Source organism: Cyprinus carpio, chromosome A18 (assembly GCF_018340385.1).
Source record: "Cyprinus carpio isolate SPL01 chromosome A18, ASM1834038v1, whole genome shotgun sequence".
Classification (NCBI taxonomy): domain Eukaryota; kingdom Metazoa; phylum Chordata; class Actinopteri; order Cypriniformes; family Cyprinidae; genus Cyprinus; species Cyprinus carpio.
Window position 1 is genome coordinate 16,239,826 of NC_056589.1, and position 144,179 is coordinate 16,384,004.

A 144,179-nucleotide genomic window follows, 5' to 3' on the forward strand; every position below is an offset into this window, starting at 1 on the left:
TTGTGTTATTAACATGATAAAAAACATTTCCCAAAGCTTAACATTAAAAACCCCAGCTACAATCCTGCCTGCAGCTACATTAAACACTCTATGAAAGGCAATATTTAAAATTTAAAAAAGTGTTCGCAAAGCTTACGATTAAATTCCATATTTGAAATCACCAATGAAATCTGACAACAACTATCTCATTAATTTTTTTTCTTTTGCTCAAATAGCAATTAAAAAAGCTTATTATTCAGGCTAGACCAGCCAGTGTGCATGCGCAGTCCTAAGTGTGTTTCTCAGAACGCTGACTGTTTCCAAAGACTATAGAATACCCAAGACATGTCACTTGTATCATTTTTAATGGGGAAAAATGCAACGCTCAGTATAGATGCTCTATCGAAGGAAGACCCACCTTCTGAATAAAAGAGCTAATCGATAATCTGTAAAGTCATCACTGCAGTTGCCGTTGGATGTCCTGGTTGTTATAGAAACAGTCAGAGTTCAGAGATGCATGTTTAGGACTGCGCATGTGCTCTGGATAGTCTAGCCTGAAAAACGATATTAATTATAAACGAAACGATTTTAACAATATTTGAGCAAAAGCTTGGCGAACATTTTTGGAGAACTTGGTGTTTCTCCATTCAAAGAGATAGGAGCTGCACTTGCTTGCTGGAGAGGTGTTTCAAAGATGTCCGCAGTGAAATGACTTGCCTTAAAGGGACTTTGCTGTTTCTATAGCAACTGGAACTTCTATTGGGCAGCTGCAGTGACACAATGACTTCACCGATTATCAATTGGCTTTTTTACTCAGAAGGCGGGGCTTCCTTCGATAGAGCGGCCATATTGAGCGTTGCATTTTTCCCAATTAAACACTATACAAGTGACACGTCTTGGGTATTCTAGTCTTTGTTCTAAACTGGGGCGGGGGGGGTCATGATATTCAAATGCCAATTGTTTTCAGCCATCACATTTATCAGCATGTGATAATTCATAAAATGGGATACAAATGTTTCATGAATCACACATGAACCCGGACGTAAGTTGATTGGTGAGCTTGGATCTGCTCTCGTTTCTATGTTATTTTGATAACTGAGGCCCTAACAAAACTTTTTTTTTTTAAATATACAAAATCACCCTAAAGAGTACTGGAATTAGCATTGTCAATCATTATCATTAGCCATCTGCTCTAATATATATCAGAATACAACAACAAAATAAGAGACATAGCATGAATTAAGAGATAATGAGATGTCTCCGGTGCAAAACAAAGCTCACTTGTGGCACTGGAATTGAACTGGAAGCTATTTTTTGTATCATTAGCATGTAATTGCTTTACATCTCCAAACAAAGCAAAGTGGTCTAAAGTTCCCCACTGACATTTTGCCATTGTTGGCCATTGCTCCAAAAATGATAAGCGAAAGGCCACAGTACCCACAGCCACCACTGTTCACGACAAAGCCAAAAATATGCAGAAAATGCTGTCTCGAGAAATAATGAGAAACGGACTGTGGAGTTCCGCAAAGAAGACTTTAGTCTAAAAGAGAGATAAGCTCTAAAACAACAGCAAAACTTTAATGTGGTTAAGAATGATGATGTTTTAGGCCGAGCAAGGTGTGATAAAACTTAACAGAATGTCATTTCATTATATAGCAAAAAGCCAAAAACAATCCTTATTTATGATTCATTAATGTTGGGCTCATCTCTTTATTCTTTTGTTCCATATCTTTCTTCTGTGTTTCTCTTCATGTCTCAGGCTAATGGGTAATTATATTATTCTAAAGACTTTGGATTTAAAAGTTGTTAGTGTGGGTAGTGTGTATTGTGAACTAATGATAGCAAAACTGCCAAGAGGGAGCATACAATATGCATACATCAGAGAGCAAATGAGTCTGCTGTGAATAAACAGAGAGAGATGACATCTGCTTAGCATAGGGAGAAAAATGGAATCCAATTGCTTTTAGCCAACGAACATATTTCATCACATCAAATCTTTACCAGCAAGGTTATGAATGACAGTTTTATCTGGATTAATTTGATAATTTGCAGCTGTGTGTGAATAAGACGTTTGTTTTGACAGAAAGAGAATGAAAGAATAAGGATCAGATAACTTGCATTATATCACACAAATTATATCATACACATTTTCTACAGAAAATATCATTGTAAAGAACAGTTCACCTCAAAATTAAAATTCTGTATCTATTTTAAATGAAAATTACATTTTCTGCCATTTTCATGCTGTTCCAAACATATATGACATTCATTCTTCTATAGAGCACAGAAGATATTCTGATGAAGGTTCAAACTGCTTTCTTCTATGCAGTGACAAGTTGATGATGACCAGGGGCTGTATGTATGTATGTATGTATATATATAGTATATATATATATATATATATATATATATATATATATATATATATACTGTAAAGGGGGGAGGGGGATCACAGGTTTTGATAGACACATGGTAGAGCAAATTATTTTTTATGTGAAGTATCCAATTTAATAAATAGATTGAGTGTTATTGAACACATTTCTCTGCATGTCCATGAACAAAATGAGTTCAGACAGGCAGAGCCCAGATGAGACTCAAAAAAAAAAAAAAAAATTTAGAGGATAAAAAGGAGTAACCATTAAATAAGCAAGTGAAATTACCACTGTCAGGATTTGCTATATGGTGCAACCCCGTGCACAGGACCGGATGTGCACAACACATTTGTCACAAGTGATAATGTGCAGGTATGCAAAAGTAATGCTAATCATGTTATCTGCTACACAGTGTAGAAAGTGCTGTGGCTGAACGGTGATAAAGTAGCAGCACAGACTCTGCATTTACATTCAAAGCGCTGAGGTACAAATGTGAGGAAAAACTCCTGATTCAACAAATTCTTTCACCTACTTCACAGAGGAAACATGGACATTCGTTTCAGAGTTATCAGCAGAGTCAGCTAATTTTATGCCTGACTCAAAAACTGTAGAGATACTGCAAAACCAGAGACCCTTAAGCCGGAAAATACACCCAGATGGCCTTGACCATCACTTAATATGGCCTATGATACACATGTGCCTTGTAAAGGGTCTTTGTATTTGTTTTAGTAAAGGAAATCTCTTGGTCTTTCCTGTGCTGTTCACTCAATGAAGCACACAGCAGTGTTCCCCTCTTGCTCTGTTTCCCCAGTGATGATTTGTGTTCTTTGGAATCAGTGTGCCATTCAGAATTAAAATGAGAATGTCTTTTAAATTCCAATTCAGTTTTTGAATTTGAATACTGTAGTAAACAGGATTAGTATATGTAATTAAAATTAAAATGTATAATAAAAATGTAATGAAAATGTCACCTAAAAAAAATGTATACTGAAAGTAAACACAGTGCTTGGCAAAAGTCTTAGGCCAATAGAATTAGAATTAGAAACATATTTTTTGCCATTAATTTTAATAATCCAGAGATATTTTTGTATGCACAAGGAGTCTGATAACTTCTAGTATGCTCCACACAGAGATCTTATTACAATTAATGGCAAAAGAAATGTTTGGAAATGTAAACTAGTATTTCCTACTGACACACTACTGGAAAAGATAGAAATAACTGGTTAAATACTTTTTTGTAGTTGGTGGAATTACTTATGGCCTAAGACTTTTGCACAGTACTGTACTTTATAATAAAACAACCGTTCAACTTCTAATATAAAACTTCTTTTTATATTAATCAAGGCTGCAATTATTTGATCAATATAACAGTAAAACAGTTATATTGTGAAATATTATTACAATTTAAGTTAAACTTTTTTAGTGATGTTACAGTGAAATTACACAAACAAATACAGAGAAACCCATCACTTCATCTATTTTCTCTGCTACTGCTCGTTCTTTATAGGGTTGCAGGGATTCTGGAGACAATCCTAGAGTTTTGGGCTGTAGACAGTTAAACACCCTTGACATAGAGCCAGTCCATAGCAGAATACATTACAGGTACAGAGAAGAGGTATATCAGTTCAGTGGCATGATTTTACTCACTCCCGCCAGCTTTGAGTTCAGTTTCTTTTCTCTCCCTCCTCTGCTTTAGACTGTTTCATAGGTTAAAAACAGCATTAATTACATAACATTCACAGGGGTGCATTTCTCAAAAACCAACTATGGTCACAAGTTCTGACATTACCAACATTACCAATGATTTGGAGTTTCCTAAATCCATAGTTCCAACAAACAGCATCACAAATTTCTGTTAGAAACATAGTTTCTTGTTAGTAAGATGTGGATTTAATAGATCATGCACTTGAGCGAAAGCAGCAAGCTAACATGAATTACAATTATCTTATTTCATTGCATACATATACAAATTTAATTTGACCTCTTTTGATAAGAGAATTAAAGCACCATTTTTGAAGAGTGTGCATGTGTTCTCGTACCATGGGGAACACCAGAGTGACAAAGAAACCCACAAATATTTGTGTCAATATTGTGAGATAAAATAGGTAAATGTTATGTAAAATGTTAGGTTTAAATTGTATTTCATGCGTGTATTTCAACTGTAGGGCTAATACAATACGTTCCCTATATGAATATTATATAGACGTACTGTTTAAGTCAAATTTATGCTTTAAAAGTAGGGTAATCATAGCAGGTTTCATCCATAGTCTGTCCAGTTATATGTCTACGTTTAGCTTCAAATGGCATCTTTGACGACAGTATTATGTAAAAATTATTTGCATTCCGATTCTGACATCCAAAGGCACAGCAATAAAAATTTTTCTCTTAATCCATGGATTTTACCCGTTTCCCTCCATTTGTTACCAGTGTTTTCCTGCCATCACTATACGCGCGCAGCTGTAAGTGACGTAACTGTGACGTCTACTTCAAATTGGTCTATTTGTCCTTTCACTCTGTTTCTTTTTTGAGCTGCTTTACAGCTGAATTGAATTCTGTTTGCATAATTGAAATATTATTTTAATTGATATGTTATTTATATATTACTGCAATATTTTAATTATCCAATATTTTTGAAATAATCTGTACTGTATAAAGCACAATAGAGATAAAGGTGATGTCATCTGACTTGATCGGAAACGTGCTCATAGTTTGTAGTTTACAGTAATGTATATGTGTATAAAAGTGTTACATTTATAAACTGTAATTCATCAACTGGCCACTAGAGGCTGGCTGCAAAAGGGAGTCAATCCCAAAGACCCCCAATGTTAAAATGCCCAACATTACAGCAGAAAAAAAACATGTTTAGAGCCTGGTTCAAAAAATGATTTTGGTCTATATAACTAATTTTGCCCTTCATGGCAACTGTGAGCGGGTGAATTTTGTATAATTCATCCGTTTAAATGATATTAAACCTTAAAGTTCTGCATAATTAGGGGCGTGGCCACTTGATTGACAGGTGGATTGCCGCTGCTGACACTGCCGTCGAGCTAGGTGGATGTGGCTTCAGCAACCAGCTCCCGCCTTTTTGCCCATTTTTGATTATCCGAGAGTGACGCGCTGCCAAGATGGCGATGGCCACCTCTGCCCACTTTGAGCTTCAAAATCGCTCTTAAGAAAACTACGGGTGACGTCACGGACACTACGGGGGCATTTAACAGAAAGTTTCTTATCTTAGGTCTTAACTTAAGATGTGATATGTTAAATTAGGATTTTTCAGAAATTCGTATTACAGAAGCAAATCTTAACTTGATTTGGGATTCTTATCTTACAAAATCGTATCTTATCTCTATCTTAAATTGCATTATCAAGCTCGACAATCCACTCTCAGGTCTGTTACCAAGCAACCAATACTGTGCGAGCTGCTGATGAGGTAAAAATACTAGAAGCTACTTCAGTTTGAAAATGGCCTTTTGCTAAAAACTGTAACACCGTGTCTACGCATCGTGTCGCACTGCGCCGCAACAGCTAAAGTCTCTACACCGGACGGGACAAAGCGATCACTGAAAATCATTTGAAATTTGTATCAGCACGCTATAAATAGAACGCGGCACCAGTTCACTGTTGGGGATTTGTCGTGTCGGCATCTTTCAGGACCTGAAGTGGGACAATCACATTGACTCCATTGTTAAAAAGGCCCAACAAAGGTTGTACTTCCTTCGCCAGCTGAGGAAGTTTAACCTGCCACAGGAGCTGCTGAAACAGTTCTACTCAGCCATCATTGCGTCTGTCCTGTGTACTTCAATAACTGTCTGGTTTGGTTCAGCTACAAAATCAGACATCAGAAGACTACAGAGAACGGTTCGGACTGCTGAAAGGATTATTGGTACTCCCCTGCCTACCCTTCAAGAACTGTATACATCCAGAGTGAGGAAAAGGGCTCAGAACATCACTCTGGATCACTCACAATCCCTCACATCCAAGTTACCCCCTTTTTAAACGTTTGCCATCTGGCCGGCGCTTCAGAGCCACAAATACCAGGACAGTCAGGCACAAGAACAGTTTCTTCCCCCAGGCAATCTACCTCATGAATAGTTAAATGTTCCCCACTTATGCAGTAAAAATGTGCAATAACCTTATATTTATTTGTTACCACCACCATCCTAGTACATCCCTGCATCTCACTCTATTCTATTCCATTATCATCTATACCACAACTGTTCATACAATTTATTTATTTTTCAATATTTGTCTATTTATATTTACATATTTGGAAGGTTTTTTTTTTTTTTTTTTTTTTTTTGTCTGTATGTTGTTGTTGTCTCTGTGTACTGGAAGCTTGTGTCACTAAAACAAATTCCTTGTATGCGCAATTTGAACACAGCAATGCAGTGGTCTGCAACATCCCTACAGCCTTGAGCTGGGACTGAAGATCAAGCAGCGCCTGTGTCATTGACTATTTATGCACTTTAACGAGTCAAGAACCTTATAAAACGGCTATTTACAATACCCTGACATGCCACAATAGAAGGGTGACCAGGTGACCCGGTTTTTGGTGTAATGTCCCCAGAAATGTCCCCGTTTTACAGCACGGTCAAAACGATTACTTTCACCAGCAGAGGGCGCTGTGAACTATACTGATGCGCACGACGCTACTTTAGGCATGAGGAACTTGGACGAGAGCAGAACAATACAAACAATTTTTTATTTCTTTACTGACTACATTTGCACGCGTTATAAAATCGGACACTAGCTGTGTGAAAGAGGATTTGGCAGTGTTTATGAAGTAACTAGCGCCAAGGACGCAAGCTGTCAATTTTTTTTTTTTTTTTTTTTTTTACTTACAGAACTTTGCATATCTGTTTAGGATTCATGGCTGGAATTATATGACCTCTGTGCATATGCAAATTGTTAGTTCTTTGTTTTGCTGATCAGGTGAAATTTACAGTGAAGATGCCAGGCATGCCATATATCAGAGTGGTGAGTATGCTGTGCTCTCTATGTAATATTATATTCACGTTAATCACAGACTACAAATGACATTTCAATTGGCTAACGGTTTTGACTTGTTTACTTAGTCCTTATTTGGGAAATCACCTCCATTGAAGAGTCATGTTTTCTTTCTTTTAGCCTGGTCATCTGGAACACCTCCCCATGGAGATCGGCCTGACACTCATGGCCAATTAGGTCCCCATTGTTCCTCAGATCATTAAACTGCTGGACTAGCAGGACAACACACACCACTGCATCATGGTCATGGCGCGGCCCTTGCCTTGCATGGATTTGTTTCGTTTCGAGGAGCTCTACGGTGGAACCCTTGAACAGGGGATGTCACAAAATGTAAGGTGGCAGGTCACTGATGCTGCTAACATTTGTGGGACATTAAATTGGAGAACCTGCTGGTGAACCAGGACACCATGGAGGTCAAATTGACTGACTTTGGGTGCAGCCTTTAAAGTTTTCCATGGTATGTGTTATGAAATGCTTTAATTATCTCACAGAAATGCAACCTATACATAGTCAACATGCAATAGCGATGTATTAAACATCAGACAATATCACTTTCCTGCAGGAACAAAAGTGTACAGTCCTTTAGAGTTCACCATGAAGGGCATGTACTATGCAAGGACGATGACAGTGTGGAGACTAGAGGAACATCCTACAGCCTACGACCGTGACGTGATCAATGTGAACCTCTAGACCAGACCTGGACTGTCACGAGGTGAGATCTCCATCAAAGAACAAAGGAGGACAATTTATAAATCATACAAATAAGATGTATATTAACAAAGATTTTTTTAGCTAAAAAATATATATAGATATTAACTAATTTTCAGACATCTCTCTAGTCTTTTTGTACAGAATGCTGGCAGATAATCTGTGTTTGTCTACGGCCTAAGCCACAGAAGAGACCAATGCAGGAATTGTAATACAGAAGCAAAATATAGGACATGCAACACAGAGGATGAGCTAATTGACTTAATACTGATATCAAGTGTTGTTTACATTTAAATGAGCCTCAACATTCTATGTCAGTACAGCAGCTCAAGTTTACATTTGAAATCAACACAGCTGTCCCTGAAGCCTGATCAAATGTGCAACAGGCTCTAGCAGGGCATCTACCGCTCTGTGGCACAGCCCATGAGGAAGACACGCAGTGGTCGGCAACATCCTTGCAGCCTTGAGCTGAGACTGAAGATCGAGCAGCGTCTGTGGCAGATGCTCAACTGCCCTTCACTGGTGGAGACAGAGCAGCCTGACGGACCCGTCCTGATCACTGAGAGCTTCTCCACAACCAGCAGAAGGTTCACTCCTCAAATACATGTGGACATCAGTGAAGAGCCCGCTCCTGAGAAACCCAGAAGAAAGAAGCCCAGACACTGAGTCACCACAGTGTCACATGGAGCATCCCACAGTGGGACCTACATATGAAAATACTGTATATATTGTACATAGAGTAAGTTTATATTTTGTAGAGAAATTTGTCTGATAGAGCGAGAAGGACACTTTAGACACCAGTAGACTGTCTCTCTCTCTCTCTCTCTGTGTGTGTGTGTGTGTGTGTGTAGACTGTCAAGGACAACTCACTGCGTGCATTCTTATTAGCACTAACTTTGTTCAAGTTCACATGTGTATTCTCTTCATTGTCTTCATTGCAGATGTAAGTTGTAATATTAAATGCATAGTTCACCCAAAAATGAAAATGTGCAGTTCATTTACTCACCCTCAAGCCGTACAAGATGTAATGTTAGGTGAATATTCTTCAGTAGAACAGTAAAGAAGAGTTTTAGCTGAAACCGTGGTCCTTGATGAATCGTAAAATACAAGTCGGCGGCTGCCTGTATGGAAGAATAGCATATCAGGGAACACAACATTAATACCCTGTGGCTCAGAAATATATATTGAGGTCTTATGAAGCTAAACAATCGGTCTGTGCATGAAACTGATTGTTATTTACAACATTATTACCTGTAAACAAGACAACGGTGAAATCCGATTCTTTTCCGTGAACTGGTTCTTTCGGACAGTTTGATTATTTTAGTTTAGATCATAAAGACAGTTTCACTCGTGTATGAAAGTCTAAATGAAATATAGGCTAGTCAATTCTTAAATTGTGAATTTTGCCCAAACATGTGCCAAATGTTTTTTATTAAACTGGGGGGTAAAAAAAAAAACTTGAGTTAGGCATTAAAGGATCCCAAGATGTCATTTTTTGCAAGTTCATTTACAGTCGAGGCTCAGCTTTGCCCTGATAAGCCATGAACCAACACTATTAGAGCTCTACATACGATCTGAGTCAGTAAGCCATGAACCAACAACCGAAAACAGGAAGTCCAGCAGGATGAGGAAGAGGCCCTCAGGTGTAGGGGACTTCTGTGCTGTGGATGAGTTAAACCATTTCCAGGAAAGCCTGTGACGGAGGAAAGAAGAGGATGCAACATACATTTAATGAGCCAACTTCTGCTGCTGATGATTGCTTTCCAACCTCTATTTATCACTCATATGGGGGGGGTTACATAACTAATATCTGAATACTACACCATTAGATTAAAATATATTCAGCATTTGCTCTAGAATGTAGGCCCTCTATATAACAACCTGTGAGTGTAAAAATCACACTCATTTGAAAAGCAGTGCAGATTTGCAAAATGTTAAGGGGGGAAAAGTAATAATTTATTGGATATGAATCTGAACAACTGAATTTGGGTCATGGATTTAGATCATATGCAAACGAAAACCACCAGCTTGCATTCAGATACTGTCAATGCAACTAGAGGCAGATTTCCTGGCAGCGGTTCTGAGGTCACTTGTTCTCGTGACAGAGAGCAAAGCGGTTTCTTCATTTATCTCTATGGGACCGCAGAGCTCCACACGAGGCAGAGAACATTTTCATCGTCGTTTTAAACCACATTTTTTTCCTGCTGTTAGAACAAACCACCAGACCTCAGTGAGAATAATGACTGCCCTCTTGTGGGAATCTGAGGATATATCATTAGCCACAAATAACATTCATAATGCATAACCTTTTAATTATAAATTCATCAGAGGAATTAAAGATTCTGTATATTGTCTGTAATTATTATTAATTATCTTATGAGAAAAAAGAAGAATGATGAAATATAAAACATCATGCTCTCCTTTTTGAAATGAAATAACATGAATTATTATATGATTCAAGTGTAATATTAACATGAACTGTCCCAGTACTACTTAAATGTTATCGTTCTGTAACTGGGGTTTCAGCAGTAAGGAACCTCACCGAACAAGATCTCATGTTAACCAATAGCGACCTCGTCTGGTTACAACTTCCAATGCAGCTCTCAACAGCTAGAATTAAGAAAGATCTTGTGTACATCTGAATATTGCATTTAAAAATTTGGAGTCAGTAAAACTTTAATACTTTAGGAAATTAGTACGTATTATTCAGCGTGGATGCACTAAATCGATCAAAAATGAATGTAAAGACATAAAATGACACCAAAAATCCTATTTTTAATAAATGCCTTTTTTTTTTTACTTTCTATTCTTCAAAGAATCCCTAAAAAAAAAAAATTGCAGTTTTCACAAAAACATTAACTAGTACAACTGTTTTACATATTAATAATAATATGAAATGTTTCTTGTGCACCAAATCAGCATATTAGAATGATTTCTGAAGGATCACGTGAAACTAGAGACTGTTGAAATACATTTTAAAAAACATATATAAAAAAAAGACTACATATGAAATGTATATTAAATATATAAAATCTGTTATTTTAATAATATTTCACTTTAATGTTTTTACTGTATTTCTAATCAAATAAATGCAGCAGTGGTTAAAGAGATTCCATTCACACACACTCACAAAATATGCAGACCATTACAATGCACTATTTAATGAAAGGAAGATAAGGTCTATGAGAAAGAAATGGAGTTTGGTCTCTCATGATGTTACATGAGACTGAAATGAACAAAGAATAAAAGAATAAACACACAGTAACAAATCACAATGGAAATCACACATATTGTGCCAAAGTTTTCTTTTAATCCAACTCATAACCATTGCATAGGCATTGTTTTGTACAACTCACTACATATACATGGCTTCCCAGTTAAACAGAAAATCTTGTATAAGAAATGTAGAAAAAAGCCCTTCATCTTCACTTTACCTCAGAAATACCGTTATCCAAATATATATATAAAAAATGCTTTTCAGTATCTAAACTAGAGTTCTAGGAGACAGCTTCTTGACAGAATACAAAAAAAGACACTTAAGAAAAATAATTAATAAATCTTGAAATATGAAAAATCATGAAGAGGAATGATTTATTTCTCTGTCACTTCTAGGTCTATCATATTACAATACAACTAGCAGTTTATTTTAAAGGACCAAGCTAGAAAGATTTCTTGTCTAAAAGCAAGAAAGTGTTTGGAAATGGCTTTACGGACAGCAACTGGGACATTCTTTCCCCTTATCTTCTCGGAAGCAGTGTTGATTACTTCTGTTCTGAACTAACACTTCGGACAGCAAAAAGACAGACAAAACAAAACTTCCAAAAAAAAGAAAAAATGCAAAGATATGAAAAACACCAGGCTTAATAAACACAAAAGGCTGACATTGTCTACATCAGCTTCAGTGCCAATAATAAACCCATAGACACAAAAATCTTAAAAAGAAGAAATGCAAAGATATGAAAAAGCCTTGCAGAACTTCATCACGCAGAGCTGTTCTGGTTCAGCTGAAATGGGTCAGTATCAGGAAGACTGCTGTGGTGCTGCAGGCTACAGCTGAAGCTAGTCAGCAGGATCTGTTATGGACATACTTGAACAGCTGTTTTTCCCACACCAGCACAGCAGAAGGATCTGTGGGATACGCACCAAACCTAAATCCACATACACACCCTGATCCACAGAGAGATGTAGGCCGACTCACATGTAAACCACAAGAAACGCTACACTACGCCATTCTAGCATTCAGACTTGTCATTTACCCTAACATTCCTTACCCACACCGCACCTGTCTCCGCCCGGAGTGACCCAGCCCCAGGTAATAACACTTCGCATACATCCAGAAAAGCCATCAAGTGCTGTCATAACTAGGACGTAGTTATTCAGTAAGAATAAACCTCACTGAAGTATTTATATACACATAACCAAACTGAAAAAACACAATTCTAAAACAAATAAAAATGATTAAAAAGTGTTGATTTTCCCCTCTTGTTTATAAAAATATTTTAAAATGAGCTAATAGCTCATTCCCATTTCAAACTCGCTATTCACTAAAGTGCTCTCAGATTCAACTAACAATGAAAACCATAAATGCAACAGTCAATGTACAGTATACATGTAGCTATACAAATATAAAGCTATTCAGACCCTGCAGAGCACTAACAAGAAAAGATCACTAGTTTCTTTAAAAGAAAAAGGTACCACAATCCTCATCGTAAAATGTTGATCCTAAACAGGATGGCGTTTCAATGTTTAAAGGAGATAATAGGGTGAAGAACGGATATGTGTATGTGGGTGAGTGGATGTGGTCTGGTCTGCTTTGTTCCAGTTGTTGCTGGTGTGGAGAGGCTGGTGTTTTCTGATGTGGGGTGAGTCTGAAGAGGGGTTTGCTCTCAGTATTTGGGGACTTTGGTGTAATCCTCCTGTTGGACACTCTTGCAGAGGCACATGGACAGGATCATCCCTAAAAGCTGAAGTAAGCAGAGCAGAGGGTGATCACGATCTGCACAAAACAAGCTACCAAGCTAAATCAGGGCAGACTCAGTATAGACTTTGATTGAATATAAATACCAAAGATTATGCCAAAATATTTGGTTTTTGGTCACTAATGCAAAAGTCATAGCACATACATCTAGAAACACACACACAAGTACACTACTCTTCAAAAGATTGGGGTCAGTAAAATTGTTTTTTTTTGTTCAGTAAGGACTGAATTAAAAGTGACTTAAGACATTTATAATGTTTAAAAAAAATTATATTTCAAATAAATGCTGCTCTTTTACAAACATTTTGTTTTTCAGGATTCTTTGATAAATAGAAAGTTTCTATTCATCAAAGAATCCTGAAAAAAAAAATGTATCATGGTTTCCACAAAAACATTTAAGAAGCATTACTTAAGCAGAAAAACAACAAATGTTTCTTGAACACTAAATCATCTTCTTAGAATCATATAATAATAACCAAATAACAACGAAAAACTGAATAATGAAGCAAAAAATCCAAAAATACAACCACACCAACAAAAAAAAAAAAAAAAAAAAAAATTAAAATATATATTCAAATAGGAAACAGTTATTCCATATTGTAATAATATTTCACAATATTACTGTGTTTATTGTATTTTTGATTAAATAAATGCAGCTTTGGTGAGCATAAGAGACTTTTTCGAAAACATAAATCTTAAAAAGCCCAAACTTTTGAATGGTAATGAATATTTTCAATAAAAATGTGAAAAATGTTTTTTTATTATTATTATTTAAATTAGCAAATTATTAAATAATAAAAATGCTTAATAAAAACACATAGTTGCTAATAAAAGGGTTTTTTTACTCAAAATGAATGTAACTGAATATAAATAGAATATGCAATCTGTGGTTTTTTGGTCATTAAAATTTAAAACAAAAAAACAGGTTGGGAACAAGTAAAACAAAAAAACAGGTTGGGAACAAGGCGGCGTTCCATGTTTGTAGAAAGTGCCAAAATAACAGAAATTAGAAAGGAATAACCTTGAATCTGGAATGTTTTTTACATGATAGGCTTTCTAGATTTACCTCAATCACTGCTATTCCAACACAGACTCCCAGAATAACTCCAGACTTCCTTAAGAGCCAGTCCTCCATACTAGACATACAACCCTGCACACAGGGAATGGAGACAAATGAAAAAAGAAAACCCACAACAAATAGAGGGACAAAAGTGAAAAAAGATACGCAGGGTTTCGAAATGATCCTGAACAGACAGAGCTGTCCAAAGATAACATCAGGAGACAAACAGAACATGCCAAACTCAACTGAGGGAAAGAAAGTGAAAGTCCAGAACAGTCTAGTTTAACAAGAAACATTTTGATTTACAGTAACTTATTTGAATAATAGGACTGGGTATATGCTACAAATATAATAGAGTTTCCAAATGAATTAAAATGATGGCATTATGAGAGACAATTCAGAATTGCCCTTTAAATGTAGGTGGCCTGGTCTATGGTCCAGTTTATGGGCAAATATGCAAATATAAAGGTATGAAAAATGGCACGCTTGAGTTTTGCCTGGCATTTGAGACCTAATGAGCAGAAGCACCACCTGTGCCTTACCCATGAACCAATTCATTATTAATGAAAGTGCCAACTGCTTGAATGGGGACTCAGAAATATTGGCATGGAGTGAATGGTTAGCCGGCTGAGAAAAGCTGATATCCAGTCCACAAAGGAAATCCATATGTTGTACTAAAAGCAAATGAAAGGAGGGAGAAAATGTGGCACAGATGGAGAAGAAAGTCTCCAGGTTAGAAAAGTAAGATTATACAAAGAAAAATACTACAATGAAAAGTAATAGCCACAATGGTCAAAGCCAAAGAGTTTAAACCAGAATAAATAAAAACATAATAAAGAAAAATTCACAAATTATTATTTCACCAAAAAAATAAGTTCTTTAATTATATGGAAAACAAAATAAATAATCATCAAAAATAATTTTTTTTTGGTCCATGGAATGGAAATCAATGGTCACCAAAATTATTTGTATAGCAAAATTCATACAGTTTCTGAATGACATGAGGGTAAATTAATAATGACAGAATTTTTTTTTTGGGGGGGGGGTGAGCTATCCGTTTATATAGGAATATGCAGCTGTATATGCAAGTTTGTGCAGTAAAGCTGTATGTGTGTACCGAAGTGAAGACAGGCCATTCAGAGGAAAAAGCTTTACAAAAGCCTGATTCTTTTATTTCTGTGCCATTGATGGATTCGTTTCTGCAGGAACATGGGTATAGATTCGCAGAATTGTTCTTTTGACTGTTTATCACCAAATTCTCCGTCCAGTTAGATGGTCCAGTCCAACCACAGCACTTCATCTGTGAGTAGAAAAAAAAGCAGGAAAGAATTTTATATTACAGTAGAAACAACAACAACAATATAAAAATCTAGGCACATTGGTGCAGAAACCCTAAAGGAAAATAACACGAACAAGCTGCTTGTTAAACAAGAGAGAAAAATCCATGAGAAAAGTCCTAGACACTTAATCTTCAATGTGTGCAACAGATATTACAGTAAGTCCACTGTAAGAGACTGAGGGAATGATGGAAAAAGTCAGTGAGGGAGGAAATGGCAGACAATAGCTGAAGGAAAAGCTCACCGTTCTCTGGACGTAGTCCCAGGCGTCCTCAGATGTCTTGTTATAACCAGTGTAGTTCACCAGAATTTTGTTCACAACAGTGGACATCTCAGATTTCAGCTAAAAATAAGCACATGGAGACATGTTAGGGCGTATCTTGCAAACTGAATAACACTCACTGTATAACACTAACTGTTAGTTCAACAAAAATCAACATTCTTTAATGACTGAAACCAAATAAATATTCATCAAAATATCCGTGCATATTTTCTTGCCTTTATATTACATTAATTGAAGCAAAACTAGTACATTATTAAAATCCAGAGTTGTATTTCTTAACATTAGTTAATGCACTATGAACAATGAATTTCTTTTTTACTAACGTTAACAAAAATTAACAAATGCTGTAACAATATATTTCTCATTGTTAGTTCATGTAGCTAATGTTAACATATGAAACCTTTTTGTATATTTTTATATTGATATTGATATTTTAACACGTAATTTATTGCTGTGGTGGAAAAGCTGAATTTTCAGCATCATTCCTCCAGTCTCCAGTGTTACACGATCCAACAGAAATTATTCTAATATACCGATTTGCTGCTCAAGAAACATTTCTTATTATTATCATCAATGTTGAAAACAGTTTTGCTTCTTAATAACAAACAAGGATATTTTTTCAAGATGTGTTGATGAAAAGAAAGTTGAGAAGGATAGCATTTATTATAAATGTTTTTACTGTCACTTTTGATCATTTTAATGCATCCTTGCTGAATAAAAGTATATATATATATAAAAAACTTGTAATTTCTGGACCTTCTGATTGTCATCTAACTGATAAAACCAGCACAAACAATTTAAAAACCATTCTTTACATTTCAAAAATGTATACATCTGTGCCAAAAACCTGTGATAGCAAATCACTGTTCAAGTGAACATTATCTTGTGAACATCTTATTTAAAGTTCATAGTGCGTGTAGGAGGTGTGGTGGAACAGACTTGCACTGAGGGGGCTACGGCAATGAAAAAACTAAAATGGCAAAGAACACTGCTTATGCACATAGGGTGTAAGAGACAGTTGTAAACCTCGCCCAGTTCTGGGAAATGCAGTCAGCATGCCCTGTGGTGAAGCTTACAGAGAAAACAGAGCATGCCCTAGCACAGACTCCAATTACCTGCTCTACAGGAAGGATAGACACGCTATACTAAGTATAAGTATATAACCAATAATGCAAACAGAGAAAGAGACAGCAACTTAAGTTGAGCATTAAGCATGTGCTTATAAGCTGTGGATAGGCCTGGCGCTACTTAACTAAAACAGATTCAAGCTAGGCTGACTAAGCACGAGTTAAACTCCTGCATTAGAGGATGTATGCATCTTTCCTAACACTACAGAAAGGCAGATGACATGAAGTGCAGAGCAAGAGGAGCACAATCAACCACATCAAAAACGACACCTGTTTTTGTTACTCATGGAAACATCTTGTCATACCACACTCACCCTCTTGTGCCGTAAGGTGAATGTTGTACACCGGAAAGTGAATGAGTTGCACTTCCCCCATTTTAATAAATTAGGAAGTGGAAAACTGCAGTGAATGCTCAAATATTCCTTCAGCTACTTAATTTAAAATACCAGTTTCTACACCGTCGCCACCTGTTAACTTGCTCTGACACATTTCCTGTTACTGCACAATGGTTTAAAACTAAAAGGTTAAGAGATTACAGAATAGTCACAACAGCTGACTAAAAAAAGTGTTGCAAGCTTGTAATGCCGTTGCGAGAAACATCCTTTTTAAACACAGCAGTGATATGCAAACACCAAGTTATCATAAAAACACATCTACATTTACCTGTACGCATTTACAGTAGCAGACGCTTTTATCCAAATCGACTTACAGTTCATACAGGCTAACATTTTTCACCATCTATTTATACTTCTGGGTCATTTAGGAGAAATGTACAAAATATTTACATATTAAAAGTGGTTCCAGATAAACTAAATCAGAAGTTTTCAGATCAGACTAGTGTTGGGGAAGCTACTTTTACACTGTTCTTACAAGCTAATCCTAATACTACAGAAAAGCTGCTTCTTCCTCTTTTGTTGTTTTTGTTTTTTAAGCTTTGCACACTACCAGCTAACAAACAGTAGCTAACTATACTGAAGCCATTTAAAGTAATAGTTCACCCCAAAAAATTACAATTGTCATCATTCACACCCTCGATTTGTTCTGAACCTATGTTCTTTCTTTAGTTGTTAGTCTCCATTGATTTGAAAAATACTATTACTAAAAGATACTATTTATACTTTTTTTTGGTTCAACAGAAGAAAGTAATTTATACAGGTTTGGAACAAGATGAGGACAAGTAAATGATGACAGCATTTTCATTCTGAGTGAACTATCCCTTTAAGTAGGGAATATAATTTTATTTAAATATATATTTATATACAAAATATATTTAAATATCACTATCAGATCTCGTTTAGGGTGATAGAATAGATTGGATATTTGTTTTCTACAGATAAATTTATGCTACAAAAAAAAACTAATTACAATGACAACTGCACATAAACTAATAAATTATAATGAAAAGTGAAAATACATGTAAAAAAAAATACATGTTAAAATTTTTAAATATTAATTAATACTATAATGGTATATAAATAGCACTAAAATAAGTCTAACACTTTCCGAGGTATGGTCACCTACCAGGTCTCGCTGGAAGTAGATAAGAACAGCGGCCGTCACCTGGGCGATGAGGATGAGGAGGAGACAAGTGAAGTACTGCAAACAGAAAAATCAGTTCACAATTACTGGACACTCAAACAAAAGCTAAAACCTCAAAACCTACTATGTCGTAAATTTGTTTTAAAGGGGGCATATGATGCGATTTCATGTTTTCCTTTGTCTTTGGAGAGTTAAAAGCTGTTTGTGCATACAGAAGATCCATAAAGTCATAAAGATTTAAGTCTCAAACCCAAAGATATATTCTTTATAAAAGGGACGTAACATTTCCTTCACACACTTGAACACCTCATTCAAAACACCTTCATTCACAACAACACCCCCCCAAATGTCTACCTCACTGTGCGGGAAGATTTGTATAAACCCCCCCCAAATGTATACTCAAAGAAAGACGACGTAACTTGTATTCTCGCTGTAGTATTGTTGCCTCCGCCGCCACGTCGTGGAGACTATGTGTGTATCGTTGCGAAAGCCAAACTACTTTGCTTAGCCTTCCAAAAGAGGACACGACTAGAAATCAGTGGTTAAGTTTTATTTACAACACCATTCCAGAACAGTTCAACCCAAATATTCGAGTGTGTGCAGCGCGTTTTACAGAGGAAACCTCCCTTAACATACAAAGGGACGTAACATTTCCTTCACACACTTGAGGAAATCAGCCAATCACAATGCACTGGATAGCTGGCCAATCAGAGCACACCGCGCTTTTCAGACCAATGAGCTTTGTAAAAATCAACGTGTTTCAGAAGGTGGGGCATAGAGGAGCAACAATAATGTATGGTACATGTTAAATAATGTGTTTTTTTTAACCTTAAACCATGTAAAGACATTGCATTACACCAAATACAAAAAATAATGTTCTTTTTTAGCAACATCATATGACACCTTTAAATATCCTTTAATTTATATCTTATTGTCATTAGAGATCAGACAAACATGTTCACTTGTTTACTGGACATTAACAAACTTACAACACTGCGTGATTACATAAAGCACATGAAAAGTGTGACAGCTAGTTAACTTTGTTTTCTAAATGGGTCAAACAGTTTAACAAAGACCCTTGCTGACCGTTAAGCTTATCCAGTGATCTAGCAGGTACTAATATGGCCCCCAGTTCTTGCACGGACATCCCCTAAATCTCACTGACTTATCCCTGCCCCTCCAGCTCAGTAAATCCAGCAGAATTAACCTCAGAGAGCCATTTCAAACTAACTCTTTATCATGCTAATGGAGAAGACTCCCTCAGCAGACGCTCTGGGCACGCATAATTCTGGGCTTGCTGTGACTGTGATTACCACAGCATAGCAGCACCTCTATACCTGACAGCTTCTGTCAATGGTCCAGTGCTCAGTGAAGTTTTTCTGAAAAAGTGTCAAACCTAAAGCTATTAACACTGTTATAGTATAAATACTGTATAAATACTGACCAAAAAGAATCTTAAAATAATTTGACCGAATATGGTTAGAAGCTAAATATCATGTTTATTAATAGCCCAGAGAACAGAATGAGCTGGCTCTGATGTAGTCAGCAGTTAATTATATATAAATAAATATGCAAAATAAAATAAAATAATAGCCCTGAGACCAAAACGAGCTGGATTTATTTGTAGTTAGCAGTAGTATTATATAAATAAAATACACTATATATATTTTTTTTTACATTAATTTAATTACATTTAAATAAAAAGACCAAAAAGAGCTGGCTTTGGTGTAGTCAGCAGTAATATTATATATAAATAAATATGCAAAATAAAATAAAATAAAATAATAGCCCAGAGACCAAAACAAGCTGGATTTGACATAGTTAACAGTAGTATTATATAAATAAAATACACTATAAAAACAATTACATTAAATTAAATTTAAATTAAATAAAAAGACCAAAAAGAGTTGGCTTTGGTGTAGTCAGCAGTAATATTATATCTAAATAAATATGCACTATTAAAAAAAAATACAAAAAATAAAATTATAATAGCCCAGAGACCAAAATGCATGGGCTTTGATGTAGTCAGAAGTAATATTATGTATATAAATAAATATGCACTATAAAAAATAAAGAATAATAAAATGAAATAATTTACATTACAAATTGTTTTTTTTATAAAATAGAATAATAAAATAAAAATTAAATTAAATTATTATATTAAAAAATTTAATTCTCCATAAATCACTTACCAGTCCAAGCAGGCAGCGGACCTCATAAATGGCACCGATGCAACCCAGGAAGCCCATAAGCATGGACAGAGATCCAATCCCAATTAAGATGTAGGCTCCAACTTTCAGCGATTTGGACTCATCTACATGGACGACAAAGACAGAAAACAACAGTCACACTCTCTGACAAGGCCAAATTAATAGAAAAGGTACAAAAAGAAAAAAAAAAAACCTTCAGATGTTTAGATGCGAAAATAAATCAAGATCATCATGAATCAAGATTATTATCTGATTTAACACCACAAACAACAATTAAAACCTCACTAGCAAAAACAGCCTTAACTTAAAGTTTAAGCTGTCATGCAGCAGAGGTGGGTGGTGCAACTCAGAACAGCAGGAGCAGAGGCTGAAAATGAGACTGAGGTTTAGAGGGTGGTTGTGAAGGAAGGGGAAGGGTACATGACAGATTTTCAGAGCTCATTTCTTTCTCTTCAGCAGCTACATAGCAGTATTGCACCAGGCTTTGCAGCTCAATTTCAGATGTATACAGAGGAAGACGTCACTTTGACATGAATATACAGTCTAAAAAAGGTGATGGTGCAGTAAGTGAAAATATTCACCATGTCATAACGCTTCTCTTACCAAAATACTTAATCAATATTTTTAAACAATGTGACCTAGAAGTATGCAGACTTTTTGATGCATCTAATAATGGTATTCACAAGGCTTTCAGACTGATCAAAACTCATTTCACTATTTAAGCAAAAGGAAGTAAAGGGCTGAACAAACTATCACTTATATCAGTATGGCTAACACCCACAAAACACAACAAACCATCTAGGCTTCTATAGCTGCTCACTATATAAATGTGGTTTTAAAATTAGTCGTGTGAATTTTTGTCATCATGAATTCTAATGTCTAAGTCTCTTATTAAAGTGGTACAGCGGTTGGTGCTGAGCTGTGCTTATGTGGGTAACACAAGTTGTTCATACCATTCTTACCTACATAAGAATCAGTAGCATGTGAATAATTAAAGACCTGAAACTAGCAGTCAAGAGAGTGAAAAGTATAATCTGCACAGCGCAGACAATCAGTTGGAGCTTCCTGCAATTCAAAACAGAAATGAGTTTGGCTGCTCATAATTGTTCGTGAAGATTCTTTAATAGATAAACAGTGCAAAAACAAGTGGCTTGTGGCTCTGAAGAACCATCAAGTCTTCTATAACCACGTGATCCTCAAACAAACATCACAATTTAACATACTCATTTAGTGCAATTTTATATATATATATATATATATATATATATATATATATATATATATATATATATATATATATATATATATATATATATATATATTTTTTTTTTTTTTTTAATTGTGTTTTATGACAGACAGATAGACAGACAGACAGAGACTATCGTTCAAAAGTAAGATCAGTAAAAAAAAATCTGAAGTTTTTAAAGTCTCTTATGCTAATCAAGGCCGCATTTAATCAAAAACACAGTAAAAAACAGTAATATTGTGCAATATTATTAAAATAATGGTTTTGTATTTTATTCTAATTTATTCATGTGATGGCAAAGCTGAATTTTCATCAGCCATTACTACAGCCTTCAGTGTCACATGATTCTTCAGAAATCATTCTAACATGCTGATTTATTACAGTTGTGCTACTTAATTTGTATTATTTATTATTATTTTATTTTTTTAAACCTGTGATACTTTCTTGATTCTTTGATGAATAAAAAGTCAAAAAGAACAGCATTTATTCAAAATATAAATCTTTTATAACAATACAAGTGTTTAATATCACTTTTTATCAATTTAAAGGGGTCATATGATGCGATTTCAAGTTTTCCTTTCTCTTTGAAGTGTTACAAGCTTCTCGCTGTTGCTGCCAGCGCCATGTTTTGGAGACGCGGTTTCGTTGTGAAAGCGAAAATACTTTGTTTGGCCTTCCAAAAGAGGACATGACTAGAAACCAGTGGTTAAGTTGTATTTACAACACTCGCTACAGAACTCAGTGGTTAAGTTGTATTTACAACACTGTTCCAGAACATGGGCAGTGTTCGACGTGAAATGATTTTAATGACCATCACATTAAACTGAGAAATAATACCACAACCCCAGATATAATAACACAAAGCCTGCGAGTACGTTTACATATGTAAAGGATTTGCCACTGAAATGATTTGTTGCCTTTTGCCGCACTGAAATGATTCAAATGTGAGTTTTGAGCAGTGTAGAGTTAGCGGTTCTCAATGTCCAGTCCTCGCGACCCCCTTAGATTCTCTCTGCACACAACACGAGACCGTTTGTATGCTTCTCCTTATCGGCAACTCTCAATATGGCGCAGCAGAACAGTTCTCCATTTGTTCTATTAGAATGTAAGTGCCCTGCGAAGTGGACATCACAGGGCTATATTCGGCCATGATTCCAGTCACGAAGAAAACTTTTACAAACAACAAGCTCCAACATTTTGAAGGAGAACGTATATGTTCGCATCCAAAGTGCATTGAAGTGAGCGAGACGTGCCGAAAGGTATAAGATTTCACACATTTACATATGTAAAAAATTTCACAATTGCAAATCCGTGAAGAATTAATGAATTTCCCGAAGGTTCAATGTGCGAATGAAATGTTCCCGAAGTCAAGTAAAACCTTCAACAGATTTCCCCTGCTCAGGGAGTAGGGAGCAATAAACACTGTGTAGGGACCATGTCAATGGGAACACAGTTCATGCACGGAGCTCACTTATAACGAGCTAAATATCTGAATCAGGTGTGTTAATAAAGAGAGCAGGGCTCTAGAGTGCGACCAATTTGGTTGCACATGTGACCTAATTTCTCAATGGTACAGCTAAAAAAAAAACAGAGGTCGCACGCGCAGGTGCAAATAGTTTGTCAGCCGTTTAACAACACCAAAGCACTCCGCGACTCTGAAAGTCTCCCTGTGGTTTAACAACACTAAAGCCCTTCATTTCAGCCCGATCCCGACGGACCCTGACTTTTTTAAGGCCCTCGAGCCGGGCTTTGGGATAATTTTCACGTCATAGATCAGACTCTAAAATAGCAACAAGTTAGTCTAGAGCCCTGGAGAGACACGCAAAATATGCAGAGCTGGGAGGTGCGAGGACTGGAAATGAGAACCGCTGGTTCTAGTCTACAGTACAGCTTGTTGATTGTTAATTTTTATTAAAAATCCTGGAAAAAAGAAAATGCTAGATGTCATTTTTATATAGTCTTTTATTTAATTTTTTTTATTAATCAGCATATCATGTTTCTTATTGATTGATAGCCCTAACAGTAAAATATTCACAGTTTTTCTTACAATACCCAGTCTGTCAGTACATACGTTCATCTAAAACATGAGGTTATTTTGATCTGGTACGACCTTAATAGCAAAACTGTGACATCACGGTTGTGACAGATATTTTGTTTTATAAACTGAGAATAATAAATGGTCAGTAGATTAGCTATCAACTCAAGCAAGAATTCTGCGTCACATTTCTAAACATATGTTTCCTGCCTAAAGCATAGCATCCGTCTGAGGGTACATTCAGAATTTCCACAACCTCACTGTGTGTTTGCTCATAGTTGCTACGATGTTCTCAAGGTACAAACACTCATCTACATCTGCAAAAATTCAGTCCCAACAGCCCTGGCAGCAGTTTCTACTGGAAAAAATTATCTTGGAAGGGATACAATTTAATACCACCAGCCAAAACCATTTGCTTGCGAACATTTGATGATATGAAATGCTATGAAAGGTAAATACAACAAAGAATTAGATATTTTATTTGTCATTAATAGTGAAGAGCAAGTATTTATTTCTTAAATTAAACGTACAACTTTAGGACCCTGCACATAGTTGAACAAACTTGCCTCTGAGGCTCCAAACAACCAAACATGCTGTAACATGTTCTGGGTGTTCAGCTGTATAACTCTATTTCACAAATGAATGTGCTATTTGAAACCTTTATGTAAAGAATAGCGGTGAGATCACAACAATCTGGATAATGAGAAAATTCCTAAGACTCCCTTTTATAGCCATGCAGTTGTGTGGAAGTCTATAAAAAAAACAACATGGGAGGAAGGGAAGAAAATACACCCGTTATTTTCATGCTCAACAGGGCCCTAACCTACTGACTAACAAAGTCTACAAACAAAGTCCTTCTGCAGCACAGCGTGGGAGCGACCATGACAGGACCCTCAGAGTAAAGCGCAGGACTACTGGACCTTGTGTTAGCAAAAAGCCAAAGGCAAAGTTGAGGGTCTCAAAGTATGAGGATATCCTAAGACATTCTCTGCTATCTCCAGAGGAACAGCTGAATCTGAAAAAAACAATGCTTCTAAAATGGTCATGATAACAGAGGGCTGCGCCAGGCACGACGCAAGTGTTTTTTGCTAGTTTCACCCCGATGCAATTATCATTTTCTTGTCCTGCACCACGCTGTTTAAATAGCAAATGCATTTGTGCCCATTTGTGCACCCATGGGCATGCTGGTCTGAAAACAATGTGTGTTCAGGCGCATTGTTGGCGCTTTGCTATTTTGAGGCAAATGAAATAAGACCATGCCTTTGACCAACAGCAACCTGGTCTAAAGTCAATGGCGCAATATTTATTTATTTTTTATTTTTTGTTAATTATACAGCACATTGTTAATATAATTATTACACACACTGGGACGCGCAGCAGCACACAAACATGGCAAATATTAAAAATGAAAGGAATACAATTTAAAAGATTATTATTGTGTCCTGTTGATGGTCTCCTCGCGCGCTTTAACCTCACGAACGAGCAGATCCTTTCCTCTCTGGAGAAGCATTCAGTCTTTCCTCTTGCAAATTCTGCCATGTAAATAGCGAATCGGCCATGGCGCGAGCACAACTGTACTTTAAACCAATGGGAGATGAGACTCTGATTGGTTTATTGCACGTTACTCCCAAAACACACCCATGACTCATTAAGAGAACAGCTACAACCCTTTTGGACCATGCGCCCGGCATGCCGACCATTTTTCCCATTGTTAAACTATCAAAAGTGGATTCGGACACACCCTAAGTGCACTTGCACCAGTGATATCTGGAGACGCTGGAATATATAAACAAAGAACAGATGTAAAATATGAGGGGAGATGAGAAAGGAAAGAATGGCAGTGTGACTAGCTTGGCAAACAATTTTAAAACTGGTCAACTTCACAGAAATATTGCCCTGCAGTCACTTAACAAAGCATGTGTTATACATAGACTTCTGTAAACCTCCATCTTGACTGAGGGAATTGGTTTGGTGGCTTGGTCTTATGAAAATATTTAAGTTTTTAGTCTATTTTCAAATACTGGGCTTCAATTCTGAAAATAGTCAGCAATGGTGTGAAAGAGACTTTAGCTTAAAGTAATAGCTTTCCAATCGTCATTTCATAAAATAAAATAATAATTTACTCACCCTCATGTTATTCCAAATCTATATGACCTTCTTTCTTATGTGGAACAAAAAAAAATGTATTTTGAAGAATATTAGTAACCAAACAGTTTTAGTGCTGACTGACGAAAAAAAAAAAAAAAACATATACACTTAAACAAATATCTATTAATAATAATAATAATAATATTATGTGGCTCTCTGAAATGCTTGATTCTGATTGGTCAGTTGTGAATATTTCAGTATTAATAGCAGGCCTACGGTAATATTGTTGAAGTGTTTGTCTTGTTGCCAAGGATTGTTTTGTAAACTGTACTAAACAGGTACGATTTTAAAACAGTTTCTTTTCAAATTAATCCGTCATGCCTCTATCATTATTTATGTGGTGAAAAGCTGTAAAATAAGTGATTTGACTGTACATTATCACTTAAATGTTCACTTCAATTCAAGTTTGTTTTTTCAAGAACTGAATTGAATTTAACTTAAATGTCCATCTTTTTTAACTTGTTTGGGGAAGATTTGCGTTTTGAGCTAATATTTCAACTAAAATCAATATTTTGCGCCTAATTATTTACTTATGTCACAAGTAGCTGTGTAATAATCTTGAAAATGTACATCTAATTGGTTTTTATCGCAAAATAAAGCTTGAGAAGGGTGATCAGGTCCCCAACACGAATGTACTGTACATTATCCCATTAATTACACAGCTCTTTCCCATATAAGTAAATGATTATCCCTTACTTATGTTCCACAGATTAAAATCACACAGGGAACAGGATGAGAGTGAGTAAATTATGAGAATTTTCATTTGTGGGTCAGCTATCCCTTGAACAATTTGGAAGCATTAAATAATAAATCAAGAGGATTTACGCTAGCTTTCCACCCTCGTTTTCCTGCTCCACTCTTTTTCAGCACAAGAGTCTCGTGGCTTTAACTGTCCAAACAGAGGCAGTATGGGTACGAGTATGATTCTCCACAAATCATGTACAGTTAATCTCTGTTTGGATTTTGTATCTCCTTCATTTAACATTTCTCTCTTCCCTTATTTTGCTTTCGCTCTCGGTTTAAGTCCTCTTCAATGAGTGTTAGATGGTTTACTTAACATCTGTGTGAGTGCATGTGTGCATATATAAACACAGAGAGTGCAGCATAGGAGGGGGGTTTGTGGAAAACTAGGTTAAAGGGATACCACACCCCAAAATGAAAAGCTTCATTCATCTTTGGAACACAATTTAAGATATTTTGGATGAAAACCGGGAGGCCTGTGACTGTCGCATAGACTGCCAAGTAAGTAACACTGTCAAGGTCCAGAAACATATGAAAGACATTGTCAGAATAGTCCATCTGCCATCAGCGATTCAACCGTAACGTTCCTTATCACCATATAACCGTATCACTGTATGCTCTTCTGTATCAGCCGTGCCAAAAGGGTGCGCTGTTTCTATGTGTATTTAGCTTTGATTTGAAAGAAAACAGCGCATCCTTGTGGCGCGGATGATACAGAAGAACATACACAGCATAAGGTGATATGGAGAGACACAGAGGAGACCACTGACAAAGGAATTGTTGAATAAAGTTGTTATTTTTGTTTTCTTTGCTTACAAAAAGTATTCTCATCCCTTTATAACGTTACGGTTGAACTACTGAGGGCAGATCGACTATTCTGATGATGTCTTTCATACTTTTCTGAGCCTTGACAGTGCAATTTATTTGGCAGTCAATGGGACAGTCACAGGCCTCCGGGTTTTCATCCAAAATATCTTTAATTGTGTTCCGAAGACAAACAAAGCTTTTACAGGTTTGGAACGACATGGGGGTAAGTGATTAATGACAAAATTTTCATTTTGGGGTGGAGTATCCTTTTAATGGCAAAAAAAGAGAAAACTCCCTACACCAAGCGCACCAATGGCAGCTGCTTTCACTGTGCATTCCCACCAGTATGAACTCAAGAGTGTAGACAGAAAAATGTATAACCAGCAAGATATTGCCTGACTCAATGATAACGGTTAACTTATTCTGGATATCTGTAATATCTTTACATACATGTGTGTATGTAATATCTTTACATACAAGTGAACACCTTCAATTCTAAAAGCCAAGCTAGCTCATACTCACCGATTAAGCCACTTGTTACTTTTGCATAAATACAGTTATTTTATTACAAACACTTCTAAATAAATAATTGTAAATAAAAAAAACAAAACATTTTACAGGTTTCTTTAAAGACTGTCCTTTTAGTTCCAATAATGTAGTTTTGCTAATAACTGCATGACAACATCACACTATAAAATAATTTAATTAAAAATTTTTTTTCAAAGATTTATGATGGCAGCACAAATGTTTTCACGCTGATACATCACAATTAGTTTTCTCATAGTTTTGCATTAGTACTTCAGGTTGGTTTCATTTCTGTTCAAAAAGAGAACTAAATTTGTTCTCAAAAATGGGTTTAAAAAATAAATATAAATATAGAAATTCAATTAATTTTTTCAAACCCATTTTTAAGACCTAAAGTTCTGATGCAAACTATGAGAAAAATAACTGATATGTATCAATTTATGATTGTCCAGCATGAACGCATTTGTGCTGCCATCATAGAGCTTTCAATTTCTGATCATTGGCAGCCTGGAGATGTAACAAGTTTTAATAAGACATACTCTTATTACATACATCAGAACAGGAAATTATGTTGGTGCTTTTGTACTTACGCAAAACTGTGACGAAATCCTGGTTATCCAGGATGACCCACAGTCCAAAGCCCAAGAGTGCAACTCCAAAAATCTACAGGACAAAAGAAACCAGCATAAACAAACAAAGGACATGTTGCATGTATGTCTGTCACCTTCTTGACCCGTTTGGTTCCTCAGAACTGATCTTAGTTTAAACTGTGACTAGACCGTGGATGAGAGAATTGTGCCTCCATTAACGTACTCTAGATAATTGCTAAAGAGAGACAGGAACTCTCCACCGAACTGCACTCCAGCCCCAAAGTTCAAAACGAATGGGTCCAAGGTGTCCTCTAAATGAACTTAATCAGAGAAGTTTAATTTCCTCTTGTCAGGGGGCAGTTCCCCTGTATCAGTCTGGCATCTGTGGCTTGTCCTCTATTTAACTGTGGAGAGGGAAGCAGTAAAACACCAGGCTACTGTACAATTAAAGGGTCTTCAGAAGGAAAAATCAGAGAGAGGCACACACATGCTTTTCATTAGCCTTTGACCCATTATATCAAAGACAGGTCAAACTGAAGGTTTCCAAAAAAATGCCCAAATTGAAAATGTGGTAAACTGGAAAATTACATACTGTATATGAATAAATTAATGAACTTTAAAAAATATGTATATGGAGTTTCAACTCATATTATTAAGTGAATATTTAACCTTTGGTTTCTAAAAGCTTCGCTAGCTCATACTCACTGTTGAGCCACTTGTTACATATGCATAAATAGTTATATTATTACAAACACACACACACAAAAACATTTTACCCCAAAAACAGCATTTTACTGGTTTGTCTTTAGTTCTAATAACGTGGTTTGATAATAATGCCAAATGCATTACCACATTATACCATAGTATTTTTTGAGCAGTCAGTTTTCTTTATTTTTTTTACATACATTTTGTGTTAAACTGAAGTTGAAACAGCAGCATTTTTTACAAGACCAGGGCTAATGGCATGGAGCCACATGGCTAATGCGCTGAGCTCAAGGTCAGTGTTCCTGCTGAGACTCAGATTAAAGGTGTAGGAGTGTGTGCACTTACAAAGAAGAGGAAGTTAAACATGAACAGGAAGTACTTGGTGGCGATAATACATCCTTTCCCCATGACTGCTGCTCTGTAAAAGAGAGGAAATCTCATCAAAACTCTAAGAGACATGAAGAAGAAAACCAATGGAGACACCTTCTAACTGACACTGAGCAGGTCTGAGACATGACAATAATAAAGAGTTTCTCTCAGCACATTGTTAAAAACAGTCTGCAAGTGATAATGTGTAAGCTCTCACTGGAAAAAAAAACCTGTTCTTTAAATCACAACTGTGATTTAGTTTTCACTCTAGGCATTCTGGCTGGTTGATTAGTTTCAGTTTAATTAACGAATGATATTTATAACACTGTAAAGAATCTTTCAATTCTTTTTAGGTTTTCCAGTAAATATCCAGTGATCCTTTTTTCATGATTTTTTGATGACTAGGAAGTTTAAATATAAAAGTCTTTACTATCACTTTTGATCAAATTAAAGCATCCTTCCTGAATAAATATATTTAACAAAAAAAAAGCAAACCTCACTAACAAATATATTAAAAGAAAAAAAAAAAATTTCAACTCCAACTTACAAAAAAATACTGCATTTTGAACAGTTATGTAAAAAGGAAGACAAGTGTCAGAAAATCATGTAATGCAAACTGCTGCAGAATCTGCACAAATAAAAGTCTTTGCACACTGTGATTTTCATCGGATTTTATGTAATAACAAAATACAAAAAATGTAATAAAGCGATAAAAATGTTAACAAAACGCTTATGTTTGACAGGAATTGGGTGGGCAAATATGTTCGACATTACTCATGACTTATTTGAGGGAGTCATTAAAAAGGCAGTTGGTCATAATTATTACTGGTGTGCCAGCTCAAGGCAAATATGTTCGACATTACTCATGACTTATTTGAGAGAGTCATTAAATTGGCAGTTGGTCTCTGCTCATTATGCATTACAGTAAGTAACACATTACTGTCAACATTATCTACGTATTCTATTCATTTTATTCATGTGAAGCTCATTACACAAGGACATTTTTAACTGAGATTTTGTGAAATACTTTATTGATGTCAGAGATTTAAAATGTCTTTCTGGTCAGATTATTCCCTGAAGATATTGTTCATAAATATCTTCTCTGCCAAGCATCTTACAATCCCTGAGGATAGTTTTAAAATCATCAGAAGACTTCTTTTTGGAGAAACAGATCTCATGAGTAGGCTATAACGTATACCAGCAGTTAAAAAACAAAAACAAAAAACAGAGGAGGCTGGTGGTGGGGGCGGGGGTGGTAAAAGGCTTAGTTATAAATAGGGTTATCAACTTTGAAATGGGGAGGAGAAAAAAAAATGTACAATGATAAAATGTGTCTTTTTATTTGTGATTCATCATAATATTAATACATTTCAATGTTTGATTCTAAAGACATTTTTGCTTACAATAAATAATTCTGGTACTGCGATGGGCTGCCACTTAATGTCCAATCATGCAAAAATCAAGATCAAGAAGTCAACCTAGTTGAGAACCACTGACTTACACCAATCCATCTAATTAATCTTAGATGAAATTGCTCTTAAAATATTGGAACTCTCTTTAAAAGCCTCTATGACATCTAATGAAGACAGTCAAGACACATAGGAATAAAGTGTAAGATTTCTGTGAGAGGGACATGACACTTCCATTTCTCATTTAGACTGTTTCTGCTTCTCATACACACACACACACACACACACACACACACCAGTCTGGAGTAATAAGCAATATATCAGGACATGAAGCCAGAGAATCACAGAGCCAAGCTTACTTGGCGTCATCTCTTTAAAGTACTCCAGGGAGCTATAAACCAGACTCTTGACTTTTCTGTGCTGAATGCAGTCTTTTTCTGTATTTTAATTCATTTACAAAGGGGAATTCAGAAAGAAAAAAAAAAAACACACAGCCAATGTATTTCCCCTCTTTCCACTGGTAAGCAAGTTCACAGTCGTGATAAAAATAGTGTACTGCATATGATTGGACTTTTTTGCTCTTATTCTTCAACATTCAGCAGTTTAGCCTGAGAAAACAATCATAAATTGAATCAGGTGTTAAAGAGGATTTGGCTTTCTATTCAGCAGATTCGCATCCACAAAACATACTGCACCATTTAAGCAGCCAAAATACACGAAGAAACACACACTTGACTTTAGCTTGTGTGTGTGAATGTGTTTATGGTGTGGTTTGGGATGCAAGGCACCCCATCATCTCTTTTCTTTACTAGTCTCTACAGTCACTGTCAGCTGTACTGTAACTCAACTGTGCAGATGTCACCCATTCTCTGGTCAATCAACATCCCCTCTATAATGGTGGCATACAACAGACAAAAGCTGTCCTATCCTAGGCTTTTTAGCACAACACAAAGGGGCATCTGAACACACCCGAGCAAGCTTTACACTGCTGATGTTAGATACTTACTATAGATCACATGGCCAGAAATTTAATCCAGCATAATCACTATAGACAAATAACTTCCCCCAGCAAGAGCTCTTTGACTATTATTTATTTGACAAAGAACTTTACAGAGCTTCAGTTCAGGCATGCTTTTTACACATGTATGGGGTGTTAAATGTACATAAAAAGAAGTAAACTGTCTTACATTATGTTGTCAATCAATGCATCAGTATAGTACTATTGAATTTTGAACAGTGCTGAAATATCTATACAAAAATTTTAACTGAATTTCCTTATTTGATTTTTCTATTTACTTGAATAAAAAGATGAAAAATAAACATAATACTTCAAAACCGTTAAATGAAATCTTACAGATCCCAAAATTTTGAACGATTCACCTATTTTAGCAGTAGATCTCATTATACACTTGATTTAGATTGATTTTAAGAAATGAGTAGCATACATGGCATAGTGTTATACATTGAATTTTGAATAAATTGCACTTAAGTTGAGTGATTTAAAGGCCACAAGTGAACAGGGATTTTCGAGAAACGCCTACATCACACTGCTGGGTATTTACAGATATGTAAACTATAGGAAACTATAATTGTTATAGGGACCTATATTTGTTTATTCAATTATGATGTGTGAATACTGCTATTGGAATCTTTTTTTTTTTTATGTACTTACTCAAGTATGCAATATCTCTAAGCAATTGTTATTTAGATTTTTTTTTTTTTTTTTTTTAATAGAGACAATATAGCAGACAGGAAATTACAGGGAGGGTGGGTACACAACAAGTTTGTCTTTAGTGTGGGAGCCACCGATTTACATCGTCTAGAACACATGCTCAAAAGAAAAGAGATTAAAAGGAGGTGCAGCAAAATTATTAATGCTGTCTTCAGGGAAAGGAGGCGGCAGAACCTTTAATTAACCATCATTTCAAATCTCATTCTTGTGTTGATCAAATGTCAACCATAAAAAAACAGTTCAAACATTACCAAGTAAGGCTTTTTGAGTTTGTTAGTAATTTAGGCTGAAGCAAATAACCGAAATTATGGGCCAAGTAATAATTCACCCCTCACTGGGACAATATTTTTGCTTAACCCTATGATTTACCCCCAGTCAACATCTTTCATACTCTTAGGGCATTTCTATGGCAACCATAATTAAGGCAGAGTGAATGCTATACTTAAGAGGGGAAACAGTCTCACGCCCCAGTTACCCATGAGCCTCCCACTCTCACCCCTCCACCACGAAAAAGGTCAAGCCACAGCTAAATGAGAGCCGGGTCTTCAACGGTCACATCACTAGCATTACAATCATAGGGGGAAACAATTTTCTACTATACCATCAACTAAATTTTCTGTACTGCATTTGTCAACACATTTCTTAGCCTCCATCATTCTCTACAAAAATAAAACATAAAATAACAGCCTCTCACTATTTCAGGGGTTTGGACTGTCTGTTGAAAGCTTCTGCCCTATATGGTACTTTGTAGTGTAACAGATGATCTCATTTCCACTTACCTGTAGCAGAAACTGACTCCCAAATTGTTTCAAAAATTTGCATTACATTCATTACAAATAGATGCATTTGTCGTTCTGCATTGGTGCTTTGGAAACAAATTCAAGTTTTCACAATTCACAAAAAGTACAAAAGTGAGGTGAGAAAGCAGCAGTATTCATCGATTTCGCTGTCTTCTCCTAGTTGTCACCTATCAATACGGGTAAACAGCTGCACTCTGATGACACAAACGTACTGTGTACTCTCAGAAATAAAGGTACGAAAGCTGTCACTGGGGCAGTACCAGGACCTGAATTTTATTTTGGAAAATGGAGGGGAATTCCCCTTTCAGGTGACTTTTATTAGGGGGGAATTTTTTAATTTGAGGGAGGAGTTGGGGTATTTTTTTTACACATATATTTAAAACTACAATCATATAACCTAAACGTTTCGTCACTCAGTGTATTTGTGTTTTAGAATTTATAATTATGTGTTGATTCATATTTATATTGTTTGGAAGACACTTAAAAAGAAACACAAATACAAACACATAAATAAATAACATACAAAAAAAAAAAAAAGACAAGTAAACAATAAAGTCAGTAATAAAATATATATATACAGTACAGACCAAACGTTTGGAAACATTACTATTTTTAATGTTTTTGAAAGAAGTTTCTTCTGCTCATCAAGCCTGCATTTATTTGATCAAAAATACAGAAAAAAAAAATTATATTGTGATATATTATTACAATTTAAAATAATTGTTTTTAAATTTATTATACTTTAAATTATCATTTATTTCTGTGATGCAAAGCTGAATTTTTAAGATCATTATCACATGATCCTTTAGAAATCATTTTAATATGATGATTCATTATCAAAGTTGGAAACAGTTCTGCTGCTAAATTTTTTTATCAGAACATGTGATACTTTTTTAGGATACTTTGATGAATAAAAAGTAAAAAAAATAAATAAAAAAATAAAAAAGAAGCTATGTTTTTAAAATATTAATATTTTGTAATAATATACACTACTGGTCAGTAATTTGGGGTCAGTATTTTTTTTTTCTTTCTTTTTTTAAAAATAAAATCAATACTTTTATTCAGCAAGGATGTGTTAAATTGATAAAAAGTGATAGTAAAGAAAATATATTATTAGAATATATATTATTAGAATTTTTTTTTTACATTTTGAATAAATGCAGTTCTTTTTAAACCTTTTATTCATCAAATATATTAGACAGCAGAACTGTTTCCAACACTCATAATAAATCAGAATATTAGAATGATTTCTAAATGATCATGTGATAGACTGGATGTTACATGTGACACTGAAGGCTGGAGTAATGATGCTGAAAATTCAGCTTTGCATCACAGGAATAAATTATTTTTTTAAAGTATATTCAAATAGAAAACCTATTATTTTAAGTTGTAATAATATTTCACAATATCACTGTTTTTTCTGTATTTTTGATCAAATAAATGCAGGCTTGATGAGCAGAAGTGACTTCTTTCAAAAACATTAAAAATAGTAATGTTTCCAAACTTTTGGTCTGTACTGTATATAAAAAGACAAGCAATGGCACAAACAAACACAATAACAAGATACAAATTAAATTAACAGTGCTTTAAGTTTTTTAGGGAGGTCTAACAGTAATATTCAGGTACAGAAATACTACAGAAATTGAATAATCTATTCAACTGTAAAATAATAGGTTAGTCTTCACTGTTAATAAACGAACGTTAATGACAGACAGCAGCAGGTTTATTTAGGTTGCTGTCACTTTAAGGCCTCATGCACGGATCTTATAAACTGTTACACAAGTTTTGTTTCTCAAGTGTTTACATTCATTTAATAACCTATATACCTACTATGTTTAATATAAATTGATTGAGTTTATGTGAATAGTCGTCAAGATGGGCAATTTGACAATTTTGTATGTATTTGGCCATTTACGCATAATGAGTCTATGAGGGGCCGCACAAGCCATAATTCATTCTGGCACTCTCACACACTTACATTCTCCTTACACATACATACATTCTGCCTTCACACACTTACATTTCTACTTTCTCTCACACACTTACATTCTCCTTTCACAAACATACATTTCTACTTTCTCTCACACACTTACATTCTCCTTTCACATACCACTCTCATACACATACATTCTCCTTTCACATACATATATTTCAACCTTTTTTTTGGTATTCATTAAATCCACTCTAAGAACAAAAAAAACATCAGAAAAACAAACACACAATCAAAAAATCATCACAATCAAACAAACACTCTATTCAAATCAACCACATATTCTCTCTTATATACATATTTTACGTTTTTAACTTTAACATTTCATTATGTAACCTACGTGTTCTACAGATCTGTGTACAAGGGTTAAGACACTGATTTTGATCATATTGACAGGGCTCAATACTAAGGAAATTTTGTATTGGTCTGGTTTGGCCAGTGGTTTAAATTTTTTACTTGCCCTGGAAAAATTTTCACAGGCCTTGCCACAATCAATCAATCAATAAATCAATAAATAAGACTTACTGTTTTCATTATTGACCGTAACATTGTGTTGTAATAAAGGATAACCATTTTGCACAAATAGGTACAATACTTCAAAGATAAAACTGAAATGAACCATGCTTTTTCAGGTCTTTCAGCTAGGTCTAACTCTATTCCAGTTAAGGATGCACTGATCAGGATTTTTCGATACCGATTCCAATTTCCGATTTTATTTATTTATTTTACAATCAAATGAGCCGATTCCCATAATTGTTGCCAATTTATTTAGTTTTTTTAATTATTATTTTTTTTTTTACATTTATTAAATGTTTTTTGTTTTGCTCTGTTACTGGCCAAACTAACCTTGAACAAACAAACAAACAAAAATATATGTAACATGAAGCAACTGCACAAAACAAAAACATAAGACGAGCTGAATGAATATTTTAATATTACTCTTTATTATTATTAGTTTTTTATTACCTTAATTATATGTATGTCTGCACTATGTTTGTACTTTCTGTACTGGAAGCTCCTGACACCAAGAAGAATTCCTTGTGTGTGTAAACACATTTGGCAATAAAGCTCTTTCTGATTCTGATGAAAATGCTAATTCAATCTCTGACAGCAGGTGGCGCTTATAGAACTCTAGCATTTCCTGGTTTATTTTTGCTGCACTAAATAACACTCCTTTAAAGGGGTCATATGATGCGATTTAAATTTTTTCCTTTCTCATTGGAGTGTTACAAGCTCTTGGTGTATAAAGAAGATCTGTAAAGTTGCAAAGACTAAAGTCTCATTTTCTTTATAAAAGCCCTCCTAAAACGGCTCATTCAAACACGCCCCCAGATCTCTTTGTCACTATGTGGAAATATTTGCATAATGCTGCCAAAATGTTCACGCAAAGAAAGAAGGCGTGGTTTCAGTAACCGCAGTTAGTGTTGAAGCAGCCATGTCAGGGAGATGCTGTGTGTATCTAGGTGAAAGCAAAAGCAATTTATTTGGCCTTCCGAAAGTAGATGCATTTAGGAATCTTTAAGATTACGTACAACAGAACAGCAATGCATTTTATGGACGACTGTCTGTTTCACTCAAGCTACTCAGTTCCCCAGACTTTGCTACGACAATCTGGCGCTTCTGAATCAGCTACTGGAAGTATGTTTTGTTATTAGTTTAAGTATTTGCTATTGACTGTTCAAATGCGTTTTGCGCGTTGTTAATAAAAAAAAAAAAGAAGGTGACACAGTGGAGTCAGCTGTCTTAACCGTCCGTGGCTTGTGTACTGCAAACACATAGGAGCTTCATCACCGTATCTGTCATGCGACTCTGTTCGCCTTTCGGGCTTGAACTGATGGTAAAACTAAGGATATTATTAACTGTCTTTATATTTATTTTTAAAGATAAAGCTCACAATTATGGAAAGGGGCGTTACATTTTCGACTAGTGCTTGCGGTATTCGGCCAATCACAATGCACTGGGTCAGTTGGCCAATCAGAGCAGACTGCGCTTGTCAGAATGACGCGTTAGAGAGAGGCGGGGCATAGAGGACAATAATGTACAGTATTTGAAAAATAATGTGTTTTTTTTTGAACATTAAAGCATGTCAACATATTCTGTTACACCAAATACACAAAATAATGTTCTTTAAAAAAGCATCATATGATCCCTTTAATATGTATTTAATGATGGTAAGAGGAAAAAGAAAATGCCATCGAAACTTTTCTGAAGACAGTCAGTTCTCTTCAGAAATACATCCATATTCACCCCAAATTCCATAATTATGGTTTTCTTTCAGTATTTCAATGAATTTGTTCTGTCTGTTACAGTATTTTCTCTGCTTGTGCGACTATTCTTTCCTCTTTGTGTCCGTCTTGAGTGCATCTGTTTTAAAGATAATATATCATGATGATCACTATGTTTGTGTTACCAAAATGCATCCTGTCAGGAATAACCTGCCCGCACTGTTTTTAACCTGCCCGTTTTTGATTACTGTCAGTTTAAATGTCGGCGTTGCCAGATAATGAAAATCAAACAAAACAATCTAAAAATATATCAACCGCAATGGTTCCAAATCTTGAGTTATGGAAATAATATAAAGATATCGCTGTCCCTAACCTCCCACTTTATTTACTTCCTAAATCAAGTAAAAAAAAAAAATCCATAGACGCTTATAATACGTGTATCTGGCAACACGACTGAGGCTGAACCCGCGTCCTCAATCACAACTCGCTCAAGTAGAGTGCCATATATGTATATATGTATGTGAAAGGAGAATGTATGTATGTGTGAGAGTAGAAATGTATATGTGAATGGAGAATGTATGTGTGTGAAAGCAAGAATATATGTAGGTGAAAGGAGAATGTAAGTGTGTAAGAGTGCCAGAATGAATTATGGCTTGTACGCCCCCTCATACAAGTCAACTCTGTAGTCACACTGTTTCAGAAGCAGCTTTATGTGCACACGCTTTGGGTGCAAACTCACAGAAAAGAGTGCAGTGTGCAAGTACTGAATTGAGTTCACTTTTGGGCATTCACACAACTTACTTTAAAAAATAGAAATACAAAAAAATACCGAACTTAAATTCATGCAACGAGTGAACTTCCAAGAGCAAGTCTTATACTAAAGGCCAATTTATACTTCTGCGTCGAGTGTACGCCGTAGTGTACGTCGTAGGCTACGCACGTAGGCGACGCCGTCGTGAGCATTTATACTTCTGCGTATGTCTGTTTTGCTCTGCAGTTACACCGCCAAAACGCTAGTTGACACGAGCGGGTTCCACTGTGTTTACATTCCTCTATCCTCACGAATTCGCTGCCATCTGGCAGTCTTTGTAATCTCCCGAAGAGGACTCATACAGATGGCTGTATTTCCTCACTTCTTCAATTAATCGCTCGGTCACTTGGTCCATTTCCATGTTGGCTCTTCACTGAATTTCGGAATTTAAAAAATGGCGGGCGGTCCAGAGTGCAGAAGGTCATTCCGGAAATGCGTAGGAGGAAACGTGATACTACCAAGCCGACCAATCACAGATCTTGCAGTCCGCGTCGTCGCGACGCGTAGTTACATTTTTGAGGAGGTGCGCGTCAGGGTACGGCGAAGGGTACACGCCCTGTGTACCTTTTCAAAAGGCGTACCTACTACGAGCACCCGACGCAGAAGTATAAATTGGCCTTAAGCAATACCGTGCTGAAATTCAAGCCCTGTGTACCTTTTCAAAAGGTACACTTTTAGGCTCTAATATGTACCTTACAGGGAAAGTCCACCTAAAAATGAAAATTACCCCATGATTTAATCACCCTTTAAGCATCCTAATATACTTTCTTCTTTCAGACAAATCCAATCAGAATTATATAAAACAATGTCCTGCCTCTTTCAATTTTTTTCTAATGGCAGTGAATGGGTGTTATTTTTCAACAGTCAAAAATAAGTCCAATAAAGCACATCCATCCATCATAAAAAGTGTCCCACGATGTAAGTGTCACTGCATTTTAATGTTTTTGTTAGCCTATCCACTAGATCTGGCGCTGTTGCATTGTTAATTAAAAATATTGCGGGAAAAGAGAATATCAGAGCAGAGAAGATCTCGTTTACATCAAAACTGAAACCAAGCCATTCACACAGAACGCATATTTCGCACATTTTCTAGAGGGAAATCTATCACCACTGCACTCGCGTCTCGCACAAAAGAGCCGTATGTTTAAAAAGCGATGTAAAATGAATGCAAGTTCAACTTTGAAAAAACATCTTGAGACTTTATGGCGTTTTCCTTGCCCATTCCATTGCAACTCGTGTTTTTAAAGGAAAAATGTACTCTATGTGATTGACTTTCCACCCTTTGTATTAAACTATGCATACATACATGATGCCATTTGCACCGATGCATTTTGGTGCAGGGATGCACCGAAATGAAAATTTCAAAGCCGAAATGAAAGCACAACTCAAGAAATGAGAGCATCAGAGGAGCGCATGAATGTAGTAATTACACTTCCTCTGACGGTAGCAGGTAGATACCGTTAGCTAGATAAGCTAAACATTCTTAAATTAAAATGGAATACTGGTGCCCCCTTGGTGTCCAGTATGAATGAAACAGACATTGTGTTTATAGCGCTCAATAATGGCCAATCCATCCATTTTGGGTCATTTTTTTAAAGTATCGGTTCAGGCACGTTTAGACACCGGTACAGTTTTAAAAGTATAAATTTTGCACTGGTATCGGAAAAAAAAAACGATACCCAACCCTAGTGCAGGAGGAGGGGGGATCAATCGAACTCAGGACCAGGCAATCAAATCAAGTGTGAAAGCACCCTAAAATGAACTGCTCTGTTAGTGCAGTTTAATTAAATAAGTGTGAACACTTCTGTCTGAACCTTGGTGCACATCAAACAAGTGAACAGATCTCAGTGTGAATTCCTGGCACTGTTTTGAATCCTTATGCATTTTATAAGCTTTTTGCAAATTACAAGCTAGTAAAAATATCACCTTATGTACACATATACCATGAGCTGATTTAGCCAAGCACACAGCAGGTTTTGGATGTTTGGTAAGTTCGCAATAAAAGTTTGTCATTAAAGAGGTCCAATCATGGGCCAGAACTTGTCTGACCAACTCGCAGTTAGCCAAAGGGGTAATGAGTCTCATTTTTCAGACCAGTCTACATTTTTATGTAACTGACTTATAAAAGTTTTGACCAGTATTAAAGAAAAAAACGCAACCAGCCACAGGTTGTGACCATATGTATCCTTGAGCCTTTTGCTTTGTGTCTTTAGGTTAGGTGTTAAAAATGACAGTGTGAACGCTAATTGAACCAGAACTCATTCTATCATTTTCTATTTTGGTCTGGACCAAAAGAACGAAGAACCAAACTACAAGTTTAAACAAACCCTAAATGATTGGAGAAGTCCTGAATACATCGTCAGAGAGAAAATACTATATTAGAAAAAAAATTAAATAAAAAAAAAGATATATCAAATTAAAAATAAAGATTAATAATAATAATAAAACTTAGAAAAGAAACATTTGTACAGATTTTTCACAATAACTATAACATGGATTTAGAGAATAGATATGGTGAATTTTCATTTTATTCCAGGCTTTAAACACCTTATATAATCCCAAAGAAACTGAAAAATTAGTTTACTGAATACGTTTAAATGCATTGTGTACTAATATATGCAAGCTGAGTTTACAGGTTTGCAACAAGGAATGTTGTTGCACAATAAATCTTTTTTAAAAAGCCCTCAAACCTAAATTTCCCTTATTAAAAAAAAGAGCTACCTATTCAGTTTCTGCTGTGAGCATGTCTTGACAAGGCAGCTCTCAATCTCACAGTGGCTTCCCATTTTTAGCTGGCTCCTAGAGCAGGAGTTTTCCAGCTAGCAGTATGCTGGACCTCTCTCTCTCTGTGGGCTCATTCCAGTCAGAGACACGTCCTGGGAGGTCTGCCAGCCCTTAACCTTTTATGGACCTGAAGGAGCATCGTCCACTGATTAGCCCAAACTCAGTTCTGATACATTTCCACATCTGTGCTTTCATTACAGACAGATGTCACAGTCCTGACAGCAGACCAGTGACCCTAATATCCCAGAATATCTTTACTAAACGTTGTTAATGTTTTTCTGTTCGTTTTTTTTATTTGTGTTGTTGTTTTTGTTCAGGAGCAACAGTTTGAAGAGAATCTTGCTGAACAGGTAACTCAATCCAATACTTAAATATTGAAACTTACCACAACAATTACTACTCATGTATAATGGAACAAACACTGTAATTACTTATGTAAGATGCATTCAAGTCATTTAGGAGCAAGATGGCGATGTACCTTTTCTACAAAAAAAATTCAGCTTATTTTGAAAACTCTACTTTTACAAAAATGATAAACAAAAGATCTGTGCATCTGTGTGTTTTTGCTTGTTATATTTTTGTACAATTTATGAATGTGTTGAATCAATATATATTAAACTGTAATTGTACACTATTGTATTTTGCAGATGCAACTTAGTTTTCTTGTAAATGGGGGGGAAAGTATTTAACTTTAACAAATTTAGCATCAATACAGATGCATTCAACTTGTTTTCTCACTGACACACCTCTAACTCAGAAACTCTGGGTTTAAATAAAGTTCTGAGTTTCCCACTCAAAATTAAGATTAAGTTGCGGTGGTGTTCGTGTGCATTCAACTGCACACTGTGTGTGTGTGTGTGTGTATGTATGTAAATGTACTCTTTTTTTTTTTTTTTTTTTTAATTGCCAGACAATGTTTTAAGGCCTGAAATATACTCTATGCAAGTACTTGATGTACGAAATACATCTGCATTTCTGCAGTGACCAAAAGTTTTGGCAGCGACATAAATTTTGTGTTTTGCAAAGTTTGCTGCTTAAGCTGTTGAGGTGTTTATTCACATTGTTTCTAGATTATTGTGTAGAGTGATCAGATGCATTTTATGATTTTAAATAATTGCTAAAAGCTTAATTGGCCAAAAAATGAACTTTTCACAAAAAGACATTTCACATTTTTTTTGATCCTGACACAAAATTACCAGCTTACATTAATTGACTTATCATAGCAGCAGCATGTGAAAGTGTGAATGAGTACTAGTCAGGTGAAATCACTATCATACTAAATAGACTGTAAGAGCAGACTGATTGCTATAAAATGGAGGAAAGAAGCGCTTCCAATAATTGTGTTCTTGTTAGCAATAGTTACTTCCAAAGAAACGTGCAACCATCATCGCTTTGCATCAAAATGGCCTCACATGCAAGGAAATTGCTAGAATATATTATACCGGATCATCAAGAACGTCAAGGAGAGCGCTTCGACTGCAGTGAAGAAGTCTTCGGGACGTCCCAGAGTGTCCAGCAAGTGTCAGGACCATCTCCTCCTGAGGAGTCAGCTGAAATCATGTCTCCAGCAGTGCAGAGCTTGCTCAGGAATAACAACAGGTTGGTGTGAGAGCATCTGCACACACAGTGAGGCCAAGACTTTTAGACAACGGCCTGGTGTCAAGAAGAGCAGCAAAGAAGCCACGTCAAGAAGAATGTCAAGGACAGACTGAAATTCTGCAGGAAGTACAAGGATTGGACAGCAGAAGACTGGTGCAAAGTTATCTTCACTGATGAAGCTCCCTTCTGACTGTTTGGGACATCAGGAAAATCGATTGTTCGAAGAAAAGGTGAACGCTACCATGAGCCCTGTGATCTGCCAACAGTGAAGCATCCTGAGACCATCCATGTGTGGAGTTGCTTTTCAACCAAGGGAGTGGGCTCTCTCATAATTCTGCCCAAAAACACTGCCATGAATAAAGAATGGTATCAAAATGTCCTGCAAGAGCAACGACTTCTTTCAACGATCCATGAGCAGTTTGGTGATCCGTGCATTTTCCAGCATGATGGAGTACAATGTCACAAAGCAAGAGTGATAAAGAAGTGGCTTGAATATCATTTCATTAACACTTTGGATCCATAGCCAGGCAGCTCCCCAGACCTCAATCCCATAGAGAACCTGTGATCAGTACTCAAAAGGCGAGTGGACAAGCTGAAGCCACAAATTGTAAACATCTCCGAGAAGTAATAAGGGAAGAATGGATCGCCATCAGTCAGGATTTGGCCCAAAAGCTAATATTCAGCATGCCAGAGTGAATTGCAGAGGTTAAGAACAAGGGTCAACACTGCAATATATATAATTATTATTTTTATTAATATTTTTTCCAATAAAAGCCTTTAAAACTTATATGATTATCAATGTTTTTCAGTATATCACAGAAACGTGGAAGGAAAAATAATCTACAAACTGAAGCTGCAAAATGTACGTTATGTCACCGCAAAACTTTTGCCCATGACTGTGTACACACTCTCTCTACAAACTTCATCATTTTATGATTTCCATAAGATTTTATATTGTATTATTAAATCCTATGACATGTCCTCAAAATGACAATTTTACAGTTCGCTGATATTTACAGGTGTTCCAGGACCTTGAGAACAATACCAAGCTTATATAATAGAAAGAGCTGTGCCTACACTCCACGCGACTAACGTTACTGGAATGAAGCTTTTTAAACCTAGGCAGGCTGTCTGGCTGCTCACTGTTTTAGTATAGACCACTTGTTGATTACCGCGGGCTTCCGAGTTTCTAAACAAGCCTAATCATCAATAAAACTAGCGAAACCGCCTTGCGTGTCAAGTCGTGTCAGATTCAGATTGTTCACTGGAGCTCCGTGAAAACGGCGCGAGCTGCCAGCGCCACATCAGCGACAATTAAAGCTATATACAAAGAACAAGAACACACTCCAAAATATCACAGAACTAGTTTACTGCGGTAGAAAACGCGAATAAGGTACAAAGCTCCTCTGGACCTCATTTACTGATAAATTTAGATTAACCTATTGTCACTACTTCAGGCCAGCAGCCAGTTAAATCACTTTTATTACTTCCTATACTGACATTTTAGATACAAGTGAAAATAATTTACCTCTTTTGTGTCAAATCGCAAGGAAGATCCGTGGAGCAGCTGTCAGTAAGTTCGTTGACGTGTTACTAGAGACTGAACAAAACGACTAGAGGCAGCAGCAGCAGCATGAGAAACCCCAAAACCTTTAACCCTTCACCGCCCTGCTTGGCTTAACACTGGTTACCATGGTGACCACAGTTTCCGCCACAGAGCTCTGCCATACACTGAAAGATATACTTCAAATGTTGTTTTCCTGATGGTTATCATTAAATTTATTACATATTTAATGACAGAGGTGGAAAATACCATGCTTAGTGTAAGGTTAAAGCCTTTTTTTATGCAAACGCATTTTCATTAAAAGAGTCAAAAAATGTTATTTCACATACAACTTTAATGTCATTTTCTATGAAAAGAGCTGGAACTGCTGAAGTCTGCTCCCACTGTTACAGTGCAAATAATAATAATCAGACAAGGAGTCGTGTATTGTTTTGACAACACTGCCATCCACTGGTCAAAAGCAGAAAATAAAACATTTATGTTGATATGTGAGATTAATCTACTTGAGCTAAATTATTAATTCAAAAAGAGCCAAAATTAGACTAAAGGCATGATGATTACACATAAACTCAGTGGTAATAGATTACAACAGTTATAACATAAAATAATCTGGAGGTGCATTTTCTGACTATTTGGCACTTAATAAATATAAATGTATATTTAGTATAGTCATGAAGTTACAGTTATGAAGAATAGCTATGAAGAGGATACTAATACTAATACAAAGTATTAATACACATGCTCAAGGGGGTTAAAAATTATAGGAAAAACTACAAAAAAAAAAACAGTTTCTAGAATACCTTAAATGTGTTATAATGTTATTACAAATAACCTTTTTAATTCAACAAGGACCTGTCTGAGACCATACAGGTCTCTTTTCCTCTTTTAATAGTTCCAGGCAAGTTCTGTTTTAAACGAGCTGTTGTATGTGTCAACAAAATTTAAAATTTAAAGCACATTATTCAAGAATGCATTATCTGGCCACAAGAAAGACCTTGAATGACAGTTGCAATAAATGTATATTTTCTTTATTCCAAAAAGATAACGATGCAGGTCCATAACAATAATATCTTTCAATAAAATATTTACACACACATTTAAAAAGTACATGAACATCCTTTCAGAGGCATTATGTTTACCATCGGCAGACATCTCAAGCCACTAGCAGCTAACTGGATTTTATTTCTAATTGCATGGCAACACAATCCTCATCAGGAGACGTGAATAACAAATGATTCATGTTTGGCATTTGCCATCATCATATTTAGCTGGGCGAGTGTTAAGAGGGACGAGAGCTTGCTTTTTAATGAGGAACAGAACATCCAGTAACAGCCATGGCTATTCTGAATGACTAGTTAGGACTGATTTGATTTGTACTGAGATCTGAACTATGAACGCTGTTCCCAAGTAAAGACAAGAAAGAGTCTAAATCAAACTGGCTTGTGAAAGAAAAATCAGCCTCTAAAATGCTCCTTTGAACTTCTTTATTACCTATTTTGAGCCACGTGTAAGCAGAGGTTTGGAGTTGGGCCAGGTTAAATGCGAAACCTAATTAAAGCCTGCCAAGAGGAACTGCTACTTTTGTCCACACACTGTACATAAACACACTTTGTTTCTCCACTGAAGCTCTATCATATTTGAAAACAACCAACAGCACGGTATCCTCATACGCAACATTTAACTACAGATATTTACCTTATAGCTTCTTGTGAAATCATTCATTTAGCCAATCAACATTTTTTTAATATCCAAGTTATGCTATTAAAGTTGCTTCCAATTCTACTATGCTTTTAATGGGAGTTGTCACTGTCGTACTAATGGACACTTTGGAAAATAATAGCAAATACACAGAAGGCAGCAAACGTGCAACTACATACACACAACTCATTATGATTTTGCAGTTTGTCTCAGAACTTGCACAAGAAAACTTGTTATCAAGGGCATACAAGATGATTTCTGGACTGAACAACATGCAAGTTATACCACAAACCTTTAAAAAAAAAAAAAAATCTAAATTAACTTTGGGGCAGGCCAATAAATAAGCAACTTCAAATCAACAAAAATATATATACAGATCAGTTGCAGAATACAAACACCTGGCAGTGTGCTGACATGTGGAACGCTTGTGCAGTTTAGCATATTAAGGCAACATTAGGGAAAAAAGTGAAGGAAAATACTGCTACATTGCTTTTTAAACTGAAAGAAACATGTCATTGTGCTACACAACCATGTTCTGTGGCATTACTAAACGAAAAAGCTTTCTTGTTCATACACACTGACATCTTGATGAAAACGAACTTGACACTAAGAAAATAAAAGTTGATAAAGTTGTTATCTGAAATAGGAATAATTAGTTCAAACCCAGTAACTGTTTAAAACAATGAAGTTCCTGAAACAGTCCATGCACCAACTAGGCGACTAAGCAAACAAATGAACCTGTTGCGTCTGTCATCCATAAAATATAACTATGCTTTTCATAACCATTCCCATATAAGAACTCATTCGATGATGAGCAGGTTGTTCCTAGCTCAGTGATACAGCACTGATAGAAAATACACTAACCAGGAACAATGTATTTACTTCTTAAACACTGAATGACCTGCACGTAAAACACACACATTCTAGTTGCCACCCTCACACACGTCACATGACTAGGAGCTCAAAGTCATTGGCATTATTACATGAAATGATTTACAGTTTTGTTGATACCATAGCTACAGACAATTACGGCAGCAGTCTAAGCTCGGCTACGGTGTGCGATACTTTACACGATAAAAGGTGAATGAGGAGGGCTACACTGTGACTGCACTGCATCTGAAAGAAAAATTTAATTCATTTGACCATATTGTGAGTGTTTCCCATTAAAAAAAAAAGAAAAGAAATCAAAAAGAGATGGAGTTGCTCAGTAAAGGCAAACTCCTGTGTGTAAGCTGAAATCAAAATAAAGGCCTTGGGGTTGGCGTTGTCCTTGTGGTAGGGCTCAACGCCAGGTGAACAGGTTGATGTTGTTGGTCGTGTCACTGTTCAAAGCTTCTGATGGAAACTCCAGCCCAGTGGCCCGTCACTCAACTCCCCAAGCACCAGGTGTGTCGTAACCAGGTGCTTGGGGGGCTCTCAGATCTTCTTGGGCCGGCGTCCAAGATGGTAATAGTAGGACAGCGTGACAGTGAGGAAGAATACGCGACTGAGGAGGAGGAGGATGGCAGGATTTGGTAAGGAACCCAGCTCCACCAGAGTGACGGAGGTCACTGTAACAAAGTGAAGCGAAGATATACATGATCCAAATATCAAGAGAGTTTGAGAAAACACATGAATATCACAGTGACTAATTAGACTTACAGTTCTGTTCAAAAGTTTGGGTTTGTAATGTTTTGAGCATTATATCTGTATAAAGACCCCTTAACCTGTTTCATTGCAACATACCAGTGTTTTCGGCATTTTATATTACTCTATGCTCTCTTTTTTTCTATACAAGCTTAATAATTTAATTATAAATAAATATTACTTCTTCCAATTGTTTTAACCAAATACATTTTTGCAATAAGCCATAGACAATGTATGTTACAATGTGCTTGTATGTACTTGAATGAGAAAGCCCAACCACTAGAGGGCAGTGACATCATGATAGTACAGGGCTCATCTAGAGCTGACAAGACACAGCATGCTTTAGACATGTTCTTACTGATACAAACCTAAAAACTGGATGGCAAAGTAGCAGGCCTCGCTAAGTAACGTCCACTGGATGATAGCCTTCTCCACAGTGTACAAGCCATTCCACAAGATCAGAGACAGACCTGCCAAAAAGAAGGCAAATAAATGAGAAAGTGTTATATATTATTAAAAAGCTTGGGGTCAGAAGGATCTTGTTAACTTTTATCAGTAAGGGTGTATTAACTTGATCAAAAGTAACAGTAAAGACATTTATAATGATGTAAAATATTTCAAATAAATGCTATTCATTTGAACTTTCTATTCATCTAAGAATCCTGAAAAAAAAATGGAATTTGATTTCAACAAATATTAAGCAGCATGACTGTTTTCAACAATCAGCAATCAGAATATTAGAATGATTTCTGAAGGATCATGAGACACTAAAGACTGGAGTAATGACTGCTAAAAATTCAGCTTTGCCATCATGAATAAATTACATTTTAAAATATATAAATATAAAACTTTCTGATCAAATAAATTCAGCCTTGGTAAGAATAACAGACTTATTAAAAAATCCTACTGACCCCAAACTTATGAACGGTAGTGCAAGTAAACAAGAGCAACCTGTAACAGCGGAACATTAAAACAAATCTCAAAAGTCACAACATTTATTGATATGCTTCAGTACACAAACTACCAGGATTATAGTTTGTATATACTGAAGACAAATTACCCTTTAGAAGGTATGAAATACTTACGAGGTGAGCTGAGATGATAGTTTAGTTTAGTATAGTTTAGTTAGTTAAACCAATGAATAAATGTAGTGAATTTAAGAAATGGCAGGTAAAGAGTGAAAATGTTGAGTTCCAGTGAACTAAACTTAATTAAAGGTAACTTATCAATGGGGGGCTGAGACATAAAATATTCACCCGGAGACACCAGAGAACAGCGGCTGACACATACTAACAGACTTAATTACCTGGAGAATTAAATGAGTATTATTAAAAATACGTCTCATCTATTTAATTTTTGAGGACAAGATTTGAAAAGGGAGCAGGTAGAGAAGGGAATAACTGCACTACTAATTTGAGCAAATTCCTTGTCTGGAGTTGACTGCAGTGGACCAGAAAGAGTCCGATTTAATGTGCAATTAAATGAATGAGCAGCGGAGAGCGTGCCGCCCCGCAGGGAATATTTCCTCCTCGCTTCTCTTCACAATCCACTGGCTGACTGGCCATTTACTTGCATAACAAATACAAAAACACACATTCTAAGAGTGCCTCGAGTTGAAGGGTAAAAAAAAAGACTCAGAGGAGTCTTTTTATGGCCCATCAATAGATGTGCTGACTACATGACAACATCTAATTAATAGTGTGAGAGATCATTAGGTTTTTAAAAATACAGAATGAAATCAATATGACTTACTGAGAATGGCCCCTCCATAGAGACGTATAGAGACACTGGTGGCTGTTTGTTCTTGATCAAATACAACTTCATACAGCTGGTTAGGGAAGGCTAGGGCCTATAAATCACACATTTAAAATAAATTATTGATGTATAGACTCTTTAGGATACTAAAGATAGTAAGAAAGCACCGATCCTGAGAACATATGGAGCTAAATGTATTGAACCTTACCATAAGGGCCATGACTGTGAAAACCACAGCGGAGAAGAGGATCCATAACTTGAGAAAGGAAAACATCAGCGTCAGCAGAGAAAGTAGAAGTATTTTCTATTCTAAAATGCCAAGGGAAGTTTAACAACGATGTATAGTACAGAAGGGTTCAAAAGCCTGAGATTAAACATCGGGGATACATCTGGATCTGGGATTGCATTTAAACCTGGAAATAAATTTAAAGCAGCGTTTTAATGTAAAATGAATAAGAAAAATGTTAGATTCTGGCCTATTTTAGATCACTAATCAAATAAGTAAATTTGCTACATTTATTTGACTCTTTACAGATGGTCAGATGTTGTTCTTACACTGAAGCTCAAGATGCTCTTTGGATCATCTCAAGTCATGCTGGAGAATATGATCATCAGGTTATACAAAGTGCTGCTCTCGTTACAGCAAAACAATTTTTTTTATTATTCAGCAAGGATCCATTAAACTGATCAAAAGTTAGAGGCATTTAACCTTTACAAAAAAATACATTTCAAATAAATATTATTCTTTTGAACTTTCTATTCATCAAAGAATCTTTTAAAAAAAAAGAAAAGTTTTTAAAGTCATGTCAGCAACTGAGGCTATTTTTTATGCCAAGAACTGAACAGTAAAGTAAAAACTAAACAAAAAGAAAAACACTGCAGTTACAATTATATCGTTTACATACATGACCAAAAAAAAATGATAAATAAATACACTAAAAAAAAGACACACCAAAAAAAAATATCTATCAAATATGTTTCACAAAAATATAAAAATATAATTAGAAATATTTCTTGAGCACCAAATCATTTTATTAAAATGATTTCTGAAGGATCATGTAGACTTAAGTAATGGATGCTGAAAACATATTTATTTAAATTATATTCAAATATATAACAGTGATTTTAATTTGTAAATATATTTCACAGTATTTCTGTTTTACTGAATTTTTGATCAGCAGTCTAGGTGAGCATAAGAGACTTCTTTCAAAATCTCAAAAATATGATTTAAAAAATGTATTTAACAAGAAAAATGCTTCAACACTTTTGGAGCCCACTGCATATATGCTAGAAATGTGTTGCAAAATTCAAACTGAGATTTGGAGACTTCACGAGTGACTCAGCTAATGCACATACATTAGAAGCTAATAATATTGCAGGGGATTCTTCTTACATAAATCATTTCCTTCAGTGTCCAGAGACAGACAAAATAATACACGTTACTTAAACAGAGGCTGAATTTGTATGATTCTCGAGCTCAGCGTTCAGCTGGTTCATCTGTGGCCTGTCAAAAATGACTGTGTTTTAATTAAAGGCCTGCTATTTTCTGCATTGGTGACCAAAGGCAGAACATAATAAATGAGGTATATAAGAGCAAACTCCTCTAAGCACTGCAGTGTAGAGCGCGGCAGAACAGCACAGGGATGTGGTCTTACCTCAGTCCCACAGGCTCTCGAACTGCAAACTTGATCTCATTCCCCAGCATCTGACTGATCTGAGAGAAAAGAGGAGGAGGTGAGGAAGAAAGAAAGATGGGAAGAAAGAGAGTAAGACACAAGAGAGACAAACACTACACTCAGAATAATAAAAAATGGTCATATCCTGCAAGAAGTGACAATTCCAACAGAAAACTTCATTCTGAATTCACTTCGGAGGAACAAAAACAACTGTATCATTCTGAAGTATGATGAATTGATAGTGCATGGTGAGTCGTCCACAGTTGTGTGGTGCGAATCATGAAGACATCTTTAATTTAAGTGAAGAAACCTGTTGTGTACACTGACGTCTGGAGGCCACCGGTGGATAGGTGGATTAATAACACACTATATTCAGCATGAAATCCAATTTGATAGCAAATTAGCAAATGCAGCCACCCACATTGTCTCTCTGATGAGTTTTGTTTAAAGTACACTATTGTTTAAAAGTTTGGAGTCTGCGAGGTTTATTAATGTTTTTGACAGAAATCTTTTATTCTCATCAAGGCTAAATTTATTTGATCAAAAATACAATAAAACTAGCAATATTGTGAAATAGTATTACTTATAATTTATCATTTAAAATAACTGTTTTCTACTGTAGTATTTAAAAAAATTTGATTTATTCCTGTGATGGCAAAGCAGAATTTCAGCATCATTACTCCAGACTTTAATGTCACATGATCCTTCAGAAATCATTCTAATATACTGATTCAGTGCACAATAAATATTATTATTATTATCAATTTTGAAAACAGTTGTTCAGCTTAATATTTTTCAGAATTCGTTGATTAACAGAAAGTTTGAAATATTTTTTAATAGTACAAACAAATTATCAATGACTTTACTGTCACTTTTGATCAATTGTGCCCTTACTGATTACAAGTATTGATTTCTTAACAACTATCTATCTATCTATCTATCTATCTATCTATCCTACTGACCACAAACTTTTGAATGATAGTGTAGATTATCAGCAAAACAGTCTGAGTATAAGTAGACATGAATGTCAGAATGTCTTTTGTCTTTGGGCTGAATGTTAAGATAGAGGTTAGTAGACCAACACCTCAGAATCACATGATTGATTGCTCTTCTATAAATCTGTGCAAGGAAGAAGTATTTTAATTTGAGCCACATCTCCAGGTTTGCTGACTGATGACATTATAAATGCTGTGACTGATATGAGCGGGAAATGATGTTTCATTTATTCTCAGTGGGTGCTCAGTGAATGCAGATACGTATAACGCCACACCTCCAGAATCCCACTTACTGTGGCAGACTACCACAGCGTCAGTGCATCTGCATGGGTTTCCTTAAAAAGACTGTGAAATGAGACAGAATGGGAGCCCAAAGGGGAAATAAGAAAGAGAAAACCAGTGTAAGAGACAGAATGGAGGCAGAGAGGTGGGAAAACAAGCATGAAGAGATAAAGAGAGCACGCACACTATGAGGGCTGCGAGTGTGCAGGTCCCTGTAGACCCTGTCACAGTGATACAGCAGATGCTGCTGCTGGGCTTCATATTAGGATGTGCTAATGTGCTAATGACTCGAAAATAAATTAGATTTAGTGACTGCCAGAATGCAGATACCCAGAATTGCCCAGACAATCACCACAACTTCCAATAGCACGAAAGTAAACAAGAGACATAATAGGGATTTTTTTCATCACATCCAATACTGCTGCCTCGTGCTGCCACACAGCATGTATTTCAACTCATCCTCTGCTGAGGGACTGTTCAAGTTAATGAAAAACACAATCCCACAACATCTTTCAAAGAGCAGACAGACAGGCTCATTTTACGGTTGAGAGTGTGAAGAGTGCTGAGAGAGCAGAGAGTAAAATCTGATTTCTGCATGACAAGACAAGAAATGTCAAAAATAGGCAGGCAGCTATAAAACCCAATGAATAAATCTAACATAATACACAGAGTGGGGTGCAAGTGTCATTTTTTTTAAAGAGTTTAAAAATTCTGAAACATTTAAAAGCAAATGAAAGTTAAATGAATTTGAAATATTTCACATTCTGAAATGTTTTTGTGACATTGAGTCAAAAAAAAAAAAAACAGATTAGATTATGATTAGATCATCACTTTGGTTTGGATCTAGATCAGAGCTAATGTGCATGCTGTTCAAAATCTTTTAGTAGGATTGGCATAGAAGGAAAGATCCTGATCCCAACAGAAAGGGAGGATTCAGGGTGGATTTTAGGAACAAAAGGTAACGAAACTTAAAAATAGGTCAAATTTGCATCGTTTATATTTTGCATTTGATTTGCTACAGTGATAATGTACATTAAGTACATACACTTCAAGCTACCTTTCAGCACAGTAAAAAAATAAAAGTCACTGTCCCAGTAAAAAAAATATATATTTTCTAAAAACTGCATCTGTTGTTAAATGTGTATTTATTTTTATTTAATTGTTGTGAATCAGATGAGGGATCTGGCCCTTTAAAAGTAAATGGAAGGGGATGTTTGTCTATTCCAGTTGGTCTTGACATAGCTAGCAGCTATACATGAAATCCAATTCCGAACAAAGGTAATCCAGATTTTGTAATCTGCAAAAGTGTATACCTGGATCAGGGTGATCCAATCCAATGTTGCTTTGGGGAAAAAACAGCATAAAATCCTGGATGACAAAATAAGGGATTTACAAATCCAGATCACTGCGATCCACATTAAACTTGTTGAATCAGCTGGGCCCAGGTTTGGCACAAGTTGGAGTTCATGCTACTCAGCTGCTTACTTCAAAAAAACAAAACCAAAAACTAAAAAACCAAAAAATAATTACAAACTCAAATTCTCACTAAAACAACTATGCACACAAATATAAATTATAATAATATATTTTATAATGAAAAAGAATGAAATATACAAGGATTTTCATGAGTCGCCACATACTTTGGACACCACTGTAAATTGAGCTTGACCTCAAAATCAAGAACTCTATAAATAAAAAATTAGGTATTTCAGACAAATATACCAATGAGAAACCAGTGAAAGTGGAAGGGGAATAACCCAAACCTGGGAAGGAAAGAAATTCCTTGCATTAACAACTAGGGCTGTGACAGTGAGGAAATTTTCCCATCGTTAATCGACGTGTGACAACACCGGTAATACTGGTATCACCGTGGGGGCGGGGGGCGTTCACTCTTTTTCTCACTTTCCTTTGCCTTTAAATAGCTTGTAAAAGCGGCGTGTGCATTTTAAATTCACTTTCAAATAGCGGCAATTTATAAAGAAAATGTTAGTTTTTAGTTGGTTTGAATTTTCCCTCTTTTCCTGCGTTCCTCGCTTTTAACCTGTTAACCTGCACCCCGACGCTGGCATCCTGAACTCCCCTTGTTTGCACATGTCAATATTCACGAATAGATTAAATGATTTAATGACAGATCGCTGTTTTTCAATGGAAAGCTTATAAAGAATGTATTTGCTAAATTTGTGTAAGCAGTACACATCAAAACATGAAGAATAAAAACGCAGTACATACCAGATTCATCATAATAACGAGTCATAAACACATCCACAGCTGTAAATCCCGGTTTAGTTAGAAAGGTAAGGGTCCACTGAACGAAATCTCATGGAGCACGTTTAGACCAACGAAGCAATGACGTTGTAATATGGATAATAATTCCTTTGTTTACGTTTCAGTTCTTCAGGGACAGAATTGTTTGTGTCTGACCGTTATGGAATAACTCATGCTCAGAAACTGCGTCTTGGTAGTAAAAAAAAAAAAAAAAAAAAAAAACGGCATGTGGTTTTGAGCGTACAGTGAAAACAGAATGAGATGATCCACCAAAAAAAAAAGTGAACGATAGGCAGAAGATTGTTTATTTGAATTCTGGCGCTCTCTCGTGACGCACGCTCTGACGCTCTGAACTTAGCGATCGCCTTTTTCTTTATTTTTTTTATTTTTCAACATTTTTTATATATGTGTGAGTCTGTTTTATGTTGAATGTGCCTGTATCTGCATGATTACCATCTGTTTGAGTACAAATCAGCTCGCTTTTACTGTGTAATCATGGCTATCAATGTGAACGGCATCTATATGAATAGAGTGTGATTTATTGACTTTATGGCACATTTATATGATTACCATATCTGTAACTGGCCATCAGCACATCAGCACGTATTTTCATTGTAATTTTTTTGTAAATGCTGCATTTCTAGCAATCTCAGGATGTTCTTTAATTGGCATACAAAGTTAAATCTTTTTTATTTTTCTTACTCAAATTATTCTTATTGTATCTTTCTAATGCTCAAATAAATCCCTTATATGATGTCTGAGTTTCTATCTATTGTTTTATCATTTAAAAAACTATGCAGTGGTATGTTTAATGACTAAAATAGTTTGTAGAACTCTTCAATACAGTTGGTAAATATTTGTTATATTTTGGGGGGGGGGCTAGACAGTCTCAGAAAAATGGTTGCAGAAATCTCATTTTTCATGGTATCTTCTTCAGATTTGAAATAGAAATTTATTAGACATTTGACTTTCAACCCATTACTTTTCTAGATTGCTCCAGGACTGATTTCATGTATTTTTATATCAAATACAGAAAAAATTAAAATTCAGTGTGGTAAAAAAATTTAAAGGCACTTCAGTGTCTATAACTTTTAATATTTTTGAGCATTATCAACTCTGGTTGAACAAAAGTACAGCCCAAAGGGTCTTCCAAAGACACCAAAATTATGTGTGTAACACACTGAAGTAAGGAACTGTTACAATTTTAAGTTTTCAGCTGTGAGTTCCATAATGGGGGGTGCTGGCTAACAGGTTAAATAGCTTAAAAGCGCAGTGCACATTTTATTTTCAATTTCGAATTAGCGGCAGTTCGGCTTCAATTGCTTGAATGCAACAACAAAATACAACATCAAAACTCATTTTTGGCCTATATATATAAAACAGAACTTTTATTAACAAAACAAATAAAAATACACCACGCTATAGGACAGGTTATGCCTAATATTAAATAACAAATAACTTACATAAAGTTTAAATAGGTATACAAAACTGGAAATAGACTAAGTAAACATGTATAATATAACCAAATAAATAAGAAACATAGAAAGTTTATTAGCAAAACAAGTAAGAAAGCTTGGAGAAATGGCATACACCTTGATGTCAAATAAAATAAATAATGGACACAAAGTAAAAATCAGCAAACAAATGTGGAACCAATTAAATAAGAAATTTATGTTTTAAAATTTTTTCCAAAATCACCTTAGATAAACAGCAAAAGTCTTAGATAAATAGGCTTTTCAAAATCCAAAATATTGCCAAACAGGTACTTTTGCATTTCGTTTCAAAACTAAATCATCCGCCATCGTCTTGTCTGTCTCACCCATACAGTCTATGGTCTCACCTCACTCTTCTTGACAGTCAGCTCGACTCACTCTCCTCACTGGATAAATGAAATCTGATCTGTGATGCGTCTGTGTTCGGCACGCTGCATTGAGCAGCCGCGTTCAGTTTTTAATAGTAGTGTCTGTTTTTTTACTGAACTAAATTATTATTACTACAAAAAAAAACAAAAAGACGGTGGGGATCGGTCCTTCTTATTAAATTATTTTCAATCATTTTTACTAATATTAGTTACCCTAGTATTCTGCTGTGGTTTCGAGAAATGTGAATTTTCACTGGTCTCTAAAATGTAGATATCATAGCAATCTTATTTACAGAAAATATATATTTGATATATATTGCTATCTTTATATAAATCACTCATATAAAGTTTTGGTCACATGGCCCACTCATAATCGCGTTAAATAATCGTATTTAACGCGACAATCGAGCAGCCCTAGATCAAACTAAATTAAATCCAATCCACTTTTCATTTTAGAGCTGTCCTTTTTCATTAGGATTCACAGCAGCAAAGATTTCAGGCTTGAAAGCATACTTTACCAACTGGCTAACTGCAAATTGCATTTTATCTGGTGGTTGGTTCTGTGACGGCCATCTTATTTGAACAGTGTAAGCAGCCGAGAACTTTCTGGGCTATAAAAGAGCGCAAATATTTCCATTTGCTGGCTATTTTGGCCTCAGCGAGTACCGACATCCTGATTAGAGGCTACTGCAGGTCAAGATAAAATCCAGGCATAGCAATGAGAGTGATCTCACGGGAGTTATTACAAAGCCCAGGTCGACTTATGTGGAAGATATGTAAACAAAAATTGCACTTTTGAGGATATCAAAACATTGCAAACGGACATAGAGAGGTCAGTGCGTTTATTACCACATATTTACACTGGCTCTGGCTCTTTCTACCACAATCAAAACAAATGCTGATGCAAATGCAACTTCCATTCAAATGCTTTGTGGGTCATTTGCACCAAAGGCTATGCACACATAAAAACAGCACTTCACTAGCTGTGTTTCATGTTATTGTGCATGTGTTCTGACATGTGCATCTGTTTGAATGTGAGTTTGGCCTCTGGCTGCTGTGTCATTACTGAATCACGCAACTGTACAGTCATTCTAGCACGTGTGGTTTTCACAGGAACAGACCCTTCTCCAGGAAGCAGACCTAAATCATGAGCGTGAGACGCATTTAGCAAGAATAATAATGCAGAACAGTATGGTACAGGCCAGTGAACAGAGCAGAGAGAAGGCAGGAAGAGGAAGAAATAAACAATGCTGTTTTGGAGAGAATAATCCGGCCTGTGTGACTGCCTGCTCCTTTATCAATCACCGTCACATGCGTGAAGGAAAACATTTGCAATACAGGGAAATGAAAGCAACAGAAATCCTACTGTATATCTGTCATTGGAGGGATGTGACTCCATGATAGGGTGCTCAGTCTTAACTACTAATCTAATTTTCAACAAAAAGCAGTATAAATGCACCTTAACAAAAGAGACGGATGAGATGATAATCAAAAACGCTCTGTTTAAGGACTAGTACAGTCACAAATTAAAATTTTGTTATCATTTATTCACCATCATGTCATTCCAGACCAGCAAGACTTTCTTCTTCTGTGAGCCATAAAAGAAAATGTGTGTAAAATGTTTTTTTTTTGTTGTTTTTTTGTTTTTTATGCTCTATACAAAAGCCAGTGGCATACAGTGTTGCTCTGGACACCATTAAAAACATTCTTCAGAATATCTTTTGTCATGACATGAGTGTCACTAAATTATGACAATTTTCATTTTTAGGTTATAATATCCCTTATTTCGATCACAAAATAATTCAAAATTTTGCTTTGGGATATTTATTTTGCAATATTATACAATCTTTAAAGTGTTTTTTTTTTTTTTTTTGGAATATTTTTATATATTTTACAAAATTATACTTTATTCAGCAAGGACTCACAAAATGTACCAAAGTGACAAAGACATTTATAAAGTTACAAAAGATTTCAATTTCATATAAATGCTGTTCTTACATGTACAAACACACACACGCTTTCAAAAACATAAAAAAGACAACCCTAAACCTTTGAACTATAGTGCAGCATTAAAGATTCTGATTCATTTTAATGAACTGCTTCATTTGCAATGACTCATATAAGTGATTCATATAAATGAACAGAATGCACAAATAAATTTTTACAGAAATTTAATTTTATAAAAATGCTGGTCATCCTGATTTTTAAGTTAATCCACAAATGACTTAAGCTGTTAACTTTTTTAATGTGGCTGACACTCCCTCTGAGTCAAAATAAACCAATATCCCGGAGTAATTCATTTACTCAAACAGTACACTGACTGAACTGCTGTGAAGAGAGAACTGAAGATGAACACCGAGCCGAGCCAGATAACGAACGAAACATTGACTCGTTCTCGAGTCAAGAACCGGTTGCATCGGTTTTCGGATCACCGGTACACTGAACCGAGAACCGTTTCTATCGGACACGTCCGATTCGAGAACCGAGGAGCTGATGATACTGCGCATGCGTGATTCAGTGTGAAGCAGACTGACACACAGCGCGCGTCTGAACCGAGCTGGTTCTTTTGATGATTGATTCTGAAACTGATTCTGTGCTAATGTTATGAGCGCGGGTAAACCGAAGGCTTGAATCAAGGGCAATCATCGCCAATGACGTCATTACGTCGAGCTCAAAAGAACTGGTGGACCGTTTTCTTCAACCGGTTTATTGAATCAAACTGTCCGAAAGAACCGGTTTGCGGAAAAGAACCACACTTCCCATCACTACCGGTGATCCGAAAAACGATGCAACCGGTTCTTGACTCGAGAACGAGTCAATGCTTCGTTCGTTATCTGGCTCGGCTCGGTGTTCATCTTCAGTTCTCTCTTCACAGCAGTTCAGTCAGTGTACTGTTTGAGTAAATGAATTACTCCGGGATATTGGTTTATTTTGACTCAGAGGGAGTGTCAGCCACATTAAAAAAAGTTAACAGCTTAAGTCATTTGTGGATTAATGCTTATTGGAGACATGAACCATTTCAAACGATTCAGTTCGATTTGGTGAACTGGTTCAAGAAGATCCGGTTACATCGAGTGATTCGTTCGCGAACCGGATATCACTGAACTGCAGTGTTGTGAACGCGTTCATAACAGACCCGGGAGAGAAGACAATGCTGAATAAAGTCGTAGTTTTTGCTATTTTTTGACCAAAATGTATTTTCGATGCTTCAAAAAATTCTAACTCTGATGTCACATGGACTACTTTGAAGATGTTTTTATTACCTTTCTGGATGTGGACAGTATACCGTACATACATTCTCAATGGAGGGACAGAAAGCTCTCGGACTAAATCTAAAATATCTTAAACTGTGTTCCGAAGATGAACGGAGGTCTCACGGGTTTGGAACGACATGAGGGTGAGTCATTAATGACATAATTTTCATTTTTGGGTGAACTAACCCTTTATTTTAATTATAACGCCAATCTGCTATATTCAAAAATACAATGAAGCTTCAATTTAGTTTTCTACATTGTTCAAAAGATTAGCTTGACTGGAGTTTAATTTAAGCAAAAAAGTCCCATCCTCAACACTGAACCCATCTAAAACTGTGCAAATCAGAAGATCTTTCATTGCAATCTCTGCAAATGGGAGCTTGCTAGATGCCTAAATCATACAATTTCTTTTCCAATTATACTGAATAGCCACAGTGTGTTTACCGAAAATACAGCTAAAAGGCCTTGTTACATTCTACAAAAGCCCCTATATCAGTGAAATAACCACAGAGCTGAATCAGACGTGCTGAAAGGGGAAGCGCAGGACACGGCCCTTACCACAGCTCTGAGTAACCCTAACGTCTCCACACTGCATCAAGACCCTTGACCCGATATACAGGAAACTCAGCCCTCCTGCTCATGGAGAAAACAACAGCCGTTTCAACATGTCATGCTCGCTTTCCTGTGGGTGTGCAGCTTGAAAACAACTAAAAAAGTAAAATGGAGTGCTTCCTTCGTTTATTTTTAGTTGTGAACTCTATAGCTCTCCCTCGCAAAACATATCAACAATTTTTTTAGCTCACCAACAAGGACAATCAGCCTCAGATATGGGTACATGCATCATAGAGTGCATTTCTGTAGTGCAGCTCTTTGTGTAAAAGTACAAAGCAAAACAAGAACAAATGAAATCAGAACACAAGTTATACTTGCTTTATAGTAATGGCAGTAATCAGATAATAAAAGACACGATACATATGACATTTTGTGAGTTGCATTTTTATATTAAAATGTTTCTTGAGATGCACTTACAATGTTAATAGTATTTTTTACATCCAAAACTCCAATAATTTAGAAACAAAAGACATTTTGTACCCTGATTTTAGTTTTCTAATTTAAACACTGTTTAAATTGCTGCGTAGTTTTTTAAGACTTCAATGTAAATGCTCACTGCAGTGATTGGGTAACATCTCTGAGCACTGTAGCCGATCACAGTATCATGTGTGTTGCAATAATCATGCCATTGCAACACTAATGATTTCATCATAAACAGTGCAGACACAATGTACTATATCTCATTAAGCAGTGTAGACAGCATCATTAAATTTAACAGGAGTTTTGGCGTGCAGAACTCAAGTCAATCATGCTGAATTTTAAGTGATTGACAGCTCCAGTGATTAAAAAGGGACCTTTATTTGATCACTTTCTGTATATTATTGTATATATAGTTTGAAGTTGACTGTTCAGTGACTGGCTTGATTTACTGACATAAATAGCAATAAAAAAAAATTGTGACAAGAAAGTCTGATTGTATGAGTCATTGCATACCAAAAACTATTACAGATTACAGAATAGGAATTAAAATGAACATGCTTACATATTCTATAATAATAGCAACACCTACAATACAACTCATTATGTACTACATATAACAATTAAAAGAGACAGACATGTAGATGTTTGTGAAAGATGTCTTCTCTAGATCTTATTTATTGCATCACTGACAACTCTCTCTAAAGTTTACATGTCACCATTTATCCACTAGCCTCAAGCCCCGTTCACACTGCCAGCGACTTTATCTCTGTGTTTCGCTAGACTCTGTACTGTGAAGACGTGAAGGTGTTCCTGTTGCTCTAATGTTATTGGTAGACTGCACGTCTCGACATATCTTTAGAAAACACAATCACAAAATATATATATTGCCAGTAAAACTAATATAATCATTCTAATTTGACCAGGAATTAGACTTAATAGAAATAGAAGTAGCTTTCTTCCGGTGAGTGTTGTTATTTAAACTACAGTGCTCAGTGCATTAAATCATTAACCAGTGCTAAACACGAACCATCAATGTGTGAATCAAACTCACTAAACAGTTTCTTTTCCATGCATCATTTTTAATATCCATGTATGTAGTTACGGTCAAATCATGTCAACTCTGTCCTGTTTTGTCTGCACTTGAGACCTATTGGTTGTCGCTTGTGAAATTCGCTGTCCATTTGCATACAGTTAAACTATTCTTAAGCTTTTGACTCCCGTCGCTCGCCACGCCCACATTCTGTCGGCAATAGTCACTTTCGCTTGTGTTGCCAGAAGTCGCCAGCTCTCCACTAAAAATTAATGGGATCATGTCGCTTTGTCGTTGCTTGTCGCTGGCGGTGTGAACGGGCTTCAGCGCAGCGCGAGAGCTGTGAGATCCAGTGTGAAGTGCTTGAATTTAGCGAACAACACAAATGACTCGGTGATTTAAACGAGTTTAAAGCCGGATGAAACCGCGCTGACAAACAGAAGAAACATTGTGCAATGATACAGTCAAAGGCTTTTTAATCTACAAATCACCATCATTTACCTTGAATTTTCTAATTGCACCATGGTATTGTGGCAGAAATGTGGGATATTCATATGGGATGTTAATATATTTTATTAATTTAGACATGTATTAAATGAGTAATGGAACGTAATTGCAGTATTTTTTTGTGATTAAGCTATAGTGTTTGCACATTTATACTAAATGTATAAGAATACTGTTTCTCATACAAATACCTATAAACCCTACAGTTACATTTTAATCATGATATGCTGCAAACTGCAAGCTGTGCTGAAGATACTCCTCAAAGTCATGCACCACAAATCTCTCACTCATTAGAACATGCAAAAACTAAGATAATTCATTTTCTATTAAGATTTTTTTTTTTTAAGGAAAAAATGACCGGAAAAGTGTAAGTGTACAACTTTCACTTAAAAGCAAAAATCTGCCTTTAAACTTAAAAGAAATAAAGATTTTAAATGTATCCTCATAATTATTGATATTGACTGTTATGAAAAGTTTTTATCATAATTTATTTGGCCATATCACCCAGCCCTATATAGATGTACAGTATATGTATAAGTGTGTATGTATGTATATATGTGTGTGTGTGTGTGTGTGTGTGTCTCAGACCAGATTTGGCACCCTGTGACTTCTGGCTTTTCCCAAAACTAAAATCACCACTGAAGGGGACTGAGGCATCATTGTTCCTAAATACAATGTTTCTTGTATCTTCTTCGATAAATGTCTCTATTTTTCATATTACATAGCTGGATAATTTCCGGACACCCCTTATGTGTGTGTGTGTGTGTGTGTGTGTGTGTGTGTGTGTGTGTGTGTGTGTGTGTGTGTGTGTGTGTGTATACATATATGTGTGTGTAAAATTAGATAAAAAACATTAATTTTACAATTGAAAATAAAAATCCCTGGTGATAAGTAATTTTTCTCTTGGCAAATGGATTATTTATTATTGGAAAGACTATTTATAAGTCATGACAGATGTTTTCTTTAGTTGACAGTTCGTCTTGCTGGCTGCTTTAAATGTTGCATGTCACTAACACTAGCAACAGTCAGGTTGTTCTTACAATCTGACACAGCCATGTATTTTACTCAGTTATACCCTAATTATAATCTTACCCTCTACTGGTGAGTAATATGTTATTTATTCAACAAGGCAAATATTTACTCACATTTGGCAAGTGATTATTTTGGACAGGAATTTTGTAAAATTCAACTAATGACAACATACTACTCAAAGTAACAGGTAAAATGAACCCAAAATAAAATCAGGCCACATATAAAAAGAATATTATCATATTAAAAAGCCTAAATGTCTAAATGAGCCTGCATAAAAGTGCAGCAGCCAAGGAAGCGCATCAGGTGAGCAAAAGATTGCATTGTGTGTTTTTCTAAAGCTCATATCACACACTGTCAATATATACATCCATTTCCCTGCAAGAACTGAATGCAAAACATTAACATGAAAAACTTACCATTCAACTAACAACTAACTTGGGAGAGGAAATGAATAAGGACACAATTATGCACAATTACTTTATAAGATATAAAGACTGACCTTTGACCTATGCACTTCTCCGTCATCATCCTCTCCACCGACGCCCAGGATCTTGCGTGTCTTGAGTCGACTCACCAGATCGGTCTGACTGTGTTTCTTCATCAGAGGTGGATGAGGTTTAGCAGCCATTCCAAAAGTCTACAGGAGAGAAGAGGAGTTGTGGAAGCAAGATCAGATCTAATTTGTCACTACATGTTCACACACGTACGGTTTGTGTGTCCACACACACTCCTGTGCATTGGGAATGGAGTTCTCCTTCTTCTACTTATACTAATGAGACCAGATCTTTACTTTGCACAATTCTCAAGGGCCCCAGGCTGTCCAGTGAACCCCCAATGAGGCAGCGGATTACTCAAGGGAACCATTTCTATTTTGTTCTCAAAAAGGCAGGAAAAAGCATCACATGAGACAAATCAGTCTTGACAAGCTCCTAAGTTGCACATTTCCAGTCAAACCGGGACATGCTTCTATGAAAGAACTTGGATCTGAACACCCTGACATGTGGACACAAGCCACTGCGACTTTATATCTAGCAACTGTGGCGTTCTTTCTTTTATCTGCAATGTAATTTTACTGTTATTTGGACATTACCTTTCAGAATTGTGACATGTGAGGCCTTCAAATAGGCTGGTTCCTCAGACACAAGTGTAGTCTTATTGGAAAAAGGATATTTGAATGTCAGAAGTAGACAGCGCTATAGCGTTTACTGCATGTCCTCAGGAATATGATCTTTCAGGTAAACAAAAAAGGACAAGGACACTTGTGAGTATAAAAGGACTGTCTTTCAGTGTATGTGCTGAAGTCACCTGCTTTGGTGTACTGGACTGCAGAAGTACAGACGGTAGGTGCTCCCTCAGCAGAGAGAGAGAAGTTCTGAGTCACAATCGATGAGGAAGAGGATGAAATACGTCTGAGGCTCCTGCACTACTGAGCCGGGAGAAGTTCAGAAAGCTGCAAGAACAAAAAGAAGGGCAGGCTTTAAAAGGACAGCATCATCAATGAGCTCTTCAAACGGCAAGATGTAGTGGTCTACAAAAAAGTGAAGTAGTATTAATTTCAGTATTAATAACGATGAAATTAAACAAGCAGATTTTTAACATTTTGAATTAAATTATACATGATGCATGAATTAATGAACAACAGATATTTTAAATTGTAATAATATTTCACAATATTACTGTTTTACTGAGTTTTTGATTGCAGCCTTGCATTTATATAAATATTTTATGAACAAAATTATATTTATCATGCATTTTTTTCCTCTGCCAACAAAAATAGTTCCAAAATGAGTCAGAGCATCAATCTTTGTGTTATTATCAAGCAATAAATTATCATTATTGATATCAGGCTTTAAAAAACCCATATCAGTTGATCATGATACACAGGAAAACTGGACAGAAAAAAAAAAAAAAAAATTAAATGAGGAGATGAATAGTTAGGTGCTAATAATAATAATCTGCTAGGCCTGTAAATCTAAATTAAATTAATGAGCACAGATTCTCTTTTATAAGTGTGCTCTGCTGCCGTCAGCAGCAACTCTAGTGAGCAGTTCACAGTCTGATCATGTCCTACTGATTACTAATGAATGATCACACAGCAAGACACCGCACTGCTTCTAAATGCTGCGCTGCTCATAACTGATAGCGTTACATACTACAGGCAAAGGGCAGCAGAATCGTGAAACATGCTCATCTATCACAACAATAGTCACACTAATGCTGCCAACTGTGCTGAACTGGTGATGCCTGTGAATCATTACTTCCTTTACTGAGCGATTCAGCCTGTGTGTGACTGTACCATCCCAGATAAGAGGCAGGCAATGGGGCATTCTTCAATCAATGTGCTGCAAATCACATACATGAGGCAGGCGAAGCCATGCAAAAGCATGGTTCCAATGCGTTTCTTGACAAGGCTGCTGTAGTGATGCTGATGCAGTTGCCTAGCAACCCCACAGATTGCGCATTTGGCACCCTCCCTCATTATTGAAAGTATATATTCTGTGATGAGGCTCTGTTCATCTTGACGTCTCACCCCATCGTTACCCTTCTGGCGGTCAAATCACGCTGTTAATACAATTTAAAGATCTCGCGGCCATGTGTGAGTTTCATCACCCGGTTTTGTCGGGCTGAAGGCTCCACGTGATTACATTTTAAAATGCGGCTACTGTATATAGAATTCTGAAGCTAATGACATATGGAAGGAAGAAGCAAAGGCTTCATTGTTCATTACAAAAATCCCAAGCCTGTTTCCACAAAGGCATCCAGACACTTCAAGAAGACTTCAGCCTTAGGTTGGGAGTTTATAAGGGGGAATAAAATATTAATAGATTTTTTTTAAACAGCAACACATTGCGACTGTGGGAAAAACAGACAAGTGTGAGCTTGTGTGAGTGAACGAAAGAAATTCAGCTGAAGGACAAAAACATTTCTCCTTAGCATCTTGTGTGTTGGGGATATTAAATATGTATACAACCCCTAGTCTGGATATGTCAATGAAAATAATTGTGGTAGCACATGATCTGAGAAGAATTTTATAACTGTACTCACGCCATAGACAGCGTCATCAATAATCTTGGAGAACTCGTTATAAATAAATTACAAATATTAGAACTGCCAGTCAAGCTGAATGAATGAAAGTAGTACGCAATCATAATTAGCATAAGTTATCCCTGTGGTGTTACATATAATTGCTTGTGTAATTCTGAGTCAAATAATCTTCCACAGCCCTTGCATCTTATAAATGTCTAATACAATAAAACAAGTGTCATTTCCTGCACAGTCATAAAAGTAAATGAATGCAATTAAATTAGTTTTCTCTCGCACTCTCTCTCCATGTCATGTCACTTATTCACACACACACAGTTCTTCCTTTAAGGTATTGGAAACAAATATTGTGCATGATGACAAAAACACATATCTTAAATATGAAATTTTACAAATGATGAAAGCAATTTAGAACAGCCAAGAAAAAAGAGAAATTGCAGCCAAAACGGATTAAAATAAATCAATTAAATCATAAAATCAAAATGAAATAACGCATTTGACCTTAATGAAATTACATAAAAGGAACTTCTAAAGTCATGAAACTGGTGCTTCAGATCATCATGTTTCTTAGTATCAACACTGAAGAGCTCCTTGTATGGTTACTGCTACACGGCATGAATTTCTCTCAGTAAAGCAAGAGATTTCATCGCTGGACTTCTGTTAAAGATGGACTGCTGGATGAAAATGTAAATAAACATTTTGGTTAAAAATATAAAAGTGGATTAATATAAATAATGATGTGCTCAGTTTACAGTTCTGTCCAAAAGTTACAGTCGTGGTCATTTATCAACTAATGGTATGAGATATATATTTCAATTTGACAAACAAAAAGCTTATTTTACTCTGTATTTACACTGCAAATGTCTCAGCTTGCCATGCCACTCTCTTGGACTGAATAAACTTGCACAGCTAGTGCAGCTGCTGAAAAGACCTACTTAAACTCCACACCTGTTTAATCTCTCAACTCCATCTCTCTCTATGCAGCCATCCATTGTACGTACAAGTACATCAGTCACTTATGGTTTTGTTTGTTATAGTTAACTTGACTAAATATTTACATGCATATGGATTCTTTATATATTATGATTATGCCAATAACTGATTTAGCTGTGATGTCTACTTTCTCAGGATTATATCTGCCTCCATTTTCAATGCATTCTGTGAAATTTTGCTTTCAATATAACTACATGGACTAGACCTGTAGAATCAAATATCTTTGCACTCATTTTTAAAGGTTAATCTTAGAGGCAACTCTTAACCACAACTTAAATGTTAATGTTAAGAAATACGCATTTTGTATACACACTCATAAGTAAGGCACAAAGCTGTCACTGGGGAGTTACCCTAAGGTACAAAAGCTAAAAAGTAGATATTTGTACCATATTTACCCCTAAATGCCACAAAGTTGCACAAAGTTACCCTATATAAAGCTACAGTCTCTTTATTACTATGACGCAACTTCCAATTCCAGCAATCAGAGCTTTGCTAATGAAGAAAGCATGAATTTTATAAATTATGTAATCCTAACTTGCACTGATTTCACAATCATATAGTGCAGCGGCCATGAAAAAGTCTACAGCATTAATGAACTAAAGGGTGTTTCCTTCTACTTGGACCTGCATTTCCCACAGTTGCTGTGTCAGGACAGTCATTATGGGTTCTGAAGCTTTGTGCTTGAGGATCTCTCCTGCACTTGTCAATTTACACCATTTCATGGTCTGTCACAAGAGCTTACTGTGAGTGACAGGCCAAAAAATTGGAACGCTCTTGTTGATGCACCCAGCTGAGCTCAGCAGCAAACACAACCTATATTTACACAGAAATACAACTAAGAGAGACTAAGTGGCACTATGTTGTGTTGGTACACCTGCACAACAAAATATTTTATAGGCAGAAAGGGGAAAAAAAAAAACAATAAATGAATAATTAAAATTACACTCCAAAACCAGCTGGATAATGCAACTGTTTCAATTTCTTATTTAGCTCAAAATTATATGTCCAGCTTCTGGCTGTTCTCTACACTGAAACTCGCTCTGTTTTCTAAGATGCTGGATGGGTTTCATACTCATTGGCCTTGTTTACATTCACTTTGGGTAATTAGATCACAAGTGGTCAGTCCAGAGCAACTGACATTTACAGTGGATACTGGCGTGCATCTCAAATACATCTCTTGTGATTTCACTGGGGAAGATCTCTGATTGTGATAACTTCACTTAATACATCGGCAGATAAAAAGTACAAGAAAAATTTTAAATAAATGAAAAAGCAAACAAACAAACAAAAGTAGGTGGGTAGTTTGATAAATTAAATGTGAAGATTAATATTACATTCTCCAATAAATGAACTATTAAACACTAATAAAAAAAAAAAATCTGTAATTTTTTAAAATATTAAATGTACAGCAGATTAAGGTTTTTGAAAACCATTTTAAAAGGCATTAAAAAATTAAAAGGTTACTCCACCCAAAAATGAAAATTTTGTCATTAATCTCTTACCCCATGTCGATCCAAACCCGTAAAAGCATAATTCATCTTCATAACTCAGGCTTGTGACTGTCCCATTGACTGCCAAGTAAATTACACTGTCAAGGTCCAGAAAAGTATGAAAGACATCATCAGAATAGTCCATCTGCCATCAGTGGTCCAACCATAATGTGATGAAGCGTTACACTCTTCTGTGTCAGCCGCGACACAAGGATACGTTTTCTACGTGTATTTACGCTTTGATTTGAATGAAAACAGTGCATCTGTGCAGCGCGGCTGACACAGAAGAGCATATGCAGTTTTTGTTCAGCTCATATTCTCCAAAATGGCACTACGGTGATGTGGAGAGACACAGTGGAGACAAATTGTTGAATGAAGTCATTTTTGTTTTCTTCGCGTACAAAAAGTATTCTCGTTGCTTCATAAAATTCAGATTGAACCACAAATGGCAGATGGACTATTCTGGCGATGTCTTTCATACTTTTCTGGACCTTGACAGTGCAATTTACTTGGCAGTCAATGGGACAATCACAATCTTCCCGGTTTTCATCCAAAACAAAAAAAACTTAAATCTTAATACGAATAAAAATTAATACTGGAATTGCTTAAGGTTTGGAATGACCTGGGAGTAAGTGATTAATGACAAAATTTTCATTTTGGGGTGGAGTATCCCTTTAAACAGAGTATGAAAAAAGGATAATAATTCTGAGATTAGCTAAAGATTACTTTTGGTTAACTTTAAAGATGAACTTTTAGACCAATTCAATAGAAGAGTGACCCAAAAAGAGTCATTCTTTTGAGAATGAGTATTTTAGTGTCCCATTCACCTTCCATGACCCGCTAACAGAACTGAACGTCATGAAAACCCTTTCTTTTCAGTTGTTGTTGTTTTTTCAGCCAGTGATGTTAAATGAACATGCATCTACTTCAAGAAAGGAATGTAGGAAATTGCAACTTATTGTGAATTATTTGTTATGTAAATGTAGTAGCTGATTATCTCAGCACCATCTGTGTTACATTTAGCACATGGCCTCAGCTATCAGTTGTGCACTGATTCATTTCTCACTCCCAGAAGAACGCATTGTACCTCAGCTGCCTGCATGGAGCTATCTTTGTACATTGACAAAAACAAAATCAATTCAGATCATATGCAAAGTCGATCCACATCACACTGAGCCAAACGCACAGGAGGTGGACGTGCTAACAAATCCAGCAGAGTCTCTTGCAGTCAGTCAATAGGTCTTGTATAAGATCATCCACTGACATTAGATGTCTCCCCTTTGGCTGATAAATAATACAGAAGCTGCAGTTTGGTTTAATCAACAGACCAGCAGTACGTCCCTAGAGACATGATGACATTAAACCTCATGTTACCAGAAAGTAATACATCCATCCACAATTTTAGAAAATGACAAGCTGTCATCAGCACTGTGAAAAAAATGCTCTAGTATGAAAGAAAAAAAAAAAAAGACTTAGCAAATCTCTGCCAAAAATGACATCAGACAGGACACTGCCACAAAATACCTCTGTGACATTTGAAATATTATCTGATAACTAGTAGATTTCAGTCTGACCAAACAATACATGCAATTTCAAGACCTAAACAAGCACATAACACCACAGAAAAAAAAGGAGGCAAGCATACACAAGCCATATTGAACACTTAAATATTCATACAAATAAACACGCTGCCCTCTTAATTGGATTTTTATATAATAAACATAGACACTGCTGTAATTCATACCACTGCAGGCAGGAAACAACCCTCCAGCATTACTCAAGAGAGTCATCGAGATGTCTTTCTTACTTTGATTAACAGACTTTATATGATGGGCCACAGTTTGACGTCAATTTGTAGACTAACCCAGGAGTCTAATACAGTATGGGCTCCCTTGGGAATTTAATGGAGGTTTTTTGGTTTGTGAGTAAAATTAGGTCTGTGGTTCGCTTGAGTCAGTTATGTACAGTTTTACCTCACATGTGAATTCTGAAACGGCTGAATGCCTTAAATTAAAGGGATTGTTCATTCATAAATGAAACTTCTGTCATAGTTTACATTTAAATGAAACTTTCTTTAAAAAAAAAAAAAAAAAAAAAGACTTATTTTGCTCCACAGAAGAGAGAAAATCACACAGATTTGAAGTGACATGAGGGAAAGTAAATGACAATTTATTTGGTGGGGGGGGGGGGGGGTTCTATGACTTGAAGTCGCTAACTGGCAGGCTCATTCTAAATTATTTGGAAAACTTAAATATGCATTTTGATATTTGTTGTGGGACTTCAAATTAATTCAAGAAAAACACTGTAAAGGGATCATAATAAAGAAAAAAGAATTATACTTGCAAGTTACTATGTTTAAAAGAGTGAATGTGTGCATTCCTGTTGAACATTCTACCTCTGACCTGTTACCACACAATATGTAAAGTAGTAATTTTAAACTGTAAATATATATATATATCTATCTATCTATATATATATATATATATATATATATAGAGAGAGAGAGAGAGAGAGAGAGAGAGAGAGAGAGAGAGAGAGAGAACATACTTTAAAGGCCCATTTAGTAGTTGTTTAGTTAGCATTAACATCAGTTCTTTGTGCAATTGATGTACTGACACCACAATGCTGTTAGCACTATACTGCCAACTACTCACATGGCTCAGTACAATCTTCTCAGATTTTTATGTAAATTACACAGAGTATGTTTAAGAAAGTGGTCTACACCAGTGGTTCTCAAATCCGGTCCCGAGGACCCACTGCTCTGCACATTTTGTATGTCTCTCTTCTGACACACTGGAGGACTGGACTGGAGTTGAGAACCACTGGTCCACACAATAATTAATTCCCTTATCGGACCAACAAAAAAAGAATTTGGGCAACACTACTTTCCATGTCACAATACCTTTCCACCTTGTATACCACACACATATTCACACTAAAATTTTTTTTCTTCTTCTTCCTTCTCTCTCTACACCCCCTTTTATATCTACAAAAACACATATTCCCCCTTTGTGTCTGCTGGTAAAGCACCATAAAAACTCAACAAAAAAACTCATCAATGTCCATCCACTTTTTCAGCGGCCTTTGCTCTGAAATCATTTAACTTTATCATTTAGAGTGCCCCTATTATGCCATTTTTAAGGTTCCTAATATTGTTTTGAGAATCTCCTACAATAGGTTTACATGTATGCAAGGTCAAAAAACAATTTAGTTTTCTCAAAACATGCATTTCATATCACCTCATTTTCCAACAGTTCTCAAATGATTTGTTCAAAGCAGTTCTAAGATTCAGTCTCTCTAAACCCCTCCTTTCCGTGAGCCTACTCTGCTCTGACTGATCAGATGGCCCAGTCTGTTGATATACATCTACAATCTAAAACGATACTCCCATAAACAAAATTCCAATTACCCTAATTCCAAATATAAAAAAAAACAACAAAAAATATAAACACACATAAATTACAGAGCTGGGTAGTTGTAATTCAGTGGAGCCAGCTATAGTCCAAATAAACTGGGTGGGTACTAAGCCATCTTTCAAGAGCAAGCATTTTGTCAATCCTGCGTTAAACTCCCCGAGATTAGAGTAGTAGTCGTCAGTAAAATGATGGGAATACAAAAAAGACTGGGGTTGTACTGATGTGGTACAGTGGAAAAATACATTTTAACCACTAATTCTTTTTGGCCTCATCTTTTGGAAATGAAAATAAAACATACTTTCACAGTGTAGGACACAGTGACTTATCGACATGAAGTTAACCACATGAACTACAGTGTTTGAGGGCGGGTCAAGTTGTTCGGCGGCTTGCCAACATACAACATAGGTGGAACATAGGTGAGCATTACGAACATGTAGCCATCACAGAAGTGGGATTCGAATTACTGACGACTCATTTGGAAAAATGTTAAAATAGAAAAATATAAAACTACTGATTTAAAGAAGTCGACTGTATATATAAAAACAGCATATTATATGTACATACAAACATGTAAGTAGTTTGAGAGCATAGGGTGACTTACGATACGCAAAAAAAAATACACATACATTTAACAATTGTGTTAAAAAGTATCACATTGTTTCTTCAATAAACAAATAAGGCAAACATTTGATTTAAATCTGCCTTAAATAAAAAAAAATGTAATGCACCTTGTCTAACAGGCAAAAAGGTTCATTTCAGGCTCTGCACCTGAAATCTTCATTGACGTTGTGGAATTAATTTCAATAATAACAAGTTTTCTTGAAGTAATATTATCCACAGACCTTATTTTACTCATAAATCGAAAACCACTATTCTAGAAACTCCTAAGGGAACCCAAGGCTCAAAAATACTCTTAAAGGTTTTAGGTTTTAGGCATTGAGAGATTAAAGGATCATGCTTATTAATATTACATATATATAAGACCAGTCTGCTCACTCTGAGTGGGTGAGTGCGAAGAACCGCCAGCGGAGCCCGTGTAATTTGCGCTCCAAGCACGCAGAAACAGATGGCCTTGAAATCAAAACATTTGCAGAGGAGATGATTCAGTTTTGTTTGCAATGGGTAGAGTGCCATAATAATAATATTCTGTCTTAAGCCATTTCACCCTTTGCCAAGCGGAGGATGGCAGGATGAGCGCACACACAGAAACCTTCCTCCCGAGACGTTCAGAAGAGGTTGGCCCCCTGAGTGGCAGCAGCTTGCTGACAGCTCATTAAGCCTCTGTTCATGCTAATGTGATGTAAGTGTGAAGAAAAAGCCACTCAAACATCTTGCCCATCCCAGCATATGGCTGATCTTTCGACCAACAAAATTCAGATGTTCAAGTAAACAACAAATGACACCGGACCGCCTCAAAGCACAGAAACAAACATGAAGACCATTGGCTGCACATCCTGATATCGCCAACATGGCCCTCGAGCCATAAAAAAAAACTTCATAAAACTCTAACTTATTTTCCTTGTCATCAAGCAAATCACACATTCATCTGGAGTGACTCCCAGTGCACCAACCACAGGAGCAACTGTGGGTCAAGTGACTTTCTCAAATGCACAACAATGATAGAGCAGGAACTCTACCTTCTAGTTCTTACCAACTCCTTGTTGCCTGTCCATTGGCACAACTCACTGTGACTGTATTTTGGCTGAGCGGCAGGCTTGAAAAAGGGGGCCTTGGGACTGAATGTGGAGCAATATGTGAGATTATAAAAAACTTGCTGAACTTTAAGCAAATGATTTCAAACAAATATATCCGTTACATAAAACTACAATATCAAAAGTTGTTTGCCTCATTACGAGGTTAAGTCTTATTATAGTCTAAAATTAGCATTCATATATGATCTCTTTCATGTCAGGCTTTCTCTTAAAACCCATTACTAAGTATCAGGTAAGGGATAATAGGTGCCAATCAAGGGCACTTTCTAACACTTGTGTGAACAATACAGTAAAATGAACCTGGGCATTCACAATTTCCCTGCGGGAGAGAGGAAAGCACATGCACACCTCATGTGTCACACCCTAATGTCTTTAACAGCTTGTGAAATTAAAGCAAGACAGCCCAAAACAGCAGTAGACTAAGAAAGTACAGCTGTTAAGTTTCTGAAACCTTTGGTTTCTCTATTGAGCCTGTCATTCAGGCTGCACATGCGTACTTCGAACTTCTAACAAAATTCATAAAATGGTGTGCAAATCTTGCAAGAAAAGCATGACAAATACAATATTCCTCTTGAGGCAGGTTTTCATGGTCCTTACCTCAACCATTAATAATTGTGTTATTTCAATAGGCAGGAGTCTCCACCAATGACATCTGGTCTCCTGTAGCAGCTGTGAACAGTTTCAGGCTACCTGGACTGAGGTTCTAAGCCTGGCATTTTGACAGAGCTGTAAAATCATAGGGTCACTCACTCGGACACACAGACACACACACACACACACCCTATTATATGCATTTAGCCCCCACAGAGTGGCATACATACATTCCCAGCAGGGATGGAAATTAACTTTTTTCTCCACCGGCCACTGTGGCTGGTGGATTTCAAAATCTACCAGCCACTCAATGTTTTTACCAGCCACTTTCTTGTTTTTAACCGACAATTTGTAACTGCATGTGAAAATTAATACTACAAGATCTACAATACTTAAGCAGTTTATTTAATCCCAAGTCTCAATGAAATACTGACATTTTCTCTTTCAGTGATGCTCAAAAATGCTGCCTATCTAGGCAGCTTACTAGGTTTTGAAACAGCCCACTCTTGCTGAAGTAGCTCATTCTCTCAACTCCGTAGCCCAACCGGATGATACACTGCACTCAACTTTTTTAATGCACAGAAACATTTTTGCGATGTTCTAAACCGTTTTCGTATGCATTAATAATGTTGTATTTAATTCCAAAGGAAAGGATTCACCAGTATAAGTGTGTTTTTGTTTGTTTGTTTGTTTTTTTGTGGTTAAGGGAACACGTGGTGAAAAGTCCCCTGTTCAACACTGTATCAATGAAAGAAATCTCGGCTCGCAAACTATCAGGTAAGGGATAATAGGTGCCAATCAAGCGCAAACTTTTACGCTGTCGACAAATGAACGCACAGCGTTTTTAATACATAGTTTTTACGCGTCTCATCATGCCAGAGCTGTCAAACATGTGTAGCGATACAATGTTGTTTCTACAAACAAAAATGAACAGCGTAACAACTTACTAGCCACAGAGCTAACTTCTGAAAAAGTACTTGAAGACTGGAAATAAAATGCATCCCCCGGACATCAGTTATTAGACACTGATAATACTGTTTGTTAGTTTGCTTATTATGCCGTTAAAAACAATAAGATAAACACAAACTGTCCATATAATCTAAAATGTTGCAGAATGCTGGGGGAGAATGAACTTAGCAGGGTTTGACAGAGACGTGACCGTATGCGGAAATTTGTGCGCGATAACAAATTCAAGTCTTCACACGATCTTGTATATCATGAGCGCGTGCTATAAAACGTACTGTAAATAACCAACAAATATATCACTCCGCCAGCAGCACTAACTTCAGCTGCAAAAACTGTACTGGAAACAACGCCGCTGTTTCGAGCCCGGTTTACACCACCTTTCTCCACAGAGCTGCTTCGGATCATATTATACTTTATTGCGTATTGTACACACACCAGGGATGGAAATTCTCTTTTTTGTCCACTGGCCGGGTGAAACAGTATGCTATTTTTATTTACCCGCCACGGTGGCCGGTAGGTGAAGCGAGTTTACCCACCACAACACAAAATTCACCCGCATTTGGCTGGTGGCGGGTGCTAATTTCCATCCCTGATTCCCAGTGTTTATTTGTAGGTATTTCATTGCCTTGGCTGTTTCATAAACACTTCCATTCACAGTGATGTCATATGAACCTCTGGGTAAACAATTCTTCAAAGAACTTTTTGTGACTTGTGCTGGCAAAATGAGTCAGAATGAGCACAAGCTCATTATGATCTACAGGCAAAAAAAAATGTGAAAAATGTCCATTTAGATCGAATTTGAGGTTTTCACAAAAATGAGTTTATTAAGCGATCCAGAAATCTGAATGCTCCAAATAGGCATTAAACATCCAATATTATCTTTATTTGTATGTTTTCTGAGAGCTGTACCATTTTCCTCAGATTGCTTCTTGATGACTGGTGCTTCCCCAATGCACAAGTTTGGTATAGTTGTAAAGTGCAGCATTAAAGATTTGTGAATATTACCAGGAAATTATCAAAGGCATGAGTCTGAAACAGTGAAATGTGATGTTCAAACCCATGCTGATGTAAACAAAACGATTGCGTTGACTGACACATCCAAATAGTTTGCATAAAGACACGTCTCTCAGACAGCACTTGATCCCGATATACACAAATACACAGAATTACAGTTCTTCAAAATATCTGTCTTGGCGAGTATTTACGCAAACAATCTGTTATGTCTTAAGTGAACATTTGGTTAACATTTGGGGAAAAACATCTGATGTGTAACATTATATTAGATCCGTTCATTACAGTAGGTCTTAATATATAGCCCGTCTGTCTCATTAATGCTAATCTAACAATAAAAAAAGAGTGAATCACTCACTGCTTTTGATTGAACTGCTTTTGTAGTTTTAAAGGGGTCATCGGATGCCCATTTTCCACAAGTTGATATGATTCTTTAGGGGTCTTAATAAAAAGTCTGTAACATAGTTTGGTTAAAATTTCTCAATGGTATTTTACCCTGTCAATTTTTTTTTAAAAGTTATGCTTTATGCCTTTGTTTTTTTTTTTGTTTTTTGTTTTTTTACAAGGTTTAGCTCTTTTCATTTCACATAACACTGCATTGTATTCACAGCAAAAAAGCCTGAATTTCCAGTTTCCCATGTAGCAGGGGCTTAACCGTTGCAATCAAATTGCCACACTGGGAAGCATTCTTGACATATGACATTTCATTATATCCAAGCACAGAAAAGTGCTGACTGTAGGCATATCATCAAGAGACATCTTTATATATTTTGATCTGTCCACACTGGTAAATCTCCAGGATTTTTTTTTTTTTTTTTTTAGATCTGAAGCAACTTTTTAGCAGTGATATCATGCCCCTACAGCTTTATGAGTCATGTTCTTGAATTGGTGTGGTGGGTGGAGCTGGACAGAGAAGTTCAGAGATGCTTGAAGACAAGCAAGTGATCAAAAGCCCCCTCACAATTCTACCAGCATCGTCTGCTGCCACCAATAGTTTGCAGAGCCAGTCTAGTAAGATTCGTATCTGAGGTTTAGGTTAGAGATGAGTATGTAAACCTTCAAACAAATCTGTACAGCTAACACAAAAACCCAAACGGACACAATTTACATCCTTAAAAGGACTGTCTACTCAAAAATTCAACTTCCGTCATCATTTACTCACTCTCATGTCTTTCTAAACCCGTATGCATTTCTTTCTTCTGTAGAACACAAAAGATATTTTGAAGAACATTTTCGGTTCCCATTGATTTCCATTGTATTTTTTGTCCATACATTGGAATTAAATTGGAAGCGAAAGTTTAGTTACCAACATTCTTTCAAATATCTTCTTTCCACAGATGACAGACAGTTATACAGGTTCAAAACAACATGTGGGTGAGTATATGATGACAGAAATGAAAATTTGATGTTTATCTGCTTACCCCCAGGGCATCCAAGATGTAGGTGACTTTGTTTCTTCAGTAGAACCCAAATTATGATTTTTAACTCTAGCCGTTGCTGTCTCTCAGCCGTATATTGCATGGCATTGTTAACAAAATCTATGAGAGTAAAAAAAACATGCACAGACAAATCCAAATTAAATCCTGTGGCTCGTGACGATTCATTGATGTGTAAAGACACTAAACGATCGGTCTCTTTTGAACGCGCATTCACAGCAGCAGGCACCTGAGGCAACTTCTTCTTTTTATGGCAGATCGTAGACTCATAAGTGCATTTGAGAGATAAGTGGCGGTAATGCACTTATAAGTCTGTGATTTGCCATAAAGCAAGAAGAAGATGATGATCCCTCAGGCACCTGCTGCTGTGAATGCGCATTTACAACATCTCCTGGTTCCTGATCTGTAAATGATTTATGGATGGACATAGTAAACCAATAGGCAAAACGTTATTAAAGGGGAGGTCTAATGCCATTTCATGCATGTTGAGTTATTTACACTGTTAAAGAGTTGGATTCTCATGCTAAACATGGCCAAAGTTTCAAAAAACTAAATTAATGTAGAATCACGTATTTCTGTGTCAAATATACTCCTTCCGGTTTTGTACAAGTTTCAGAGAGTTTTTTTAGCTTGGCTAAATATATATTGTATACTCCTTTACTAATAGCATACAGTAAAAGAGCACAACAGATTCAATGATTCAAATGGCAATGTGTATCACTGTCATCTCAACTTGCCACATCCATGCATTTTTTAAAAGCCAAAATAAAACAGAATTCAAAAGGAGATAAATGCATTGATTTCCATCTAATTTAGCACAAGCATACTGTGATACTATGCAAATTTTAAAAATGCATTACATTCACTAAAAATAAAATTCCACTACAGAATTTTTATGACATTTTCTCCCGCTTCAGACTCACATTTATGGTCATTTTTCTAGAACTGTAAAGGTAAAAGAGAAGTAATTCTGTTGTGCAAGGGTTTGGCAAGAAAAAAGGGGGGGGGGGGGGGTACATGGAGGTACTTTGCAAATTAGTATACCATAGCTACCTCTGGAATACTAATTTCAATGATTCTTGTACATACATAATTCTAATACATACATAGTATGTGAATTGGTACATAGTGTCTGTGACTCAATACATTGAACGTATTCTAAAGTTTGAAAACAATATTTCCCTTGACGATGCTATCATTTCAGCCTTGTCCTAAGCACTACACCTATTGTTCTTTTGTTGTTCAATATAAACAACCAAAGAATAACACTTCAGTCTCTTATTCCCTTTCTTCCTCACTCACACTTTATCTCCCTCACACACACACACACAAAATGTCACTCGGCAAGAAGGTGAAAACAAGTGTTTTCACAGTTGTCTGAAGAATCACCACCAAGGATTTACCTAGTAGGCCTATATAATAGAAAATACCAAATAAAATATGGAAAAACTAAAAAATATGTATTGAAAACCATTAAAATGACAATTAGTCCAGAGGTTTAGGCACATCTGGTGGTGTAAATCCTCTCTAAATTAAAGCAGCCGTGACTCGGCGTCATGTCGATTTTTTTTAAACATAGTCCATTTTCCTCATAATATTGTTATTTCCCTCACCCGAAATGACCTGAACTCAATTAAGTGTGTGTGTGTGTGTGTGTGTGTGTGTGTGTGTGTGTATAAATGCACCAACGCAAGTTCATTTCAGTGTAGGTAAGCCTAAAGGCTTATTACTTCTAGTTTTCAGGTAGCCATTAAAAACAGTAAAACAACATTTCAAACATAAGAGCATTTAATCTCTGGTGCTTCATAATGGTTAACATCTTCCAATTAATAACACCTAAATAGCGTTGTGTTTTCAGGGCAAAATGTGAACAAAAACACAGTGCAAAATGTCTTCAGTACATTTCATTATAATCTAATTTGGGAGCTTTTCCAGTTGGCGATTATGTTAATCAGTCAATAAGCGTTCTTCCTCCCATGCTGTTCTGATTGTGGAATTTCTGTTTGTACCTTTCTATATTTTTAGAAAAAGCAATAAACAGCACATTAAGAGGAATGGCTTCAATTGAATCTGGATCTATGAATGGAAATATCTACCAGGACAGATTAAATCACTGCCTCCTGGCCCAAATATGCTCTGTTCATTTGAAATTACAGTGAACTTTGCTGAAGGCTATGATGGTGCAGCAATTTGTTTAATAGAAAAATCATAAGAAGCTGTTTTCTCGAGGGGACGCTGAACGTCAGCAGCACACAATCTGATGCTTGAGTGCTTTCCAATGCCCATTCATCCTCAACAACATGAGTTTTCGGTTACAGCAGCTAATAGAAGATACAGTAAAGGGTTAACCAGGAAAGCATTATATGTGAGACTCGGCTGTCTTCTGAAACAGCTTTTTGAAGATATTGGAAATGTGATTTCAATGACAGCTCCTATCAGCACATCACCGTTGTCTCCCATGTTCCTTCTCAGTCAACTTTCTCACTCTCTATGCCTGTCAGTCTCGTTTCATCTCAACAGAGCCCATCTTCACCATAATAAAGGTCTAGTTTGAACAGTTATTCAGCAGGAATTAAACCTGCATTATGTAACTGGATCATGGATTTCAATCATTCAGTCAGCAGGTGGCCAGGTTGTTGGCATAAATTTGCATCCATTTACATATATTTGGCTTCATTTCTCTAAACATTATTTGGATATGTTTCACTGATAGGAACAAGGTACTAAATGGGACAAGGATTAATAAAATTGTCTAAAAGGTCAATTGAGCATCAAGTCATGCAATATTGCATCTGCCCCCATGAAAATTCGATAGCATTTAAGGGCTTGTAGTTATTTGTAGCAATTACCATTTAAGAGCTTATGAAAGAGAACATTCTGGACTTGCAATCGCATAGCATGAGGGACAATTTCGTTTTCACAGACATTCCGAAACAAACTCCAGATGACTCCGAAAAATCAGTGAAGGACTTTGATAAAACAACTCAAATTACCCGTCGAAACTCTACAGAATATCACTGTATGCACTGAATCAGATCCCAAAATAACAACAATTGCCCACATCCAATCATTGCCAAATTCGAAAATTATAAACAAAAAGAAATGGTTCAGAGGCAACTTAAGCAGACAACTTAAAGGTACAAATGATGGACTCAATGAACAATGCCCGAAATTACATTCTTGAGCGTTGAAAACAGCTTTTCCCAAACCGAAAACAAATGATAAATGAAGGAAAAAAGGCAACCATCATCACTGTGGACAAACTATACATAAATGGAGAGTTATATTGTGATTAGGACATTACCCCCCTGACTTTTCTGAACTCTTCACCCCCATTTTGGAGTCAATAACTGTTATGTTCATAAACTTATAAACAGACCACCACCTCACCCCCCATTTCCTCTCTCTCTCTCACGCTCTCTCTCTCCCTCAGACTCTCTCTTTCCCATATTTCAATTTATGAAAAAATATGTAGAACCTATGTAGCTCTTATGTAGAACTTAGGTCAAGGTTTCGGTATGGTTTGGTATGTGCTATGTTTATGGAAAAACTATACTTTAAAATAAAAATAAAGAAAAAAAGAATATTCTAACTACATGCTATCTAACTACAAGCAACAGCACAAATAAATACAAAAGAGTAAAGATACAAATAAAGGCAGGTCTGGCATTAGTTTTTAGGTACAGAAAATGAATAAAGTAATCAAATGTTATACAGCATTGCATATTTGACTGTATAAATTAAAGATTAATCTTTATTAAAGAAACAAATGCTATTCAATCAAGAGCAGTGAGTGATTTATTTGTTGTTGCTGTTTGATTAATATTAATAAGACTGTCACTTTAAGAGAATGCACTGATCCAGTGCACTGATACAATACGTTCAGCCGGCTATGTCTGCTATAGGATACTTACAAAGATGCGCATTTTGACATAAATTTTGTGTGAATTTGTCCATTCAAACACAATACTCCAGAGAGAGCTTTATATTTGCGTGTGTTCTGAGATGCGGGTTTGCGCGCTTCAGATGAGCATGCACAAATCTTCTCACTGCACGCGCGATCTTGCGTCCTCTGGCTCTTAAATGTTTAAACTGGCAAAGCCAAACCCTGTTTTTCTTTTACGTGTTATTTATAAGAAACCATAGCATATTACAGATGCGTTGTCAGATTTAAGTTGAACCGCAGTCCTAGCGCGTGCCGAACCATGTGTGGAGAACCGAACGGTTCGATTTTTTTCACGAACCGTCCCACCCCTAATAAATACACTCACGCCCTTACACAGCATTCATACACTGACACTGTAATATACATTTCTCTTCCATAACATGTTGTCTATCAATTTTCTAACCCTGGAACATTAATGGAATTGGTTCCCAGGCAAAGAAGCTCAAATTATTAAATCATTCAAATAAACTACAAGCTGATATATGACTTTTGCAAGAAACGCATCTATCAGACTCGGATCAAAATAAAATTAAATCATCGAAGTACAATCATTTATTCTCAGCTCAATACAATATGCAAAACAAAGAGTAGTAGTATGCATTTTAATAAGTAAAAAACATTAATTTGTTCATAATACCACCATTTTATTATTATAAACCTTTCAATTTATAATAGCCCAGTTACAATTGGTAATCTATATGGCCCAAACACAGATGAAAAATATTCCCACCATTTCAAATCTTTCTAACTGTCCAGTCATTATAGCAGGCAATTTCAACACAGTTCTCTACCCAGCAATAGATAGATCTAGTAGTTCAAGTAATAAACGCATCTGGCAATCTGCAGAAACCATAAAACAGTTCATGAGTGATTTGGGTCATGGCGATAGTTGCTGATTACAGCACTCAAATGCTAAAGAACAATAATTTTTCTCACCAGTCCATCACTCATGTTACCAAAATTTCATATAGTTTATAACACACGAAGAGAGTGTTTTTTTCTCCAAAAATCAGCATGATTTCAAATATAATATGGATTTTATACAACAGTTCAATAAACAACTTACATTTTAGACACCATATTGCCTGTTTTTGCTCTATTTCGCCTACAAAAATAATTCCAAACAGAACCACAGCACTGTTTTGGATCTCTAAACAACATTAAATCAACAATTCAAAAAATAATCAACAACCTAAATTACTCAGTTCAATCGCAATGACTCACCTAGTGACTTGCTGCCACACTAGTGGTTTTAATTTCACATTTTCACAAATTTTTTACAAAGAAACAAGGAAAAATCAATAATTTCAGTTATTATGGACTCAGCAGGGAAATCCACCAACTCACCTCAGGAAATTAACCAAATCTTTCAAAATTTCTACAGCAAATCACACTCATCAGAAAAAGACCCAAAAACATCAACACTACATGAACGTCTTACAGCCCAACAACTCATGCCGAACAATAAAGCACCAGGACCTGATGGATTCCCTGCTGAGTTCTACCGGTTTTGGTCCACTTTATCACCACTCTTCATCAGAATGATAAGTGAATTGCAACAAAAATTAAAACTCCCAGCTAACGAGAATTCAGCCACAATTTCACTTCTTCTCAAACCCAATAAAGATCCATCATTACCATCAAGCTATCATCCCATTTCTCTGATTAATACTGACATTAAAATCATCACCAAAGCACTAGCCCACAGAATGGAATAGATATATATATATCTCAAATTAATGTAGGCTTGATGAGCATAAGACTTCTTTCAAAAACATTAAAAATAATAATGTGTCTAAACTTTTGACCAGCACAGTATGTACATATTAATCAAACTTTATATAAGATAATCTTTTTTTTGTTTGTTGAGGATGTTATTTTAGCTGTGATATTATTAGTATTATTATTTTTCAGTAATTTATTCACAGTTCCTGAATACCACTTCCCTGAATGAACACTTTTATCATCTTTTTCCTAGCTGGGTATGGGCAAGATTTCCCCTCCCATCTAATCAATATTGACTACAGACATTGTCATATTATTAATATTGATAATATGATATTATGTATTGCATTGTTACCTTAAATACGCACTATATACACAAATCAAGTGGAAGTGAAAGAGATGATCACTACAGAGCAGAAAATACGTTAATTTCTAGTTAGTGGAAACAGAAATGAAATGTTATGTATGTTAGAGCAGTAATGTAATCATCAGTAGAATTTAGAAGATACACACTTCTGAGGTCCTTTTTTAAAAAACATTTAAAAAATCTATTGTGTTTGCTTTTTGACTTTGAATACAAACTTCTTTGCTTTTACTTTTGTAGCTATTTTGCTAATCAGCTCTCGATGAGCTGTCATTCATTGTATGCACAAATTCAAAGCCTTGTATCTGGGCTCATCAACAGTGCTCACACTTCTTTAAATTGGTAATAAACCAGTGAATGATCTGTCCAGAAACGATGACGATCAAACAGGGAATGACATGAGAGTGAGTAAACGATGACAGAAATTTTATCTTAGGGCTAACTATACCTTTAGACATGCACTGCACAGAGGCATATCAGAACTGGAGAGGTCTGTCTGCTTTGTCATTATATTTTTGTTACATTTTGTTACGTTCAACTGAGATAACCAAATTAGTCTGAGTAAGCACATTATGTTTGGCCTTGAAATAAAATAAAATAAAATAAAATAACAAAAAACAAAACAACAGACAGGAAACTCTCTCCACCCATCCCAGCAAACTCAAAATAACAGGCTGTAAACAAAGTGAATTAAGGCCACTGTATTGCGTCATGTAGAGCACAAACAGGCAGTATGTCTAATGTGTGCTGGAGCAGGAAGCTGGCTGCATAGCCTACATTCCTCACTGCATAGGGGGGATGAAACAGGAAACAGTGACACACTGAACATACCCTCTGACAAATCCCTGCAGGTACACCACTGATCAAAAGTCTTGGCCAGTAAGTAGAGTAAAACAGTAATTTTGTGAAATATTATTACTCTTTAAAACATCTGTTGTCTATTTAATATATTTTAAAATGTAATTTATTCCTGTGATGGCAAAGCTGGATTTTCAGCAGCTCTATTTATTCTTCATTGTCTTCAGAAATGCAACAAGAAATCTATTCGTTTGATTTAAAAAATTAAAGGCCCTGTCTAAAAAAATGAAAGGTCCGATCGCAGGCCTTCCGCTCCTTGAGTTCTCTCCAGTGCTGGAAAGCTGATCCGATATTTACACGGGTCCTACATCTTGCCTTAAGCCTTCTTTTGTTACGCAGACATTTTTCTCTTTTGTTTTTTATCAGCCATCTCTATCTTTCCGTTTGACTCAGCTAATGTCTGTCCTGTGCACTAAACACTTTCTCCTCCACATCATGAGTAGACACGCCCCCTACTGCTGATTGGCTACAAGTTTGTTTTGCTACTCAGCCCGAATCAGTTTTCTAAAGTGTTTTTGAAAAAGTGCATACCCCACCTTTAATACTGCTGATTGAATTTAAGCAATATATTGAAAAAAGTGCCATGTAAAAATAAATGTGATGTGACTTCACGTTAGTGCTAATTTGCAGAGCTCGTGCAAATATACCAATGTTGCTATGATCAGATTAAAAAGATTTTCATCGTGTTTTTTTTTTGTTAAGAATCAAAAGGAACTTAGTTTTGAGTATATTGGGGCCTTTAAGGTGTACTCAGTACTCTTTTGCTGACTCTTCTTCATTCCAGTAGTTTTGGAGAATGTCCTGGCACCTACTGGTGTGGATGTATGAAGTTTGTTTACTAACTGCTGCCACTTTACACCTCGTTTTGTTACTTTTCATCTAATTCGCATACTGATCCATATCATCTCTCTGGACTACAGTTGTGTGTATACTTTTTAAAGCACTCCGAGTCATTTCTGAAAGTATTATTATTATTATTATTAGATTTTTATTAGTAGTAGTAGTAGTAGTATTAGTAGTAGTAGTAGTAGTAGTAGTAGGGTTGCAAAGGGGTGGAAAATTTCCGTTAAATTTCTGGAAAGTTTCCAAAAATCCCTTGAAGATTCCAGAAAATCCTGGAAAGTTTCCAAAATTTCTGTAATGTTCATGAAATTTACTGAAAATATTCCACCTTTTTGCAACCCTAAGTAGTAGTAATAGTAACTAATATAACATAGCAAGAATAAAACATTTTCTTAATCTCGTGCATACATAATTTCTGTATTGTTCATTTGTAAAACTGAACTTTCAAAATGAAAATGGAAAGTCAGTGTGAGATGTCTATGCAGTAAGCTACACTGCTCATTAACAGGTGTGCTAAAATCCCATTTGCTATATGCATCTTCAAGCCCAATTATCCAGAGGCTCCAAAATAGAGGGATAAATAGAGCGAGAGCACTGGAGTGAAAAGATGCAAAAGATAAAACATGGACTAGTTGACTGGCTAATTCGGGAGTTTTACTGTACTTTTCTCTGTCTCTGCAAATTCAGTGATGAATTAAACCACAGTCCACCACTGAAACAAACGTGAAAGAGATTTGTGTTCAAGCTGCCAATAACACAGAAACACATACAACACAGTGTTCTACTATATGAACGTACATTCATTGCTGCTACCAAGCCTTAGTTGCGTCAAAACAGTACTTCTCTTTGAAACAATGTCAGTTTTGCCTAAGGCCTGAAAGCCACCATTAATGCTTCTTTTATAGGGGTCTGACTGTAAACGGCACCATTCATGAGTAGGACATATACCGAACCCTTATATCACCAAGTTATGATGAATTTAGCGGAATATTCTGCAGCCATGCTCAAAAGATCAGATAAGCTTCCCACCTCAGCCCCTGCTGCTCACTTTAATGCAAAATTGATGGCTGATTAGTTTCTTGTATGAAATCTGCACTCACAGATATTCTCAGAAAGCTTTGAAGATTTCCTCAGAACCTAAATGCCCATGATTTATAGTATTCACATCCCCCAACCATATTGTAACTGCATTTTGCAGAAGCTTTCTTTAACGTATTTTTACAATATTTAAATGTATTCCATATAATCTGGAAGCAATCTTCCCTCATTATCAGCACATATTCTGTGTGGGCTCCTGACTGGCTCTCCTCAAAGTCAATCCAATCCAATATCAATCGTGAATCGTGAAAACTGGCCATTATATACTAAAATTGTGCCAGACTGACTGCAAATTTGCTAAAACAACTATTGGTTAACATTATATAATAGGAATGTTAATTTTGGATTAACATTCACCAATGGATCACGCACAATATAACCAGGAGTAATATAATCATTCAAAAGTTGGGTTCAGAGTTTGAAAGATATCTCTTAAGCTCACAAAGGCTGCATTTATTTGATCAAAAATACAGTAAAATCAGTAAAATTGTGAAAAATGTTTTAAGATTTAAAATTTTCTACTTAAAAAAACTTTAAATTCAATTTATTCACCATCACAGGAGGGGAAAATTTATTTTTATTTCGCCATTACTCCAGTCCAAAAAAAAAAAAAATATCCAAAAAACAATTATAATATACTTTGGTGCTCTAGAAACATTTATTATTATTGTTGCTATTGTTATTATTATTATTATTTTTATCATCATCATCAATGTTGAAAACATTTGTGAGGCCTAATATAAAAAATATAGAAAGTTCAGAAGAGCACTTTTAAATCAATTTAATGCACCACTGATGAATAAAGTACCTCAAATATTTGAACAGGCCATTGTAGGGTCAATATCAATATATGGTTTTGCTTTTTTGTTTTCTTTAAGATTAAAATTAAAGGAAAATCTTTAAACTAATTATCATATAATTATCGACAGACATTTAAAACTGGCATATGTAAAATAGTAACATTATCCAAGACCAATAAAAATAAAAAGAGCCAAAGCACTGTGATCTGAAACACAGTACATCTTGAATTTAGAGCACACAGACGCAGTAGTGAACTAGGCTCAATCCAGAAGAACACAGAGGTAGAAATATATTTTATCAAGCAGTGAAATGTTACTGTTTGACTGCTGCTTTGTCTACTAATCTTAAAGAGTCAAATAACTATGTTTCCACTCCAAGCATGGATTAAAGTGCTGTAGCTATTTCAATCTAAGTGGAATTACAAGTGCATTCCACTGAGAAAGGAACAGAAAACACTTTGAAAGTACCTCTGAATCTCAAGAGCACAAGAATGTACTTCAACATTTTAAGAGACAAAAAAGGCTTAATCAATCTGCCTAGTCTGCATCACCATAATGAGAACAACATCAGATAACACAACATGACCATCTCTAACAGTGTAGAAGAGCAAACTTTCTGATTTAAGACAGTCATGTGCTGCAATGTGTTGCATAAACACATTCGGTAACTTTATCTGCTTCAATTTAGTATAGTCTGCAAAACAGAATAATAGAGCCAGTCAAAGAGCACTGAAAGTGCACATAACTTAACTTAAAAATCAAACAGTGTGTTACTTTAACAGCGCGAGACACGTAAGGTTAAACACACTTAAAAATTAAATCAATCAAAATAACAATTTATAAAAAAAAAACTACTAACTAATTATTGATAAAAAATCAATGTTTCCTTACATTAAAGGGTTACTCAAGCGGATGTTCTCCAAAATGGCGCTACAGTGAAACACAGAGGAGACAAATTGTTGAATAAAGTCATTATTTTTGTTTTCTTTGCATACATAAATGTTACAATAATGTTGTCAAAAATCATAATGTTACAATTGAACCACTGATGGCAGATAGACTACTCTGACGATGTCTTTCATTCTTTTCTGGACCTTGACAGTTTAAGTTACTTGGCAGTGAATGGGACAGTCACAAGCCTCCTGGTTTTTATTCAAAATATCTTAAATTGTGTTCCGAAGACAAACAAAGCTTTTACGGGTTTGGAACGACATGGGGTTAAGAGATTAATGACAAAATTTTCATTTTGGGGTGGAGTATCCATTTAAGGTAATTTAAGACTTTACCTCATGTACACACACCAAATTTTTTTTCATTTTTTTTTTTATATAATTAAATAAAGTTAAAATGAAAGATGAATAAAATGAAAATCAATCATTTTAAATGACTTACTGAATTTACGCATCACAACATTATGCACAGTACGAAATATGTACATTTAAATGTTATTCAATTCTGTATTATAAAATATTTATTTATTTATATTTTATATTTATTATATTTATATTTTTAAAGATTAAAAGTGAGTGTTGGATGACAGCAAAAACGTAAACTTTACAGAAGACAGTCAGCTCCCCTCAAAAACACATTCATATAAACTCCCAAATCAGTATTGGGGATTTTCTTCCAATAGTTTGTGCATCATGAACAGTGAGTGATCTGCCTGCTACAGTATTTTTCTCTGTGTGTCCGTCTTCAGCGTCTCTGGCCTGTGTTAACGGACATTAACAGTCTTCATATTTTCACATAAATGACAGTTTAGAAAATGACTGCAATGCAACACAGTTAATTCAAGAACAGAAAATAGAAATGAAACAAAAAAAAAAACGTCTCCTATCCCGAAAACGTAAAGGCCAAAGTAAACTTCGGCCGTCCGCGCACCGTCAGTATTACGTTATTTCCGTCAAGAGGGCTCGTGGACAGCCGTGCACCCCGTTGTACTGCACATGTGTCAAGCTCATCCGTCCGCTCTCATCTCCGGTTAAGTATATTTTTGAAAGCTGTGCAGACGCAGCTGTACACGAGACGGAAAGGAACGCTGAATGTGAAGTGTACCCGGGTCATCCTACACACACGTGACTGACCGCTCGCTCGCACCAACAGGAGGAGGAGGGGTCAGTGTTACTCTCTACACTGCACTCAGCCTGAGGGATTCCTACTCTTTCAGTCTTTGAGGAGACATGGAAAACAGTGCATACCTTAGGAACGGTATAATGGAAAATATTAGTGTTTTTGAAACCATGACATTTTCAAATCGCAGTATACCTCGAAACTGGTAATTGGCCCATGCCTAGCATGCACCATTGAATATACAAACATATTCTAAACATATATAAGCTTTTTTTGTTTTTCTTGTGTGTGTGTGTGTGTGTGTGTGTGTGTGTGCATATAGATATATGTGTGTAGATAGATAGACAGACAGACAGACAATCTTCCACTTAAAATTAATTCTTGCTAAGCTTTAACTTTGCCATGCTGATTATTAGAATATTTATTTTCAAAGAGTTGAAATCATTTTCAGCAGTTATTGACAGCACAGATGCAGAGCTTAAGTAGTTTTAAACTCTAATATACACAGATGTCAGCGTCTGTGTCTTGCCAAACAAAAGCAGGTTGTGTAGACAGAGTACAAATCAAACCACACAACGAATTCAATCCCAAACGGCACCCTCTTGTAACCTGATAAGGCCAAGCATGAGCTTTAGGGGCTTAGATGCTTTCGGCACATAGCCTACTTATTCACCTATTTAGAATTATTTAGCTCCAAAATGTATAACACATTGTTTTCTTTTTGCTTTAACCATATTGGAACCCCTTTGGAAAATCAAAGGGATTGTTTTCAGTCTTGCAACAATGCAGTCTCTAAAGAGCCTGTGCTGCCTAGGCGTAGTAATCCAATCTGTGAGAAATCCAGGGGAGGACATCTGTTCATTTTGTGGCACAGTGGTGCCCTGCTGACATAACAGTATTGGAGGAAATTAAACTAGAAGCTAAACTAGACTAACACTCAGAGTCCAAACAGTAAGAACACAGTATCCTTTTCTCAAAACAATCCACTTGTGTGACAGATACTTGATATAAAAATAAACACCTATATATTTTTATATAACAGTATAAATGTACCCCATTTTTAATGTGTCAGCATTCAATACTCTTTTCTGAAAGTGATTTCAGAAAAACAACAGTTTAAACAAGTCACAAGCTTTCAAAGGGGACATTGGATGCCCATTTTTCACAAGTTGGTATGATACTTTAGGATCTTCATAAACTGTCTGCAACATACTTGGTAAAAATTAAAATTAAGTCTCTTTAAAGGCACAATATGTAATTTTTCACCGCTAGAGGGTGTGTATTCATAACAAACAAAGAAAGTAGTCCTTAGTCAAGCATAGGGATATGCCGGTATCAAATTTTCATGTTGCGATTAATTGCTAATGCTTTTATCATGGTACGCGGTATTATCACGATGTTGAAATTTAGTTTAAAAAAGAGGTCATAATACAGTATAACAGATTACTTTTTTCTTATAACAAAAAAAAATTAAAGTGCAAAAGACCTTAGTTAATGCATTAACATTCACAATGAGCAATAGCTACATATGCTACAGACGTTATTAATCTTTGTTAAAAAAAAATACAAGTCTTAGTTCATGTTAGCTCATTAAATAACAGTTGCAACGTTCGATTTTAACAACGTGTTATTATATATTGGAGTACCTAAGATGAATGAGTGTTCAGAAGAATTTTTCACGGAAATCGAGGGGTTATGACGTCATTGGCAGGCGACACAATGATACTATGGGCACGGTCAGTGTCACTAGTTAAAACTGCTGGATTTCTCTGGATTTAAACATTCTTCGAAACATTTGGGATAATACACAAGTCAGCAAAATACATAACACTGTTCTAATGGTTTTTGGATATTTTAATTAAAAAAAAAACTTACATATTGTGCCTTTTAATATTAATGAGTTCTGCTCACCACTCTTCCATGGAAGAGGAAAGGCAATTTGCAAATAATCATAAAAAATATAAAGTGTGGGATTTACTTCTTCAGGAGGTGCAGTTGGATCACAAACAGTGGGTAGTGATCCATCCTAGAGTTTTAAATTTTTAGCAAAAACTGCCTTAAATTGTTCCTCGTTCAAAAAGCAGTCTGGAATAAAATGATTCATGCAGACATAAACGCATTTAGGTAGATCAGGGGGTGCATTCCCTTTGAAAACAAAAGTAATCCACTGCATCTTCAGCGGCTCAGATGTCGGGAGAGTAAAACACGACTGCCGTGTTCATTCTTACATCCAACCACAAAACACCTCAATCGCTTAGGAAACATTCTTGTCTACACCTGCTGGTGGTGTCGAAACAATGGCAGACTGTTAATAGCTCACTCAGGGCAGGTCTATGCTAAAACGGCAATGTCTGTCAACAGTCATGGGAGGGGCCTGTGCAAAGTGACATCACATTGCCCAGATTCTGTGAACGGCTTGCTCTATGATTTGTGGAAAAAAGTACTAAAAAAGCACTGGGTGGATTTTAATCATTATAGGGTGGTTGCCTACACACTAGGGGTGGGAGAAAAATCTTTCTCTCTCTTCAACGATTCTGAATCGTTTCTGAAAATTTCAGAATCAATTCTGGGCTTGTTTATTTTTCCCGCATATGGCACGTGTGCGCACTAGAGACGCGGCCGGCTTCATTGTACAGAATTTGCGCTGTGAGACACGTGCACATTGCTTGACAGTCTGTGCTTCCACCCACCATGTTTTACTTTATATATGCTTTCATTTATGCCATTTGGAATGCAGTACGTATTAGATGCACGAAACTCGTGCACTGACAGACTTTCACGTGCACTTTGTGTTTGTTGTCCTGAAGCTCAGTTGCGGCTGCGATTAAATGCACTTGCATTTTCAAATACTTCATATAGTCAGTTATGTTTTCAGAGCAGGACAAAACATCTGATATCGAAATAGTTCTGTGCATTAGTGTGAATGCAGCCTGTTAAAGCTGCCACTGTCTATGATCTCATCAGTAATAATCAAACGGCAATAACGGTGAGGACAAAAGAAAAATCCTCAACTACTGTCTGTAAACTTTAAACTGTCTGTAAAGTTAATTTTGCACACACAAAGAATTTGATATAAAATTTATATGAAAATGTAGTCATGTGCAGTAATACTGAAAACTGAGAATGTGACGCATCATGATAGTGAGTTGATAATGATAATCGTAACTGAATTTAATTGAAACCAGTAAAGATTCACAAGTGCCCGACTTGATGAGTATTCATGTAAACAGTCGATTTATACTAAACATTGTCGGTATACAGGCTATTAAGTTAATGTTAACAATTGAGAAACAAAACTTATGTGTAACAGTTTGATCCATGCATGAGGTCTTTAAGAGACAGCAACCTAAATAAACCTGCTGCTGTCATTAATGTTTATTTATACATTGAAGAATATCTTGTTATTGTATTTGTTTGTGCCATTGCTTGTCATTTATATATTCCTATTTTATTACTGGCTGTTTTCTTGTCTTTTTTTAGTTCAAATAAATTCAATTCAGAGTTTGAAAGTTTTTTTTTTTAAGTATCTTCCTCACAATAAAAATATGAATCAACAACATTATAAACTGTAAAATACAAATACACTTGGTGACGAAACATTAAGGTTGGATGACTGTAGTTTAAAAATGTCTAAAAAAACCTTAACTTCCCCCTCAAATTAAAAAAATCCCCCGTAAGAGGGGTAATTCCCCCCCATTTTCCAAAACAAAATTCAGGTCCTGATATATGCACAATCTATGACTGAATGGAGCATACATTATTTGAGAATAATCAACTCAAGAGTCCATCCCAATCAGACATTTAACTCAAGTGTTTGTTCTCTGCAGCCCTGAGATAACAGATAAATACATACGGAAACATAAATATAGAAATAGTACAAAAAAAATATAAAACCAAAAAAGCTACAATACTTTTTTTAACATCAAATCTTCTTTTTCCACTGCAGCCTCTTCTACCAAACTGTCTATCATCATGGAATCACGAAATACAGCAACTGAAGATTCTTTGGTCTGAGTATCTGAAAATACGGTGCCGTCACAGTTTCACACAACAGTGCTTGATAAATCAACCCAGTGATAGAATAAGACAGGACAGAAAGCAGGTCACCATCTGCTTGTCTAGCCCAGAGTGCTGCACTCTTGAGCGGTTTTCCTCTTTGCAGTGATGTTAAATAATCATCATCACCACACCACTATTGATATGATTAAAAAAAACAAAATGATCATACTGTGCAGAACCTCCCAGCAACGAATGAAAGTATAAAAGCTGCAAGTAATCTAATGGATAACAAGCAACGACAATCTTTTTTATAGGTCACTTCACAGCATTGCCACTATTGCCACCCAGAAATGTCATCTATTACAGAGATATTTCATGCAACTCATTGTAATAAATCTTAGACTAAGCTTTGAACATAAGAAGAGAGGGTGTTTTCTTCCATATTTCCTCCCCACAGACATGCATAATTACACATTCTGTTCTCATGAGACATCTGAAATGGACAGAAGGCAGTTCTGGTCCTGTGTATGATCTGGATTTCGATTTCGATTACCATGCCCTTTCAAGCCCCCTATTTCAAAGAAAGCAAGTGGTCATTATCTGCATTTTATTTAAAATGCATAGCCCCTGCTTCCTTGTGTTACCATGGTAACAGAATCAGGAAGAACAGGACGAGGTTTCCTCCTCCTTTGAGTAATAAATTCCCACACATTCACCGCCCACACCTGTCTCCAGAACAAAGATCAGGAAAACACATGCCACTATAACCGCTGCTTTATGATTTGATCATCAAAAACAACTCAGAAACTGCTATGGACTTTGGATCACTGCAGCATGGGGTTTTCTCATTAAACCGGTGAGACGGGCCTGAGGATCACCATTCACAAAAGCTGCGTGAGGAATCACCTCAGGATGGGAGACCACGATGGATATTTGAGTTGAGCTGTTACGTGACAAACCACACAGAAACAAATGGTGAAAAAGGACTGTGGGCACTGTTTCGAAGGTGTGAACATGACAGGAAACAGCCAGACATTACCAAAACATTTCCTTGCACCAGTCCTTGTCTGTGCGTTTCACTACAGCTGTACACAACAATTACTCTCTGACCTTAAGCAGAGCAAGTAACACATCAGACAGGGAGCGGAGATTTCCAAGAATTCCTTTATAATGCCAAGAATATGATTACTGAGAGTAAATACTTGAAACTACAACAAAGCTCAACTGCTGGTAGCTTGAGAGGAGGAAAAGGTTTATTGTTGTCACAAGTATGTGGGTCTTTTCCAAAAGCTTCTTGCATTGAAATAAGTATGCAAAGGCTTTTTTTATATTATTATAATTAAAAATTCAGCCCATGCTTCGCTTGAAATCTCTGTCTGTACAAAGACAGTGGTTTTCAGAGAGTAAACATTGCAGTGCAGCAGATTTCCTAACGCCATACTGATTTAACATTTAAAAACATATCTAGACTGTTAACATGATATTATTAAGCACTGTACTACCAGTGATCATCAACAGATTAAAGTCCAAGAATTACAGTATACACATCCTGTTAAAAAAAAACATTTACTGTACTTCAATAACAGCCTCATTACACAAAAATGGTGCCTTTCTCGATCATATCTGTGTTGTTATAGCCATTTTTCTTTACATGTCAACAACAATCAAGTAACTTTTGCCTATGAGCTATTCCTTTTTTATGTCTATTTGTTTTTGGTAATATTATTATTATTATTTATATAAGCAATGCATATTTTAATCTGGGGGGGGGGGGGGGGGGGGGGGGGGGTCTATTTGTTTTTGGTAATATTATTATTATTATTTATATTAGACTATATCATTATATATAATGCTATTTATTTGAAACACTAATAAAAAAAAGTCCCTTATTAAATGAAACTTTATAAATAACAAACTTAGGCTATCAAATTAAAGTATTTTACCTTGAATTGTCAACCCTGCTATCATGAGTGTTATTTAAAACAGAAAAAAATATATTATTTGGAGAAAGGCTTTTCTAGTCTACACTATATTCGGCAGATATTTCCTAAAATCTTTCAAATCTTTAAATGCACTTTAAAAACACCTTCTCAGCATGAAAAAGAAACATATTTGAAGTCCCTAAAAGCAAATAATAACACATAACGTTAGTCAAAACAGTGCGCACTTACAAACTGTAATGTGAGGGAATCTGTCTCACCGACCGCACGCGCAGCGCGAAGCGCACCGGCGACTATTGTTAACGTTACAAATGTGATTCAAGCCACTCAGCAAGTGGGATATTGCATAAAACAAGTCTTTCCGATCCAATCTTCCGTTTTAAAGGAGGTGCTTCTTAAACAAACGTTCATAACTGTCAAACCAGCGTCCGTTCAGTGGAACAGTAAGTTGTCGCGCTGTTTGTTTGTTTGTTTGTGTGCTGCACTTAAGTTACTTTCTAAAGCACATGTTGAGCGGCATCAAGCGTGGTCTGTTCAAGAGTGAATTAAAATAAACTTCCTAAAGTACAAAAGCGCGCTCTTACCTGCGACACCGACTACTAGGTTTGTTCTGTTATGAGTCAAATGAGAGTAGCCAGGACTCCTGTGTATAACTATGCGAGATGGATAGGTATAGCGACCGCGCAAAGATATTTGATCTGTAATAAAGAATCCAAAAATTCATATCTTTCTCACCAGTGTAGCTGAAAGAAGATTCTGAGGTTTTCTGCTGCGCTATTTTCGGTATGCCGTCCGATTATTCTTTTGATAAATTTACATTGCAGTGCTCTTTGGGTTTGCAAACAACCAAGACTCCGACGGATCTATAAATTTACCGTAATGTCGCGCGTACACAATAGCAGCGCAGCTCTGTCTTACCGTAAATACGCAGAGCGCTCGTGTACACGTGACAGGCAGGTCGCTCAAGAAATACAGAGAGAATGGATCCTCTGCCTGCTATAAGACTGCGGCTGAACAGAATAGCATTCGCTTAATATTTCTGAAATATCTCTGTATCTTTAAAGTCTGAGAAGTGGTTTTGTAAAGTTTTCCATACCTGAAAGAGGATTGTAAAATAGTGTTGACTTTCAAACACAAGGATGATTGAAGGGAAACACATATTTAATGATTAAATCGTATAAAAACACATCGGTCAACCAGCAATCACAGTATTTAATTGGAAAAGTATCCCTTTCGATGTCTATAGTTGTTGTGGCATTGCTTCCAAATACATTTCAGACACCTTTTTAAATATGAGTGTTGATAAGATTTTATGGTGCAGAAGTGTATACGTTGAGACAACAAATTGCTTATAGGCCTACTGCTATTTGAAAGGCGACCATGCAATCAAATTGTTTCTTCAAAGATGGCAAAGAGCTGAATGTTGTTATTGATCTGAAGGGACCTGATGGTTTCAAGTGGTGAGGAGTAGGTGCCATAAATGTTCTGTTCATCCGAATAACCTTGTGTCTAAAATACCTCAGTCTGATAGCTTACGTGCTATTTGCGATTAAACAAATATACACGTGAGAATTGCTTCAGCTGTTGATTCTAGTAAGAAAATCTTCCACAGGAGAGTAAATGCATGCATTTGCTGTATAGTTTGGACATGAAAGCAGCCCACATAGAATTCTGAAGTAATCTCTCATGAGACACCAACCCACACACTCTTTAAACAGAAATGTCTTGCCAACATAATGTTCAAAATTTAAACAACAGTATACGCTAGCAAAAGGGACCAAAAAAAAAACACTCCAGGTTCAATGTCCTCGTTCTCCAATATAATAAAAAAATTTAATAATATTATATAAGCATGTCATATCATTGTGAGTTATGATAACCGTTTGTGAGTGAAATTTGACATAGTTTATGTTGGGAAAAGAATATGATATGAAAACTGATGTAGTTTATTATTGTTGAATATGATAAAATTTTACTCAAAACATTGCCTCCAAACATTCCTGTGTTGACCCTCGTATTTTAACTTCTGAATCTATTTAAAAACAAGAGTCCCGTAAATTGTTTGAAAAAAATGGTCGGCTGTGTCTGTAGTATCCTAAGACTTTAATGAAAACACCAGCTTCCACATACAATATCTTGCTGTCATACTAGGGTTTTTCATTACTCAGGGCAATTAAAATGATTATAAGTATCCTAAGACTTTAATGAGAACAGCAGTTTGCACATTCAGTGTCGTGCTTCTTCCTACTAGAGCTGGATTACTGAATCTAGTGTTGAGGGCCATATAAGGGAGTACTCACACTAGGCACGTTTGCCTTGAACCAAGCCCGGGATCAGACATAAGAGCAAATTAAATATAACAAGCAATAAACATGACGAGCACAATAAATATAACAAGGCAGAAGTGTTAAATGAGGTAGAAATGTGAAATTTTAGGAATGTAAGAAATGTTAGAGTTTAAGAATAAAGTGCTTGTGCACAATTGAGGTGGCTCAGAGCAGGTATTATGTTAGAATATGTGCATTTGCACAGAGTGTCTTTAGTGCACATCGGTTGAGTTGAGTGCGGATGAATGTAAACTGACCATTGTGCAGTTGTGCAAGAGTGTCTGTAGTGCACAGCTAAGTGAAAGTGCAGATGTATGCGTATGTCCATTGGGGTTTTTTTTTTTTTTTTTTGTAGACATGAGGTAGGAAGGTAGTTTATGATGGGAATAGGATGCTGTGTGGTATCAGCTTATTCTGACAGCCTGGGGGAAAAAGCTGTTGCAGAACCTTGCTGTGCAGGCCCTGATGCTGCGTAGTCTTCTGCCTGATGGCAGAGGGTCAAACAGATGGTGGGAGGGGTGAGATGAATATTTCACAATGGCAGTGGCTCTGCACACACAGCGTGCCTGATAGATGTCCTCGATCGAGGGGAGGGAGACCCCTATGATCCTCTCAGCTGTCCTCACTATGCGCTGGAGGGTCTTGCATTCTGCTGTTTTGCAGTTTCCGAACCACACAGTGATGCAGCTGGCCAGGACGCGCTCCACAGTTCCTCTGTAGAAGATGGTGAGGATGGGTGGTGGGAGGCTGGCTCTCTTCAGCTTCTGCAGGAAGTGAAGACGTTGTTGAGCCTTCCTCACAGTGGATTTGGTGTTGATGGACCAGGTGAGGTCGTCAGAAATGTGCACACAAAGAAACTTGGTGCTCCTGACTCTCTCTACAGCCACTGATGCCACTGATGATGATCAGTTCGTCTTGTCCTGAAAGCCACTATGAGACTTTCGTCTTGTCCACATTGAGAGACAGATTGTTGCTTTAGCACCAGCTCACCAGTTGTTCCTCCTCCTCTCTGTATGGCGTTTCATTGTCATTGCTGATGAGGCCCACTACTGTCGTGTCATCAGCAAACCTGACAATAAGATTGGATTCTGACTTGGCTGTGTAGTCGTGTGTGAGCAGCGTGAACAACAGTGGACTGAGAACACAGCCTTGAGGGTTACCTGTGCTTAATGTGATGGTGCCTGATGTTCTGGCACCCATGCGCACTGACTGTGGTCTCTCTGTCAGGAAGTCTAGAATTCAGTTGCAGAATGGCGTGTTGAGACCCAGCAAAGAGAGTTCTATCATTGAGACATGTCACCGTTGACTTCTTAGACACAGGGATGATGGTGGTCTTTTTGAAACACGCAGAAAACAATTTGCAGCTTTACCCGCAACCTACATTTCCTGTTCATCAATAAGGCAAGAACCAGCGCAATTATAAACCTAAATATACTTGATCAAATTAAATTAATTGAAAAGTGTAGAGTAGTAGTAGTAGTAATAGAATATGTTTGAGGTCGTAATGATGACAGTAGTGCACACAAAACAGTATCTGTTCAGTGCTCCGGCGCGGTTAGTGCTCACGTGTACCACGCCCGAGCCCAACCAAACCGTGCCCTATTGCCTATTGTTTTGTATTTTGAAAAAATTTGCATGCAGAGACAATTATGAAATAATTTATTAGACACCTAAAGGAAGAACATATTTGATCAATCTGAACTGAGCATTTCATCTCTGAATAATTTGTTGCTGCATCAAGTTTGATCAAGGTATATTCAGTTAGTCTGTTATTTGTTTAATTCATCTTGGATTTTGATTGACACATTGGATTTTGCATCAAGATTAATCAAGACATTCAGTTTCTAGTCTGCTATTGGAAATTGTTGCTTATTTTTATGAGGTACAGTTCAGTTTCCTTGACTGTCCTTAAAATAGGCCTGTAAAAGCTATGCAAGTAGATGCAGCATTCATATACTAATGATATATGATTCATCAGCGCTCTAAAGCAATTTCAAGGCTTTTCACTTCATGTAATTCAAATCTGGGTATACAGTAGTTAATCAGATTGTCAAGATGCCTGTCAGATGGAAAAGAATCAGTCATTTTACAGACAGCATATAATTCCAAGATAATTCCACATAATTTTTACAACAGTCTTGGACAAAAGGCCTTTGTAAGACATCATATCAATAGTTTCCTTAGATGAAAACTAGCTCTGAAAAACAAGTGTTAAATAAGTGTTGATACTGCGGTTGTTAAAAAGCCACATTAACAAAAACTGAGTGAAAATAAACAATATGCATTACTCATGCAATATCTTTACATCTCTCTAAGGATAGAAGCATTTATAAATGTCAGATGCGGGCTTTTGGGAATAAGGGAATATGAATATCAATGAATTCTCACATCCCTTCATCACATCTTTGTTGTGTAGCTGCTCCGATGATGTTTTTTTCAAGAGCACTGCATTGCACTGATTAAATCTGAACTGTTTTATTCTAGCATCCACTGCCACTGCAACATTCATTCACAATGTTATCAAACATAGTTATAGTTATTCTATGTGGAAATGGGATGTACATTTGGTGACCAGAGAGCTGAGTCTTACTTTTTACTGCATTCTGAAAAGCAGCTGAATTTTAGCTTTAATGAAGGCGAGACAAGAAGGAAGGAAAACATAATGATTCAACAGCACTAACAAGACTGCAGAAAGCAAAGGATCAAGTATTTCTTCACTGTGTCGTTTAATTCTACCACCCACACACATCTGTATGGATTACCCATAGATCTGAGCTCAGAGATGCCAGTTAGATCTATCGAAACATGTCATGATGGAGCTTTGTTCATTTTGTTGCTCTGTTGTTAAGGGTAGCATTGATTTGAGAGATGTCATTAGTGGGGAGGGTGTTCATTTACATTGACTAAACCTGAAAGTGGCAGCGAGATCCCTATAAAGCCTCATGGCTTATAAACTTAGGCAACCCAGGCCAAAATTGACCCTTCCTACTGCTGAGCAATAAACATAACCTAATCATAAACAAATTAATGACACTGGCTGCTATTGTGCACTATGCTGACCTCCTTTTAAACCCCTTTCAGTTCTCCACCCTTCTGGAAATGATTGACTTAATTCAATATTAAACTGGCCTGAGATGAGCTAATGTATTTTTGTTTTGAGTTTGGGAATAACATTAAACATTGCATAAAAACACTGAAAATGGTGTAGAATTTACTTTAAAAAAATAAATCTGGAATTGCTAGTAAATTTAACAAATAATTACAAAGAAACAAGTAAAACATGTGAATTAAATGTGAAACTTGGAAATAGACAGACTGAAATAGTATTTTCTTATAACTCCAAAAATCGCTGTTTTATTTACAACTTTGAAAAAATTTTTTTTTTACAGTGTACATCCTTAGAGAGAATAATTGTCTTTTAAATGAACCTGATACTGAAAGTTTTGTCATCATTTCATCATCATCATGTCATTGGACCCCAATGACTTTCATTGATAAAAATAGTTGAAACATTCTTCAAAATATCTGCTTTTATTAAAGTAAGTAAATGATGGCAGTATTTATTTATTTGATTTAAGCATGACGGATACAATTTTCTGTTTTGTGATTTGCCATATTGTTCGATTTTAATTAGTGTATTGAAAATGTAGACAGCCACTTTTAAGTTGAGTGAAACTGAGTTATAAACTTGCCTTTTATACACAGAAACTCTGCACTCCACAAAATTGTTTATTGAAGCTGCTAATGAATTCTTCCTTTCTCCCAGTCAAAAGAAAAAAAGCTGGTTTGTCATCTTTAAATGCTGAAGAACTTCAAATAGACTTTGAATAGCATTAGTAGCTTTGCAGGTTCACAAGTGAAAATGAAAAGCTCTGAAGCTTAATTGACTACATAACCCAAGATCAAATGGTACAATAAAAAGCACTGAAAGCATTGTGTGGCAATAAATCAACTTTTGGTAAGTTATGAGAGTGCAGCTACTCTCTGCTCTTTGGATACAATATGTTTAGACAAATTTTGGTTTATAACCCCATGGACTCTTAGGTGTAAAAAACCTAAAATCCTTAAGGAAATTTTTAATACCAGTACACCATGGTATTTGTACATAACCTTGTACACTAAAAGACAAAATGTGCAAAAATTGTACCTTTAGGGGCATAGCTTGTCACTTCTACTATAAGCACATTTTTACTCTAAGGTACAAATATACACCATTTAAGGGTAGATAAGGTACAAAGTTGTTCTTTAAGGGTTCTGCCCTAGTGACAAGGTGTTGTACCCCTAAAAGTATAATTTTTGCACATTTTTTTTTCTGATAGTGTACAAGGTTACATACAAATACCATGGCATTGGCTACTGGCATTTAAAATTCCTCAAAGGTTGTAGGTTTTACCTCCTACATCAGTTCATTCTTCAGGTCAAGCTTGCCAGAAAATTATTTACTGTTTGCAAATGCACTGAAGTATATAAGTTAAAGTAAATAAGTATATACTGTGTTTTTAAACATTCATTTATTTGAATGACTAACTGCTGCAATAACAGAAAATGAGGTTGTATTTGAACATATGTGGTCTCTTTTCTTCGCTAAACTTACACACAATTTATGTTATAATATTGTATTTTTAGCACAAAAATCTGCATTCACTATATCCACATGCAACACTGGCACTAATTGCATTGAAATTGTGATGAACTGTATTTTAAATTAAGTCATCTTTTTCAGCTCAAGTTGGCTAATTATGTAAATGTATTATGTAAATTAGGCTCATTACAGATTGCACCTTAATCACCAAAATCAGTATTAATTAGTCCAGCACAATTAATGATGCACTATTGCCATCCATGGGAAACATACATTAACTAGTTTTGTAATGTACATTTGAGTAAAACAGATTTTCCTTTGCTTGTTTTGTACATTTGAGAAAAAAATGGTTCTACTACCCATCTACCCATTGTTTTTTGACTGAATGGAGAAAAATCTTAATAGACTCTAAAAAATGCTGGGTTGTTTCAACCCAATTTTGGGTCAAATATGGACTAACCCAACAGTTTGGTTAAATTTTTATATTAAATTTTTAACCCAAAAGTTGGGTTAGTCCATATATGACCCAAAGTTGGGTTGTAACAACCCTCTTCAGAGTGTATGAGGATGCAGTCGGCTGTAAGTAAGAGGTGGCGTTTAAGCGAACGAAATGGCTGGAGAAGTCAGTCATATACCAGAAGATCAAAAAGAGAAGAACTAGATGAGAAAGTTATGATTTTAATTAAATATTATATTCTAAAATAAATATATGAGCTCACAATAATAATAGTAATGCACAAACATGGATGAATTTACAATAAGATAAATAATGCAGACTGTGCATTTTTATTGATTATGGCAGCAATTAATCCAATGATGTTTAAATGATGAAGAAGAATGTTAAAACTTGGCATATTTCCCATATTTGGACATATTTGGGCATATCTTGAATCTGAAAAAAAATTTAAAACTTGTTGAAAAAATATATATACTGTATATATTTCTGTGATTTAGCAATGGGTCTAATAATGATAGTAAATGAAAAAGGTTTAAAGGCAGTGACACTCACTGCTGTCACTCTTGGGTGCAAGAAAGACGCTGCATTAAAACGCTCTCGCTCTGTCAAGACCGTCTTTATACCCAGGTCACGAATTTATTCAGTACAATAAATGTCAGGTTTTTACTGGAAGCCTTTAACATCTGACATTTTTATTGCAGGTTAAAAAAAAAGATTCCTTTTAGGCCAGTCTTGAAAAAATCTCTGAAAGGAAACTTAAAAATGTTGAGAGTGTCAGCACACAGTGGGGGACACTGAATGTCATTGTCAGAATCATCTTGTCCATCAAGTTCTCACACATCTGATGGAACTCAATGTCACCTATTTCTTAGTCTTGACGGTGTTTGACTTTTACAAATTACTTTTGCTCAAAGCTCAATTTATCCATGGTTTTGCATTTAGATAGGTGCCTGTGAGTGTGTGTACACATTTATGCTCAAAACTTCTAAATCCATTCCTAAATTTACAATAGGATTAGGCCTACAAAATTAAACGAATTTATAAAACCAATCACAACCCCAGTACACCCTGCTTTTAACCCAGTGTGAAATTTAGAAGTGGGGTTAGCATCGCTTTTTACCCAGGGTTATGAAACCATTCTCCGGTGTTCTGACCATTTGTGTTACCCTGTCAGATTTTGCTACCTCCCATTAAAACAGTAGGTAGCATATTTCAACAGCATAAAATGCTTACTATTAATGTGGTTTGAGACTTTATTAATATGTACACCTACCCCAACCCTAAACCTAACCTTACAATATTAAAAATACAGCGTTGGTGGCATAATCTGATTGGCTGGAACACCGGAACAGTATTTTGCGGTGCTATGGAAGCTTGTTTCCACCATTGGATAAAAAATTGAAAAGATAATTGTGACTTTTTATCTCACAATTTGAACTTTTTTGAAGATTCAACTCCCAAAAAGGGGTTGCCAGTCATCAAAACTACACCCTCCTCTGGTTTAATTACGACTGGGATAAAAGCTGCAATTAGAGGGCAATTAAATCAGTAGGTAGTGTGATCTGTGGTGACAAATTGCATTTGGCTCTTGTGCTTTGGTTTAGCAGGTGGTTTCAGCGAGCAGGGTTGTCAGCTCTAATGAGATACGCTGGATAGATTGGAGGTTTTGGAAATCATCGACCGTGGCGATGCTGCACACAACAGCAGGGGCGCTGGGCTTGCTAGCCGAAACCCCAGGCTCTCTTTCAATACATAAAGCACTGAGACGTGTGGGAGGAAGAAGGAACAGGAGTGGGAGTATTAACTTTAGACAACAGGGAAAATAAGGACAGCTCTGAAGAGAAGACGGACAGGAGGAGGGAAAGAACTAGAGCGAAATTGTAGCTTTCAGGCTGAACCGTTTGTTAATGTTTCGTTCTGCTAAATGAGGCTGAAATGAAAGCAGCCTTTGACGCCAGTTAGAAAGAATAAAAAAGTATGAATGAGAAAGATCTGTGCAGAGGAAAACAGTCTGGGATGCGACACAACTTAAGATGTACAAATGGAGATATGCTGGCCAACATGTAATAGATGGAGAGGTAAACACGGCTGACAGGTTGATGTTTTTAGACACTGCACAGCTTTTAACTACTGAACAACAGAAATATAACTCATCATTAGACAAACAGCCATCATATGCCCATAACTGAAATAATGTCTCAATTATTATGCCTCAATTAATTTACAAAACAACCAGCCCAGCAAACAACATTGGTGACATTTTGTCATCATTTACTCACCCCCATGTCATCCCAAACCTGTATTTGTATTTATTCATTTTTTTTTATGCATATCAAAGAGTAGGCTGGGGCAGTCATGGCCTAATGGTTAGAGAGTCAAACTTGTAACCTGAAGGTTGCGGGTTCAAGTCTCAGGTCGAAGTGAATGTACAGTGCTCTCTTCCACCCTTAATACCACGACTGAGACCCTTGTGCAAGGCAACATCTGCTCCCTGGGTGCAACTGCTCTAGGTGTGTGTTCACTGCTGTGTGTGTATTCACTACTGTGTCTGTGCACTTGGCTGGGTTAAACGCAAAGCACAAAATTCTGAGTATGGGTCACCTTATTTGGCCACACGTCACTTCACACATATGCAGAATGTCCAGAAGACATTTTTATTTACAAAACCTTACATCAAAGTTGTCCTAAAATCTAAAACAAAATGTGTGCTTGTCTTAGGACAACTTTGGTGAACTTTTTTGATGTATGTATTTTATATATATATATATTATAATATATATATATAATATATATATAATAAATTATAAGTGACTTTACTGTCGCTTTTGATCAATTTAATGCATGCTCACTGAATAAAAGTATTAAAATAAAACAAATGACCCCGAAAATTTGAATGGCAGTTTAGATAGATATATTGAAGTTGGAAAGCTATTTATAAATTAACACGAAAAAAAAAAGATTTCCAATAACTTCAGAAAGATTACTCAAGCAGGAAATAAACTGAGCCAGCTGAATTAAAATGTGTGATACAATTAAAAGTAAAAAAATGCTTTCCTGCTTTTATCGTACGAGGAAAGAACTGTTTATATTACTCTCTTAAAAGCACAACCGTGATAGAATGAAGGAAATCAGATCCATGACAAGAATAAATCAGGGGCAAGGCAGGTAAAGTGAAGAGATGCTGCGTGACACAGGAAGTCAGAGCAGCATTTGTGTGGGCATTTGTGTCAGTCGGTTCTATATGAGACAGGCGAGCTGTAGGCGAGATAGATATATGTAGGGAGGTACAAAGAATTCGGTGACATCAATTACAAGATGTTTCATTTCATGGAATGGATTGACATATAAAGAAAGGTGACAACAGTTACTGTTATGAAATCCCTTTGAACAGCAGCAGTAAGGCACAGAAAATAAATGTGCTGTTGTTGATGCTGAATCTCAAAAGAAAGACCTCATGAAATGTCTTGACAAGTGTTTTCCTTTGATGAATTTATTATTAAATCATAATTTTTCTTATATTGAAACATTTTAGCCAATAGGCTTTTTTTGTACATTACAGTCTAGCAAAACTACGAAAGAAAGGAAATTCATGTCCAAGAAAGCATTTGTAAGCATCATCAATATTCTCAGTCTGTTTTATCATCTTCTATGTGTACACTGACATGTTGATGGCTAACTAGAAGAAATATTCAAAAACAAAAAACACAACTCAAAACAAAAGCTCATCTACTCTTTAAATGATAGTTCACCTAAAATATATTCTGTGACTACTTACTCAACTCATGTCATTTTAAACCAGTATGATTTTCATTCTTCTAAGAAATGGCAAAAGAAGATAAAGGTCCCTTTAATTCGGTCTTCACTTCAATATCTTTTTTGTGTATACTGTTTGCAACAAAGTTGGAAAAATATTCACCCACACATCATAATGACCCATTGTTACAGAACTCCAAGGAAGATGATGAAGACAAAAATAATCAGAAATAAAGTCTTTCATTTTAATCCACACGAATACAAGGAAGGAAACAACAGCAACCCATATAACACTAAACAATAACTGACAGTATACTGAACAGAAAGGAGACTTTAAATAGGGCAGCTGACGAGGGGCAAACAGGTGATGGGAGTAAACTAATCTTGACTAACAAGCAAACTAACTAATGAGCTAAAAAAAACAGAACAGGAACAAAAACCATATAAGGAAAAAAACAGCAACAGGTACTGTAGACTTAACAGAAAAAGACAATATTAAAATTTCATAATCCTAACACCTATGTTTTAATCATGAGGTGTTTAAACAATTACACGCTTGAGGAAAAACCTCTAGAGTATGCTTAAGATGTCACGAAGTCATAACCCAGAGTCTCAAAAAACAATGGCTTTGAGACTCCTAGATGTGAAGCCTCTAATGTGACAGCAATAATGTGATGACGTCATCCAGAGCCAAAATGAATGTGGCCAGAGAAAACTAGCCAGAAGCTGAAGAAAAAGGCACTGCTACAGGAAGGGCAATATCTATACAAGTCTTTGAAATGGAGTCATATTGCCTTATTGAGAGTTAAATGTCACTGATGAGCGACTTGTTCTCTCAATGCTCCCTTGTCTCTGGGGTAGACGATGACCATGTGTTCTTGCAGTGTTGAGCATTTCTCACTGTCTCCCCAACAGCCTCAAAGTCTCCAAAGAAATGACATGAATGAGATGAAACTGGATTCTCATGGCAAGTGACTTTTTGGGAGTCACAGAGGATGATTTATGGGGTGAATGCATAGATAAAGCCTTTTTTTCCCTTCTTTTTTCATACCAGACTTCTTAATGCTCAGGCCTTGGCACCTAATAATGACTATATTTAGGGCTGTGAAAAAAATCGAATACGATTTTCATGCGCATCTCTTCAGTAAAGACGCTCCTGTGATTAATAGTATATCTCCAGCACGTACGTTAAGATCAGGGTTGCCAGGTTTTCACAACAAATCCTGCCCAGTTGCTTCTCAAAACTAGTCCAAAACTAGCCCAATTGCGTTTCCAGGAGGTTCCCCGATAAAAATTGCATCCCGGGGTTAAAGTATACGTTTTTGTCAGGGTTGGCCTGGTAATATTCACATTTTAGGGGCTAAATATCACGTTATTGGTATTGGGATCGCTTCAACCCGCGGACATGAAAAACAACCGCAGACTTGGCAACACTGGTTCAGGTGGAGCGGCATTTACTACACAGAGCCGTAGTCCACCGACAAGCTACACAAAATCGCTTTCAAAATCGACAAAGAATCGCCTGCGATTTTAAAATCGATTTTGTGTAGATTGTTGAATCATGGCTCTGTGTAGTAAATGCCAACCAGTGTTGCCAAGTCTGCGGTTGTTTTTCATGTCCGCGGGTTGAAGCGACCCCAATACCAATAACGTGATATTTAGCCCCTAAAATGTGAATATTACCAAGCCAACCCTGACAAAAAAACGTATATTTTAACCCCGGGATGCAATTTTTATCGGGGAACCTCCTGGAAACGCGATTGGGCTAGTTTTGGACTAGTTTTGAGAAGCAACTGGGCAGGATTTGTTGTGAAAACCTGGCAAACCTGATCTGAACGCACGTGCTGGAGATATACTACTAATCACAGGAGCGTCTTTACTGAAGAAACGCGCATGAAAATCGTATTCGATTTTTTGCACAGCCCTACTATATATGCAATAATGACTACATTGTCTTGCTAACTACATGGCTACTCAACCCAATAAGAAATATGTGGACATGAAATCTTAATCTAACTTAATCTAATTTTTTTATTTAGTTTTGTTTATTATAATGTATTATCAGTTTATCAAGTAGGAGAAATTACATTATGTCCAATATTGTATTTATTGAATATAGTAAGCAGTTATATACATATTTTAAATTAATGTTGTTTGATCTTGCAAGGATGCTTGCACATGCTTAGGAGCTTGTGCTGTATGTACATTTGTTTTGAGTAGGCTAGCTGGATAAGTCGATTTCGATTAAAATAACTAGAATGTCAGTCTAAACTGAGAGATCTGTTCCATCCATCCTAACTGTGGTCTCGCTGAGTGACAGCTTAATAAAAGGACTGACATACTCTGTCAAATCTGTTTAATGAAAATTATGAGGATGAGAGAGGAAACAACATTGTTGTTAGTATACTTTATATGTCGACTGTGAGTGAATTCCCTCAAGTGAATAGTTCTGCTTGAATGAATTTGCTGCCAAAAGGAGCTGGTTATGTCACTTTTCATTTTAAGGTGGAATTCTTACACCGCATTTTCATGAATCTTAAGAATCTCTGACAGATTCAGTCATACGAGGATGATTTGAAAAGGCCTTTGAAAGGTCATACTGTATACTTTACAGTAATGACACTGAATTTAACACCCTCACAGATTTTACATTTTGACAGTTTTTTTCTTCACTATTGCCATTTTAACCCCAAGAAGTTAAAGGGATACTTCACCCCAAAATGAAAATTTTGTCATTAATCACTTACCCCCATGTCGTTCCAAACCTGTAAAAGCTCAGTTCGTCTTCGGAACACATTTTAAGATATTTTGGATGAAAACCGGGAGGCTCAGACTGTCCCATAGACTTCCAAGGTAAATAGCAGTGTCAAGGTCCATAAAAGGTATGAAAGTCGTCATCAGAATACTCCATCTGCCATCAGACATGCAATCTGGGTTATATGAAGCAACGGGAAAACAAAAATACACTGTTATTTACAGTTAGCATTCAGATTTGACTTCATAGAATTAATAACCAAATGATAAACCAAGTCCCCAACCTACTTTTTTCCCCTTCAGTTATCAGTTTCATTCATATGTACAGTACAATACAGAAGAAAAGGTTTTTTACTTATGTTACATCGTAGTTTTAAGCATTCATGTTTTTTGAGTCATGCATTCAAGGGTCAAGCATATGGAAAGGCATTTTATATACAGTATACACTGTGTTCCAAGTGTCAAGTCACACTGAGGACAGTGTCAAAAGTTTTGTCCTCTGAGAGATGTCTTTGAATATGTACATCAGCCAGCTGGTCATGTCCTCGGTCTCTGGCCATCTGTGCTAACGGCTGAAATGAACATCCTCATTGGAACAATGATAATAAGTGAAGAAAATTATGAGGAAATGTACCCAGTGAATTCAAAGTTAAATCACCAGAAAATAAGATCTGCCTTAATGGCACAAAAAAGTCTGCAAATCCCAGACAAAAGCTCCTTGCACTCTGGATTGCCGCTAGGTGTAGTATATTCGGGGATGTGGAGCTGTCAAATGTGTTGTTGCCAGGGGAACCATCTATAGATAGTATATAAGGAGATGTTGTATACACACACGGACAAAAAAGGGCTTCCTTAGGGCTTAAAGGAAGAGTTCATAAAAAATAAATACTTGCTGAAAATTACTCACCCTCACACCAGCCGAGATGTAGTTTAGTTTATTTCTTCATTGGAATAAATTTGGAGATATGTAGCATTACATCACATTACATCATCAATGGATCCTCTGCAGTGAATGGGTGCCGTCAGAACGAGAGTTCAAACAGCCAATAAAAACATCACAATAATCCACTCCATTTTACCAATAATGTATTAAGTAAAAAGCTGTTGTTGTTTTTTTAAGAAACAAATCCAAAATTAAGGCGTTTTACATTAAACCTTTAATTCTGACCAAAATACCATAATAATGCTTCAGTGAAAAAGTCCATCCCTGTTGTCTGCTCACATCAAAATCCACCAACATATTATTTCAGAACTGTTTTTGCTTGTAAACAGTGCTTTATTTGTGCATATTTCTTTCCTGATTCAGACAGGATGACTTTTACTCTGGAGAAAACAATATTATGGATACAAGACTTGTATTTTAGACGGAAGCAACGGTTTTATATTAAAAACATCTTGGTGGATTTTCATTACGCAAGATGTTATCTGATGGTATTGAGTCATGTAGATTACTTGTGGATTATGTTGATGTTTTTATTAGATGTCTGAACTATCATTCTGATGGCACCCATTCACTGCAGACAATCCATTGGTGAACAGGAATCAAATTCTTGGATGGGCTGAGGGACTAAATTTTCAGCAAATGTTCATTTTGGGGCAAAATATTGCTTTGATTAAAGTGCTCTTAAAGACATTATAGTTAAATGAGATTCTTATTATAATTGTGATTTATCTAAATATTGCCTATGCTTTTTAGAAACTTATATTTCAAGAGGGAAAAAAGTACATACCGATGCTTTAAAGTAATGGGAGAATTATAAGTTGAGCAGCTGTAAGGCAGCTCTGATGGTTCTGCCAGTTACAGCAGAGTGATGGAGCGGCTCTGTAGTGCACAGGCAGCTGGGAGTGAAATGACCCCTGACTAAATGTCTGTACCGCTGAGATAGAGCCTGGCTTAGGGCACAGGTTTGTTGCCATGGCAGTGCACCTAGTTTGCCTGTAAAACAAATGTGGAGGTGGAACTTCAGAGGAAATATTTCAAAGTAAAACCTCAAAAACTGCAAGAAATACAAACCGATATAGTTCTTACATAAAAAGAGTACCATTATAATTATAATTTTTTTTAGATTTAGATTAGAATTTTTTAAAAGATTTATATTATATTCATGACAATTTTTTTAAAAATACATTCAAGCACATTTAACCCCAAATTCTTATTTCTACATAGATAGATGATAGATAGACAGATAGAAAGATACAGTTATAAGACATAATTTAAATTGCATTTATTTACAATGTAATAAATGGTTACAGGCTAAATAAATGGCTGTATCTATGCAGATTTTTTTTTTTTTACAAGCAATGTATTACAGTAATGAGCATCTATTGAGAATAATAGGAGAATTACAAATACTGAGACACATTATGGCAATGAGGATTTGGGGAGAAGATTGTCAAGAGCCACAATTGAAAGAAATCTTAATCATTCTAAAATAGATTTAATTTACCTTTTTAAAAAAAAAAAAAAAAAAAATAGCTTGTTTTCTGGGATCAGGGTTCCCACATCTTGATTAACTTCAAATTCAAGAACTTTCCAGGTCCAACACCCTCAAATTCAAGGACTTAATGTGGGGACACATTTCAAGTGAAAGCAAGGTTACATTGTATTATCTTGTAAGATACATTGTTACAGTTTTCATGTTTCAAACACAACTATGCAAAAAAGCTTTTTTTTTTTTTTGCATTTATTTTTGGCCATGACAGAGATCTGATATTTTATTTGCTGTATTTCTGTTTTGCATATAACTGAAGAATATTCGGTACATCCTATACTGTATTCTAAAATGATCAGATATTAAGTTTTGCATGGATTTTATTGTAAAGCACTTAGGCTCATGTAACCAGAAGTTTTAAGATACATGAATATGCTTTTAAGTTTTTCTTACCTCATGGGTTTACATTATCTTAACAAGCAAAGCAATTCAACATTAATTTCACCGTGTCTGTCAAACTTTGAGGTAACATCGTAGTAGTTTTGTGCGTTTATGAACGTCATGTAGGGTGACCATATTTTAGTTTTCCAAAAAGAGGACAGTGGGTGCGGGGGCGCTGGGGTGTGGTTGGTTGGTGGTTAAAGTAGTGCCCAAAGTAGTGCAATGACCATATCCCAAATATCAAAACTGAAAATGTCATTTCCATTACTAAAATACATATTTTACAGTTACTGTTATGCACCTCGATCATAAACACAGCTAAAAAGCTTCCTACCAGTGGCCCTCCTTCACAAAACTTAACATCGAGCACAGTTTTATCATAGGCAGAATGCAAAATGTTTCAATACAAGCATTTCAGTCAAATGTAATTTAAGTAACATTTGAAACCTTTAACCCACGGGGGAAACAGATCAACAGATCCTGAGATTATTGACGAATATCTGATCTTACTTTACACCGAGTGCGCATGATCACGCAAAGAGAAGTGAAAGTGAACAGCGAGCGCTCATTCAAAAGAGATTTAAATACTCTGCGTATTGATAGATGCTCCCTGATGCACGAAAATTATGCAATATTAGAATGTTTGTGGGAGCGGGCGAGACTGGACACAAAAATCACGCGAGCGGGCAATAATAGTCAGAAATTCAGTGGGACCGGGATTAAGAAAACAGTCCCTTGCAGTGCTCTTATACAAACACACACAATCATTGGTGACTGTTGAAAGTACAAGCTGAAACCCCGTCATTTTGGGCGAGTCAGAAATCCCGGCTGGAGGCATTTTTTTAAGTCTAAAAAGAGGACGAAAAATAGGAAATATGGTCACTCTAACGTCATGGCAACGTACAACTTAATCTACACTTAATCTAACCTGTACATGAGCGTAACTAATGTAAATCAAGCAAGTGTTGGCGAAATAACACATTAGCGGACCAGACGGAATAATATGGAATTTTTTTCCATAAAACTTCTTGCACAAAATAAATTCAAGCACTTTCAAGGACCTGTGTCGATGTATGTTAATTTTCAAAAACTTTCCAGGGCCTTGAATTTTTTTTTCAGATTCACAAACTTTCAAGGATTTCAAGGACCCGTGGAACCCTGTGGGATTTTCAATTGTTTTTAATTTTTTACTATTTTTTAAAATACATGTAGAAAAGAATATTGGATGGTTGACTACTTAACATTTAAGGAAATCAAATTAATTGGATTTACTTGTCAATTAAAGGTTAATTAAGAAATGTACAATATAAACAAATTAATCATTTATCATCATGGCAGAAGTAGTTTAAATCTGTCAATACAGGCATGTACTGACTTGCCAAAAGGGTCTTATCACCTCTTCATTGTAATGTTTTCTTCATTTATCATTTGTTTTTATTAACCAGGCAATTTGTATTGATTTGAAATAAATTGGACTGTGGGTACAGAGAGATGTTCTTGGAACAGATGACTCACTTTGTCTTGCACTTGATGGACTCCTCCCACCAGTGGCTCAAATGAAAATAAAAGGGAACGTCGTTATTTACAAAACGCACAAAAAGTGAAAAGCTTTTCTGACATACAGTACTGTACAGAAAAAAAGCATTTGTTATGTTAAACATCTATGAAGCAGATAACACAGAAAATAATCAGACCATTTTTAAGAAACATCTGAATTTAATTCATTAAGCTTTGCAGCACAGTTCATACAATCTTTGTTTGATTTTCTCAGTATGAATTAAATGTCAACATTTTCCCTGTTTAGATATTGAACAAAACTGCCACCTAGAGTTGAAATGGAACATCCCCAATATAGACAGGCTGAAATATTACACTGCCAACAGCAGTTCAAAATTGGCAAAACCTATAAAAAATGACATGGATATGGTGGTTAATATTTCAAAACCATCAGAAAATTGCTTGAGATACTGGCAAAATATATATAAAAAGAAATCCCGGATAATGTTATTGAAAAACTCAATGTATATTATTACATTCATTCTAGATTGAAATAAGACTGAGGCTCCAGAAAAATAACTGAGTTTCATTTGGAATGTTTCACTTTGTCTAATCTTCATTAAAAATTTTAAGCTAAATGCTTAGCTTCAACAGATTTCTGACAAATATTTCCCCTGGCTTTCATTTGATATTAGCGTATATGAAAATACAGTGCAATTTCATATTTTACTCAGTATAAAAATACAAATTTATGTATCTAAAGTTACAAAATAATTCCTAACAAAAACATAAAAGGAAGCTCAAGAAATGGTTGAAAAATGTAAAAAGGCAGTGCAAGGCTGTTTTAAAAAACACAATTCCAAGTGATATAAAAATGGAAAAGTTAAGGAATAGTTTAATAGTATAATAAAAATAATACTGTTTATTTACTCACTCTCAGGCCATCCAAGATGACTTTTTTTCTTCAGCAGAGCATTAATGATGATTTTTAGGTAAACCCATGGTGATTTATACAATGCAAAAATCTGATAATAAAACACAAAATGATATCTCCACGGCCCCTGATGATATATTGAGGTCTGTGTAAGAAACTCTCATACGATGTGTGCATGGATGTGAACTGACAGCATTGTTGTTGACAACAGAGAGGGAGGACGCTTATGCAGAAGGTGGCTTGGTTTTAGCAAAATATTTATACTTGTATTGTTCGAAATGGTACTTTCTTTCGATCCTGCTGTTGTAAGCAACAACAACGTAAGTTCACATTCACACATTTGTCTGAGGCTATGGAATACAGGTGATAATATTGTAAATAATGTTCAGTTTCTTACTCAGACTGATCATTTAGCGTCATAAGACTTCTCAAAGTGACAGTACACCATTGACTTGCATTTTATAAATCACCAATTATGATGGGTTCAGCTCAAAATCAAAGAAAGTCACCTACATCTTGGATAGCCTAGGTAAATCAACAGCAAAATTTCATTTTTGGGTAAAAAACTACTCCAACAACACAACAAAAAAACAAAAAAGCACTATCCAGTCAGTGGTCTTGGTAAATATATCACAAAAGATGATGATCTGAGTTTTAGAAACCGCCAGCGCCGGATATAGTGGCTCGGTGAACGTATGCTCAAAACTGTAGAGCAAAGAAAGAGATCCCTCCCTGGCCACGCTATAGAAAGACAAGCGACCCTCATCAAAATTCAGCAGCACCCCAATCTTCCAGAGCTCAGTGGAACACACAGGTGATGCCACCTTATCATGTAGGGCTTCCACCTTTCCCTTCTCATAAATTAAACACCAAGAATTGGGGTAGAAGCCAATACGGCAGATGTCCTTTTGCCCCTTTCTGCCTATCTGTCCATCACAGACCCCCACCTTCCAGCGGCCCTCATCTAGAGGGACCTCCACTTCCCAGTAGCAGCGGCCTCCGTCTATGGCACGAGAGCCCAGCACCTGAGGGAAAATGTTGAAGCGTGACTCCTGCTCGGGGTAGTCCTGCTGGGTCTCGCTGTACTGCACCGTCCTGTTCTCATCCGACAGCAGCAGCTTTGGATGGACAGTATCAGGATCCAGAGTGGGGCTTATCCCATCTGCAGACAGAAACATCAGCTGTCATACAACAAGTCTTCCTGTTGTTTTACTTCACCAGGCAGCACATGTGAGCAACAGACAACAAATTACAAAATACTATCATAATAGTGTAATGAAGATATATATATATGTATAACCTACTATGTGTAAGTACAGTAGAGTGCCTGAGAGCAATTCTATTATTTGATAAATTTTCTTTCATAGCTCAAGAGACCACTAGAATTCCACCTTTCATCTTTTAATACTTAAAAAAAAAAGACCAAATACATACATACATACATACATACATAATATACATATATATATATATATATATGTGTGTGTGTGTTGGGTAGGAAATGTGTGTGTGTGTGTGTGTTATTTATTCCAGTGATCTTAAAGCTGAATTTTCAGGAGTCACTGCTCAGTGTCACATGATCTTTCAGAAATCATTCTAATGCTCAAGAAACATCACTGTTGAAAATGGTTAGGAAATTTGATCATTTTTTTTTCATCATTCTTTTGATTTTGATTCTTTGATGAATAGAAAGTTCAAAAAGAAAAGCATTCATTTGAAATAGAAATCTTTTGTGACATTATAAATGTCTTTACTGTCACTTAAAAATCCTTGTTTAATAAAAGTATTATTCCTTTAAAAAAATCTCACTGAACCAATTTGCCAATACAATAAAAAACAATTATCATAATATCACATTTTATTGAGCAAGCATTACAATCATCTTAATTATTAATATTACTGAAAAGTTTCACCTTTAAGGGGTAGTTCACTCAAATTAAAATTCTCTCATCATGTACTCACTCTCAAGTTGTTCCAAACCTGTACGAGTTTCTTTCTTCTGTTGAACATATAAGAAGATATTTTGAAGAATGTTGCTGGTGCACATTCAAAATACAATGCAAGTGAATGAGGTCCAGAAACTGTTTGGTTACCCACATTCTTCAAAACTTCTTCTTTTGTGTTCTGAATCGAAACTCATACAGGTTTGGAACAACTTGAGGGTGAGGGTGAGTGAGCTTTGAAATGCTTTAGTTAAACTGTACCTTTAAAATGCTCATTAAAGATACAATATTACAGTTCAGTCATACAGTACAAATTAGATTTTAAAACTAGTGTTACAACTACACTTCTTAACCTCACAGCCATGATAAAATGTTAACAAGCAGATACCAGCGACAGCGTAAACATCTGTTATTCATGGTAACATTTAACCAACAACCTAGAAATAACCTAGAGCCATCAAAATATTAGATTGCAGCATTATTAGAAACCAATACTACATCTAAAAAATATATATATATATATAATTTTTTTTTTTTTTTTTCAATGTTCGCTGCTTTAAAATATGTCAAAGTATGTATCTCAGACAGAGAACTTTACTGAGCTTGTTCTGAGTGGATTTCATCACTATAGCTCATTTTATACATTCTACCAGTGTTATAGTATGATTTTTAGTATGAAGTGTGTAAAAGACTCACACAGCAGTCTGAAAGGGTCTCGATGAGGCAGTGATATGAGCACAGTCTCCAGTCTCCTTTCAGTCCAGTCATTGAGACAGTCCAGTCGATTATGGTTCATCTCTTCAGGAGAGTCAAGATTTTGCACAGGGTCAGACAATTCAGTCAGTCTGGAGGAGGACATCACACAGTTATGCTTAATAAACATAATTAAATAATAATCAACAAATAAGTGAACCATTTTACTTACTGTCCTGCCATCTTGCTGTATTCCTGAAATAAACAGTAACAGTTGCTTTACACATATGCATTTGGAATTGCATTACTAAAATAAAGTATCCAAATAGGCATAAAAAATATTGATATTTCTATCAGTTTAAGATCACTGCTGCTTGTCATACCATGATGAAGGCCTGGTCCTGGTACTGTGATGCCCCTTCAGCACTGGTCATTCCCTGAAGGGTGTTTAATATGCTCTGGCTAGATATCAAAGCACCCTGTAATGTGTCCAGCTGCTGTTCAATGCTTCCCAGCACTCGGTCCTCTTCCTGGGTCACACAGAGTAATGCCTGCTCCTGCTCTTGCTCCAGAGCCACCTGCATGGCCTGATACTGCTGCAATACGGCCGCCCGCACGTCCTCCAGCCCTGCCTGCAAGAGTCAGAAAACATGAGGGAAGCGAAAGCTGCTGTACACAGACTTACCATTTAACTGATGCTATTGTATGCTCATTTATTACTTTCATTTATAAATAAAGCTTTTATTAATTTTAGTACTGCAACTTAAAATTATTTATTTTCAATAAGTTGATGTTTTTATTTAATACTGATATTTTTATTTTATTTCAGCTTTATTTCAATTAATAAAAAATGACTTTTAATAGTTTTAGGTTTAGTTAATAACAACACTGGACAAAGAGAGCTTAAACACACAAACTTCTTAAGAAAAATTTTTAATAACGAAAAAATAAATCATGTAACAATAAAAACCTCTCTCTACTTACCTGGACACCACGTTTTTTCTCACTGAGCTCCGAGAGTTTTTCCTGAATGGACTTTTCGGTGTTTTGTATTTTGTGCATCTCATCCTTCAGTGAGCCCTGAGAGATTAATGTAGATAAATCAATGAGCAACACCTTTTTTAATGAAGAAATTAATACTCTTATTCAGCAAGTATGCATTAAATTGATCAAAAGTAAGAACAAAGGCATTTACAATGCTACGAAAGATTTATATTTCAAATAAACGTTGTTCTTCATGTGAATTGTATTTTAAAATATATAAAATAGAAAACAGTAGTGGTTAAACGAATTGTAGTTGATCCGTGATCCGTACGGACCAAGCCCCACGGTTCGGCACGCATGTGATCTGCAGATTAATTGCAAAATTTAACCATAATAGAGTATAAGTTTATAATTTGTTTATCATTATATCGGATCCGTGCATCAGGTCTTAAAGGGACAGCAGCCTATAAATACTGCTGCTGTCATTAATGATCATCAAACAACAAAACAGCTGAGATAAAAAAAATCTATATTTAATTTATGCAGAAAACACTATGCAGTGATATTTTCCCTAATTATTACATTTCTGTATTTGAATACTAACAACCTTATTTTGCTTGTAACATATTCTGTTGTATTTATCCATGCTTTTATTTGTGTATTTGTTCTTGTTTTTACTGGCTGTTCACTTTTATCATGTTTAAACTTGCTTTAGTTAATCTAGTAGTATTTGCTGTAGTATCAAAAAAGTACTTCGCTTTAAGTAATAAATGGAAAGCAAGTTAAATTGAAATATTTTTCTTTTCTTGCTGATCCGAAAAATGATCCGATCCGTGGGTCAAAAACCGTAATGTGATCCGAACCGTGAGATTTGTGATCCGTTGAACCACTAGAAAACAGTTATTTTGTATTGTAATATTTCACAATATTGCTGTTTTTACTGTATTTTTGATCAAATTTACTTCAGAAACATGAAATAAATGTTACCAGCTTTTGAACAATAGTGCACTACTGTAGATCATATGCCTAAAAACTACAGTTTTTACACGCTATCTAGTAATCTGAATTCTGAGCCACATATTAAATCACCAATTAAAATGGAAAGGGTAAATGGTGTTTAAAATCATTCAACAGTCTCTCACCCTGAGCTCCTGCTCTGCCTCGCGGATGCTGATGCACTCGTGCCCCTTGTGCGACCCGACCAGGGAACACACAGTACAGACAGACACTGCACATGATCGACAGTAGATCCGGTTCATCTCCTGGTGCTCTTGGCATCTCCAGAGAGACACATCTTCCACAGCGTTCACCAGCGGGTGGCTCTGGAACACCGGCTTCTCCAGGTGTGCCCGCAGGTGCTCGGAGCACATGGAGGCCCCACAAACAAGGCAGGTCTTTACCGCCACCTTCTGCTCTGAACTGGGACAGTAATGACAAGGCACAGAACTGCTCCTGGAAAGCCTGTCTGATGATGTTGCAGAGATCCTGAGGGGCTCTTTCTGCTTTCCAGGTGTATGAGAGGTGGCACTGACTGCTGGTAATGGGTTTTTTTCTCCCTGAGGTGTGTTGCGTGTCCTGGGTGAGCCTGTGTCACTGCAGGAAGCCGCAGCATGCTGGTCTTGCTGAGGGGAACTTGTGTTCCTCTCAGGAGGTGATTCTAGTTGAGGAGGTGTGATCTCATCTGTTTCTGGAGGTGTGCGTTGTGAGGATGTGTCATGCGTAGAGGTGGTCCCCCCAAACACTGATGGAGACTGGCTTCCAGAAGAGCATTCGTCTGCTGCGGCCTTTCTTTTCTGCGGTGTTGATGAGTCTTCATCTGAGTCATAGTGACTGATGGAGTTATGAGATGTTGCACTGTGGAATGCTGAACTGAACTTCCTCTTCCCGTGCCATTTCTTTGAGTGCAGGTCGTACAGCTTCTTTCCGAATGGCCAATCTACATGAAAACATAGTGTTGCATTAATGTATATAAGAGTTTTATTGCTACAGTATGTGCATGCAATGTGTAACAAGGACACTGCATAATAAAGTGTTGCTGGGTTTTTCTTCAGCTTTTTTTAATTTTTTTTTCAAGGGGTCAACTTTATTTAAACAAACTAATTCCAGCAGTCTATTTTTGATATATGAAAGAAAGTAATAATTTCATAATTTAATTTTTCAATTTTACATTTTATTGTTTTACACTATCCTAGACCCTTTCGATATTCTTCAGCTATGAAAATCATTTGTACGATTTTTTTTTTTTTAATTCTGACAATTATTTCACTCAATACATTTTTCAAAAATTACACCTCTGGCATCATTTCCATCACAGCAAACAATTTTATATATATTATAACTTGTTTACCAAAGAGAATATGAGTGAGTGACAAGCTCGAGTTGAATTATCACTAGTGAACTAGTATTTGTTATTGCACAGAATTTCAAAATAATTTGTAACTGTAAAATTATGCACAGTGTAAAATATATATATATATATATTATATATATATATATATATATATATATATAAATTATTAAATAATGTGTATTAGAACATAAAAAAACTATGTATTAGAACCTAAAAATATATCCTAAAAAATGTAATTTCCATAACAAAATATGAAATATGGCTATGAAATACATATACATATATTTAATATTGCCATAATATTGTGGTGGAAATAGTCACTTTATAATATATATATATATAATTCTCCTGACATGTACATTATGCTGGACATTGTTAGCAGACAAATTGAATAAACCAGTAGTGAGAGTGTTAAAAAAAACTTTATAAGACTAATCAACAACAACAGATCAACACACAGGAGTAGTTGTGGCCTACAACGCCAAGACCAACTTACACATTTGCGCAACAATAACAACACACACATGTTCAAGGTCAACAAAGTATTTATTTTGTCCTCAGTTAATGAACGTACGTGTGTTTGATGCGTCTGTAGATGTTGACGCTCCGTCCGTGTAGTCTGGCAGATGCTGGTACTCGTATCTACACTCGGGGCAGTAATAAGGTCCTGTCTGAGATCCGCTCCACAGCTCTCTGATACAAGCGCGACAGAAGCTGTGAGCGCATGCCAGCGTCACCTGCTCCCGACACTCCTCATAACACAGAGGACATTTCAGAGGTTTGTCATTAGATGCGCCCATCTTCAGAAGCTTTATTTACAGCAGAACGACTCTCGATCGAAGAAACTAAACCGACCTAACAGAGAGTGGGCGGAGCCTCCCCTTTTGAATCATGAAAACACAACAATAACTACTCTCTTAAAAAAACAACACACAACAATATCTTCTCATCATAGAAGAATGATTTAACAACCATAAAATTACTAGGACACTATTCTTTTGTAACAGCGCCACCTACCGAATTGGATCACTAAAGATGGACGACATGGACAGCAATCAGAGTGAGTAACTTTACCGATTTTCAATTAAGTTTTATTTCATAACCTTAAAGGGATATTCCACCCCAAAATGAAAATTTTGTCATTAATCACTTATACCCCCATGTAGTTCCAAACCCCGTAAATGCTTCGTTCGTCTTCGGAACACAATTTAAGATATTTTGGATGAAAACCATGAGGCCTGTGACTGTCCCATAGACTGCCAAGTAAATAACAGTGTCAAGGTCCATAAAAGGTATGAAAGTCGTTGTCAGAATACTCCATCTGCCATCAGACGTGCAATCTGGGTTATATGAAGCGACGGGAACACTTTTTGTAAGTGAAGGAAAGAAAAATAACAGCTTTATTCAACAATTCCTTTGTCAACAGTCCCCTCTGTGTATCTCCATATATCAACGTATGCTGCTTATGCTCTTCTGTATCATCCACCCCAAAAGGATGCACTCTTTTCTTTCAAATCAAAGTTAAATACACGTAGAAACAGTATATCCTTGTGGCACGAATGATACAGAAGAGCATGTTATAACTGTTATTTACTTGGCAGTCTATGGAACAGTCACAGGCCTCCCGGTTTTCATCCAAAATATCTTAAATTGTGTTCCGAAAAAGGGGTTTGGAACGACATGGGGGTATAAGTGATTAATGACAAAATTTTCATTTTGGGGTGAAGTATCCCTTTAAGGTTATGAAATAAAACATGAAAATCGGTAGTTACTCACTCTGATTGCTGTCCATGTCGTCCATCTTTAGTGATCCTAAAGCGGTGCACAATACTAAACATTATAAATTCAACATAATAAAAGTAGAATTGTTTGTCCTAAACCTTTATGCAAATATGCTTTAAATAAGGTAAGATGCAATACATTACTAACAAAACGTATCATTCTATAACAAAAGGTAAGATGCATTCACTAACAAAAATTTGGCAGATTTGTTTAATTAGAAGTTTTATTAGAAATAAACTGAATGTCCAAAAAATAAAAATACCACAGGCTCATTGAAAGTTTGATTTGTTTCATGTGGGCTATCATTCGATTATCATGACATTATTATGGGTTGGTAAAGTCTAACGCATAATATGCATTCTCAGAAGACACAAACTGATGTTGCATAACAGATTCATAACATTTATCTCTTTATAAACATCACAATGATTTATTTCACAAACAAGCACATGCACACATCCTAAAAGCAACTAAAAGTTGAACAACAGACCATAAGAGCAATGTAAAAGCAAATCTAATAAAATGATTAAATAAAAGTAAAACAATACAACATAAAAGCAATGTTATCCAAATTACTGCCAATCACATTAATCCTTCTCCCTGATATTGGTTTATTATTAATAATAGCCCTTGGTTTTATATTCTGATGCCATTGGAAGTCCTCTCTACAAACACAGGGATCAATGTTCCGTGTGTGGACACTTGAACTTGAGAAGAGAGGAGATGCAGAAGTGAAATGGCCTCCTGCCCATCACTAGCAAAAATCAAACATTGCTGATCAGGCTAGTCATCATCCAGCAACTCAATATGCAGGAGCATTGCGGATTGCACAGCAGAGGACCATGGTGAAGATCATCTCAAAAACCTAGACACACAGCAGAGAGAGGTCACACACACAGCCGTTTTTAAGGGAAATTTTTGTGATTCCTAGCACAAGTCTGTAATTTTGCATGTTTGTGTTCATTCTTACCATAATGACAGCAATCACTAGGGCGGCCAATCCAATGACATGGAGTTTCTCAGTGAACAGATCCCTTAGCTTTGTGTGGCAACTCTGAAGTGCACAACATCAATAAATTAGTTTATCCGCAATCAAACACTGTCTGATATCAAATATATCACATTTTTTGTTGTTGTTTGTTTTTAGATCAACACTCAAAAAAATATTTTTGCATCTATTTGATTTCATTTAAATAAACATTTTCAAAATGCATTTATGTTTACATTTCTTAGAATCAGCGTAAATGTATTAATTGTGAAAACTATTAAACAAGTAAAAAAAAATTGAAAAAAAAAATAGTGGTTATGTGTTTACATTCTTGCTCAAGATCAGGCTGAATTGAAACATGATCTCTGTCATAAACATACAGAGGATACCTGAGAGATGAGTGGGTCAGCTGGGATGGTCTTTTTGGGACACAGAGAGGACTGGACAGCTGTGAAAAGTTGATTATCATCCCCTTTACCACAGCACTCCAGCTAGATATTGAGAGAGTGCAAAAAAAAGTAATAGGGATTATTAACTGTCCAAAACAGAGGATTTTGATGAAAGAATGGATTTTGGCAACTCACTGTGTCATGGAAGACCTCCAGAACTTTGGAAGCTGCCTGTCTGGATGGCGTATCCACGGGATCCAAAGCTTTAATGTATGCAGCATCATAGAAGTTAATGAGCTCAGTGGAGATCTGGACAGATAGAAAGCGAGAGAGTGACAGTCTTAAAATACAGATTTTCTGAGTGTATATGTACAGTATGTGTAGCCTTACCGTGTCCCTGTTAATAAAGCCCCATATTCCTGCTGCCACCTCACAGGCGAAGAGGATCACTAAACATGTGAAGAACTGAGGAAGAAAAGACATAAACTGTGTGATGAAGAAAACAATCATGGAATACTAAGAATGGTTCAGGAGATTCCAGATAGGAATTATCTTTAGTGAATTAATTGAAGCTTTCTGGGTTTGCATATACATTGACATGATGACTACACCTGTGAAAAAAGTGTGCTTAATTGTATGGAATGTTCAGTTATAGTGCACATTAAATATTTAAAGTAACTTTTTTTTAAAGCTGTACTTGCAGATAAAATAATATTAATAAAATAAAAAGCCACTTAGGTGTGTTTAAGGAAACTACACTTTCAAAGTTAGTATACTTTGTATGTAAAAAGTTCAAAAACGTCATCATTATGTGTAATTACAAACCATTTACAAATACATTTATTTATTTGACATACACGTTTCAATAGGAATTCTATTAAAGTACATTAGTAAAGTATACAGTGTTCACCATAAATGCTTGTCAGTACATTCAGCAGTACACCATATTTTAAAGACAATGGAAGTGCTTATAAAAGTTTAATGTAATGATGTATTTAAGTCCTACTTAAGTGGGTCTTTAAAAAACTTTAAAGTTCAGCTAATTGCATTGCAAACAATAAAACACTTTCATTTAACTGCAATTAACACGCAGCTAAGTGCCCAAAAACATTACATTTAAATCACATTAATATTCTTTTAAAGTAAATTAAAGTAAATTATTTCTGTAATAAATACTTAAAAATATGCTAAAGTGTACTTCTTTTTCACAAGTGTATTGTCACCTAGTAAGAAAATCTGATTAAATTATTGAACATCTAATGCATAAATCAATGGTTATTAATCTTTATGGATGAATTTTAACTCCTGAGAAAATAATACATGCCAGTTTGTAAATAATACATGCCATTATAGTCAGTAACTGCCTTATCATCATCAAATGCTACTGGCTAAAGTAAAACTACACCTATAATTTGGAACCACAAGTAAAGTGTAATTTAGTTCTTTTTAAAGATCTTTTGAAGATGAATTGTAAATCTCTTAAAGGCATGCAGCATGAATAGTATGAGTTGAGCAAAAACCCACCGTTCCTAAGAGACACTGAGATTCCTGAATAGCTCCATAACAACCAAGGAACCCCACAAACATCATTACAGCCCCAATTGCTATGAGAACATACACACCTAAAAGAGCAACAGAAACAATGTATGTATGAGCTTAACATCACAGTCAGAGATACATATTAATTGCACATGTTCATGCAGATTCTATAGCACTCATTCCTCGATTTTTATGAACAGCTGTTGAGATTTGTAGAAATACCAGAAGTAACTACAGTTAATGCAGTATGTTGCCACTAGATGGCATGTGTGCAGCTGTGTTAAACATTACCACACATTTGAACCCTCTCAGTACAGTAGATATTTGAGTGTATCTGAAACTACTGTACGTGCAGTATATAGTCATCAATCAATCCTAATGATAGATCAATAAATTGACGATGAATAAGTAATGCACCGAATAAATTGCAAGTAATTTTCTTGCAACTCAAAGCTGAGCTGGTTATGTCTATTCCTCTTCCTCTTTTTGCTAATTGTTTACAGTGGAATTCAGACAAACTATTCAACTGGAAAAAAAGATAATGTGGATTTTCCTGTTTGATTTGATATAGCAGTAGCTTTAAATGCTGCGAAAGTCAGACAGAGAGAGAGAGAGAGAGAGAGAGAGTATCTCATGCTTTAGGTAAAAGAGCACTTCACCATACAAACTATAAAAAGCCATGGGAAGATCGAGTCTAAACAGGAACCCTCTACATAACAGAGCCAGATTTGCTCTCTGTGCTCCATCAGAATTGGCTGTTTTGAAATTCATTCACCCACAACACCTCAGCAGCAGCTTAGCAACCACTCTGAACACCCTAACAACAATATATCTATGCACTATAATGTTTTCAGACACTTAACTGTATGTTAACATTCAATGCAATTAAGCGCACTTCTTTTTAGCATGGGTTGTTTTTTAGATGACGGTGTATTTGACTTAATGATGCAACTATGGGGTTACATAAGACAAAAAAAGTTGTGTATATGATGTATATACTTATATCCTATGATGATGTATCCTCTTTCAAAGATATGTCTCATTGGACAAAATACACAGCTATCCCTGCTGCACAAGCTCTACTCTCTCTTTAAAACTTATATTTAGGAATCTGTAAGTATTCTCCAGCCAGATTCCTCTGTAAGCTATAATGATTTGCTGGAGCGGCCAGGCTTGATCATATTTTTAGGGTTGTCTAACCAGCACTTAAGCGAGCACAAACACTGCTCGTTTTAATTTGTGGTGTAACGGGCACATGAGCAGCGCTTTTTCAATTACACAGATGTTCAGTAGCAGTAGGAGGGGAATGCTTCATCTCTCTCTTCTTTCCCCGGGTGGGCCAGACCAACAAGCCTAACTTCTTTAATCAGAAAAGGTTGTTGCTGCTATAAAAAGAAACAGGCGGAGCTCTGCTTCCTCCATGTACTTATACTGAGTGGAGAGAGACAACCCAGTGCTTTCTACAAAAATTAATGGGCGCTAACTCTACACTAGTGCCCACAACATGCGGTGCCCCTTGTGCCACTGAACTTTTTGCATTCATCTGCCGTGGTTAAGTGTGTAAACGTGAGTGTGTGTGCACATGGGTGGAGTACCACACCCTGTGGTAACTTTTAGTCTTTCCCTGGTTCTTTTAAAATACCATGTGGGAGTGTCTGTAGAATCACTGACTTCATGTGAAAGCAGCAGAATGCAATGTTATTAAAGAAAATACAAGAACGACAACATGACTACATCTGTCTACATGGCAAACAGGATCAAAGCTCTTATGCAATGAAACTGTGCTGCTGCCATCACAGTTGTTTAAATATACTTGTATACACACACACACACACACACACACACGGTTTCCATGTTTTATGGAGACATTCCATAGACACAATGGTTTGTACAAAACTGTATTTTCTATCCCATTACGCTAACCCTATTGCTAACCCTATCGCTTACACAAAACTTTCCGCATTTCTAGATTTTCAGAAAACCTCATTCTGTATGATTTATAAGTTGTTTTCCTCATAAGGACCAAAAAATGTCCCCACAAGGTCAAATTGTACTGGTATTGTGGGGACATTTGGTCCCCATAATGTAGGTAATACCAGGTACACACACACACACACACACACACACACACACACACACACACACACACACACACACACACACACACAGTGATACAGTGGCCCTCTCAGAGTCCAGCTTAAAACCAGTTTCCATCTTTTGAGGAAACATGCTTCTCTATTTTAAGAGTAATTGTTTCTCAAAGTTTACAGTGCAAAGGCTTCTAGATCATGCACATTAACAAACTATTGTAACAGCAAAAACATCTGGGCGAGGACAATGTTTTGTCCATTCATTTTGTTTGGTGTTTAAATTATTATAAAGAAAGAAAGAAAGAAAGAAAGAAAGAAAGAAAGAAAGAAAGAAAGAAAGTTCAAAACGAAAATCACCACCACCACTACTACTACTAATTATTATTATTATATTATTATTAATGATAATAAATATAACTAAATGTGTGAATTAATTCAATTAAATGTAAGTATTATTATTATTATTATTATTATTATAATTAAGTATTTATGCATTAATGTCACTATTTATACATTACAATCAGCATGTAAGTGACTGCATTACCTGTTCAAGTACAGTTACTTAATTTATGAATTGTTTATGTATGCTGCACGTCCTTCGGTTAAAATATTCTGTGAATTACTTAACAACACTATACAGGATTACATATAATAAAACAACCAACATGATGATGAATAACTTCCTAAATCTAAAATATTGCAATGCACAGTAAAAAATTTAGTATATAATTATACTGTAAGCGGATATAATTAATAACATCTGGCATAAGTGAGCATTTAAGTCGGAAATGAATGGGCACGATAATTTTCAGAGGGTTATGATAGGGTTTGGGTGGCTAGTTTAAATAACCAGGTTGGATAATTGGAATTAGAATGTAGATAACATTTTAAATCTGAACCTATTTGAAGGATAAGCAGCTGTTGGTTCCAATCTTAAAACTGATGATTGGTTTTATAATTGAACTTAATCATATTCTTTGCACTTAACATATTAGAATTTGCAAGAAACCAAATTTGTGATCAATGGTTTAGCATTTAGCCACCTTTAGTATGCGAGCGGCAATCACTTACTGATATGAAAGGTTCCTGGTGCTTGATTCCCCTCAAACTGGAGCATTAGGAGGCTGCTGGTTTGACTGTCATGACGAAGCCATAGAGCTACACCCAAAATCACACCGCCAGCCAGCTAAATATAAGAGAAGATGGAAAGGGGGGGGGGGGGCTGAAGTGGCTGAATATTTACTTGCGCCTTTCAGCAAAGATTCACCATTTAAATACTTTTTACTGAATACAACAGCTGGAATTTAAAATGCTTTAACAGATGCTATTGTCCAGAAATGTTTGTTTCAATTCTATTTCCTGAGGTCATTCCAAAGGTCATTTCTTTCTGCATTTGGGGAAGAAACCTTTGACAGGTTTAGTGTTATTCATGCACAAAAAAAGGTGGGGGTCCTTTAGTCTTCAGCTCTGAGAGTCAGGCCTCTGTGATACATTTTGTTTGATTATTTATTTATTTATTCTTGTAATTAGTGGAGCAGGAAGTGGCAGATTCAGTCATAGGATTATGGAAGTCAGGCCGATATATTTTAGTGTTGCTGTAAAGTACAATGACAGGAAACTACGTATCTCAAGAGGATTTGGGATTGGTGCTGTGGATATGATATAACATCATTCTAATGCAAGATAAAGGTCTTGAATGAAAACACAAATTACAATTTGTAGGCTTTTATTAAAATGAGTCTAAAAAAAAAATCACATGACTTTTATTTTTAGAATTTCCAAATTGGTGTAAACATTGTTTATTTTCAGTAATGAATGTTATTCCATAATGTTTGTTTTGCTGCTATATGCTAATTAGGCATTTCTCAAAACTCATGATTAGTTGATGTCATTGTTGTGATGTTTTTGTCAAAATAAGCTCTGCAGACTGTAAAACATTTAATAAATTAATTGCAGAGGAATGACTGTTTGAGCTATTTAAAAAAATCTTAAAAATGTATCAAATATATATTTTTACTAAATTCAACTTGTGATTGTGATTCACGTGTGATTTTGTCTCTCTCTCTCTGTTCTTTTATGGTGTATTTATGTTATGGTGTCCCTACAGTACATGGACATAATTATATGAGTGTAAAAATACAGCAAAGCCACAGCTAACCCTCACACAGGAGGCTCTCTGGAGCCTGAGACACACTTTTTCTTCTTGTCTAGGAATACATTAAAAAGAAAAACTCTGATGACACCATTTAGCTGACTGTGAGACGCAAAATAAACTCATTATATGCTTCACAAAATATTGTGCACAGAAACCTCCAATTATCTGTGACATGACCTGCATTTATTCCAGTTCATACTGTATACAGCCTGTGTACTAAATGTCTTTGAACCCCGGCTTAACAACATTAAACAGTGTGAAAAAAAAAAAATCTTTGAAAAGAATGGTTAAAAAAAATCTGGGGAAAAGCACATCTAATGGGATGATTGCTTACAGAGTCAACAGACTCATAAAGACTTCTGTGACTTTGGGATTCATTTAACTAAAAATGTCAAATTTTGTTCATTTATAGTATATATAGTGTAATAATAATATAGTAGTTTAATTTAAATAAGAAATATCGGTATAAAGACACATTTAAATAAGACATTTAAAATATGATACCATAAAATAACTTCTTTTTTTATTATAAAACAAAGCATTGCTTCAGAAATTTTCAATGGCAGTACAAGAAACGAGTAATAATAGTACAATAAATATAATTCATATAATATTGGTAAACAAACGAACTCACCCAGAAAATGAAGTTTAAGAAGAAGAGCATATATTTGATGCACTGAGAGCAGCCGGTAACAGCCATGGCTTGATCTGTTTCTCAGAAGGATTCTCAGAGTCGATATGCAGGCAGTCCGGATCTCTGAGAGACTGGGCTACCCACGACCTCATGTGTTTATATAAACTCACTGAGCCAGGACAGAAAAAAACCGTGTTACGTGCCAAGCTCTGCCCCACATTACATATAAAAACCTTGTTTTAATTGATTAAACGGCAATTCACATCAGTCAGTACAAAGACTGACAATAATTTATATTATCATTTATATTATATTCTCTATATTTTATTTGGTAATTAATATAATTTAGTCTGTTGTATATTGTAGTGTATAAATAGCCCATTCCCCCTGAAAGAAACCGTTTTGATCCTTTACAATAATTAGGCTGAAATGTTTCTAAGAATGTGTTGATCAATAATTACATGTATGCATGAATACAAACTGTCTCTAGTCTCAGAACACAATAAACACAAGCAAAATAAATAAATGAATAAAAAATAGAGAAAAATAAATAGTATGACATATACAAATATGTATATAACTAGTCAAAAAAAAAAAAAAAAAAAAATCACACATCAAAGGAAAAGATTAAAGAACTCACCTAATTGTTTTCATAGCTTTCTTAACAAGTAAGTTAGAGTCCCAAATACTGCTGTAAAGCATTCAGAAGTGGTTTCTGCCTTAAAAACGTTCATTTATTTGTTTATTATTTTGCTAGCAAAATAAGAAGATTATTTAAAAATATTTTGTTTTTTTCAAGGTAAAAAAAAAAAAAAAAAAGGTTGAATCGGGATTCGCTTCATTGTAACTACAAATCCCATGATGCACCGCGCGGGTCAGCTAGCGGCTAGCTGCTAGGCAAACGTTGGCGCACACAGGCGCGAGCAATGTTTATTTGACCACTGTTATTCAAAAATCTTGAAAATGAGTTCTTCAGACGAAACGTGTAAAGGCACAAAACGACCCGCATCTCCAGATAACGTATGTGGTTTCCATCATCATGCATTTTTTAATTTACTACATCTGATCTGACATTTTGGTGAACCATGTTAGCAGATTGTTAGTGTGACGAAGGATTGATATATGTACATGTTATAAGTGTAATAGCTGCCTGTTTGCTACTATATTGCGTTTTCTTCAATATTAATTTTGCATAATAACTACTGGACCAGATAATTCAGTTCCAGGTTATATCTGTTAAGCCTTTTCTGCATTCATAGATCTACGGCATTTTAATTTTAATGGTGTGCTTATATATATATACATATATATATATATATATATATATATATATATATATATATATATATATATATATATATATATACATATACACATACACTAATGGCTGAACTGAATCTGTGTTGACCTGTTACTGCAGACAGGAGACATACAATGGGGATCAGCAAATTTAGGGACGGACGAAAGGAAGCAGAAGTTTTTGAGGCTGATGGGAGCAGGAAAGGTACAATGCTTTCTGTTATTAATACTCATTTCTTTGTTTCAGACAATTATCTAATTTGAACATAACCACCATCACACATTCTTGCTTCAAATGTTTTCATGTCCTGACAGAAAGAGCACACTGGACGTCTTGTTATTGGGGATCACAAGTCAACGTCCCATTTCCGCAGCGGTGAGTCTCTAGGGCGAGAGTGAAGGGTTGCTAGACAGCAACCTCCTATTGTGTTGAATGAGACACTTCCAAACCCCCGGTTGTGTGGAGATGGTTACTCAGATCAGATGACATCATGTACGCCACATATTTTTTTCCGTACAGTGATCACCAGTCAGAGTACATGCTCTGACCTTTAAAGCAACCACTGGTAATATCCTGTCATTTACTGAGCACATAGGACCAGGTCACAATGCAATCTACACTTGTAAAATATAAAATGACTACCTTAATCCACAGTATTACCGATATACTCTGAAACCAGACATTTTAATGTTATGGGAAAATTTTGAATGTCTATCAATGCTGTATCAGCAACATTGTGAATATGGGCAAATACTGATAGCCTGTGTGTACTCTGTGTAATGAAGAGGGTATATTGTGTGTATCTGTGTGTCTGTAGGGGCAGAGGATCGGAAGATTAATGCTGAGCTCGAGCACCAGTATCAGCAGGGTCTGGATGGGAAGTTATCGGGGAGGAACAGGAGACACTGTGGCCTGGGGTTTAGTGAGGTCAGAGCTCTCTCTTACAAGCTGCAGGTTGGCATGATGTTGATCAGTTGAGACTAGCGTATTGTGAATGACTCCTGGTAAGCTTTGCCTATGACTGAGATATACTGTATGAACACACGAGTCTGTTGTTGATTTGTTGTGAACTGCTGTGCTTCCTCTTCACAGCCCGACCCGCCTGCCGAGAGAGCGAGCGCCGCTGTGCCCGAGAAGTCCGAGAGTTCAGAAAAGGCCCCTGAACAACCATCAGAACCACACGAGGACGAGGAAACGCCTTCATCCAACACAGAGCTCAAGAAACAGGAACAGCACACAGACTCAAAGGAGGACAAGAAAAAGACTTTAAACATGGCATTTGTAAAATCCACATAAATGGCGTTGTCATTTCTTGATCTCCTAAAATGTTCCAGTAAGGTCCTGAGAGTGAGAGCACATTTTGCATTTCTGTTAAAATTGGAAAATTGTGGTTTTCGATTTTAAATGTAATTATGTCTGTTGTCAGGTTATTTGGACTTGCCTGGTCTTGTTGAGAACGGTTTCTTCTCTACAGATTAAAGGCATAGTTCATACAAGACGTCACACTCCGGTCTCAGTCTACAGTACTCAGTCCTTATGATTTCAAATAAATATGAGGGTGAGCAGATGACAGTTTTCACTGAACTACTGAAGAATTATCAAGAAACTGAGGTACAGTAATTTGCAGACAGTGTCACTTATGTGTGTGAAAATATAAATAAAGAGTCAAGATTATAAAACGAAAAAGTTTGTCTACAAACGGATATGAAAAGGCAATATACAAACTGAATAATGGTATACCTGAACCTCTATTATGTTTTAATAAGACAGGAAATAACTTTATATGTAATAAGCGCTATTGTCAGTCTTCATATGAAAATGATGACTTTTTAATGATTAATCCAATACTGTGAAGATGACAGTTTTGCTGAAATGAAATGCAATGAAAATAAAATTGCATATTTTTATACATAATACACAACACTTCAAAAGTTGAATCACAATTACATGGTGATAAAAATAAAGGCATGCTAAATTAAAAGACTGTCAACTCTGTCAGAAGTGTAAAACTGAAAGTTTAACTTTCAAAGTGCTCACCAGTCAAATTAATAAAACCAAAATAAAAAAAAAAAACTAAAAAAAAAAAAAAAACACAAAAAAAAAAAAAAAAAAAAAAAATACAAAATTACAAAATGATCTTTGGGTTTCCAAGAAAGCTTCTCCACTTTTTAGCACTCAGACATCTCTTTCTCCAAAAAAAAAAATAAAAAAAAACCAATAAAAAACATCATGACATCATTTATTATAATAAAAAACAATAATATTTCCAGAGATGCTGGATAATGTCTCACCTGTGACCTGCTTCCTCTGTGGCGAGAGCGCGATGAACGCTCGTGATCCTCTCCTGCTGCTGCAGCTCTTTATCCAGCTCACTAAAATCTATCTGCTCTGCCTCCATGGACCTCACACTAAAACACCACAACAGAAGACTCAGCATCTAAATACATCATCCATTTACATCTGCTTAAGTCTTATTTTCCCACCATACCTTGACTTAGACAGTAGGCTTTTTATCTTTGCTATGGTGTGAGAACGAGTCTCCTTCTCTTCCGGACTCAGTTCTTCTTCTGACTCCACATCCATGAGTCGCTCTGGGATGGACACCTTCTGTGGCGTAGACAGCTGAAAACAGACGAATCCCACAATACACTTGAGTATATCTCAAATAATACAAACCAGAGATCTGCAACGTAATACTTACAATTAACTTTACCTTAAAAGCCAGCTGTATCATACGTGATTTTATTATTTAAATGTATAAGACCTCTAAGTTATCTTATGTAATCAAAACTTTGCTGAAAATGCTGTTATGCATAATCTACTACATACCTTTGGTCGTCTGATTGATAGTTTACAGTATATTTTTGAGCAACTGATTCAGGTTGTGGTACATGTTTTTGTGCTGAACTCTACTGATTTTTTATAAAGTAAATGTAAGAATAACTTTTATATTTATAATACTTCAAGATGAACACTTACTGGATAGAAACAACTTAGCTTTATTTAAATATCCATACATCATTTTTATTATTATGAAATTCTCATGGCTTATAATGTAAATCTATAACCGCATAGCAGACTTAAAATGCATGTAAATATCAGTAACTCTATGTCTCCCAATTATATATCTCAGGAAGATGATATTTAATTAAAAAAAAAATTTTTTTTTTGGTGGAATATTATTTCATACTTCAGGCTTTACAGGGTTAAAACCCAACTGGGAAGGATTGAATCAGGTGATTTTGATATGTCGGCAAATCACTATAATTTGACTATACCTCTCGAGTAAGATCGAACCCAAAGTCCACAGACTCCGCCTCCAGCTCCAGCTCCTGTATGTTCACTGGCCGGGCCTCAACAGTCAGCCATTCATCTGATCCCAGACACTGTGATTCAGCAGGTAAGGCCTGTTCTGGTTGCTGCAAATCAATTTTTTCCCATCGCAATTAGGGCGAAGACAACAATATACAGCTTATATGCAACACACACTCTAATACCCCTGGAAATGAGCCTTGATCCTGTATATAAAACCTCATATGGGTTGGACACACAATATCTTTGTCAAATAAAAAGATGAATAAAGGAGCTGATATTAATTGTGAACTTATATATTGGTGGCAGATCAACTGGTCCAAACAAGCTATTTGAAATATCTTTAGTTAACAGCTTGTGGAAAATCAAATGATAGTAACAAAGTCTTACTGGCAGTCGTTTTAATGTGTTTGTAGTTTCTCCTGCACTTGAAGGAATAGTCCACCCCCCCAAAAAATGAAAATTAGCTGCAAATTTACTCATCCAAGATGTATCATTACATCACTTGCTCACCAATGGATCCTCTGCAGTGAATGGGTGCCGTCAGAATGAGCGTCCAAACAGCTGATAAAAACAATCCACAAGTCCAGTCCATAAATTAACATCTTGTCAAGCAAAAAGCATGTTTGTAAGAAATAAATCCAGCATTAAGGCGTTTTAACTTTAAACTCTCACTTCGGATCAAAATAGCAGTTTAAAATCCATAATAATGAGTCCTCCAATGAAGGATTCATCCTGTTGTTCTCTCACATCAAAAATCACCAACATATTTGTTTACAACTGTTTTCGTAAACAGTGCTTATCTGTGCATATTTCTCTTTCTATTCCGGCAAGATGAGTTTTTCACTGGAGAAAGCAATATTTCAGATATAGGACTCAGAAGCAACAGCTTGAAGTAAAAAATTTCCAAGTGCATTTGTTTATTACAAACACGCTGCTTTTCTCTTCACAAGACGATAACTGATGGACTGATGAATTGATTGGAGTCGTGCGGATTACTTGTGGATTATTGTGATGTTTTTATCAGCTGTTTGGACTCTGATTCTGACGGCACCCATTCACTGCATTGGTGAGTAAGTGATGTAATAGATTTAAAAGATGTAACATACTCAACTATATCTTGGATGGCCTGACGGTGAGTAAATTTTCAGCAATTTTTCCCTTTTTGGATAAACTACTTCTTTAAATTTAAACCTGGTTTTGTTGACACATCGGTGAAGAGACAGAAAATGATAAGAGGGAAAAAAAGACAATTACATACAAGCATTAGGCAATTGTGCCACTATTACAAATCACACCCATCACCAAATTATGCAAATAAACATGCTGTAGAATTATGTAGTTGAACACATCTATACATGCATAACAGCTTACAATCAACTTGAACAATTAAACAACCATGCAAAACCATCCATTCATTTACCCACTTTATACACTCTATAACTCAGTTGTCAAAGATACATCACACTGCAATGAATACAAAATTATTTAAAGAATTCTAATTTTATTTGTGCCTTTAGTGCAAACTTCAACATTAGAAAATGAAGAAAATAAGAGGTGACTGGAGTTCAGACGTTGATGTACTGACAATATCATATTTGTCTTACAGCTAGTTTGCTATCACAGTTTTGTTGTTATTTAATTATGGTTCTTTTTATCACGGTATACAGTTCATATAACAACATACAACATCACTGCCTACTGACAAACATGTTAACAGCGATGAAGATGCTGGTGTGGTTAAAGACCCCATGAAATGCCTTGACCAGTGCAGTTTTTTGTCATGCATTGATGTACTACTCTTCCTAAATTTCAGGTCAGTAATTTTTATTTTTTTTTAAAAGAAATTAATACTTTTATTTAGCAAGGACACATTCAACTGATCAAAAGTGACAGTAAAGACATTTATAATGTTACAAATGAGTAATGGCCACTGAATTTTCCCATCACAGGAATAAATTACATTTTGAATTATATTATAATATAATTATAATATTATTTTAAATTGTACTAATATTTCACAATATTACTGTATTTTGATAAAATAAATGCAGCCTTGGTGAGCATTAGAGACTTAATTAAAAAAATAAATGAATTAAATCTTGCCTTAACTTTTGAATGGAAGTGTACAGTATTTCCCATTACAATATGCTAGGGCATATTAAAGAGCTCATCCCTTGTGAATTGATTTTCTTCTTGCTATTGCTAGTCAGGTGGTACAGTAGAGTGGTACAGTGGTTTGAGGAATATTCTCACTCTATAAAGATTTTTTGTTGTTGTTGTTGATAAAAAATCATTAATATTTTTGGTCTGTGTTCAAGAAGTGAAAGCCTATAAATTGTACATTTGGGCTTAAAGTTAAATTTAAGAGCACACCTGCATATAGATAGCCTCGAAGCTAACAGACAAACAATTTTAATTCATGGGGTCTTTTTGCCAAAATATCTACAGAGATACAAAGACATTCATGTGTGGGATTTTAACGGTTAAGAGGAAAGTCTGTATCAGTTGATAATGATGTCAAGTTTGTCAGTTTGAAACTAGGGTTAGTAAAAAGTTACACCCCTCTCATCGGCAGCTGTTAGAGAAACAACAATAAAACATCATGATTTATAGAGAAGTGAGTTTCAATTTTCACTGAGTGAGCCAAACTGGAATTGGTGCTAGTAGATTGAATAGATATTTTTCTAAGATAACTCAAACTATACTGTGAATATTGTAGTTTTTAACTGCTGGCCATTTCTTTCTCATCCTCTTTTTTAGACATACAGCTGATAGCAGTTATAACTATCTGATAAAGACTGTTCATAATTTACATCTGAGTGGTGTTAATTGTCCCAGGAATCAAGACAATGGGGCAATGTCCAGCGTGACTCTCTAAAAACGATGTGAACTGATTATTGCATGGGTTTCCAGTTGAATTAAGTGCGTGAATGGAAATGTGTTTCCCAAATGCAATCCTCAACATTGATGTAAGCATTCATTAACTGAGTCAGTGAAAGACTTTAGAGCAAGTAAGCAGCAGAAACACCTTTGAGTGCAGCATAATAAAAAAAAAACACAAAAAAACAAAGGCGATTTTGAGCAAAGAAAACCCAAATATCAGGCAGTTCCTGCTGATTACTCTGATTGCAGTAAATTTAAAAGGTGGCTAAGTGTTTGATTGGGCCAAACACTCTTTTTGAGCCACCGACTCAGCAATAATACTTGCTAATCAAGACATAATGGTCCTACTCAAATGGTTATTTCCTACCATTAGCAATCAACAAACAAAACAATTGAAAAAACTAATGCAAACATTATATGAGCAATAGAGTGCAACAGTCTGTTTCCAAAGTAAAAATCACATACATGATTTTTAACAATAACCTATAAACTGTTGAAGATAAATGTTAAAGATAGACCTACTGTGAGCTACAGGGTTGTTAAGGTTGTTGAAGACATTTATTTCAACATATTTTGAAACAATTTTCTGGGGAAAAACTTTATTTTTCACGATTCTGCAAAGAAGTTTGTAGTTTGTAATACTTTAATTCACTTTAAAGTTGGTTGGTTTGGTTCATATAACATGGCCTAACTGTAAAATAATGGGAATCCCTATGGGAAAAAAATGAATGGTTTAAACTACTTCTGGAACCAAAGCCCCTGAAAACCAAGTGGATGGGACTGTTGCACTCCATAGTTTAATTTGAAATCATTCTCAGAGTGTTTGAGCTGAAGCAGGATTTTGACACTGATGTTCGGGTTAGAATGAAGAGGCACTTCACTGATTTATTCTTCTATAGGAGATGATGATTAAGAATGATTGCACACAGAATTCCCTTCATACCCAGTTAATTACCAACAAGAATTAATTTGTGGTTAATACGAGGCAACAGGGTCAATAATTCCCACCATATTATGTTCATACAAAATATATAGCTTTACAAATTATTTCAGAAAATATATTTAGATTATAATAAATAATTTAGTGAATTAACATTTGAGAAAACAAGCATAAAAAAAAAATGTTTCAACTCCATTGTGAGAGATCAGAAAGGCAGTCAGGGATGATGTTATCCGTTTTTCTTCACATTCAAATATATTCACGGGTCTGTGCAGGAGAAGCCAGGAGTCCATTGCAGGACCGTAACAACTTCATGCGTCTGTCCACATTCTGGAGAATCCCTAAACACACCCACAGCACGGACCTTTCCCACCCATGGCTTGTTAATGTAAAGCTGAGCTGTTCATGGGGCAAAAAGTGTGTTAGCATGTTAGCTTTGTGTTTTGTGGCCTTATCGGGGAGGGCCGTAGCGAAGGTCCCTGTGCTTATTGGGGAGGGAGTAACGTACTGATCCTGGGCCACAGCTGGTCGGTCGAGTGGAGGCGTGGGAGCTCACGAACTGTCGCTCACCCTGACTCATGTTACGTTTGCGCTCGCGCACTAGAGCTCTCTGGTGCCTTTTCATTCTCTCCAGCTGCTCCTCCACACTCATCCTCCCTCTCTGCGGAAGGTGATCAGGCTGATACTCTCCCAAACACAGCCGCTCCAAGGCACTCTTTGGTCTCTCCTACATGTCACAGGATAAAGATTGAACATTTTACATGTAGAAGCTTTTTCTAGCTTTTTTAGTTTATTTTTTTAAATTTTTTATTTCCACAATGCACGAGGACAACTGTTACAATGTTCTATCTATCTATCTAGCTATCTATCTATCTATCTATATCTATCTATTATCTATCTATCTATCTATCTATCTATCTATCTAATCTATCTATCGTTCCATCTATCTATCTATCTATCTATCTATCATCTATAGTCTGTCTGTCTGTCTGTCTCTGTTTGTTTTGTCTGTCTGTCGTGTCTGTCTGTGTGTCTGTCTGTGTCTATCTGTCTGTCTGTCTGTGTGTCTGTCTGTCTGTGTCTGTCTCTGTATCTGTCTATCTGTCTGTCTGTCTGTCTGTCTGTTTGTCTGTCTGTCTCTATCTATCTCTGTTTTGTCTGTCTATCTGTCTTATCTATCTATCTATCTAATCTATCTATCTGTCTTCTCTGTCTGTCTGTCTGTCTGTCTGTCTCTGGTTTGTTTGTCTGTCTGTTCTGTCTTCTGTCCGTTTGTCTGTCTGGCCTGTCTGTGGCTGTCTGTCTGCTTTCTATCTGTGTCCTATCTGTCTGTCTGTCCTGTCTGTCTGTCTCTTCTGTCTGTCTGTCTGTCTGTCTGTCTGTCTATCTTGTCTATCTATCTGTCTCTCTGTCTGTGTCTATCTGTTTGTCTGTCTGTCTATCTGTCTGTCTCCCTATCTGTTGTCTGTCTGTCTGTCTGTCTGTCTGTCTGTCTATCTGTGTGGTCCTGTCTGTCTATCTGTCTGTCTGTCTCCTATCTGTCTGTCTGTCTTTGTCTGTCTGTCTGTCTGTCTGTCATTCTATGATCTGTCTGTCTGTCTGTCTGTCTGTCTGTCTGTCTGTGTCTGTCTGTCTATCTAGTCTGTCTGTCTGTCTGTCTGTGTTCTCTATCTGTCTGTTGTCTGTCTTTCCATCTGTCTGATATGTCTGCTATCTGTGTCTAGTCTATCTGTCTGTTCTGTCCTGTCTGTCTGTCTGTGTCTGTCGGTCCTGTCTGTGTCTGTCAGTCTGTCTACATTAAATATTCTACATTCCATTTTTGTATTAAATATAATAAATTATAAATATATTTAAATATGAATAAATAATTAAATTAAGTATCAGTTGTCTACAGTAATCAGGTGCTCACTGTTGTCGATAATGCTGGAATCTCCTCTCAGTGATAGGAAGTCACACCGTACTGGTTTATTCTGGAAGAGGAGCCTGACAGGCCTAAGTGATCACAAAAATGGTTAATTTTTTCAGGTAGACTGGTATTACAACTTGTTAAATGGCATTTTACCCCTATAAGCATCATGTGTCTTAAAGATAACCCGAATGATCAAAAGCAGTAATATTTCACCTCTTCTTTGAAGAGTCAGTAGCCTGGGTCCACTTGATCTGTTCCTGTTCCAGGAAGCTCTGGTTCACTCAGGTAGGACCGCAGTTCCACCTAAAGCACAAACATTTTAAACTATTTAATCCTTACTGCAAAGCAATCACAATGCAAAGACTAAAATATTACTGTCACATGGATGGTGATAAAGTATAAGGTAATTATTTAAAAACTTTTTCCAATGCCATTACATTATTAATTTTTTTCTTCCAGTTTTTGTTTTAGTAATTTTATTTCACTTAGTTACTATTTTTAAGTTTTTCATCTATACATATACTTAAACAATTTTATTTTAATAGTTTTAGTTAACAATAACAACACTGATGACAATAAACTTGACAATATCAATGAATTTCACGAGTGAGTTTATTACCCTGCAGTCTCCATTCACATAGCTGCTTTCTCTGTCACGTTTCCTCTCATCAGATTGTCGTTTGAGGCCACGGACAGAAGTGTGTCTGATGGCCGTTGTTTCTTTAGGTAGAGGCGGGACAACAGGGGGTGTGTCCTCATCATAGAGGAGGGGCAAAGGTGGTCTGGGTGGAGCATCATCCTCTTCCTAAAAACCAAAATTACACAATTGAGTAAACCATCAGGCATTGTTAATTAGTTACAATACAATCATTTTAGGAATAGCACCAGTCAAGTAACACATACCCATCTGGGCATAGAGTAAGGATGCTGAAAAACCTCATTGTCCAAGGGCAGTGATAACGGACTGGAGGTAAGACTGCGCCGGGGTGACCGCACCTCGACTGTGGACGGGGTCATGCACCGAGAAGGCACTGTTGACTCTGTCACTGAAGGCACAAGTTTTCTCTCTGGAAACAAAAGCAAGAGTTACATATTAAAAAGAACATGCTCTGTAGTAGGTTTATTAACCCTATCTAACTTGTCCATTCTTACCTGGGTTCTTCACTGAGTCTATGGTGATTTTGAAGGTTTCTTTGGATGAGCTGAGTCCAGTCATCACGTCCTCTATCCTCCAGAGCTCCCTCCTCAACTGATTTTTCTCCTGAGAACAAAAACACACCTATTCAAAAGTCTTCAAATCCTATTTTTATTTCTAGTCAGGATTATTATTACTTAAACTATATAAAACATTTTCATTACTTGAAATAAAATAAAGGCCTGTTCATACCAAAGATGATAACTGTAACGATAACGATATGATTTTTTTCTTGCTTTTCTTAATGCTTTATTTTATTTTAACATAACAATAAAACAGACAGAACAATGACCACAGATAAATTCCACAAGTACATATAAACATAAATCACAGCTTTAAAAAAAAAAATGAAAAAAAACAATCAAGGTTAATGCTAATCTGCCAAGGTTTTGAAAAAGGTAAATGAAATCTTACCTATGACCTATACACTTAGATAAAAATATAGTTTTAAAAATCTATTTAAATGTAAAAGACAACTAATAACACTAGTGGCACTTTTTTTCTTTTTTTTAAAGCATTGACAGCCCATCAAAATCCACTAACTTTAAAGCCATTGAGCATTTAAAGAGGCATATGACATAACTGCAGCGCACGTTTATGATAAACAATGTTATCATAAACATGCGTGCCTTGGTGTGGATGTTGATATAGTTATAGTTCTTGGTGTGAACAGGCCATAAACATTAAATGAAATCTAATTTTTATGTAGTTTAAACTTAAGTACTAAAATAAACTGAGCAAAATAAACTAAACCTAATAAAAACAACAACAACAACAAAAAAAAAATAGTGCTAAGCAATGATTAATCGCATCCAAAATAATAGTTTTCATTTACATAATATGTGTTTATTATATTTATCTTGTAATATTTTATACACACACACACCACACATACTATATATAATATATATATATATATAGTATAGATATATATATATATATATATATGTGTAAATACAGTATTTACATGTATATATCTATATTCATATAATTTATATTATATATAAATATATTTAATATTTAAATAATCTATTTTTCTTAAATATATACAGGCATGTTATGTATTAATATATACATAATAAATATACACAGTACACACTATGTAAACAAAAACTTTTATGTTGGATGCGATTAATCACAATTAATTGTTGCCCAGCACTAAAAAAACAAAAACTACAGAATAAAGTAAAATAAAATTAATTTTGAATTAAAAGCTACTTTAAAATATGAACAAAACATAATAATAGTATTTCAAAAAAACAAAAAAAACATATACTATATAAAAGGTGACTGCATATTATATATCAAAATGAAAAAAAAAAAAAAAAAAAGCAGATCAAAAAAACGAGAGAAAAACATGATAACAAAAAACAAAAAAAAATAATTAAGAAAAAAAGACCTGAGGTGATGTGCAGAGATTCATCTGAGTCTGCAGGACGTCCTTCAGCTGTTCCACTGACTGCTCCAACCTGCTGTGAGGTTGTGTCCACCCACGCTCTCTTCCATCTCCTGAACAATACAAACATACGAATATTATAGCATATCATATTAGCTGTGACCCAAGTGGTTTTGGAGAATGGATATTAATATTATATTATTTATAATGTTAAATTACAGAACAAAACTACACACTGAAATTGTTTTTCTAAAATTGCATCACCATAAACCTTAATCCCCAATAAACCATATTTTTCAGATCAATATGCATTAATAGGAAGTAGGAATAGCACTGTGTAGGTCTGCATCACGTAATATACTCACCGTTGACACTCTAGAAATGTCAGCTCGGATATGCACCAGGTCCTCTTGAAGGAGTCGCTGCTGGTAGGCCATCTTCTCATCGTGAGCTTGCTGATCCTTGTACTGCTCCATCTGCTGGTGGGACACATCCAGAACAGACTCAAGCTTGTCCTAGAAGAAAGA

The 144,179-nt window shown here is 35.9% G+C and overlaps 6 protein-coding genes across 12 annotated transcripts in view; 1 reads left to right on the top strand and 5 right to left on the bottom strand.

Moving 5' to 3' along the window:
* Window positions 1-11,354: 11,354 nt before the first annotated feature.
* On the bottom strand, window positions 11,355-44,803 carry LOC109080743 (CD82 antigen-like). 2 transcript variants are annotated; one of them, XM_042775149.1, is made up of 9 exons: window positions 44,645-44,803; window positions 29,743-29,815; window positions 28,693-28,765; window positions 20,583-20,704; window positions 18,373-18,447; window positions 15,686-15,784; window positions 15,222-15,404; window positions 14,111-14,194; window positions 11,355-13,030 (listed from the first exon to the last, which is right to left on the bottom strand). In XM_042775149.1, the coding sequence occupies exons 2-9, from the start codon at window positions 29,803-29,805 to the stop codon at window positions 12,953-12,955; spliced, it is 777 nt and encodes a 258-aa protein (XP_042631083.1). In that variant the 5' UTR covers window positions 29,806-29,815; window positions 44,645-44,803; the 3' UTR covers window positions 11,355-12,952. The 2 variants fall into 2 exon arrangements, with proteins under 2 accessions (XP_042631083.1, XP_042631084.1); XM_042775150.1 differs by having other exon boundaries at window positions 29,743-29,810; window positions 44,645-44,776.
* An 889-nt stretch (window positions 44,804-45,692) lies between these two features.
* On the bottom strand, window positions 45,693-96,882 carry tp53i11b (tumor protein p53 inducible protein 11b). 3 transcript variants are annotated; one of them, XM_042775151.1, is made up of 8 exons: window positions 96,726-96,879; window positions 64,996-65,140; window positions 64,190-64,327; window positions 51,415-51,473; window positions 49,968-50,016; window positions 49,757-49,853; window positions 48,373-48,474; window positions 45,693-47,928 (listed from the first exon to the last, which is right to left on the bottom strand). In XM_042775151.1, exons 3-8 carry the CDS (start codon window positions 64,316-64,318, stop codon window positions 47,795-47,797), a joined length of 570 nt encoding a protein of 189 aa, XP_042631085.1. In that variant the 5' UTR covers window positions 64,319-64,327; window positions 64,996-65,140; window positions 96,726-96,879; the 3' UTR covers window positions 45,693-47,794. The 3 variants fall into 3 exon arrangements, with proteins under 3 accessions (XP_042631085.1, XP_042631086.1, XP_042631087.1); XM_042775152.1 differs by lacking the exon at window positions 96,726-96,879 and adding an exon at window positions 96,575-96,599; XM_042775153.1 differs by lacking the exon at window positions 64,996-65,140 and having other exon boundaries at window positions 96,726-96,882.
* Window positions 96,883-104,956: 8,074 nt separating this feature from the next.
* Window positions 104,957-122,025, bottom strand: LOC109066280 (E3 ubiquitin/ISG15 ligase TRIM25-like). The gene is made up of 8 exons (XM_042775811.1): window positions 121,712-122,025; window positions 119,930-120,723; window positions 118,788-118,883; window positions 118,187-118,435; window positions 118,036-118,058; window positions 117,807-117,955; window positions 115,770-116,329; window positions 104,957-105,160 (listed from the first exon to the last, which is right to left on the bottom strand). The coding sequence occupies exons 1-8, from the start codon at window positions 121,935-121,937 to the stop codon at window positions 104,957-104,959; spliced, it is 2,301 nt and encodes a 766-aa protein (XP_042631745.1). The 5' UTR covers window positions 121,938-122,025.
* A 1,099-nt stretch (window positions 122,026-123,124) lies between these two features.
* Window positions 123,125-130,861, bottom strand: LOC109066290 (CD81 antigen-like). The gene is made up of 8 exons (XM_019083298.2): window positions 130,715-130,861; window positions 128,997-129,111; window positions 125,821-125,918; window positions 124,687-124,761; window positions 124,492-124,605; window positions 124,297-124,398; window positions 123,890-123,973; window positions 123,125-123,784 (listed from the first exon to the last, which is right to left on the bottom strand). The coding sequence occupies exons 1-8, from the start codon at window positions 130,778-130,780 to the stop codon at window positions 123,722-123,724; spliced, it is 717 nt and encodes a 238-aa protein (XP_018938843.1). The 5' UTR covers window positions 130,781-130,861; the 3' UTR covers window positions 123,125-123,721.
* A 718-nt stretch (window positions 130,862-131,579) lies between these two features.
* ca18h11orf58 (chromosome A18 C11orf58 homolog) lies at window positions 131,580-133,700 on the top strand. 4 transcript variants are annotated; one of them, XR_006162473.1, is made up of 6 exons: window positions 131,580-131,734; window positions 132,135-132,218; window positions 132,329-132,389; window positions 132,832-132,941; window positions 133,107-133,361; window positions 133,441-133,700. XR_006162473.1 is itself a non-coding variant. In XM_042775155.1 (6 exons), the coding sequence occupies exons 1-5, from the start codon at window positions 131,678-131,680 to the stop codon at window positions 133,308-133,310; spliced, it is 516 nt and encodes a 171-aa protein (XP_042631089.1). In that variant the 5' UTR covers window positions 131,580-131,677; the 3' UTR covers window positions 133,311-133,352; window positions 133,441-133,700. The 4 variants fall into 4 exon arrangements, 3 of the variants coding, with proteins under 3 accessions (XP_042631089.1, XP_042631091.1, XP_042631088.1); XM_042775155.1 differs by having other exon boundaries at window positions 133,107-133,352; XM_042775157.1 differs by having other exon boundaries at window positions 133,107-133,347.
* A 601-nt stretch (window positions 133,701-134,301) lies between these two features.
* LOC109064015 (pleckstrin homology domain-containing family A member 7-like) overlaps window positions 134,302-144,179 on the bottom strand; it is an 85,594-nt gene continuing 75,716 nt past the window's right edge. The window contains 12 exon segments of the mRNA XM_042775812.1: window positions 134,302-134,422; window positions 134,503-134,636; window positions 135,293-135,433; window positions 139,661-139,879; window positions 141,062-141,144; window positions 141,275-141,292; window positions 141,295-141,364; window positions 141,681-141,866; window positions 141,965-142,128; window positions 142,214-142,322; window positions 143,656-143,753; window positions 144,014-144,167. Of these exon segments, the coding sequence (XP_042631746.1) occupies window positions 134,302-134,422; window positions 134,503-134,636; window positions 135,293-135,433; window positions 139,661-139,879; window positions 141,062-141,144; window positions 141,275-141,292; window positions 141,295-141,364; window positions 141,681-141,866; window positions 141,965-142,128; window positions 142,214-142,322; window positions 143,656-143,753; window positions 144,014-144,167 (1,497 nt within the window).

Coding starts and splice junctions, on each gene's coding strand:
- LOC109080743 (XM_042775149.1), bottom strand. CDS start 29,805: ATGGGGAAAGGATGTATTATCGCCACCAAGTACTTCCTGTTCATGTTT. Junction 18,448..20,582: donor TCCGCTGCCTGCTTGGACTG/GTAAGTGATTTA, acceptor TTCTGTTTGCAG/TACTTCACTTGTCTCCTCCT. Junction 14,195..15,221: donor AATGGCCTGTCTTCACTTCG/GTACACACATAC, acceptor CCCTGTGTGCAG/GGTTGTATGTCTAGTATGGA.
- tp53i11b (XM_042775153.1), bottom strand. CDS start 64,318: ATGGCTGCTAAACCTCATCCACCTCTGATGAAGAAACACAGTCAGACC. Junction 50,017..51,414: donor CGAGAGCCTGTGGGACTGAG/GTAAGACCACAT, acceptor TTCCTTTCTCAA/GTTATGGATCCTCTTCTCCG. Junction 48,475..49,756: donor CTATGGAGGGGCCATTCTCA/GTAAGTCATATT, acceptor TCTTTTTGGCAG/GTCTGTCTCTGATCTTGTGG.
- LOC109066280 (XM_042775811.1), bottom strand. CDS start 121,937: ATGGGCGCATCTAATGACAAACCTCTGAAATGTCCTCTGTGTTATGAG. Junction 118,436..118,787: donor AGAAAAAACGTGGTGTCCAG/GTAAGTAGAGAG, acceptor TGACTCTTGCAG/GCAGGGCTGGAGGACGTGCG. Junction 105,161..115,769: donor CCAAGACCACTGACTGGATA/GTGCTTTTTTGT, acceptor TGTTGTCTAAAG/TTAATACTCCCACTCCTGTT.
- LOC109066290 (XM_019083298.2), bottom strand. CDS start 130,780: ATGGCTGTTACCGGCTGCTCTCAGTGCATCAAATATATGCTCTTCTTC. Junction 125,919..128,996: donor ACCAGGAACCTTTCATATCA/GTAAGTGATTGC, acceptor TTGCTCTTTTAG/GTGTGTATGTTCTCATAGCA. Junction 123,974..124,296: donor CTGACCCACTCATCTCTCAG/GTATCCTCTGTA, acceptor TGTGCACTTCAG/AGTTGCCACACAAAGCTAAG.
- ca18h11orf58 (XM_042775154.1), top strand. CDS start 131,678: ATGAGTTCTTCAGACGAAACGTGTAAAGGCACAAAACGACCCGCATCT. Junction 132,390..132,831: donor AACGTCCCATTTCCGCAGCG/GTGAGTCTCTAG, acceptor GTGTGTCTGTAG/GGGCAGAGGATCGGAAGATT. Junction 132,942..133,106: donor GTGGCCTGGGGTTTAGTGAG/GTCAGAGCTCTC, acceptor TCCTCTTCACAG/CCCGACCCGCCTGCCGAGAG.